Source organism: Lepidochelys olivacea (assembly GCF_965140295.1).
Source record: "Lepidochelys olivacea isolate rLepOli2 genome assembly, chromosome: 1".
Taxonomy (NCBI): Eukaryota; Metazoa; Chordata; order Testudines; family Cheloniidae; genus Lepidochelys; species Lepidochelys olivacea.
This window is the reverse complement of record NC_140411.1, coordinates 301,698,945-301,843,123: the sequence shown is the minus strand read 5'-3', so window position 1 is coordinate 301,843,123 and position 144,179 is coordinate 301,698,945.

Here is a 144,179-nt window from a genome sequence, read left to right as displayed (position 1 = left end):
CAGCATCAGTCAGGATGCAAACAGGATGTTAGGAATCATTTAAAAAGGGATAGAGAATAAGACAGAGAATATCTTATTGCCTTTATAGAAATCCATGGTACACCCACGTCTTCAATACTGCATACAGATGTGGTCTCATCTCAAAAAAGATATACTAGCATTAGAAAAGGTTCAAAGAAGGGCAACTAAAATGATTAGGGGTTTGGAACGGGTCCCATATGAGGAGAGATTAAAGAGGCTAGGACTTTTCAGCTTGGAAAAAGGGAGACTAAGGGGGGATATGATAGAGGTATATAAAATCATGAGTGATGTGGAGAAAGTGAATAAGGAAAAGTTATTTACTTGTTCCCATAATATAAGAACTAGGGGCCACCAAATGAAATTAATGGGCATCAGGTTTATAAGAAATAAAAGGAAGTTCTTCTTCACACAGAGCACAGTCAACCTGTGGAACTCCTTGCCTAGGAGGTTGTGAAGGCTACGACTATTACAGGGTTAAAAGAGAACTATAAATTCATGGAGGTTAAGTCCATTAATGGCTATTAGCCAGGATGGGTAAGGAATGGTATCCCTAGCCTCTGTTTGTCAGAGGGTGGAGCTGGATTGCAGGAGAGAGATCACTTGATCATTACCTGTTAGGTTCACTCCCTCTGGGGCACCTGGCATTGGCCACTGTTGGTAGACAGGATACTGGGCTGGATGGACCTTTGGTGTGACCCAGCATGGCCATTCTTATGTTCTTATGTTCATAGAGCAGCTTGATTTACCTCAGATGCATTTATTATTTTAATGATTTGCCAAGTAGTTTAAAAGAATAATTTTCACAGTATGGATTATTCATGAACTTTTCACTTCAGCAGTTTGGGGTTTGTAATTCATGTTATGTGACCAGCCACTGAAATGAAGTGGTATTGGTCCCACTTCCTAATATTTTAAAGAGAATAATGATGAATAGCAACTAATGCATTTTTCATATAATTTTTTTCACAAATAATAACTGATGCTAAAATCCATGTAGCATTTTGGATTTCTGAATATTTACACCAATACCTGGCATTTGGCTACATATTTTCAAATAACGAATAATACACCACTATGAATCATGGCAAATGGAATTCAGCAGTTTTATTTGCAAAATGATGTACACATATTTATTATTTTATTTTTTTAATTATTTGACCACCTGTAGTTTCTATCCTATGGCCTACATTGCCAATCCATAAATTGTGCATTATTGAATTATTGTGCCAGGAACATCTCTCTCAGTTCTCAGCAACTTGGCTACTTTCTAGGAAGATAATGCATATGTATTGGCTGTTTTCTAGGGGTTTTATAGCTCAGCTAAGGGGCACCAGTTCAGGCAGCTAGGAGCAATGCCTTCCCCTGCTTCTTGCTTTAAGAAATCCTCATTGATATCCAGCCTTTTCTCCTCTATGTTCTAAATTTTCCTTATCAATGCAACTTTTTGACCCATCAGTTCAGGACCAGCAGAGAAGAGTTGGATTGGCTGAGGATAGGGGATGTTCAGGTAAGAAAAAGAATGCAGATGAAGTGGGATAGATAGACTGGAATAAATGAGACGGATTGGGAGAGGCAAGGAAGGTGAAGGTGTCACAGAGAGGGAGAATTGGGTTGAGGTTATCTCTGTGCAGCAGAGCATATTGAAAAACAGTTTGCAGGATTGGGGTGGCTCCTTTCTGTTGGAAGGAGAGATCACAAAATGGAGGAGTGACTTTAAACCAAATCAGAGCTGAGGAACAGGAAATCAAGGTTAGCTGTACTCAGTATATCAGTGCACTGAAGTAAAAAAGAGTTAACTTGTCCTCAGTACAGTAAAGGTTAAAGAAAAACAATCAGATTTTACATTCAGTGTTTTCTATGGATATAAAGAACAATGAGTATTAAAATTTAATTTATACTAGAAAAATGGCAGATGGATTTTGTATGATACCTACACGATGTGTGAGATCCTCTGAGGGTAAACTTGACAGCTTTTTATGTTTTGTAGATAGTTTTTATGGTGATAGTGTCTAAAATGAACAGTAGGGGGTAGATTGAAGTCGGGATTAACCTTGCTGGAATCACTGCTCCATATTCAAAGGGTATCTTGATGGAAGGCTGTTATACTCTATCTCCCAAATCCAGTCAAATTGAGTAGAGAGTAGAGTAAAAATCTCCTTTTGTAATACTGTACCTTGTCAATAAGTAATATAACATTTTAACTGCAGAATATATCTGTGACGAATTAGACTATAAAGGCACTAATTGCCTGTCAGTTGCAGTATTTCATCTACCAAGGCTAGGATAATCTTTCTTCATATGTAATCATCTAGACCTGCACTGCTGTTGGGTAGGAGTGATCCTCCTCTTCCACATTGTCCCGGGTTGTTAGTTCCCACTTAGAACTCCCATTACACTGTAATTTATTTTGTCTCCTACCCTTATAGCTTTATTTTGAAATATTATTAGAGAAATACTGGTGGTTACAATGTCGCAGAATCCAACAGAGTTAAATTATCACTTGTGTTTGATATTTCTCAGTAACAAATGATCGCTTGTTCATCAGGGAGGTTAACACTTGTAATCGCAGAATTTAAAAAAATATTACTCCTATAAACAAGCTCAGCCAAAAGACTGATACAATATTTTGAATTTGTCTGGGAGTTTGCCATAGGCAGTACTGATGTAGGACAAGCATCTGCAGCTGTCAACATTCTCTACTTGCCTGCTCACCATTCACTGAATGAAAAGTTTTTAAGGACCAGTACTGGTGCTAAAGAACATTTAGAGTCAGATTTTTAAAGACAGGGATTCACAGTTGTGCATATACATTTGCACAACCTAACTTATGCATGCAGTTACCTAATTTGTATGCACAAATCAGGTCCAGGCACCTGACTAGCCACAAATACCTGAACTCCATGAACAAATTGTGGATTTTCATATGTACACTCCTGCCTTTAAAAAACAGCCCTTTACTACAAAATACAAGGGATGCAAGCATTTAGGAAACCTGGCCAAAATGCCAATCACCCTGTGAGCAGGATCCCTGGGGGCCACATTGAGATTGGTCAATCAGGGCAAACTGCAAAGAATGGGGCAGATGATACCCAAAACTGGTGGTTATTCTGATACTTAGATTTACCAAGCCAGCAACAAAACAGCTTCTGCAATACCTTACTGGTTACCAAGAAGCGAAAAACACAGTTCTCTTAAAGCAACCCTGCCTTGAGCACCCATCTAGACAGCCAAGTCAAATGTGATGAGGATTACTGAAAATCTCATTCATCATATAAAAAGTTCTTCCAATTCCAAAGGATTAGACACGTTACCCATCAGGGTAATGACTATTTCAGGTCTTACCCAAATACATGCCTGTAGCCAATTCTTATTAACTAAACTAAAATTTATTAAAAAAGAAAAGAGAGAGAGAGTATAGGTTAAAGATCATTATAGATACAGATATGACTAAAGTTCCTAGGTCAGTTTCATAGCAGAGATGGTGAGCTTTAGAGTTGCAAAAAGTTATTTAATAATTAGTTCCATAGGTTATAGTCCAATGTCAGGTTGATCCAGACTGGAGTTGGAGATCTCAGTCTTACAACTCAAACTTCCCCTGATCAAGCTTAAGCAGATCTGAGATAACAGGATCAGGGCCATAGAGTTCTTCTTATAGTTCTCTGGCAGTGTCTTGATAGCATGCAGTCCTTGGGTGAAGCATTGTGGCTTTCAAGTAAAATCTCCCATTTTCTATGTATACACAGGTAGCTAGTTGCATTCATCAGCATAAGATAATTATCCATCTCCCGTCATTTACAAGTAGTTTACTACAAAATTCAAAGAGAAATAAAGACAATGATGTTGTTACACCCAAGCCTTGTCAAAATGTTAATATTCCCTTTTGATCTTTAAATCAATAGAACATAGTGACAGACAGGAACTGTCTGATTACATTGTTAACCTCTAACAAGATATGGGTAAACATAGACAAATACAATCACTGTCTTCTTCTAATTCTGTAGCAATACAAGTCTACATTTCAAAGCTCTAGTTTATCTAAGATGGAATGGCCTTAATTACCATTTACATACTTTTTAATATGTCTCTAAAGGTTGAATCTGGGTCATGTAGCCTGCTAGTTGCTTAGTCCTTTCTGGCTCAGTGTCACACACCCTTACTCCTACTCCCTACTCATTCATCTGGGTGCACTTAGTCTTGGTAATTTCATTTGTTTCTAGAAACCTCACAGCCAAGAGTCTCAAAAGTTACTAGTGGTTTTGGGGCTCAACTTGAGACACTTTAAAGGAACCTGATTTCCAGAGTATGGGGCCTCAGCACTTTCTGAAGACAGGCTCCTTTAAGGTACCTCGAGTTGACTATGCAATAACTCTTTGTGAGAGGAAGCTTCGTTTAAGGCTTGTGTAATCAAACACAGTTTGCAGCAAGTCAGGATGTGACTCTACCCTGCACTAATCTTCCACGCACTGCTGTGTGGATCCTGCTGACATGCATTAAACAGTTGCCTAGCACTTTAAGTGAATTGTGTTTCAGAGGACGGGAGATCAAAGTGCATTACAGACCTTTTAGCATGGCAGCAGGGTATGCACAACATTTAGGGTATGTCTACAGTTAAAATGCTATAGCGGTCCAGCTGCTGTGCCAATATATTGCTTCAGTGTAGACACCCTCTACAGAGATGGGAGGGCTTCCCCCATCACTTTAGTTAATCCACCTTTCCAAAAGGTAGTAGCTAGGTCAACGGAAGAATTCTTCAGCCTACAGTGATGTCTACATCCCTGAGAAAGCTATGATGATGTAGGGTTTCAGTGTAGACAAGCCCTTAGTGTGTGGCAGGCTAGTGCAAGTGTCATAAATATAAAGGGAAGGGTAAACACCTTTAAAATCCCTCCTGGCCAGAGGAAAAACCCTTTCACCTGTAAAGGGTTAAGAAGCTAGGATAACCTCGCTGGCACCTGACCAAAATGACCAATGAGGAGACAAGATACTTTCAAAGCTGGAGTGGGGGAGAAACAAAGATTCTCTCTGTATGTGTGATGCTTTTGCCGGGAACAGAAAAGGAACGCAGTCTTAGAATTTAGTAAGTAATCTAACTAGATATGCGTTAGATTCTGTTTTGTTTAAATGCATGATAAAATAAGCTGTGCTGAATGGAATGTATATTCCTGGTTTTGTGTCTTTTTGTAACTTAAGGTTTTGCTTAGAGGGATTCTCTATGTTTTGAATGTGATTACCCTGTGAGGTATTTACCATCCTGATTTTACAGAGGTGATTCTTTTACTTTAATTAAAATTCTTCTTTTAAGAACCTGATTGCTTTTCATTGTTCTTAAGATCCAAGGGTTTGGGTCTGTGTTCACCTATGCAAATTGGTGAGGATTGTTATCAAGCCTTCTCCAGGAAAGGGGGAGTAGGGTTTGGGAGGATTTTGGGGGGAAAGAAGTTTCCAAACGGGCTCTTTCCCTGTTATATATTTGTTAGATGCTTGGTGGTGGCTGCAATGAAGTCCAAGGGCAAAAGATAAAATAGTTTGTACCTTGGGGAAGTTTTAACCTAAGCTGGTAAAAATAAGCTTAGGGGGTTTTCATGCAGGTCCCCACATCTGTACCCTAGAGTTCAGAGTGGGGAAGGAACCTTGACAGCAGGGTATATGCACACCCTGGCTTGCCACAAACTAGGCAATATCTACATTTCAAACATTACAGCTGCAGCTATGCTGCTGGAGTTCTTCAATGTAGACACTTACTAGAGTGACGGGAGGCATTCTCCCATTGGCATACGTAATCTGTCTCCTTGAGAGGCAGTAGCTAGGTTGATGGAAGAATTCTAGTGTTTTTGTGCTGTCTACGCCGCAGGTTATATCAGCTTAATTTTGTCTGTCAGTGGGGGTGGATTTTTCACACTTCTGAAAGATGTGGCTATGCCAGTGTAACTTTTCAGTGTAGACTAGCCCTAAGTGTTCATTGTAGATGCAGGTTTGAACCAAAACCTGTTCAAGTCAATAAAAAGATTCTCATTGACTTTAGTGAGTTTTGGATCAGGATCTCACTGATCCATGGCAGGGAGACTTCATTTTTGTGTACTCATTGATTTAGCACCATCAGGCAAATATAGACCAGCTCCATGGTAGAGCCAAGCTATATCATTTTAAGAATCTAGTACATGTTGACACAATAACTCTTCTCAGTTAATCTATTAGCATGAATTTTAGGTTTTTATTATGGTGTTAACACTTAAGGCAGGACAAAAAGAAAGCTGTATTTGTATAAACAAGTGTATACGCTACACCTAAAATTAATGTCAACGGTAGACTGTATGTTGACTGTATATATATATTTTCTCTCTCTCTCTCTCTATATATATATATATAAGATATGTTAAATTCATACTGAATCTTTCTATTTTCTCTTGTACTAGCATCTAAAGGATGAAATAAATGTTCTGGTACTGTAAGTGTTCTAAAGTATTGTACATTTCTCAAAATGTTAAATAGGTCTTTATACTTATGTATTAAAACTATTTGGTCAAAATATTTTGAAAGAATTTTCCTTCCCTAATCCTCCAATATTAGTGAAGGATGTTGTTTATAATGTTAGATTTTCAGTTAGAATTTTGCCTAGAACTAGAAACACATTTTAGATTTTATCACATTGCTGGTGAAGTCAAGTATTTTGCCTTTACTATATATCATATATATGTATGGCAGATACACTTTCTCAGGGTTGTAATTTTAAGGATTTATAAGAAGAGCTGGTTTATTTATTTCTTCTTTAAGATGAAGAGGATGTAATGCATTTTAGTGCTCAGAGAAGTGAAGGATTGATAGAATGGGCTAGAATGAAGCCTCTGTCCCTAGCCTCTGTTTGTCAGAAGGTGGAGATGGATGGCAGGAGAGAGATCACTTGATCTTTATCTGTTGGGTTCACTGCCTCTGGGGTACCTGGCATTGGCCACTGTCAGTACACAGGATACTGAGCCGGAGGGACCTTTGGTCTGACCCAGTATGGCCATTCTTATGTTCTTATGTACAATGAATAGTTGCTATGTAAACATTCCTGCATAGTCATGTTGAAGCATCTCTTCCATGTCCCAAAACAACCCTTCTGTTATACCCCTGTATATCTGAGCAGGGACTGGCAATTTATTCAGAGTGTGTAGTGGTTTTACACTGTTGACAAATTCTATTCAACATATTGTAAAACCCCTGTTTATTTGTATTCTACATTCATATTTGAACCCAGATCGACAGAAACTAAAGGCTGGTAGATTTGGCTTAGCCTCACAGTGACTACATTATTTTATAACATTACTATCATATCTACTATTTGAATATGAACTGTTAATAAATTGTCCATGTAATGTCCTCATTATAACTAACCTTTAAATACATTGATGAGCAATAGTGTTTTAATGTTAATTAATTTGCCCTTTCACCTATTAAATGTAATTGTACTTTCACTTATAGGCAAAGTATTAAACTGAACTGTATTTTATAATCTTGTTAGTATTCATGCTTTGTTAATGAAACTTGATCAACCAGTTACAAATGTTGAGGTTTTTGTAGGTAGCTCACATCTGTTGTCAGAAATAATTAGATCAGGTGCCTTTCCTGACAAGGGCTTTAACATTTGAGTAACCATGTCATAAGTGTCACTTTACATAATGCTAAGTTTTTTAGTTGGTGGTGTATTTGCCATGAGGTTTCAAAGTGGAACTTTAGTAGTAATAGTCCCTACTGGAGTATTTGTGACTTTCCTTTCTGATTTGATTGAGAATGAGATATTCAGTTCAAGATGATTTTTAATAAAGGTAATTCTAGGAATTATGGGCAATAATTATACCATGCAACCTCAATATCATTCTCTTTTAAACGTATATGCAAGTATTACTGTTAACATACCGACAATATTACATTATATGTTGGAGCACATCTAAAATTACAGATTACTTTTCACACTAATGGTCCCATTAGTCAAATAAATGTACTGACAAATTGGGAAAGAGATTATTTTACACCAGGGTTTTCAGAAAATGTGGTATCTGCTAGACATCCCCTATCCCTCTGTCATGACTTTGAAACCTTTTTAAAAATGGATTTAATACCCATGAAAGCATTGTAAACTGCATTGTAAAATAGAGTTATTTATTTTTCTACACTATAGGTACCATAGACAATGGAAGTACAAACATTCCCTCTCTGTCAATATATGTCTATCTTAACAAATGCTAGGGCTAGCTTGGAGACAAAGATTTTTAGGGATCTCTCCAACCATTTCTTCACAATGATTCAGCCGGACTGGTGTTAACTATAGTGGAATCATTACTATGGATTAGCTGCCACCATGTCATCTAATCCTGCTCAGAAGAGATCTCGGTGGACAGGGTGGTACAAATGCTGGTAGCCAATCTCACCACTGCTAGTACCCAGCAATTGTATGCAGTTACCTAAATGTTCTGAGTGTAATCAAGGCCTATGAGTGAGGAATTAGTTCAGTCTCTACACCCATTTAAACCATGGTCACTCTTCTGTGCCTGCCAAGAAGGTAGCAATTAATGCCAATGTATTTATTTATTTATTTAACCAAAGCATCTGTCAAAGTGCTCTCTGGGTACTGCACATGAGTAAAGTATACACCCATTAAAAACCATACAGCAAAAAGAAACCCAATTATATTAACCCCATCACACAACCTAATAAGTTGATGAACCAGAATTTAAAGAGAAAGCCACATGAATATAATGGGGATCTAATGAGCAACATAGTTATACCGACCTAAGTGGCAACATAGCTACCATCTCTCACAGAGGTGAATTAACTAAGCCTACTGAAGAAGCTCTCTCCCATCAGTTTAGAGTGTCTCCAGTAAAGCACCACAGCAGTGCCGCTGCACTGATGTAGCTTTTTAAGTGTAGACTTGTCCTAAATTATCTCAATGGGATGAGAATCACCCTGTATCTCACTGCCCCAGCATTACCCAGAAAAAGATAACAGGCTGGGCGTGGTTCCACACCTGTGAGAAGGATTGGGACACTAGTAACTCCAGGAAATTTCCTTCCAATGATCTACCTAGTGAGGCTACACCAGCAGGGCCTTGGCAACTGGGGTCCCCAGAATACTCTGGGACTGAATTTTAGGATGCAACCCAATTATCCTGTCTATTGAGGGACATCACAGCTGCTTGTGACATCCCAGGACTAAGCCTGAACACTGGAGACTATGGGAAGGGAGCTTCCAAATCACCTCACACTCATGTCATAGTACCTCCTTCCCAGTTGCTGCTCTTACCTGTGTCAGATCTGACTGTGAGATGGAGTGCTCCCACCTGATTACTAGACAGATTCCCTAGAAGTAATATTCGCCTTATGGGGTAGTAGCTTTATTTTGAACTAAACTGTTAAAGAGGACAAACACAAAACACCAAACCAAATAAACTAGACTTATCTTTTTCAGAAACAACCGAAAAATGGCAAAAAATAACTTGTTAGCAGGTTTCAAAATATACTAAGCAATTGAAATGTTTTAAGGTATACTAAAGCAATCTTTACACTACTTCCAAAACCCAAATGAAAAGACATACTAAACTATTCACTCTATATGTATACATACAAAAAATTTCTCACTTTAAACAGTAACAGTCTGTTTTGTGGAGTGGTGACACTTGGCTTTTTGGAGTGAGAGTTCCAGAAGGGATGTGTGTGATGAGGGTAAGGCCCTGCCCACCAGGTTATGGCATCACTTGGAGTTCCACACAAATTCTCGCAGCAGTGTCCAGAGCCCCCTGTTTTTCTTTTCTGTGCAAGGTCAAAATCTTCCCCTACAACAGAGACCGTGGTTCAACAGGTCACTAGATGCTGTACCATAATGGGCTTTAGTTAATGAAGACCCAACTCCAAGTGGGTGAATGCACCATTCACTGCCCTCCCCGCCACCCCGTTCCACACACATCTGTAGTCAAAGGTCAAATGAAAAGGAAAGATAAAGAGAAAACCCATCCTCCTCTGAGGTACAAACCCTTCTGCCTGCTGTGAGGTGAGGCAGCCACTGCCCAGGGCTATACATGGCTCACACAGGTTTTTGCCTCAGGTCTAGATTGGAAAAGCCTCCACAGAGCTGGGTGCAGATCCTCTGTAAGACTTGCCACCTTCTCATTGGATGCAGGGGCTGCCAGGAACTCCCGCAGCCTGTGCTAGTTACAGCTCCCTGAATGGCTGGTCTCAGGGCAGAATGTGGGTAGGGGGTTACTGGGTTCCCATAGCTCATCCCCTCCCTGCTGCTCCACTCACTGTCCTCAGTTTGGTCTCTATGACTATCTCTTGTTCCCTTATAGCCTGTCTCAGATTCTCCTACAGCCACCCCTCCCATCTCTGTGTCTGTTGTTCACTCCCTTCTGTGGGGCCCTACACAGCCAGGTCTCTCACCCCTGCATGGTGGACTCTCACTCCCCACACTGACCCTTGCCCCATGCGCTGTCTCCTCACACATGTCGCTGTCTTTGGGCAGCTCCCTCTGACCTCTCAAGCTGCTCTTCCCATCATGGCTTCCAGGCCTAGCTCCTCACCCTGCTTAGGGCTGCTTCCTCTGTCTCACCTTCCCCTAGTGCCAGCCAATTAGGAGAAGGTTTATTGGAGGAGCCAGTCAGGGCCAGGCTGGCCCATATAAGAAGGGGCTGCTGAACAAAGCAGAGGCAGTCACTCCTTGGCGTTTGAGGGAGGAGGAATGGCTGCACAGAGGGCTGGAGTACCATGGACAGAGCAGTGCTGGGCAGGGTCAGTGGAGTATGAGAAAGCTCCAGGCTGACAGACTGCCAGACTGAAGCCCTGACCCAAGAGCAGAGGAGGTGCTGGGGCTGCAGGGGAAGTGGCCCAGCAAAGGAGATGGCAGAGTTGGAGGAGGGGCAGTATGTGGCTGCTGGCTATGGGGTCCCTGGGTTAGGGCCTGGAGTAATGGGCAGGCCCGGGCTCCCCCACTCCTTGTCCCCACTGGCCACTGACGGAAGTGGCCAGTGCATGGACTGCAGGTTGCCACTGAGAGGGGTGGCTAGAACTGGGACTGCAGATTGCCACTGAAGCAAGGGTTTGGACAGAGGACTGTGTGGGGCACATCCGGAGGGCTGTGTCCAGAAGAGGACTGCACAGTCTGGGGAGCGATGTGCGTCCTGGGTGTGGAGACAGGAGTGACGACATTCGAGGCACCACCTGAGAAGGGCAAAGCTGTGCTAATTCCCAGGATGGCCAGCAGGAGTTGCTGCGGAGGTGAGTCATGCACAGTCAGAGGCCAGGACCTGAGCTGGGGCTCCCTGTTTGGCCTGGCTGCCTGGTCAATCAGACTGACGTGGGGTTCTGGCTACTTCCTACTGTTACTTGTTTGGAGCTCTCTGGTTGGTCAGAGGCCCTGTCAGTCCCCGGATCCTGACTCCTTTTTGTTCTCCCCCACCATTTCCTGGCATGAGGAGCAAGTCAAACAAACCTACAAAGTTTTAGTAAGGAGCCAACAGACCCCTTACATACACACATCTCACCCAACTTGAAAATCTGTTTTCTTATGATTCTCCACCAACCTCAAGCATTTGTAAACACTTACTGACATGAGTAATGTGAACACATGTCCACTATCACTAGCGTAGGTCCTTAAGTTTGCCATTACCATAGGGTCTGAGCATCTCACAATCTTTTCTAATGCATTTATCCCCACAACACTCCTATAAGGTCGGAAGCACTATTACCTCCATTTTACAGATGAGGAACTGAGGCTCAAAAAGGTCAAGTGACTTGCCAAAGGTCACACAGGAAGTCTGTAGTAGAGCATGAAATAGAACCCAGGTCTCCTGTTAGCACCCCAACCATTGGATCATCCTTCCTTTCGAAACTAATGACATGTCTGAGACCACCAGCTCTCCGTAGGCCAAAACTTGACTGTCATGTATGAGTGTGGGTCACTCCTTACTGACCTTGATTCAGTGAGCATTCTGAGTCATGCAAAGTACAAAAAAATTACAATAGTGTGAGGTAATATTGTATAAAATAGAAGCCTGAGGATAACACTTGTGTGTCCTCATTTTTTCTATGGGTTCTTTACCCTTGTAAAGCCAGAAACAAAGAACGTGATCTTGGGCATCTATTGCACATCAGCACTGTGTGCCATGAATGGATGTCCACAGTTTCCTGTGATCTGAAAATGGGAGTAATTCTAGCTGCTTCTTGGCATTGCATTATGTCATAGGACAACGCACCCCAATAAGATGCTTCGCTGTGGCATAATGGCTTAATATGATGTGACAAACCATAAATGTGAAAAGAAAAGGAGTACTTGTGGCACCTTAGAGACTAACCAATTTATTTGAGCATAAGCTTTAGTGAGCTACAGCTCACTTCATCGGATGCATACCGTGGAAACTGCAGCAGACTTTATATATACACAGAGAATATGAAACAATACCTCCTCCCACCCCAGCAGGACAGTGGGGTGGGAGGAGATATTGTTTCATATTCTCTGTGTATATATAAAGTCTGCTGCAGTTTCCACGGTATGCATCCGATGAAGTGAGCTGTAGCTCACGAAAGCTTATGCTCAAATAAATTGGTTAGTCTCTAAGGTGCCACAAGTACTCCTTTTCTTTTTGCGAATACAGACTAACACGGCTGTTACTCTGAAACCTGTCATAAATGTGAAGTGACTTCTTCAGAAAATACTGCATCACCTCCTGAACAATTTGAGAAGTAAAAAGAAAGATTCTTGCTCTGAGAGCACAGATTGAATGCACAAAGGAAAAAGCCCTGTGCTTTGGTGCCTGTGTTACCTGGGGTTCCTTAAACTCAAAGCTCTTGGTAACTTTACTCTTTGCAAGGCCTTATCAGGATATAAGCCAAGGGAGACGCAGAACCTTGATTTGGATGGCACAAATCACACAGACTCAAGTGATTTTACGTAAATCCTTCCAGCACCCTCACAAGATTGACTTTACTTAAAGTCTCTACTTTATTTTGTCTCAAGCACACACAAACACAATAGGTTATAGAACAATCCAAACTCATACTTGCCTCATAGATCTGCAGTGATCACTCTCCAGTGATTAGCCTTCCATCTGCAGCTGGAGAGCTTTCCAATGTGTCCACAAAGTGATCCCTCGCTTAACCCAAACCCACAATTCCCCTCTTATATTCAAAAAAATTAGAGACATGTCAATCAAAAGTGTTTCATAGTTGACCAAACAAAATCAACTGTTGGAAAAAAAGCAGATATTACAAAAACATGTCACTAAAAAAAATATTAATAAGCAAGCAGTTTCAAGCCATCTTTCTGGCAGTTATATTTCCCCATAACAACCATCTTAAAATATATCCAGACTTTCCATTTTTCACAGACGCTTACCACTTCCCTTCCCATCCTTGCCTTAGTTATGCTAAGTTCCTGCAGAGGCCTACTAAATGCAATAAGCAAGATAATTGATAGTCCATCCCAATAATTACCAGTGGCTTGGGCCCCCAACTGGTTACTAAGAATGTCCCTCATCATCTGGAGTGGCTAATCATGGAAGCAGGTACTAGGCACCTCTGTCCTAGTTTGAAGGAGCAGGGCACGATTACAAACTTAGTGCTAGACTGTGTGATTTATTCATGGCCCTGTGTTGGGACCAGCTCAGTTCTATGGGGAGCACCAATAGGGACTGTACCTCAGGACGTACGCCTTCCCTAAGTTCCCTAGAAAGCTGACTGCACCATTGGTTGAATCCGTATTGTTATATCCAGCTATGAGTGGAAAACAGTTGGTGCCAAAGCCATGCTACATGGAAGGGCCTTATACTGTTACAAATTTAAATGAGTATTCCTATTTATGTGACCTAATCTCTGGATTTTTCATCTGTTATTAACTTCTGGAACACCTATGAAAGTTCATGTGATGGATGTACAAACCCTGCACGAGTCTGAAAGGGGTTCAGGAGATACTTTGAGCTGGAGTAGCCTCATCTTGCTGGGCCAGGAAGTCCTACCAATGGAGGAGGAATTTAAAGGGAGGAAACTCAGTTCAACAAGGGGCAGCTCTGTGAGGGGAGCAGTATGCAGAGGCCTGGTAGTGAGTAGAACCTATGTCCTTGCCTGGTAGTGAGCAGATCCTATGCCCGTGCCTAAAAATGAACCCAACTCCCCTGAGAGAGGGAGGTTGTATCCTATAACTTTTCCTGGACAACCATCAGACTTTAATTTGAACTCTGAGGCATCCAGGGGTCTTATGGACAGAAAGGACAGTGTTCCAGATGGGACTATTTGTATGTTTGTTTCTCTTTTGTTTATTTTCTTTTGCTGCTGCAGAGTTGTCTGTTGGTGCCTGGGATTTTGAAAGGGGGAAAGCTTCCAGAAGACTCGACCATGAGAACTCATAATTGCAAATCGCAAGAGGATGCTGTATAGGGATCAGATCATTGACAACTGGTGGAGAACACAGAAGTATGGATCATCCCTGAAATAAGGGAAGACTGAGCCCAGTCAGAATGCCACAGAAGTCAGAGGAGGAAAAAAAGCTAAGTTCTCTCTCACATCTTAAGTTATCAAGTGGAGGTACAGCTGCAAGATGGATCTGGAGAGATTGCTGAAACGTGTAAAGGAAAATCAACTGCTGTTGCAACAGTTAGCCACCCAACAACAGCAATAGGCACTACAGAAGCAACAGCAGCTGATAAGAGATCTACCAGACCAACAACAAAATCAGCAACAACACCTTGTGCAGCAGATTTGGCCTTTTTTTAGTCTTCGAAGTCATCTGACAGCAGGGTCCCTGAATCTCCCTCCACCGCCCACCACTGGCCTTACTGACACCAGTGAAGCTCACTAAAATGAACTCGGATGATGACCCCTAGGTATGCCAGGGAGTAACCAGACAGGAGCTATAGGGCTAGTGTGACCTGAACCAAGGGCCTGAAAAGTGAAACAGCCCTCCACGACGGCCTCCCCAGAGGCTGTGAGAGGAATGGGTAGAGGCCTGGGGCCATAGATGGAGGCACCCTGGCAGTTAGGGAAACCTAGGGCCAAATTCATGCTGGCAGATTGAGAGCATAGTCAACCCCATTGAGGGGACCAACCGGATGTAATGAAGGAGCTGTCCCATCAGGAAAGCTCTACCCACAACACAGGACAGAATTCCCATCCAGCTCCAGGGGTCTGTTTTTTGTGTGGACAATTAGGACATCTCTGTCAAGAATGTCTGTTTATGGACTGTAATTACAGTCAAGTCTGGACGCAGAGACCTGGGGATGGAAAAGAGCCCTGCCAAGCAAATTGTGCCAGTATGGATCAATGGGAGATAAGTCTCTGGCCTGGCATACTCAGGGCATAGCCAGACTCTGGTCAGAGACCCATTAGTTTGGGGGGGAATGCAGGGGTAACTATTATCTTGCAATGCATACATGGAGATATAAGACCGTCTGGTACATGTACTAATATGAACAACTTTGTTCTTTTTTTTTTTTTTGAATAGTTCAAACTTCCCAGGCTTCTCAGCTCTTCTGGTTGATTAGTCTTTCGAGTGCAAACCATGGATATAGACTTAAAATCTTAGGTGGAATTCAAAAAATACTTTGTAGGTAAATTGAATTCCTACTATAATATACAGTTTATAGTCCCTCATATTATTTACAGATAGCTTGTCAAGGTCATCTTCATATATACAGATTTAACCCTCTGCCAATTTAACTGGAGAAAAGAGCTAATTTCTGCCAACCCTGACCTGTGGTCTATATATAATGGCAATTTTTTCACCTTCGGTGTTGTCCTTCTTTAAAATCCTACTTTCCCTAAAGCTGTCATTTTTACTTATGAAAAATTCTAGATTGATTAATTTTTCTCCTTTCAGCTACACAGTGTACTTCTGGGTTGTTTCTTTCCAAAGATGTATAAATCATTCCTTTATTGACTCTCGAAATCAGACAAGTTGTGCAGAAGTATTATATGCAGTCAGCATGATAAATTTCAAGCTGTACTAGTAGAGTTATGTGCATAATGAAGAAAAATTCAGTAATACTTTATCCTAAAACTAAAGAAATCATACATATTCACAAGTTTTCACCACACTCTAGAAACTGAATAAATGATAAATATTTGGTGAATAATTTATTTGAATAATATAGTGAAATTCTTCTAGTGCCTAGTCCAGAGCCTATTCAAGTCACTGGGATTCTTTCCACTTGCTTCAGTGGGCACTGGGTTATCGCTACAACGAAACTCCACAACTATAATCCTATTCTATGTACAAGCATGAGTTACAGCATCATAATTTCTTAATTTCCCTCAAGTTGATAATCCATGTTCTGTTCTTCTTTAAATGTACCTTCATAATCATATCATGTCCCTGCCTTTTTACCACACCTTCATCTCCAATTTTACAATGTAAAGTGTCTAATGGACAACAGGAACATAGCAAGGATATTATATTATTTTATTGGGAGACACCTGATGGCACTTTACAAGTTATATTTAATTGGATTAATAGGCAGTTAGATCTTGGAGGAATTCTGGTAGTTAGTTGTGGTGCAGTTATTTTTAGTATTTGAGCATAAATCAATAAAGGTAATTCCCTTTCCCAGGCCAGCCCACTCTGCCATTCCACATATCCATTTTTAAATCTGCGCCTCTTTGTGGAATCAGGGTGGAGCATTTAAGAAATAGTACTATTAATTATAAGCTAATTATGTTGTACACTTTTACTACACCAGGTGTTTAAGACAATTTAAATCTTTGTATTGCAATGAGGTTTGCTATAAAACGTTGATAGATAAAGTTGAGAGATTTAAATTAGTCATGAATTTTATTGTTGAGAATTGTGCCAATTATACTGCTTATTTTGGGATGGTTTCATTATTGGTATTTCCAGTTTAGCGCCTCAAGGATATTGGTGGGAGAGGCTGTTTAATAAATTAAAATATTAATTGGTCTATATCAAATGAAGAATAAACAAGCCGTGTTTTCCAAAAGGTTCACATACTAGTTCCCAGCCCCCACATGCACCCGCCTCAACCTCCTCCCCTGCAGTGAGATGATGTATGTTCAAATCGACTTTAAGGGGTTCTAACGGAATAAGGAGCCAGAGGCTGTTTTCTAAGTCTTAATGCTTCCAGTTTACATTTAATATCTTAATTGGAACAAGTCTTACTGTTATTCTGACTGGACTTCATTTCTGCTTGAGCAAGGACTGAATAAAGACTTAAGGATTTGACCCATTATTTTTAATGGTATACAAGGGCTTATGGGTACGTGATATGGGCAGCCACCCAGGGTGCCATGGTCAAGAGGAAAGGAGCTAGGTGGGCCTGTGCTGTGAGGCCTTGTAAGGGAGCTTGGTGCAATGTTGAGGGGAGGCAGTGAGGCTCAGGATGCGGGGGAAGGTGGGGGATGGGGTCAAGAGAGGCATCGGGAGCCAGTAGTGATGGGAGGATAGGTAGAGAGCCTGGGGAGGCAGCGGGGGTCAGGGGTGCCAAAATACAAGTTTGCCCAGGACTCTATTTTACCTGAGGCCGGCACTGATTGTATAAACATTATATAAAATTGTTGGATTAATGGACAGGAATTATAGGTTAATTTAAATAATTTGACTCTGATTTGAGCAATCAATCAATCAATCACTTAGGCAGGTTATGTGAATTTACTTGATTTTTTCTATTCTGAGCCACATATGCCTTGAATAAGCATCACTTAATTTTAGTCACTCTGCTCTGTTTCCCATATTGTTACCAATTTTACCTGTAGTAAAGACCTGTAACAGGGCAATGGGCCTTTGGGGATGTGTGTGTGCCTCCCAATGTACCCATTATGGTCCTTGGGCCTTTAAAACTGAGCTGTAGTTGTAAGGTTCATGGCTAAAAGAAGGGATGTGACATACAAGAATAGCTCCTATTTTTAAAGCCCCCAAGGGCCATAACAGACACACTGGGATGCATGGATGTGCAGGTTCAGTGTCCTTTGCTGATCCAAAACTCCCATTGGATTCAGTGGGAATTTTAGATTGGCAAAGCATGCAGAATTATGTAGTAAATGAGTAAGGACCTGTTCCTGCTAGGGTCAGAGAGGCACTCAGCACTTTTCAGGATCAAACCTTAAGTTCTCTTTTTATAAAACTTGAAATGTTGTGTAATACATTTATGAGCAGAGTTACAGGTGCCTTTTATCTGATTAGAGCCTCATCCCATTTTCAGTATGAGCACTGGAACCTTTCAACTTTGCAGTTCTCTCAGCCAGCTTGCTCGCCAGATGATATTCTCTTTCAGATAAGAAGCACTGGAGCTCTACATACAAAATCATTCAAGATTACTATGGTAATTCCCCTTTTCTCATTTTTCATAAACACTTTAGTGAAATACAGTTGAAAAATCTTCTCATATGTGAAGCACAATATTGTAGGTGATGAAAATGTCATTTTAAAGAGTGCTATTAGCAATTATTTGCAATTTGGACAAATTGATCCCATTGAGAGCATTGATTAACATTTAGGAATAATCGTGATTATTTAGACCCTCCATATTTTATTTTTCTTCAAGGCATTTTATTTTTGCTGCAAGATTTGCAGACTGATTTTCATGTAAAAATAACTGATAATCTAGGGTTTCTGCTAGGAAAACAAGTGGGTAGATTTTTGGTTTAGAGCATCTCTGGAATTTTTACATTTATGGCCCTTTCTCTGAGGTACTGGGCATATTTTGGACGGTGATGAGCATCCTCAGACGCTGCTGAAGTTAGGACTGACTTCTTAGTTCCTAAGGAGGCTTTCTTGCCTCTATTAATAAGTGTTGTAGGGCCAAATCTTCTACTGGTGTAGATTGACATAGCTCCATTGACTTCAGGGTATCTGGCTCATGTACAGTTGCCATAGAGCTCCACCTTTTTCAGCATCTTTTTGATATGCCTTCCCTGGAACCCATATGTACAAGGTGGGTCAGAATGCTAACATCCAAAGCTGACTAGTAGACATATCTACAACTGGGAGGTCTTCTTAGATTACTCTCTTTATAGATACAGTAACTCCTCCCTTAACGTTGTTGTTATGTTCCTGAAAAATGCTCCTTTAGGCGAAATGATGTTAAGTGAATCCAATTTCCACATAAGAATTAATGTAAATAGGGGGGATTAGGTTCCAGGGACATTTTTTCCACCAGACAAAAGACATTCTGTACATATACAGTATCAGTTTAAAATAATTTTAAACAATGTAATACTGTACTCACCAATGATGATTGTGACGCTTGCTTGGGCCTAGCAGAGTTGGGGCATGGGAGCTTGCTCTACCCTGCCCACTTGGCATTTCTGGCGGAGAGTGGGGTCAGGCTGTGGGGAGCTTGCCCCATTCCACCTGCCCAGCGTTCCAGCCGGGTTTGGGATTTGGGGGCTTGCCCCATTCCACCCTCCCAGTGCTCTGGCTTGTCCACTCCCTGGCTGGAATGCTGGGTGGGTGGAATGGGGCAAGACTCCGTGTCCCAACCCCGCTTCCCAGCAGGAGCGCAAGGCAGGCAGAGCTGAGCGAGCCAAACAACCTTATAAAGGAACATTGTGCGACTTTAAATGAGTCCTACCCTCACCCTCATCCTGGGCCTCGCTTCCTCCCCCCAACATTGCACCAAGCTTCCTTACAAGGCCTCACAGCACAGGCCTGCCTTGCTCCTTTCCTCTTGACCATGGTACCCCCCTGACCATGGAGCCCTTGGTGGCTGCCCACATCACCTACCCATAAGGCCAGCCGTTGTATACCATTAAAAATAATGGGTCAAATCCTTAAGTCTTTATTCAGTCCTTACTCAGGCAGAAATGAAGTCCAGCCAGAATAACAGTAGGATTTGTTCCAATTAAGATATTAAGATATCTGTAGTAGATCAGCAACCTAATAATGAAACAGTGTTAATCGAGACAACTTTAAGGGAGGCGTTACTGTATATGCATATTACATTCTCAGCAAAGTGTTTGAGTTGGTCACTTTGAGGACCATCTTGAGAGAGGGCATCCTAGCTTCCTCCAATCTGATCGGTAATAATGGAGGCAGAAAAATGTAAAATGGAGGCAAAACATTAAACTACTGTATGATTTTGGAAGGCAGTGTTCCCTAGTAACAATGAATCTGCTGTCAGGGCTTAAGCTAGTTATTATTGCTGGTGGCGATGAATCTTTCTTATTCATTAGGGCAATTTTTGGAAGGTAGAATCTGGAGAGGATGGAAGGCATAATGGCTCACCCCATGATTCAAGGAATTTGCCTACCCATTGCACAAAAGTTCAGTTAGGAGGTCTGTAGCATAACCCAAAACTGAACCCAGATATCTTCAGTTCCCATTCAGTGTCTTTCTTAACCACACAACAATCTTTCTTTTAAAAGTAATAAAACAAAGTTTTATGGGCTTGAGGTCTCTTTTCCGGAAGAAACAAGACCATGTTGGTGGCTAGGATTCAGAGACTCCCTCGGGGCCTTGAAAAATCCTATACTCAGCTCCACAGGCCTTTTACACTTTTAAATTCTGGCACTGTGCTTATACTTTTCCATAACCTCAGTTTCATGGTTCAGTATTCCTGCAATCATTTTGCAGAAAAAGTGGTTCAACAGCAGGTTTTGAGGGAGACAGGGGTAAAAATTAGTCTTAAATGAGAGCTAAACTCAGAGGCATAGTGGGAGTTATTAACGTCTACTCTGCACATCCTTTGCTGACTCTCCATATGAGACCTGTGAAGAAGTACAAAGAAATCCCAACAAAGTTTTAGAAAAATATGATAACCAGCTGTACAAGCTTCTTTTACCCTCAGAAGTTGTGAGAATAAGGCACTTTGTGATGTTCTTTTGGACCCTGTTGTGCATTCTGAGGCAGCAGTTTGTAGATTCAATTATACACTAATGAAAAATGCAGTGTTCAAAAACACTTCATTATGAAGTCTTTTTTAAAAGTGAAGTTTATTATACAGAGTGATCTCAGTCCAATTAACATTGAACAGTGACTATGTTAATCAGCAGTTTCCATCTGTTGGTCCAGAATGGTACAATCGTATCTATTAGACAGACACCTCCACTTTGCACCTGCTTTTGTTAGAAAATACATTCACAAAATATTACACATTTCATAATAAGTCTGGAACAGGGATAAGAGCCAGAAATACTTTCAAATAAGGCAAACCTTATTACTTTTGGAAGAGTCCGGATGTGACCTGCTTTTAATGTTGAATCAGATGCTCTGGTCCAAGCAGACTGTAAACCAATTCTCCCCGCACCTCTTATAAAGATCAGTTGAAAATAAATGAATTAATTGGAACAATTAAAATTATATTAAAATATAGAAAGCTAATCTATTAAACTAAAGAAAATATTGTATTATACTGGACCATTAAAACTAATCATTGTCTAGCACCAAGAGTTAGATAATTTATGCCCCATAGCACAATAAAGAAGTTGTTAGATGCCATAAGCGGTTCAACATACTCCTATATCCTAGTTTTCTGAATCCATCAAGGTGAGCACATGCCTAGCTTTGAGCATGTATGTAGTCTCATTAAGTCAGTGGAACTACTTATGGGTTTAAAGTGAGGTATGTGCCTACTAGAGCTGGTTGAACTTTTTAAATCAAAAGTTTTTGACAAAAATGGCTTTTTTGTTAAAACTGAAATGACTGATTTTATCTCTCTTGTGACCTCAGTGTTCTCCATGCTAGCACCCAGGCAGCATGAAGTAAGAATGGCCTGGATGAAAGGCAGAGGGTACAAGATTCAGACCATGGGAGTGGGGTGACAGCAGTAGTAGACTAGGACTGGGAGGAGGAAGAGACTGGTACTTGGAGCTGGAGAAGGAAGGTTGTAGAAGGCTGGGGAAGGAGACTGGAAATGGGAGCCAGGATGAAGTGGTGGATGGGGAGGGTCTGGGCTAGGGGAAGAGATGGAAATCAGATGAGCCATGAGGGTAGAGGAAAGACTGGGACTGGCTAGTCAAGGAGGCTGGAATAAGGAACTGGAGGGTGTACGTGTGTTGAAGAGATGTGACTGGGACAGAGACAGGTTGAATGGGACAGGGGCAGATGGAATCAGGCTTGGAGGGTAAGGTGGCAGAAGGGTCTGTGCCCACTAGAGCACATTCCCCTGTGGAGCCTAGAATGGAACCCAAAATTACATGACTCTCAACCTTCCTTTTCTCTCAGCAAATATCTGTGAACTAGCAAACTGTAACTCATCCCTATATAGTGATGGTACACATAGAGGTACTGCATCATTTCCCGCCTGCCCCATAACATCATACTGTTATGGAAAAAATAAACAAATAAGGATACACTTTTTAAAAGTTATAATTTTCAGTTAAAATTAGCAGGGAAATCCTATAGATTATTGACAAAGAAAAAAGACAAAATTCCACAATATAGATTATAATTACTATACATTTAGGTTGTAAACTCTTTAGAGCAGGGACTGTCTTTCTGTATGTAGCATAATGAAGTCCTGGCTGACAATTAGGGTTCCTAGGTGCTATCACAATATAAATAATAACAATAAAAGATAATCACTGGGGGCAAAAATGCTGTTTGCCAAGTGCAAGACCTCAAATTATTTTGGAACATGTATTAAACCCTAATCTTGCAAGTGATTTATTGGACTGATGCCAGCAGGGATCAACATGAATTCAGTGGTCCAGCCTTACAGTCCATTGCAGTACCTGGGTTTTACTAAAACCAGCGGGCTACCAAGAATCCCTAAAAATAAGAAAATACAAAAAGTTAATTACAATACAGGGAGGCTCTAAAATGTATTTATGTTAATATTCAGTGGAAAAACACAGCACATGAAAATATTTTACTGAAAGTTAGAAAGAAAAGGAAAAATTAAGCTATGAAATTGTCCTTTGAACCGTCTAGAGCAGTGGTTCCCAAACTTGTTCCACCGCTTGTGCAGGGAAAGCCCCTGGCGTGCCGGGCTGGTTTGTTTACCTGCCGCATCTGCAGGTTCGGCCGATCGTGGCTCCCAGTGGCCACGGTTCGCTGCTTCAGGCCAATGGGAGCTGCTGGAAGTGGTGCGGGCCGAGGACGTACTGGCCGCCACTTCCAGCAGCTCCCATTGGCCTGGAGAAGTGAACCGTGGCCACTGGGAGCCGCGATCGGCCGAACCTGCAGACGTGGCAGGTAAACAAACCAGCCTGGCCCGCCAGGGGCTTTCCCTGCACAAGCAGAGGAACAAGTTTGGGAGCTTGTCTGTCTGCACTGGTCTAGAGCCCTTCATTACTCTATACTCCATTGACATTATTTGGACATAATATAGGAAAAGCCTTAGGTTAATCAGAATTTTAAAAAGACAAATTTCTTCCCATCCACTATAAACGTAAGCTTTAGAGGAAAAAGTACATGCAGTTCTCCCAGTGGATTAACAATCAGATTGAGGCTTTGGCAATTTTTTCTGTGCATCTTTATAACTTGCTATAACATCTTTATATAAAGTATAATAGGATAAACAAGTGTTTTTTAAAAAAAAAAGATTAATATGATAAATTCCCCTCATTTCTCCATATAGACATGACCGTGTATCAATTACTGAAGAGAAAATAACTATCAATGTTCACACAAAGAAGCAGAAGCCAGAAAAGAACTTTTAAATGGACTGTAGTGTGTTTTAATAATTGTCAAAGGTGGTTCAAATCATCCCCCTAAAATTATTTCTAAGACTAAAGAAAATTTAATCTTGCCCACCTAAATGTTCAGAAAAACCCAATATGTTATATGATTTGTTACTATATCCTCAAATCTCAAGTTTTCTAAGAAGAAACTACATTCCCTACAAGGAACTTGAAGATGTCCGGTCAATTCTTATTGCATTATTTATACATTTACATAGATAATTATATGTATAATATAATATTTTTTCTTTCATACAAGTGTGTATATATTATACATATAATTATTCTGTCATTTTTCTTAGAGGTGGGGCATATGTGTAAGAAAAATGAAGAGAATGTAATGCATTAATAAGGGCCTAATCCAAAGCCCATTGAAATCAATGAGATTCTTTCCACTGACTTCCACATGTCTTGGATCAGACTCCTTAAAAGATAGTTTTAGAGTTTATCAAATCGAACTCTGAGTCAAATAGATTGGAATGTGATCCTAATGCTTGAATGGCAGAGAAAAAAATTATCAAGTGATATGTTGGAAAATGAAGAAATAGAATGGGCTGAGGACCATTTATCAGCAGCTCAAGTAACCTTTAAAGTTGCTGTGGTCAAAGAGGATTGCATTGGTGATGAAACAACAAGGGGCTCCCTTTACCTTTCTTCATCACTTTTGATTGTTGCAGGCTCAAACGTCACCTTTTCTGTTGGAATGTTTTTGGAAGGCTCAGTATTGCAAACCAAAGAGATGGGTAAGGAAAACTAAGATTCTCTTTTAATCTAGCCCACTCAACCCCCAAAATATAGACAATATTTGAGAAATACATACAGTTAAATACCCACGGTGGGGTCTGGAATAATAAATTAAAGCCCAGAGGCCTCAGCTTTGACTCCAAACAGCAAACAATCTTAAGGCTCACATAAGTTTAATGTGAAAAACTAAAAACTCATCTATAAACCCACAAATCAAAATATAAATGTCTCTAAGTGTGCTTCTCTGGTGGAGAGGCTGGGGGAATACTTTGAGCCTCACCCGCTCTGATGTCAGCATTTGTAGTGGGGCAGGGTAAATTTGAATTTCTAGGGTACTTAAAGTTTGGACAATTGGTGAAGCTGGGCATGTGGGTATGCTTGATATATTAATGAATGAATCCTGCTCTTATTGTTCCCTATGGAGGTGGGGCAAAGCAGCCACAGGGTTGTTATGGAGTGATACATCAAAGATAATTGTGCACGTACAAAAGATAGTTTGTTATTATGAAGAGCGGCATCTACTTGCACATAAAAATAAATAGCATTGTCCATAAATTAGATAGTTCAGTAAAATTGTCATGCACTGCAAATGGCTTTCTGGCTCTAGTCCTTAATAGGGGTTACTGCATCCCTGATGATCAAAAATCATCAAGACAACTGGTCTCTAACCCATAGTGCAGGATTTACTTCTCTTGAGCTTTTCAGAGTACTCCAGTACATAGTCCATTTAGAACCTGCTTCTGCTCCACATAATGGGAGTCAGGGTGCACTGCCTCTCATAAGAGGCAACCAACACCTTACAAGATCAGACTATACAATATACCTGGGCCTGATCCCTCCAACTCTTAAGTAACTCTAACTAGTACAGAATGCTGTAGCACATCTCCTCAGTTACACTGGTTCCACAAGCACATCAAACCTGTCCTCTGCCCTCTGTGATCATTCCCCATAGAATATCATTACCCCTTTTGACCCAAGCAGAGAGCCAAAGTTCAGGGTCCTGTGGGTTGTTTATTTTAGGAGGAGAAACTGATGATAGAGGAAGGAATTTTCTTTGAGACAATCTTGTTTATTTACAAAGATTGTACATAAAGTCCCTTTATGGAAGGAGACCGTTCATTTGCTACCTGTTCCAAACCTGTGTTTCCAGCCACCACTCTGTGCCCAAAATACTTTCTTTCTTAGTTTTCTCTCAGGGTTTCTGTTACCATTACTGTGAGTTTGGCTTTTTAACCATTTTTCTCTCTTTCCCTCTCCTCTCATGCATGGACACACATACTTCTACCAAATAATGCCCACTGAAAATCTGTCTGTCCACAGAGTTCTTATTCCTAAGCAGACTCATGTGTGCTTTTGTTTCAGATGTTTCATAAAAGAGCCTGTTTCTTACAGCCATATTATCTGAAGGGTAGCAGTTACACTCACCCTTTTCAACGATGTTTCATCCAACTCACAACACTATTAAATCAAGTTCAAGGTCTTTTCCCTTGTCTTTTAGGCACTCAATAGCCCCCTATACATAAGAGATCACCTAAATCTCCAGAATAAAGACCCTTATTGACAATTTTGCTCCTTGGGCACAAGACAGGTACAGCTTGTCTGCGCAGGACACAGTGCTTTCTTGGTGGATCCATTTGGAGACTGTGGAATGAACTCACACAGGAATTAAGGACAATTGGGAACCTCACTGCCATCCATTCCAAATGTAGGGCTCATTTCTTTAATCTCTCTTTACTTATATAAGCAATAGCAACATATGTATACATATTCTTTAAAAATCCTACCAAAATAAAAACACTCTTCCCCCTAGGGAAAGGATGAGAGAACAAACAATAGATGAGAGACAAGGTGGGTGAGGTAATGTACTTTATTGGATCAACTTCTGTTGGTGAAAGAGATTAAGGTTTCAAGCTACATAGAGCTCTTCTTCAGGTCTGGGAAAGGTACAGGAAAGGTTTACACTCTACAGTTTCTTCAGTATAACTACGTTGCTCAGGAATGAAAAATTCACACCCTGAGCAACTTAGTTAAACTGACCTTAACCCCCTGCATAGACAGCACTATGCCAGAAGAAGAACTTTTTCCCCTGATATGACCACTGCCTCTTGCGGAAGTGGAGTTATTAAGCGGACAGGAGAGCTCTCTCCCGCCAGCTTAGAGCACCTTCACCAGAAGCCCTACAGTAGTGCAGCTAAATCAGTGCAGCTGCGCCAATGCAGTTTTCGAGTGTCACACAGCTAAATACAAGGCAGAACAGATAGTTCACACGTATTGTAAAGGACCATTCAGGGTGAAGTGGCCTGTTAACACCCCTGAAGTCATAGGACAAAAAGGGGATTAGTGGGTAACAGATTGTTGTAATAAACTATAAATCCAATCTCTTTATTAAGACCATGATTTTTAGTGCCTAGCAAAGTTATGAATCTAAGTTCCCAGGCTCATCTTTAGAAGGTGTTGTGCAGGTTTCCTTTGAGGATGAGGATTGAGAGATGAGATATGGAGTGATCATTTTATGAAAAGTGTTCACCCATGGGTGACATGATGTTTTTTTCTTTCATCATTTTTCCATCTGACTTCATCCAACAGCATAAGGAATATCTGGTTTCACCCACATAGTTGTTATTGGGGCATTTAATGCACTGGATGAGGTACACTACAGGCTGTGATAAGTATGTTTAGAACCCAGGGATCTTGAAAGGTGTGATGGAAGGTATTGCTCATCGCAGCAGTGGAGATATGTCTGCATATTTTGCATCTGTCATTCTGGGAGGGTCTGGTGCCACTTTGAGTTGGTGGTTCCTAATCTGTGGGGTGTTTGCTTCTGATGATGAGCTTGGCAAGGCTGGGGGGTTGTGGGTTGTTTGATTGCCAGAAGAGAGGGTTTGGAAAATATTTCTTTCAGTATGTGGTCCTCACTGAGTATGGTTGTAATTGTTTATTTATGCCCTGCATGGGTTCCAGCGTAGGGTAGTAGGTGACAACTAGGGGTTTACAGTTGGAAGGGGATTTCTTTTCTGTATTGAAGCAGGTGACCCAAATACCCCATGAGAACTACAATCTATTTATCTGTTGTAGTGTCCTTGTTTGTTGAAGGTGGTTTCAAGTGTGTTAAGATGTGTATCCCGGACTTTATCCTCAGAACATATTCTGTGGTATATGAGTGCCTGCAAGCTTAAATTCATAACTTTGCTAGACACTAAAAATCATGGTCTTAATAAGAACACTGGATTTATGGCTTATTACAACAATCCGTAACCCACTAAACCTCCCCCCGCCCTTTTTTTTTTGTGTCCTATGACTGCAGGGATTTTAATGGGTCACTTCACCTTGAATGGTCTCTTAGAATATGTAGTAACTACTTATGCTAAACAATCTGTTCCACCTTGTATTTAACTGTGACACTCTGAGTGACTTCCCTAGACCTGAAGAGCAGTTCTGTGTAGCTTGAAAGCTTGTCTTTTTCACCAACACAAATTGGTTCAATAAAAGATATTATCTCACGCACCTTGTCTCTTTAATATCCTGGGACCAGCACAGCTACCACACAGCAAACAAACAATAGATGACAGATGTTAATCATATCATTTAAAGCACTACTGGAGGCAGCTCAGATATTACAGTGATGAGCACGGTATATGAATCTACACAGAATAGAAAAGAATAGGCACATAGGGAATACTGTTACAGAAATCTATTTCAGGCCACTCTATCTTGCCCAGGATTTAGAAGTCTTATTTTTAACTTAGTCTATGAATCATCTTTCATTGGTGATACACTATGAAACTTCTAAAGTATATTCACCCACAGTCTAGAGCTTTTCTGATTTCCATTTCAATGTGATACACCAAATGGTGCAAGCACATGCATGCTGCCATCTGTTATTTCTTACATAGACAAGTTCTAAATTGAGTAATCTCCTGGAGGGGTATCCAAAAGAACCAGCCTAGAAGACAATGGAAAATATTCTTCCTGTTCATTCACTCCTGATATATGATTTTCTAGTAATGTAATTCTATGACATGGCCAAGATTTTAAAAGTGAGAGTCTAAAGTTATGCTCCCAAATCCATATCTAGGCCTTAAATACGTGGCGTGATTTTCAAAAGTGCTGATCAGTCCCTATCCCTCAGAATAAGGCTACTCATCTTAAACACTTAGATGTGGATTTAGGAATTTAATTGTAGGGAACCCTTTTTAATTTTTTTATTTATTGTCACTGTTTTCTGTATTTCCAACATTTTTTAATCTTTAGCACACAATTCCTTTTGAATTTGAGCATATATTTTTAAAACAATAATCTGATCTTGATTTTAAATTGCCAGTGATGGAGAAGCCACCATGACTCTTGGTAGATTGTTCCAATCATTAATTACCCTCATTATTAAAAATTTACATCTTATTACCAGTCTGAATTTGTCTAGCTTCAACTTCCAGCCATTAGAACTTTTTATACCTTTGTGTGCTAGATTGAAGAGCCCAGTTTACCATGTTATCCAGAGCCCTCTGTCCTCTTCATTATTTAGCACTCCCACAATTTTTGTGTCATCTGCAAACTTGATCAGTGATGATTTTATGTTCTCTTCCAGATCAAAAACAAAAATGTTAAACAGCATAGGGCCAAGACCCAAACACTGTGAGACCCCACTAGAAACATATCACTTAGCAATGATTCCCCATTTACTGTTACATTTTCAAACTTATCAGTTAGCCAGATTCTAAAAGTGTGCCATGTTAACTTTACATTGTTCTAGTTTTTTAATCAAAATGTTGTGTGGTAACAAGTCAAATGCCTTACAGAAGTCTAAGTATGTGACATCAACACTATTACCTTTATCAACCAAACTTGTATACTCATCAAAAAAAGATACCGAGTTCATTTGACAGAATTTATTTCCCATAAACATATATTGATTGGCATTAATTATATTGCCCTTCTTTAATTCTTTATTAATCAAGCCTCATATCAACCACACCTTTATCTCTTAAAGGGGCCAGTCACTCAGTGACATTGCCCCATAACCTTTTTTAGAAAATAAACAGGACTGAGGGAGAAAATGCAAATTCACACAGAATTAAACAAACACATACAATTATGGAACTGCATGCTTTGGAGCTATTTAGACCCTTGCTACTTTTTCTGTAAAAGAAGAGATCAGTTGCACAAATTTCTACAGGCAATCACTTAGCAAGACAGTGTGTGGCAGGTTGTGTTTTTGTTTGAATTTGGGGGGCAGGACTGCTTTTGGTTTGTTTATTTACTTTGTTGTGCTTGAGATGAGGTTTAGAAGCATTTGGACTTCAGTCTTATGTCTTGATCCTTCTCAGAGGCTTGCTCTTATCTCACAGCAGTGTCATGCTGCCATCTCTTATTTCTTACACATAGACAAATTACTGAAAATAGTTTTGTGCTTTTACCAGCTTTGTTTGGTATTAGGCAGTGTAGCGGGGTGGTCACCCACTCCAGCCCTGGAAAGGGTTAAAGCCAGCCCTGGGAGGGGGCTGGGGCTGCGAGAAGCGGCTAGGCTGATGGGGAAGGCAGCCACAGTTGGGGCCATGCCCCAATCAGGTTGCAGCTGGCCCTATAAAAAGCCAGTGAGCTAGAAGTTAAAGACTCTCTCTCTAGCTTTTGAGAGGGAAGGATCTGGCTGCCTGGGAGCTGAGCAGGAACCTGAGGTAGGGCAGCACTGGGGAAAAGGCAAGAGGGGCTGGGAAGCTCCGGCCTGACAACCCCCCAGGCTGCAGGGCCTTGTGTGGGGCATAAACCACTGGGGCTGCAAAGGGGCAGTCTGGGGCTAGGCAGAGGCACAAGGTCCTACCCCTCCTTGCCAAGGATGAGTGGCCATTACAGGCTGCAGTCAGCCCCAGTGAGCGGGGGCTAAATGATGACTGGCAGTAGGCACTGAGACAAGGTGGGATTGGGGGTTCCCTGGGGAAGGGAGACCCAGAGACTGAGGGGATCCTGCTGGGGCAGAACCACCAGACAAAGGGGCACCGGGGTCCGGAAGGGACACGGGGGCCAACGGTGGTGGCGATACTGGCTTGCAGAGGGTGCTCTAGAGCTGCAAAATGAGCTAATTCCCAGACAGCCAGCAGGAGGCACTTCAGGGGTGAGTCCCGCATTGTTACAGGCAGTCGAGAGGATAGAATTGAAAAGGAGACTTGCAACAAGAAAAATTAGTGGAAAAACTGGATGGTCATAAGGGTCATCTTATGAAACAGTTTTGAAGGGAGCCATGATCGGTAACCTGTTAGACATCTCAGACATTATTCCTGTGAGTTCGTAAAGTTCACATAAAGAAGTCAGATCAGGTAGTACCCTTAATGTCTCCCTTTTTGAACTACAAAAAACAAAACTCAAGAATGAGTGAATCTATCCAGAGCTGTAGTTCAAGAGCTCATCAATATACATAAGACCAAAAGTAGACTGTTGTGATATCCTGCCAGAATTCTGCATAGGGCAAAGTTCATAATGCTCAAAATGTTTCTGGAACACTGCTACATTTGAGAGGACAGTGGGGTCCCTGTGTTCATCAACTGGTGTCTCATATTCATCTTGAGAGACTTAATGCTTCCAAGCAAGGGTTTATATATTATACATAAGTAACCTTCTCTGGAGTCTGTAGACACATGATGTTGCCCTTCTCTGACTGAAGAGACTGCATATAAAATACCCAGGGCAAATGGTAGCAATTAGTTTAGTGCATCTGTAACCCACACACCTCCTGAGTGTTGTGTTCTGTCCTCTCTAGTGGCACCAAGACCACTTAGAGCTTAATGAGTCTGCTACAGCCTTAGATAAGAACCATATGGCTTTTAGCTCATGCAATAGAGGCTCATACACTAAGCTCCAGAGGTCCCAGGTTCAACCCCACCCACCAAGGACTGGCCTGTAGGTGTTACACATCATTCTGAGACATGTGTGCCTGAGCAGGACAAACTTTGACTTTCTAACCGTGAAAGGCTCAGCCATAGTCAGGGCATTGTAGTCCCATGATAACCATGGAACCTCATTTCATTGGTCTGATGGTATGGTTCTCTCTGCTCTTTGAACTGGCACACAGATAAGGACATTTGTGTCACTAGGATAGGTGGGCTCAAGGAAGTATCCTTTTCTAAGCAAAATAATTCAGACTGGTCATTGTCTTCTGGCTCCATCTGCTCCTGCTGCAGTCCCTGCTCCTTGGGGTCTGTCCTGGATGAAATGAAGAGTGGAGTCCTCTGTATGGCTCTCAAGAGATCAGAGCTGGAATTACATATGAGGAAGTGTTAAGACACTTTAAATTTGTAGAGGTTGGCTGAACTCTGACTGGGAAGGAACACTGCTAAGGTATATTAGGCCTGGTCCCACGGATGTAAGTGCCCTACTACATTGACAGCATAACTCCATCTCCACCTCCACAGGAGGTTTATGTCAGTGTAGTTAGGATGAGACAGTGTTTGTGTAGACACTGCATTATTTAGATCAGATGTTGGCTGTCTTGTCAATTTTAGGACTCCATGCTGGAGCTGTGAAATTAACAAGGAAGTCAGGCAGCTAGAGCCCAGCTGCCCCTGGCTTCCTGCTCTCAGCCAAGCTGTCCCCCCTGGCTCCCTACTCAGGGAGCTGAGAAACCTGGGTGGTGGCCACCCTGTTCCTGGTGGGGAACAGGGAGGTAAGAAGCCCAGATGGCTGTCCACTGCTCCCAGCTGGGAGGCGAGAAGCCTGGACGACTGATCCCCACACACTCCTACTGGGGAACGGAGAGACGAGAGCCCAGGAAGCAGCTCAGCTCCCAGTGGGAAACTGAGAGACCTGGCTCCCAGACCCCCACACTGCTCCTCTTCAGTCAGTGAAGACGCACCACCAACAGAAGGAGGATAGTGTGGACATTAGCCACCAAAGTAATTATTGAAGTGGCGGTAAGTCTACCTAACATAGGCTGACTTAAGCCTGTAGTGTAGATTTGCCCTAAGTTATTGAAAGTTTTAGACAACAGATAGGACATTTATATTTAGAAGAGGGTTTAACTATGGTGAAATTTAAATGCAATAATGTAAGATGAATGGTGGAAAAGCCTTCTCCTTGAAATGAAATAGACTGTGTAATAGCCTCCCCAGAAAGCAATGAAAACTGTGTTTGGGGAATTTTAAAAATAGACTAAGAAAATAGGGTTGCAGGGATACACTGGGGGGAGGGAGAGGCCTCCTCCTAGTATACCCATACAGAATGGGGCAAATTTCCCTCCTAGCACTCTCTCTGAAAGAATGTAGCCTGCTGGATTGGTGGGAAGATTTAGTGTTCTCAGAGTCATGCTCAATGAAATCAGTTTGATAACCAAATCCTTTCTCCTTGAAATGCCTCAAGTTTACATGGAACTGCCAACTCACAGAAAACAGCTTGATTGGTGTGGAGTCACTACCCCAGTTGTGGGTACAGAAGTGAATTGTGACCTGGGAAATTGTGACATTGCCATTGGATTCAAAGGGGCTCACCAGAGCTGTAACTCATTGGGAAAAGCAGTCCTTGCTGACAGATGCAAGGACACAATTTTCCTTAAAACCCTAAAGCAAAAGCTCCTGTTGGTAGAAAGTACAAACAGAAAAATCATCAAACCAGTGGTCCCATAGAATTGGCTGCTTCCCAACTCCATGCAAGTGGGAGGAAGCCATCTCTTATCACCACTGCAGATATAAAACTGATACTGCTTGATTAGCTGCTTCTGGAGCAAGGTTAAAAATTCCTGTTGAAAATACATTACATTCATCATAAAGAAATACTGAGTCTCTGTCTCTGTGTTGAGTAAAAGTAAATCTCTTTAAATCACTGAAGATTACAGGTACAATACATAACTGCACAGCTTGCAAGGCTGATTCGAACTCCCTTTGAACAAAACTGTTGAGCTCCACCTTCATTTCCCAAGTTGAACTCTGGCTTGTCCCTCTGACTGCATTCCAATCCCATTGTTTTGCGCTGACAGTTATTTTGCAGAAATACAGCACTTAACCTCTCTGTTTAACAGCGCTTGCAGTTTTCCAAGTGAGCTTCTCACTTTCTGAGTCTCACTTTCCTCACTTGTCCTACTCCATGCTCTTTCCCCTACATTCATAGAATTTAACCATTTTCTTTTCAAAGGGACATGCATCCAACATCTAAAATTTTCCTGTATTTGTCATGTTCCATCAATGACTATTATTATCCTCAATGCAGTGTGTGGCAGATAGCCAAAAAAGCACTCAGTGGCATTATCTAGCTATTCATCTAGGACTTGAGATCAAGCAACATTCATCTTTTAAGGATGTATTTCAATGTCAGAAGGCCCATGCTTTCTAGACTTTTACCACCTTTGACAGAGAAGCCACAGTAGAATCATAGAAGATTAGGGTTGGAAGAGACCTCAGGAGGTCATCTAGTCCAACCCCCTTTTCAAAGCAGTACCAACACCAACTAAATCATCCCACTCAGGATGATTTGTCAAGCCGGGCCTTAAAAACCTCTAAGGATGGAGATTCCACCACCTCCCTAGGTAACCCATTCCAGTGCTTCACCACCCTCCTAATGAAAGTGTTTCCTAATATCCAACCTAGACCTCTCCCACTGCAACATGAGACCATTGCTCCTTGTTCTGTCATCTGCCACCACCAAAAACAGCCGAGCCCCATCCTCTTTGGAACGCCCCGTTCAGGCACTTGAAGGCTGACATCAAATCCCCCCTCACTCTTCTCTTCTGCAGACTAAATAATCCCAGTTCCCTCAGCCTCTCCTCATAAGTCGAGTGCTCCAGCGCCCTGATCATTTTCGTTGCCCTCCGCTTGGCTCTCTCCAATTTGTCCACATCTGTACACTTTCTGTAGTGGGGGGCCCAAAACTGGACGTAATACTCCAGATGTGGCCTCACCAGTGCTGAATAGTGGGGAATAATCACTTCCCTCGATCTACTGGCAATGCAGCACAATATGCCATTAGCCTTCTTGGCAACAAGGGCAAACTGCTGACTAATATGCAGCTTCTCATCCACTGTAATCCCCAGGTCCTTTTCTCTAGAACTGCTGCTTAGCCAGTTGGTCCCTAACCTGTAGCAGTGCATGGGATTCTTCCTTCCTAAGTGCCAAACTCTGCACTTGTCCTTGTTGAACCTCATCAGATTTCTTTGGGCTCAATCCTCCAATTTGTCTAGGTCACTCTGGACCCTATCCCTGTCCTCCAGCGTATCTATTTCTCCCCACAGCTTTGTGTCATCTGCGAACTTGCTGAGGGTGCAATCTATCCCATCACACAGATAATTAATAAAGATGTAGAACAAAACCGGCCCCAGGACCGACCCCTGGGGCACTCCGCTTTACACCAGCTGCCAACTAGACATTGAGCCATTGATCACTACCTGACAATCTAGCCAGCTTTCTGTCCACCTTATAGGCCATTCATCCAATCCATACTTTTTAACTTGCTGGCAAGAATATTGTGGGAGACCGTTATCAAAAGCTTTGCTAAAATCAAGATATATATATATATCCACATCCACTGCTTTTCCCACATCCACTGCTTTTTCCATATCCCATATTCCCAGTTATCTCATTATGGAAGGCAATCAGGTTGGTCAGGCATCACTTGCCCCTGGTGAATCCATGACTGTTCCTAATCACCTTCCTCTCCTCCAAGTGCTTCAGAATTGTTCCCTTGAGGACCTGCTCCATGATTTTTCCAGGGACTGAGGTGAGGCTGACCAGTCTGTAGTTCCCCGGGTTCTCCTTCTTTCCTTTTAAAGATGGGCACTATATTTGCCTTTTTCCAATAGTCCAGGACCTCCCCCAATTGCCATGAGTTTTCAAAGGTAATGGCCAATGGCTCTGCAATCACATCAGCCAATTCTGTCAGCACCCTCAGATGCATTAGCTTGGACCCATGGACTTGTGTATGTCCAGCTTTTCTAAATAGTCCTTACCCTGTTCTTTCACAACTGAGTGCTGCTCACCTCCTCCCCATACTGTGTTGCCCAGGACAGCAGTCTGGGAGCTGACCTTATCTATGAAGACCGAGGCAAAAAAAGCATTGAGTACTTCATTTTTTTTCCACATCATCTGTCACTAGGTTGCCTCCCCCTTTAGATAAGGGTCCCACACTTTCCCTGACCTTTTTCTTGTTGCTAACATATCCGCAGAAACTCTTTTTGTTACCCTTCACATCCTTTACTAGCTCCAGCTCCAGTTGTGTTTTGGCCTTCCTGATTACACCCCTGCTTGCTCGAGCAATATTTGTATACTCCTCCCTTGGCATCTGTCCAATTTTCCACTTCTTGTAAGCTTCCTTTTTGTGTTTAAACTCACCAGAGATTTCTCTGTTAAGCCAAGCTGGTTGCCTGCCATATTTCCTATTCTTTCTCCACATTGGGATGGTTTGTTCTTGCACTCTCAATAAGGCTTCTTTAAAATACAGCCAGCTCTCCTGTACTCCTTTCCCACTCATTTTAGCCCCCAAGTGGATCCAGCCCATAAGTTCCTTGAGGCAGTCAGTCTGCTTTTCTGAAGTCCAGGGTTCATATTCTGCGGCTCTCCTTTCTTCCTTTTGTGAGGATCCTGAACTCGATCATCTCATGGTCACTGCTGCCCAGGTTGCTACCCACTTGTACTTCCCTTACCAATTCTTCCCTGTTTGTGAGCAGCAGGTCAAGAGGAGCATGGCCCCTAGTTGGTTCCTCCAGCTCTTGCACCAGGAAGTTGTCCCCAACACTCTCCAAAAGCTTCCTGGATTGTCTGTGCACTGCTGTAGTGCTATCCCAGCAGATGTCAATGTGATTGAAGTCCCCCATGACAACCAGGACCTATGATCTGGAAACTTGTGTTAGTTGTCCAAGGAAAGCCTCGTCTACCTCATCCTTCTGGCCTGGTTGTCTATAGCAAATGCCCACCAAGACATCACCCTTGTTGCTCTCACCTCTAAACTTAACCCAAAGACTCTTAACAGGCTTTTGTCCAATTTCATACTGGAGCTCTGAGCAAGCATACTGCTCTCTTACATACAGTGCAACTCCTCCATCTTTCCTCCCCTGCCTGTCCTTCCTGAACAGTTTATACCCATCCATGATAATGCTCCAGTCATGTGAGCTACCCCCAGGGGTGAAAGTCAGTTAGAGGACTTGCCAGAGTCCTGAGCAGGGGGCGTAGCCTCAACTGGAAGAGGCAGGGCCTTAAATCCCCGGGGCCTTTAAATCTTGATTTAAAGGGCCTGAGGCTCCAGCTGCGGTAGTGGTGGCTGGGAGCCTGGGGTCCTTTAAATCACCCCCGAGCTACCAGCTGCAGAGGCAGCTGGGAGCCCTGGGGCGATTTAAAGGTCCCAGAACTCCATCTGCTTCTACCGCAGTGGAGCCCCCAGGCCCTTTAAATCACTGAGGAGCCCTTGGGGCTCCTGGCTGCCACCTCTACCCTTGGACTCTGGCAGAGCTTTAAAGGGCCTGTGGCTCCCTTGTGGTAGTGGCTGCCAGAGCCCCGAGCCCTTTAAATCCCCGCCTGAGCCCTGCTGCCCAAGCCCTGGGGTAGCAGCGGCAAGGCTCCATTGGGGATTTAAAGGGCCCCGGGACTCCAGCGGCTGCTACCACCCAAGCCCTTTAAATCCCCACCGGAGCCCCACCACTGCTACTCCAGGGCTTGGGCAGCAGGGCTCCAGCGGGGATTTAAAGGGCCCCAGGACGGTAGCAAGGGCTGGAGCTCCAGGGCCCTTTAAATCTCTGCCAGAGCCCCGCCGCCGCTATCTCAGGGCTTCGGCAGCAGGGCTCAGGCGGAGATTTAAAGGGGTTGGGGCTCCAGCAGCCACTACCGCCCCAGGCCTTTAAATCCCCTCCGGAGCCCCGCCGCTACCCCAGGGCTTTAAATTGCTGTCTGGGAAAGCCGGTCCCAGTCTTGCCGGTACGCCGTACCGGGGTGTACCGGCTTTCCTTCACCTCTGGCTACCCCACCAAGTCTCTGTTGTTCTGATCACATCATAGTTCTTTGACTGTGCCAGGACTTCTAATTCTTCTTGCTTGTTTCCCAGGCTTCTGGCATTTGTGTACACCTAAGATAACTAGCCAATTGCCCTGCTTTCTCAGTATGAATCAGGAGGCTCCCCCCTCCTCCTTGTTTCCTCCCGGTATCCCACTTACCTCAGGGCTTAGGTCACTGCCCCGCAGTGAACCTAGTTTAAAGCCCTCCTCACTAGGTTAGCAAGCCTCCCTGTGAGAATACTCTTCCCTCTCTTTATTAGGTGGATCCCATCTTTTCCTAGCAATCCTTCGTCCCAGAACAGCATCCCATGGTCGAAGAATCCAAAGCCCTCTCTCCGACACCATCTGCGTAACCATGCATTTACCTCCACAATTTGACGTTCCCTACCTGGGCCTTTTCCTTCAACAGGAAGGATGGACGAGAACATGACTTGATCATTCTTGGCAGTATCATTGGTGCCCATATGGAGAAGTAGGAAGGGGTAGCAGTCCGAGGGCTTGATCAGTCTCGGCAGACACTCCATCACATCCTGAATTCTAGTCTCCTATTACAATATCAGGGAGCTAATTCAATGATGGTTTGTAGTTCTACTAGTATTTCTGTTTATCCTATCTTCAGTAATATAGCCCTCAATATAAAAATGGTGACATAAATGTGTGTTGGTCCCCTTAAGGACCTCACACCAGTGCAGAATTGGGCACAGCAGAGCCATGCTCTGCCTTGTCCCCTGCCCTCCACTATATGCCTCTTCCCTTCCCTGCTCCTGACATGCCCCACACCTGCTCTCAACACCCCTCTCACTCCCCTGACACCAGGATGGAGGTTCCAGTGCATCAGAAGATGCAGCTGCCAGTTCTTCTCTGACAGAGATTCTCTCTAACCATGGGGAAATTCTCCAGCAGCTTTCAGTTCACTTTGGCAATGTAAGCAGTGCATAGTTAACTTGCTGATCAGAGATCCCAGCTCCTAGAGCTAGGGAGTAATTTGGATCTGAAATGTGCAGCTTAGGCCGACTCTACTGATTATTAAATAAAGTGTTTTTCTTTTGATGGGCTAGAAGGAGGAGGAATGTATGAAAGGTAGGGAGAGACAGAGATGCCATGTCTGCCCAGCAGCTATAATAACACATAAAATAATATTTAATAGCTATTGGTTATAGCGACCAAAAAGGCCAGCACACAGATATCTATATTTTTTGTCTAATTAAGCAACCTGACTGAAGATAAAATATACTCTTTCAGACACAGGAATTGGAAGAAAATTGACTATTAATGAAGTCTAACAGCTGTGGCAAATTGCCGATACGGTTATGATGGGTCCTGCGCTTCCTCTTCTTGGGGTGGGGGTGTTCAGGGCAGTTTCGTGCCCCTGAACTAGAGTATCTACTGTCCCACTAGTAACCCAGAGAAGGGTAGTGGAGAGGGAGGGACCCAGGCCCATCCTCTACTCCAGGTCCCAGCCCAGGGGCCCTAGGAATAGTGGTAAACTACTTGAACTAGTGCTTGCTTCCCCTGGACTACTTCCCTCTCCTGTTCTTCAGCTTGTGGGGCTTCCTGCCCTCTCTCTCTCTCTGCACAAGACGGGTGTCTCTTTACCTAGGGTCTTGGTCTTCTAGCCAACTATGGCACTTCTCCAAAATCTCCTCTACTTCAACTCCTCCAGACTGCACTCCTGCTCCAACTCCAAACCACTCTGCTCCAACTCCTTTTTCTGGATATCTCTCCTATATCACTCTCTTGCTGCCTTCTGGCCATGCTGTATCACATATCCTCCTCCCTGCTCAACACCATGGGGTTGGGCTACTTGGGACGAGAGGCAATGCTTTCGTGACAAGCCATCTGCATTGCCGTGTTGGCTTCCGGCCCTATGCTGTACTCGGAAATGAAAGGGTTGCAGACATAGGAACCATCTAGTCACTCTTGCATTCTTCTCCTCGTTTCTGTGCATCCACTGGAGCCGGACGTGGTCTGTCCCCAGGGTAAATTGCCACCCCGGTAGGTAGTAGTGGAGAGTTTCCATGGCCCATTTTATCACCAGACATTCCTTTTCAACAACGGCATACTTTTGTTCCCTGGGGAGGAGCTTCTGTCTGAGGTACAGGATTGGGTGTTCCTCCTCCCCTACCATCTGCAAAAGGACTGCTCCTAGACCTACTTCTGAGGCATCTGTTTGTAGGACAAATTCTTTCCTGAAGTCTGGGGCTATGAGTACTGAATGGCAGCAGAGGGCTGTCCTTAAATTTGCGAATGCTCCTTCTGCTGCATCAGACCATTTTACTATCTCGGGGCCCTGAGCCTTTATCAGGTCCGTCAATGGCCCTGCTCTTGTGGTGAAATGAGGGATGAATCTCTGATAGTACCCTACTAACCCGAGAAATGCTCTGACCTGCTTTTTACGGACTGGCTGAGGCCAATCTTGTATTGCCTCCACTTTGTTCCATTGGGGTTTTACCAAGCCTCTCCCTATTACATACCTGAGGTATCTGGCCTCAGCTAGTCCTATCACACACTTGAGAGGGTTGGCAGTGAGGCCAGCCTTCCACAGGGTGTCTAGTACTGCTTCTACTTTCCCGAGGTGCGTTTCCCAGTCAGGGCTATGGATGACTATATTGTCTAAATATAGGCATACCTGGCATGGGGTTGCAGCAATTTATCCATAAGTCGTTGGAACGTTGCAGGGGCCCCATGGAGTCCGAAAGGGAGGACAGTGTATTGAAACAAGCCATCAGATGTAGAGAAAGCAGTCTTCTCCTTGGCATTCTTGGCCAGGGGAATTTGTCTAAATCCTTTGGTCAGGTCCAAAGTGGTTAGGTATTGGGCCTTGCCGAACTGATCAACTAGCTCATCGACACATGGTATCAGATAGGCATCGAATTGGGATACTTCATTCAACTTCCGGAAATCGTTGCAAAACCGCAGGGTACCATCAGGCTTGGGTACTAGGACGATAGGGCTGGACCACTGGCTGTGGGATTCTTCAATAACCCCAAGTTCCAACATCATCTTCACTTCTGTCCTAATTTCATTTCTTTTAGCTTCCGGTATCCAGTATGGTCTTATCGTCACCAGGCCCGGAATAAGGGTGACGATATGATGTTAGACCAGTGTCGTATGGCACACATCTTGGTTCAGCTGGATCATATCAATGACCTCTGTTCATTGTTCTGGGGCTAACTTGGGGGATATCCTCACCTGATCCTGTGGGTCTTCCGTCTGAGGTGGAGCTCTCCGAATGACCAGGCACGTCTCTCGGTCACACCAGGGCTTCAGTAAGTTTATGTGGTAGATCTGCTCTGGTCTTCAGCGGTCTGGTTGTCTGACCTTATAGTCCACTTCCCCAATGGCTTCCACTATCTCATATGGCCCATGCCAGCTGGTCAGGAGTTTGCTTTCTGCACTAGCACCATCACCCGTTCTCCCGGCTGAAATTTCTGTACTTTCACCCAGCGGTTGTTATATGTCTGCTGGGTCTCTTTTTTGCTTTTTCCAAATGTTCTCGTACTATAGGAGTTACTCGAGCTATTCGCTCTCTCATCTGTGTCACGTGCTCAATGACATTCTTTTCTGGGTTTGGTTGTTCTTCCCAGTCCTCCTTGGTGATATCTAATATTCCACGTGGGTGGCGTCCATATAGTAGCTCAAAGGAAGAGAAACCGGTGGACGCCTGGGGGACTTCCCGTATTGCAAACATTAGGTATGGTAGAAGGGTATTCCAGTCTTTTCTGTCCTGTGCTAAACCACTCAACCAGTCCATCTTTTTGTGGATGGTAGACTGAGGTCCATATGGGATGGATGCGGAGCAGGGTACATAAGTCCTTCATTAATTTTGACATGAAAGGGGTTCCTTGGTCAGTCAGGATCTCCTTAGGGATGTCCACTCTGGCAAAAAACCTGAAGTAGTTCTTTTGCTATTGCCTTGGATGTGGTGTTTCTTAAAGGAATGGCTTCTGGATACTGTATTCAAGGATGACTATACATTTTGGTGTCCTCATGCTGATCTTTCCAGGGGGCCCACTAGGTCCATGGCTATCCTTTTGAAAGGGACTTCAATAATAGGCAAAGGTACGAATGGGGCCCGCAAGTGAGGTTGGGGGCTATACAACTGGCATTCCGGGCAGGAGGTACAATAGCGTTGGACCTCCGCACATATTCCTGGCCAATAAAATCTTCTTAGGACTCTATCCAGTGTCTTTTCTACTCCTAGATGTCCCCCAAATAAATGACTGTGAGCTAACTCTAGTACTGCCCTTGTGTGTTTCCATGGGACTAAGAGCTGCTCTACTTCTTCCCCTCGAATTTGTACTATTCGGTACAATAGATCAGATTTGATCACATAATACGGCCTTGGACCTTTTGGCCTTTCCTTCCATGGGTATGCCATTTACTTCCATTACCTCCTCCCTCACAGTCGCATATAGTGGGTCATTGGCTTGGTCCTGCCTGAAATTCTCATATGCGGTACCGATTTGACCTAACTCCATGGGACCTGTTTCTTCTCCGCCCCTTGGGTTGCCCCTACTTGGGCTAGGAACCGCCTCCAAGTCCTCACTGGCCTGAATTGTCTCCTGGCCTCCTGAACGGGTTTGCTTACCAACAAGGGAAGCTTTCTGGGTCTCTGCTAGAATCCTGGTCCCTAGGCTTTTTTCTGCCCTCTTTTCCCGCCTAGACTTGTGGGGTTTCCTGGGGGATGAAAATAGCTCTGGGGAAAATTTGGGAAAAATTGGCGTGAGGCTATCTGTAGGTGCCTCCGTCTCAGCCTGGGGGTTGCTACCCTTCCCTGGCTCTACTGGGGGGGAGTAAGTTCTCAAACCCGGGGAAGTCCCTACCAATTAAGACCGGGTAGGGGAGCCTAGGGACCACTCCTGCAGTTACCCTAGTAGTGTTTCCCTGGATCTCAATCTGTACTGGGATTGTGGGGTAGAAATTTACGGTGCCATGAATGCACGTTACCCCTGTGGTTTTGGCCCGGGTTAGTTGGTCTTGCCCCACCAACTTCCCCGAGACCAGTGTGACAGCACTCCCGGAATCTACTAATGCTATGGTCACAATACCATTCATCTTTACTGACCTTGTATACTCATGTGAGGTCATAGCGACCCTTACCAGGCCAATTAGGCCACACTGTTTCTCAGGATCCCCCAGATTGTACTGCATAGGCCCTTCCCTGTTGGGGCATTGGGCTGCTATATGCCCCAATCCCCCACACTTGTAACATTGACCCCTTATGCCGGTTGTCGCCCTCTGCCTGGGGCTATTTGGTTGCCCCCCCCCAGCCCTCTCTTCCCAAACCCCCAGGTCCCTTCTTGGCCTTGGGCCATTCCTCAGTGTCTTTCCTCCCAGTTATGGTTCTTCTGTAGTTCTTGACAATCCGGGGCCTTGGGTTTGGGGCTGTCTTCCTGGGTTGCCGTGCCTCACCCCCTGGGGTCTGGAACAGTTCATGGGCTGCCAGCTGTCTTTCCACAAGGGAGAACAACTCATCGTAGGTAGAGGGGGTCATTCTGACCAACCCAAGCCTGAAGGTCTGGTGGTAGCCCCCTCATATACAGGTCCAGTTCCAGGAATGCCATCATTTTTTCAGAGCTGAGGGCCTCAGGGCGCAGCCATTTCCAAGTCAAGTGGATCAGGTCAAACAATTGTGATTGGAGTGTCTTGTCCTCTGTATACTGCCATTCATGAAACCTCTGGGCTCGCAACGCCTTGGTTACTCCGGATCTGGCCAGGATCTCTGCCTTCAGCTGGGGGTAATCCTCCGCAGTCTCTGCAGCCATATCGTAGTAGACATTCTGGGCCTATCCACACAGGAATGGGGTGAGGATACCAGACCACTGATTTCGGGGCCAGGCTTCCCGCAGGGCTGTTCTCTCAAATACTAGGAGGTATGCCTCTACATCATCCTCCCATGTCATTTTTCTGTAGGCAGTGGCTGGCCCATATAGTCCGGGTTCCATCACAATTGTGGTTCCGCTCCATAAGGGCCTTCATCTGGTTTTCCAGCTCCTTTAGCAGAGCTCAGTCCTGGGCAGCCTGATTCATCAACAGCTGATTAGTCTCCTGCTGCACCTGAGTCACCTCCTGTTGGGCGGTTGCTTGGATTTGGGTAGCCTCCTGCTGGGCCGCAGTGGCTTGTATTAGAGCCTTGACCACATCGTCCATCTTGGGGACAGGATGGTTTTGGTTAACCCTGGTTTAAGTCCCCAGCATGGAAATCCCACTTTTAACACCACGTGTGGCAAATTCCCGGTACGATTATGATGGGTCCTGCACTTCCTCTTCTGGGGGTGGGTGGGGGGGTTCAGGGCACAGTTTCCTGCCCCTGAACTAGAGTATCTACTGTCCCACTAGTAACCCAGAGAAGGATCGTGGAGAGGGAGGGACCTGGACCCACCCTCTATTCCGGGTCCCAGCCCAGGGGCCCTTGGGATAGTGGTAAACCACTTGAACTAGTGCTTCCTTCCCCTGGGCTACTTCCTTTTCCTGTTCTTCAGCTTGTGGGGCTACCTGCCCTCTCTCTCTCTCTCTGCACAAGACAGGTGTCTCTTTACCTAGGGTCTTGGTCTTCTAGCCAGCCATGGCACTTCTCCATACTCTCCTCTACTCCAACTCCTTCAAACTGCTCTCCTGCTCCAACTCCTTCTTCTGGATATCTCTCCTATATCGCTCTCTTGCTGCCTTCTGACCATGCTGTGTCACACAGCCCAGAGAAGATAAACATTAAATTCCATACCTTTGACCAGTAAGGAAAATGTTCACCCAATGCCAACATTATTACAACCAATTTTTGTAGTCCTACATCTTATTAATGCATCTCAACACCTTGTTGCAATATGAATTTTAATACTGAAAATGTCTCCTACTGTATTTAGGGATATTATTCTCATGATGCCAACAAGAAAGGTAGTTAATTTATTTTATTGTACTGTACTACATTGCTTTTACCCGTTATGTGAGAAAAACTTAAATTAACTATTTGTACTGTAATATTTACTGACTTGTACCTAACAATCTTGCATTACAATTAACAGATAAAAGGTCCACTGGCAGATACACTGATTCATTTTATTAAAACTAATTCATTTAGAATTTGAACAGTATTGTTTTTCCCTAAGGGAATGTAGCAATCAGAGTGCTCTGATGACAAACAGAACCATTAAATTATAATAGATTTATTAACGAAAGTGCCTTTCTGTGAGTTGTAAAAAATCTTAGGCGGTGTTAGAAGCTTATTTATGTAAGATGTGGAAAGTACACCAATAATATAATTGCACATAAATTAAAAAATCATCCAGAGAGGTTGTACAGTGGTCAGAGCTTTCAGATGATTGGCAGATACATTAACATTGCTGGACCCAGGAGACAGAAAATGAATTCCACTTTATGCTTTAGCTTCCTGTTTCCAAGGACAGTTTTGTGTGTGCTTTTGTTTGTGAAATGAGGCCTCCTGTATATTCAAGTATTCATGTCAAGTCAGGCCTACACCATTTTGTTGTTGATATTAATTGTGTTGCATATCTGGTCACTCTGGTCCTGCCTCAGCCCAGGGGACAGGACTTGATGACATCTTGCAGTCCCTTCCAGCCAGGGCCAGCTCCAGCTTTTTTGCTGCCCCAAGTGGCGAAGAAAAGAAAAAAACCCAACTGAGCTGCCACCGAACTGGAAGGAAGGGAATGAGGGACTCGCCACCAAATTGCCGCCGAAGACCTGGACGTGCTGCCCCAATAACTGACAGAGTACCTTTCTATTGGCCGCCCCAGGCACCTGCTTCCTTCGCTGGTACCTGGAGCTGGCCCTGCTTCTAGCCCTATGTTTTTAAGTTTCTGCATGTCAATGGTTAGACTGTGGCCCCTTTTTCTTTCTTACATTTGTGGGGCTTTAAGCAGTAAATAAAAAAAAATTAAATAAAACATCTCTTCTTTGGATTGGTGAAGATTGTGTAATAAAAAATGCCATCTTCAATAAGTTCTTTGCCAGCATGTGATGTATGATACACGTGACCTGAACAAGCCAACTGAAATGAATGGAAGGAGTACCACTGACTTTGATAGCCTTTGATTTGATATCTTAGTATCATATGTTACTCTATACTGGGAGATGCAAAGGGGAGTTTAAAAAAAAAAAGAGGAAATGGGGGAAGAAAGGTTCCAGAAGTCATAGAAGGACATGCTATAGCATGTTCTTCCCTATGCCTGGCCACCTACATGGGATCACCATATATGGTTGCATCAAGTCTCCATAACAGGAGGGGAAGAAATTGGATGGAAAGGGCAGACCAGTATTTTTTCCCTCTGTTAGATCTGTGACCTTCAAACCTGCAGGGAACTTAATGGCACTGGAGAGTAACGTCAGTTCTGTATTGCATGAATGCATTGTATACACTCATTGGAGAAGGAGTATTACAGGCCCCTGAACAATTAAGAAGGTATAGAGCCTAAAGTGGAGGGAGATCAGGTCTTTCTCAAGAGAAAACACTTAGTTTTTTAATTGCTGGTGATTGTTTCCAGGTATAATAATGGTTCAAGCTTAGTCTAAACTAATGGAACAGTTATATGCTGATGAGTTGGTATGTCACATCAGGATGCAAAAATTATGAATTCAACTGAAAAGCATCAGCAATAAACAGTGCTTATCACAACAGAAGACAGTGTAGTTTAGTGGTGAAGGCAGGGAACTAGGAGTCGGGGAGCTAGGATTTAGTCTCAGACTCTGGCGCTGACTCGCTTTGTAAACTTGAACAAATCACACATTAGTCTTTGTGTATAATTCTATTCCCATTGTAAAATTTTACCCACCTTTAAAAGGATTTTAAGATAGTTGTATGAAAGGTTTTCTAAGTGCTAAGTATTATAAAATAGATGTTTCTTAACTTTGTCCCATACTGTACTTATAGTAACTAAATGTTCAGAGGTAAGAGCATACAAAACTTGCTTTCCAAGGTTTGGATCCAAAGCCCTAATTAGGTCAATAAGATTTTTTCCATTTACTTTAGTGGACTCAAAGGCAGATCCTATAGTCTTTAAAAAGTTTATGTACTTATGTTTGCAGTTCTTGTCACGTAAGCATATCTGTGACAGGTCCCAAATTCCATTCTATAACACCTTTGTATACCATATCATCTGGGCCTGCCAAGTCTAAATGTTGGGAGCATTCCTGAAAAGGTGGACCATCTAATGAACAAGGTAGTGTGACAAAGTTCTTCCTCTGCCTTCGTGGGTCCTGCACTTATTGGCAGATTTGCTTGCCTCAGAGATTCACGGCAGCTCTGTCTGGCCACTTTTGCTAATGGCTCAAACCTGCTGTTCACTCAGCTAACCTCATCACTGGCCAGCATGGGGAAAGGGAGGAGAACAATCCCCACAGTCTCTGCTGACCACTCCTAGTGCGTTGGGGATAGGCCAGGGACCTTCCCCTCTGGGGGAATCCACACTCCAGGTCACCTGCTCTTGTCTCAAATAGAGAGTTGAGAGGAATGGGGGGAACGCAGGCCCGCCCTCTACTCCAGGTTCCAGCCCAGGGCCCTTTGGATTGCAACTGTCTACAGTGTCTCTTGTAATAGGTGCGTGACAGCTACAACTCCCAGGGCTTCTTCCCCATGGCCTCCTCCCAACACCTTCTTTATCTTCAGCACAGGACCTTCCTCCTGATGTCTGATTAACGCTTGTACTTCACAGTCCTCCAGCAGTACGCCTTCTCACTCTCAGATTCTTGTGCCTCTTGCTCCCAGGTCCTCACACATGCCTCACTAACTGAAGAGGGGGTCTTTTTAAAACCAGGTGCCCTGATTAGCCTGCCTGTCCCAATTGATTCTGCCAGCTTCTTAATTGGCTCCAGGTGTCCTAATTAGCCTGCCTTAATTGGTTCCAGCAACTTTCTGATTGTTCTAGAACAGCCTATTATCTTACTCAGGGAAAATCTTAATATATCTTAATCTGGGGCTAATATATCTACCTTCGATCACTCTTCTGTGACCATCTGGCCTGACCCTGTCACAGTAGTTAAATTTTAGTAGCTAGAAGACCTGGCTGAATGAATGTCAGGTCTGCACAGGTAATGCTAATGGAATTCACAGAATAACAGATGTTTGCAAAATACAAATACTTACAAAATAATTCAGGTAGTGGGATGACCCACTGATGCTTCTTAGTGCCCAGGTGAACAATGGATACACTTCAGCTTTCCTTTTCAAATACAGGACATCCATGGGCATGTCATAAGTTTCACTTGATTTCTTGGAGCCAAATCATCCCCTATGTCTGCGTGAGAGGAGGGGATGAAAAATGTGCAATACAGAGCAGGGCTCTGGGGCATCAATTGTTCCTTCTCCAAATCAAAAAGAAGTTCCTATATAATGGTTACAATCTATGTGTGGAAAGAGTTTGGGTTGAAGTGAAAGTAAAAGGAGGCCTGTGCATGTGCCATTGTGTACAACACTTAACCTGACTCAGTCTCTTGGTTTCAAATATAAACCATCTTCAATCAAATCTCTAAGGGTGAAATTCACCCTTGTGCAGAGAGTTTGTACAAGGACTACACATTTTGAGCATGCCTTCTGCACAAATATGAATTTCATCCTACTTGAACATTTCAGTTCCACATTATAGCCTTTTGTCTTTACAAATGTAATAATTCTACTTGATTTTTCCTCCGTTTAAATACTCTAGTACCTTTTGGCTAAAGAAGATAGAAAAACAGGAATTGTCATAATGGATCTGACTTGCAGTCCATCTAGTCCAATATACTGTCACTTTCAGGGGCCAGCACCAGATGTTTTAGAAGAATGTGCAAGAAACCTTCCCAGTAGGCAGCTGTGGTATAATCTCTCTTCTATGGAGGTCTCATCCTAATTCCTAAAAAATAGAGATTGGGCATAATTCTGAAATATGAGGTTATCTCCTTTCCAGTACTCCTTTTGTTAGCATTAACCATTATAACTTTGATATTCTTTTATATGACTATAATCATTCAATCCTCCTATGAACCTCGCTGAATTTTAGTCTTCAATAACGTCATGTGGCATTGAGTTGCATAGTCCATTAAACATAGTGTGAAAAATATTTTCTGTCAGTTTTGAATTATCCACCTTTCAATTTCATTGAATGTCCCCTTGTTTTTGTTTTATGAGACAAAGAGAGTAGAATTCTTGACCTATCTTCTCTCATGTCACCAAAGAATGATGATAGGATAGATAGATAGATAGATTAGATGAGAATGGCTTCAGTACAGAAACATACTGTATATTTTCAACAGATAACTTTTACCTAACACAATGTCATATCCATGTTTTACTTACAATACATTATTAAAATGTTGACTCATTCTCAAGAATATACTCTTAGAGTGATTTTAAAAAAAAAACAAATGCTTGGTATTCAGTGTTGTAAATGTAATTTACTTGGTACTTTTCATTTAGTCTCTCTTATCCTCTGCCCTCTAGTCATTACACAGTGTTACAAGGAGACCATTTCCTCTCTCTCCAATTCTTCATCACTGAACATTTTATTTAAGTAAATTTATTTTAAAATGTATGTCTACAGGCTACATGGTAGCATTTTCACAGTTCTGGCTGTTGAGCAGTGAAAGCAGTATTAGCTGTGTTTGACTCCTCAAATTTACCACAACAGAGGACATGCTGTTTCTATCAAAATACAAATGGGATGCGGGTAAGAAGTGTGTGGCAGAAATTAAACAGGACTATTTCTGTGGTGATTAGAAAGTGCAGAATGTAGTGTTAGGAAATCAGATGTCTCCACTGAGACCCCCTCTCTCCTTCCCCTGGTTTGTATATTTATCTTTGGTTTTATAGCCTCACTCTAGGGTTTTCACTGATTGAAAGGGAATCCTGCCACTGTGATCCAAAAAAGGTCTTTAGGGCACGAAATTCCCCTCATAAAGAGATTGTGTCTTTGGTTCCCCATTATGATCTACACCCCCCACCCCATGCCACATCAGCACCATAAAAGGGAATGGAAATGTCGGTGGAGATTCCCCCTGGGAATTATTCCCAGCAGAGGGAGCCTATCTAGCTGACATTCCCTGCAGAGCCTCCGCCAAAAGGTTAGTTAGCATAGATAGGGTAAGGGCATGCTGGGGAAGAAAGGGGTATTGCCAGAGCACTCTGTGTTCTGGCTCAACACAGTGATCCACACAGAGCTGTTCAAAGCTGGCCTCCAGGAACCTGCCTGGCCCCCAACCATGCTCAGGCTTTGGGAGGTGCAAAGGTGGCTCAGACACCTTTATCTGCACCTTCTTTGCCGTGCAGTTTAGAGTCTGGTCCTGTGATTCCACACAGATTAGCTGTTTTACTTGGTTTTGTTTGGTTTGTTTTTGAACTTTGTCCAGTGAATGATGTTTTCCAATTTTTTTTATTCCTTATCTACAAGAGTAACACTAAGACCACTTCTCTCTGTACTGAATCTTGTAAAGCAATGGTAACTTGTAAATGAACATAGGAACAGGAATGAAATAAGAAGCCAGGCTAAATCTCTAGGCAAGGTATTCAGCTTGATATTCCATTAAGGCAGGTTTTCTCTAGGGGCCTTGCCAGAGTCTATTAAGGAGGAAGGAACAAAAAAGTAGTTAGTCTGGGGTTTACCTTAGATAGGCCAAGGGACAAGGGTTAGTTAATGAATTATTCCTCCTGAATTAAGACTGATTTTCTCATTTACTTTCCTTATACTATTACAGACCCTGTGAGCTAACACCTGGGATAACATCAATACTGAGATGGATATTGTTCTTTTCACTTCCTGCCTCTGCCATTCCCATCTACAAAAGGGGAAAATCATACTCCAGTCCTTCATTTATTAATCACCCTTAATTAGTGACTACCTTCATTAAGCAATCCAGCTTAATCAGGCAAGTCTCAGGAGGACAGTAATTATGGTTAAGAGAAGAAGTTCTTATTTGGATGGCATCCCCTATTTAAAGTTGCACAGAAAATTAGACATGGAGATTTTCAAAGTGGATTAAGGGATTCAGCCACAAAACTCCCATTGACATCACTCCCATTAATCTCAATGGGAGTGGTGTATTTAAATCTGGTTTAAAAATCTGAACCAGAAACCACAGTCTTTTTTAAAAAAATCCATTGTAAAGGTTCGATGCTGGTTATCCATTTGAGCAGTAGATAGAGTAGATGACAAAAGTTTACAGACAGAATATATAAGATTTAAAATAAGAAGAGTCTGGAGGAGAGGTAATATATCAATACTTTTTCAGTCGTTTGCATTAGTGGTAGAGAGCACATGCTGTGTAAAATCAAGAGTGCAATTTCAGCTTGTTTGGAAGCCAGGGTCTCTAAGGGCTCATATGTCACATAAACCACAGATTCTTCTCCATTGTTACATATAGCATTAAAATGATAACATTTTATAGCAATCAGTGCTCTAGCTCAGTGGTTCTCAAACTTTTTTTTTCGCGGACCACTTGAAAATTGCTGAGGGTCTTGGCGGCCCACTTAATGATCTTTCCGAATGTTCTTTGTACCATTAGCTAACTATTGTAAAGTGCTTTGGATAAAAGTGCTATATTAAAAAAAAACAATAATAACTCATTTTTATTGGTCTACAAATTTTTTTGGTCTACAAATTTTGGTCTACACAACTCATATTTTAATATCAGTAGTCTTACCTTTCTAATGTGATGGATGTGCCCTCTCTCCCCTGCCGCAGCAGCCCCGAGCTGGGGCTGGGAAAGACGGGGGTCTCTCCCTCTCTCTCAGACTATGGCAGTGCCCGAGCTGGGGCTGGGAAGGAGGTGTGTCTCTCCCTTTCTCCCCCACTGCAGCAGCACCGGAGCTGGGGCTGGGAAGGAAGGCCATTTCTCCCCAGCAGCTGCAGCCCTGGAGCTGGGGAAAGTCACCTCTTTCTCTGGCCACCACATCCCTGAGCATCCCAAATTCCCTCCACTCCCTCTTCTCACCCCACTGCCCCCTCCCACCTACCCCCTATTCCCCCAAGGCCACTGACTCACTTTACATGTGCGTCTTCTCCAAGGTCCAGGCACCTAATTAGTGGAGCCACACAGTGTGGCTCCACTAGTTAGGTGTGCGGCCCTTCATTCTCTCATGTGTGGCCGCCCAGGCGTGCACCTTAGAGGGAACTATCCGCGGGCCACCTGAATGGAGCTCACGGACCACTGGTGGTCCACAGACCACAGTTTGAAGAAAAGGAGAACTTGTGGCACCTTAGAGACTAACCAATTTATTTGAGCATAAGCTTTCGTGAGCTACAGCTCCGATGAAGTGAGCTGTAGCTCACGAAAGCTTATGCTCAGATAAATTGGTTAGTCTCTAAGGTGCCACAAGTACTCCTTTTCTTTTTGCGAATACGGACTAACATGGCTGTTACTCTGAGACCACAGTTTGAGAACCTCTGCTCTAGCTGTTCTTTAACTAGGAAAGTTTTTACTTCCACATGTGCCAAACATAGCATAGCATGCAGCTAGGGTGCTGCATGGAATTACAGACGTGCCATTAGCATTTGTGAAGCCCTTGAATTCACAATGGGCAGTACATCCTCAAGACACCAAAATCTATATTTCTAATTCTGTTTGACTTTTCTGCAGACATTTGATACTTAGGGCTGAATCCTGCTCCCCTTTTACCATGGCCATAGAGACTCCTGACCCAGAGGAACTGGTGTGGTTCTGCCGCAGAAAGTGGAGAAGAATTGGAGAAAGTGGAGAAATGCTCTGCAGTATGAGCTGGAAAGGTAAAGGAATAATTAATTCTCCATCTTTTGCATCTTGCATATAATTTGCACACTTTGATGAGCACCACCCAGTGCAACAAACTCCGTGCAGGAATACACAGCTGTAATTCCCACTGAAGTCAGTGACAGCCTTTTACACTAGTGCTAGACTTGGCCCACTAATGCTAGTGGGAACAGTATGAAGCTCAAGAGGTGCTCGGAATGTTGAATATATACTCCTGATTCTAGCTTACCTTTTCGATTTTTACTGCAGAGTTGTATTGTTAAACATTATATTTTTACATAGGACATTTACATTATATTTTTGCATAGGACATTGGAAATAAAAGTTATACATATTAATGAAAATATAGTACAGTTTGCGCTAACTGGAGTTTTCCTCTGTTGCAAAGAAAACAAGAAATTGAAGGTTGGGGTAAACTATTAAGAGATGATGCCAGTAATTTTTGTAAATTTCTATTCAAAAGCTGTTATTTCTTTATACCCTTTAATTCTTGAGTCTACGGGTAAAAGTGTGTACATGATTTAGATATCTAAATCCCTGTCCTAAACATACAGCTAAGGGTACCCTAGAATTCCTCCTTACCTGTAAGGGGTTAAGAAGCTCAAATAGCCTGGTTGGCACCTGACCAACAGGACCAATGGGGAAAGAAGATACTCTCAAATCTTGGGATGAGGGAAGGTTTTGTTTGTGCTCTTTGTTTTGTGTGTGGGTTCTCTCTTGGGACTGAGAGGGGCCAGACAAAAGTCCATCTTCTCCAACCCACCCCAATCCAAGTCTCCAATATTGCAACCAGTAGAAGTAAGCCAGGCAAGGCGGATTAGTTTATCTTTTTTTTTTCTTGTGAATTTTCCCTGTGCCAAGAGGGAGGTTTATTCCTGTTTTCTGTAACTTTAAGGTTTTGCCCAGAGGGGAATCCTCTGTGTTTTGAATCTGAATACCCTGTAAAGTATTTTCCATCCTGATTTTACAGAGATGATTTTTACCTTTCTTTTTTTATATATAAAATCCTTCTTTTAAGAACCTGACTGATTTTTCCATTGTTCCAAGACCCAGGGGTTTGGGTCTTTGATCATTTTGTAACCAATTGGTTAAGATATTATTCTCAAGCCTCCCCAGGAAAGGGGGTGTAAAGGCTTGGGGGGATTGCTGGGGGAAGAGGAACTCCAAGTGGTCCTTTTCCCTGGTTCTTTGTTAAATCACTTGGTGGTGGCAGCGTTACTTAAACGCAAGGTACAAGGGAGAATTTGTGCCTGGGGAGTTTTTAACCTAAGCTGGTAGAAATAAGCTTAGGGGGTCTTTCATGCAGGTCCCCACGTCTGTACTCAAGTGTTCAGAGTGGGGAGGGAACCCTGACAGTCCCACTGACTTTCACTAAGACCTAGGACAAGTGTACACTACCATGCTACATCGACACAGCTGTGTCTGGCGAAGACATGTTATGCCAAAGGAGAGTGCTCACCCATCGGCATAATTACTCCATCTCTGCAAGAGGAGGAAGCTATGTCGGTGGGAGACGCTCTCCCACCGACATAGCATGGTGTGGGTACCGCTTTATGTTGATGCAACTTACGTAGCTCAGGAGGGTGTCATTTTCACATCCGAGTGACGGAAATTACATCAATTTAAACAGTAGTGTAGACCAGCCCCTAAGATCATAAGAACTTAATCACTCTTTAAAATGAGACTTAAGTTCATATGTCACTTTCAAGTTTTTTAAAATTTTACTTTGAGTATCCATATATATGTTTATACAAAGGAGACTTGCAGAGGATAAAAACATTGGGTTTGGATCCAGTTTTGCTTCCTTGGGCTTGTCTACATGCAGTTTTCATACCACTATAACTATATTAGCTTAGAAGTAAATACAATTAAAGCCAAGCAGTCCAGTAGCATGGACACAGATATACTGTATACGAGGAATGTACTTATGTAGGTATAGCTTGAAATAAGCTTTAACTGTATCTGTTTCTAAAGCAATATAGTTAAATTGATACAAAAATTGTGTATACACCTTTATGATATTTAAAGGAGGCATGAAGGATTTTTCCCACTTATTTTTTTACAGTGGAAGTTCAGATCTTGTCTACCCTGGTTTTTTTCCTTCTACAGACAACTGGAGAACTATTGTGATTGTGACAAAGACACTGTAAGCAAAACCCAATTCTTTGAAACAGGAAGTGATTTTTAATCAGAGTGTTTAAAGCCCCCTGGTTTTTTTCCTTGGGTTGATTGGTTTGTTTGTTTGTTTTTGTGAACATCTAATTAATTTAAACTCTTTTGAGAAAAAACTTTCTTTATTAAAGATTCTCCAGTCCTGCTCCAATCCTGATCCACATCTCTAAATCATACAAGAAGCCCCCTCCCCCCCCGCCCAAAAAAAATCCCAGGGAAGACAAGATTTGGCTTTCCTAATATTTATTAAAAACCTTTCAGTCCTTCTTTACTAAAAGATAAATATAAAAAAGCAAAAAGGGTTAAAACCCCATTATTTTTTCCTGTTACAGGCCTCCTTTGCTAAAAGATTCCTGCCTCTTGGGCGTAATGGGATCCAATGGTTGGAAGCTGAAGCTAGAACAATTCAAACTAGAAGTAAGATGCACAGTTTGAATAGTGAGGAATGGAAAAACACACTGAGGTATGTGAAAGATTCTCCATCACTAGCAGTCTTTAAATCAAGCCTGAATGTCTTTCTAAAATAAATCCTATTGCACAAGCAGAAGTTATGGGCTTCATACAGAAATTATTGTGGGTGAAGTTCTTTCACCTGTGTTATGGAGGAGGTCAGACTAGACAATCATAGTAGTTTCTTCTGGCCATAAAATCCATTAACTTAGTAGTAATTGTATTTCCATTTAGGTATCAAAACTTTTGAAACCCAAAACATGCATGCTGCAATATTACCCACTAACAAGAGGATATATTTTCGTGCTTATCACATCATCTGCATCTTCGCCAAGAAAATAATTCACATTTTTGTTTGCATTTATATGATTGTAGCTAGATACTTAAAACCCTGGAAAGTTGACTTTTTATGTTTTGTTTACATCTACAATAAGTATCCCACAAAAGGCAGACACTTTATATAGTGCCTTAAGTAATGCCTCATTAAAGTTATTGATCTGTCATTTTGCTCTTGATAATAGCAATACAGAAGGACCTAGAATAGGATACAGAAGGACCTAGACAAATTGGAGGATTGGGCCAAAAGAAATCTGATGAGGTTCAATAAGGATAAGTGCAGGGTCCTGCACTTAGGACAGAAGAACCCAATGCACAGCTACAGACTAGGGACCGAATGGCTAGGCAGCAGTTCTGCGGAAAAGGACCTAGGGGTGACAGTGGACGAGAAGCTGGATATGAGTCAGCAGTGTGCCCTTGTTGCCAAGAAGGCCAATGGCATTTTGGGATGTATAAGTAGGGGCATAGCGAGCAGATCGAGGGACGTGATCGTCCCCCTCTATTCGACATTGGTGAGGCCTCATCTGGAGTACTGTGTCCAGTTTTGGGCCCCACACTTCAAGAAGGATGTGGATAAATTGGAGAGAGTCCAGCGAAGGGCAACAAAAATGATTAGGGGACTGGAACACATGAGTTATGAGGAGAGGCTGAGGGAGCTGGGATTGTTTAGCCTGCAGAAGAGAAGAATGAGGGGGGATTTGATAGCTGCTTTCAACTACCTGAAAGGGGGTTCCAAAGAGGATGGCTCTAGACTGTTCTCAATGATAGCAGATGACAGAACGAGGAGTAATGGTCTCAAGTTGCAGTGGGGGAGGTTTAGATTGGATATTAGGAAAAACTTTTTCACTAAGAGGGTGGTGAAACACTGGAATGCGTTACCTAGGGAGGTGGTAGAATCTCCTTCCTTAGAGGTTTTTAAGGTCAGGCTTGACAAAGCCCTGGCTGGGATGATTTAACTGGGAATTGGTCCTGCTTTGAGCAGGGGGTTGGACTAGATGACCTTCTGGGGTCCCTTCCAACCCTGATATTCTATGATTCTATGATTCTATGGTCTTTGAACTTTATTTTATTTTAAAAGTAGGTTCCCATAAATCACTTGAATACAGAATGACATAAAAAATCCTGTACTGTGCATACAATATAGGATATGCACTTCTCAGATAGGATCTATTGAACCCAGGATATTGTAACAAGTCCCATTCATATTAATGTACATTCTATTGGAAAGTGGTGCCAAGACCTAGACATACCTACTAGCAGCATTGAAGAGGTTCTCCTGGCATAACCTGTGTAGAGTTTGATTATTGTAGTTTTACAGGATTCAAACTTTTTCCAAATACTCTCCACCATCCATATGTTGCCTCATGTTATCTATAAAGTTAAAGTAATTTATACGTCTGCCACTTATCTGCAAATTAATGTTACGAGTAACTTAAATTTACTTGAGTCTGTGGGAAAAGTCATTGAATTTTATGTTCTCAATTTTCTGGATGAGCACACATGCCAAACTAGGCTGCTCCAACAAGTTAATATAATTTTAAAACAACTGAATACTGCCATTGACCACTTTAATAATGAGAAACCCAGATTACAGAAGAGAAAAACAAGATTAAATAAACTGTTTTACATATGTTTCTAAATGTTTTTTTTTATGAGTGTTTCCCATGTGCTTAGTTAAAGCATGGCATAGGCACAGTGAACAAATTTGAATAAAATAAATGTATCCCGTATGTAACTGCACTAATTCAATTATATCAAAGTTGTTCATAGAATTATTTAGAATTTCTGACTCAGTGAAGGTCTTTGTCTTATATATAACAGCAATCAAGGCACACTATTATGAAATCCCATATAGGCCCACTTGAGTACAATGAACTTCAGCAGTCACAAGTTATTACATACTGGCCAATAACATTCTAATAATTCTAGCTTTCCTAGATGCTACTTTAATTCCCAATGGAAAGATAAGAACTAGTATCTGCTGCCATCTATAGTTAGGGTACTGTCCACTGGACTGGTGTCGATTTTAAAACAAACCATGAAACTTGGCACACAGATTTGTATGGTAGTGCTAAATAAAGTGTGGAAGGTGGTCTTGTGGCTAAGGCACTCAACTAGGATTTAGGAGATCCGAGTTCTGATACAGACTTTCAGTATGACATTGAACAAGTCACTTAATGTCTCTGTGCTCCATCTGTAAAAGAGGGATAAAAAACAATTCTGCCTTTGTCCATCTTGTCTATTAAGATTGTAACTTCTTTGGGGGCAGAGACTTTCTATTAGGGCTTTTCTACACAATGAAACAATGCACAACAAACCAGAGTGTGACTCAACAGCATACTAGCAGCCATCTGCCATAGGCTTGTCTATATGGCAAGCTGGAGTGCCCAGACTCCTGATCTTGGTTGAGGCCTCTAAGCATTACTGGAATGCAATAAATAATAATCAGTAATAACTGATTGGCCTGACTGGATCTTCTCTCATATAAGTAACATCTCCCTGTTGCTCATTCCCATTTTTCGTTCTTTTATTCTACAGAGGATGCGATTGAAACCTTATTGACTGATGTTTGTGCACGCCAATCAAATAGTTAGGAATGCAAATACCATGACTGTGTATGGGAAATTCTTACAAAAATAGGTGGTTTTGTTGATGTTGCTGAATATTATTTTATGCATTTACCAGGCAGAGTCAACAGCAACAAGGGCCAGGTTCAACATCTAGAGGTTTCTTTTAACAATACAAAACAAAACCAGCTCAAGGTCCCACCCAATAACCTGAGAAAGGTCTTCAGCTCTATGTAATTACTTGGGTGTAGACATGTAGTGAGTACTTCTATTTTATCCAGATCGGTACTCAAATTTGCGGATGATACTAAACTGGGAGGAGTGGTAGATACGCTGGAGGGGAGGGATAGGATACAGAAGGACCTAGACCAATTGGAAGATTGGGCCAAAAGGAATCTGATGAGGTTCAATAAGGATAAGTGCAGGGTCCTGCACTTAGGACGGAAGAACCCAATGCACAGCTACAGACTAGGGACCGAATGGCTAGGCAGCAGTTCTGCAGAAAAGGACCTAGGGGTGACAGTGGACGAGAAGCTGGATATGAGTCAGCAGTGTGCCCTTGTTGCCAAGAAGGCCAATGGCATTTTGGGATGTATAAGTAGGGGCATAGCGAGCAGATTGAGGGACGTGATCGTCCCCCTCTATTCGACATTGGTGAGGCCTCATCTGGAGTACTGTGTCCAGTTTTGGGCCCCACACTTCAAGAAGGATGTGGATAAATTGGAGAGAGTCCAGCGAAGGGCAACAAAAATGATTAGGGGACTGGAACACATGAGTTATGAGGAGAGGCTGAGGGAGCTGGGATTGTTTAGCCTGCAGAAGAGAAGAATGAGGGGGGATTTGATAGCTGCTTTCAACTACCTGAAAGGGGGTTCCAAAGAGGATGGCTCTAGACTGTTCTCAATGGTAGCAGATGACAGAACGAGGAGTAATGGTCTCAAGTTGCAGTGGGGGAGGTTTAGATTGGATATTAGGAAAAACTTTTTCACTAAGAGGGTGGTGAAACACTGGAATGCGTTACCTAGGGAGGTGGTAGAATCTCCTTCCTTAGAGGTTTTTAAGGTCAGGCTTGACAAAGCCCTGGCTGGGATGATTTAACTGGGAATTGGTCCTGCTTTGAGCAGGGGGTTGGACTAGATGACCTTCTGGGGTCCCTTCCAACCCTGATATTCTATGATTCTATGATTCTATGATTCACCTTCTGTTCCTAGCTTTGCCACTGACTGGCTAGATGGCCTTGGGTAAGTCACTTCACCTCTCTCTACCTCAGTTTCCCCAGCTATACTATGTAAAGTGCTTTCAGATCTACTGATGAAAAGTGCTATATAAGAGTAAGGTATTATTATTGGCAACTCAGGATACAGTATTGCATGTGAATTGCATGTGAAAAGCTCATTATAATATACGTTGCAAAGAATAAGATGATTCTGGTTGATATTGTTCTTACATCAATGTGTTGCAATCTTAGAGCCCTTTGGTTTCAGTTATTCAATGAGATAAAAGAACAAATGGTTATACTTCTTCTTTTCTTTTTTTTAAAGCATCCATTACTGTTGAGAACCCTTAAGCAATCACCAATTGATCTTCGTAAATGAAAAATGTATGCAATTTGATCTTCATGTGTGCTGTCAGGCCAGCAGCATGCAAAGAGTTAAAGTTACTGAGGGTGATACTAATTATGAGGTGTCTGGTCCTCTTGCTTCAACAAATGTCATCTGAAATGGAAAGAAAATTACTCACAACTTCAGCAACATTCTAAGGGTGAAATATCTCTTATTAAGCTGTCTGCAGCATGCAGAATAAGTGAAATGTTTGACAAGGAAGAATGTGTGTTAAGGAACATTGTCTGACTGGTCTTTAAGGCAAAATGGAAATTATGTTTCCACAGACACTTGATGGGAAGATGTTCTTGTAAACAAAAACAGCCATTTCCTATGCCCTCCTTTTCCTGCTCCTTCTCTTCCCTGTGCAATCCACTTACGTTTCTGACAAGAAGTTCTTCAGATTCAGGATTGTTCTCATTTCTAATTTACAAAAGATGCTTAGAGAACAGCAATTGACATCAGGATACCTACAGTAATAATAGTAAATAAATTAACCACTTATGAGGAAATGGAACATAATTAGGCCATGAGTTGAAAAGATACCACTTGTCTGTGAAGATTCACCTTATATGCCTAAAATTGCACCACTATTTAAAATATTCGTCATCTTGGGATGATGTACTAGTTTTACTAACTACTCCTTACAATGATTTGTATGGTTCTTCTGACTTCTTTTGTTAATACTGTTGGATTTTTTACTTGCATTCACCACTATCAATCATGGAATCCTATGGGGCTGGCAAGAATTCTGGATAATTGTCAAAGGCAGCTTCATTATAGCTCAGACCTTTCTCCATGCAGTGCAAATACACTATTTAGAAATCAACATATTAAATGCATTCATTAGCAGTGGGCTGTTCTTCAGGATTTGGTCCTTGGTAATATGCATTGCAGGATCCATATGTATCCGCAGACTTAAATTAAAAAGTTATTATGACACATTCTCTTTATAACAAGTTTTTCTTTCTCTTACCATATACAGGAAGCATTCTCTGTGTCATCTCAGTGGCTATCTCTACATTGCAGTTGGGGTGTGATATGGGCATATGCTTTAATCTAGCTAGTTTGGGTACCAATATGAGTGAAGCTATGGCAGCATGGATTTCAGCACAGGCTAGCTGCCTAAGTAAATACCCAGGGTCCTGGGTGGACTTGTACAGACTACACTGCTACAGCTTCACTGCTTTGGTTTTGCTATCTTGGGTATGTCTACACATGCTGCAGTCATATCTCCGACTGCAGTGTAGATGTACTCAATGTTTGGCTGCTAACCTTCGATAAAATTGAAGCAATTTTTAACATGCCCACAAGACTTCTTTTCATTTTACCTGTGTTTTCTCCCACTTCAGTATAGTTATATTTACTTTTTCAACACCTGTAAAAATGTAAGAGGTTATTTTTAATCTTAATTCGTTTTTTTCAAGATCAAGTGAAAATCATGTGTTCATTATAGCCTCTAAAAATTGCACCCAGTGTTAACAGCAAGAAAGAGAGAGGGAGACGTGTAAGCTAATGGGCAGTTAGGACTAGGAGACACAAACATAATTCATGCTTTTATAATTTCCTGACTAGTCTGCTGCACAATATTCTACTATCTCCCTGTCCTCAAAGATTTCAAAACATTCCAGATGCTGATGTTGAAATGCTCTCAGCCATTTCCCACAAACATCTAGTACTGATATTATACCATCTTACCTCATGCTATTGGCTGCCACTTGCCAAACACAGAGGCCTCTTTCTCTACTTGGTCCTGATTTAGTGAATTCCCTAAGTACATGCTTAAATTTTAGCACACACTGAAGGGCTTTGTTGAATTGGAGCTTGGATATCTACACACTACTCATTGCGCTTCAGTAAGTTGTATCTATGCTTCAGTTCGAGAATAGACTCAGATTTTATGGTTGCTCTTACGTCAAGATAAGTCTTAAATTGTTGAAAAGGGCCTGATCCTGCCATCTTTATGCAGGAAAAAACACCATTGATGACAACGTATCAGATCAGCAGGATCAGGCTCATAGTGAGTGATATGCTTCTCCCTGCACTATGCATTACTCAAACTCAGAAGTCCAATGATTGTTTCATACTTTACTATGGATAAATGCCATCAATATCACTTGCCTATCTCTTAGCCTTTTGAGATTAGGAATATTACTCCCATCTGCACGTTTAAACCCCAAATTAAACATGTTTTAATGTCACATTGTTATGATGGAAACTGACATGCTACGTGTACTGATTATTGACTTTTTTTGTACAGCTTGCCCATATGTCAAAAATAGGATATTATAAATACAAATTTCAGTGGATTATTACAAGAAATGGGGTTGACTCAAAGCAAATCATTCAAACATTCCTGAAGTCTGAGAAAATTCAGATGCAAATCCAAATTTCACAGCTCGGTCCCATCTTTAAATACTACTGACGCCTCCACAAAACTAGTATCAGGCGCATGCTTTTTATAGGTGGCAGGAATCAATTTACTGTAGATATAGTAGTTAAAAACTATAGTAGTTAAAAACAATGGTCACATAAACACCACCCTATACCGGAAACCTACTGACCGCTATTCCTACCTGCATGCCTCCAGCTTTCACCCTGACCACACCACACGATCCATCGTCTACAGCCAAGCTCTGCGATACAACCGCATTCGCTCCAACCCCTCAGACAGAGACAAACACCTACAAGATCTCTGTCAAGCTTTCTTACAACTACAATACCCACCTGCAGAAGTAAAGAAACAGATTGATAGAGCCAGAAGAGTTCCCAGAAGTTACCTACTACAGGACAGGCCTAACAAAGAAAATAACAGAACGCCACTAGCCGTCACCTTCAGCCCCCAACTAAAACCCCTGCAACGCATTATTAAGGATCTACAACCTATCCTAAAGGATGACCCAACACTCTCACAAATCTTGGGAGACAGGCCAGTCCTTGCCTACAGACAGCCCCGCAACCTGAAGCAAATACTCACCAACAACCACATACCACACAACAGAACCACTAACCCAGGAACTTATCCTTGCAACAAAGCCCGTTGCCAATTGTGCCCACATATCTATTCAGGGGACACCATCACAGGGCCTAATAACATCAGCCACACTATCAGAGGCTCGTTCACCTGCACATCCACCAATGTGATATATGCCATCATGTGCCAGCAATGCCCCTCTGCCATGTACATTGGTCAAACTGGACAGTCTCTACATAAAAGAATAAATGGACACAAATCAGATGTCAAGAATTATAACATTCATAAACCAGTCGGAGAACACTTCAATCTCTCTGGTCACGCAATCACAGACATGAAGGTCGCTATCTTAAAACAAAAAAACTTCAAATCCAGACTCCAGCGAGAAACTGCTGAATTGGAATTCATTTGCAAATTGGATACTATTAATTTAGGCTTAAATAGAGACTGGGAGTGGCTAAGTCATTATGCAAGGTAGCCTGTTTCCTCTTGTTTTTTCCTACCCCCCCCCCAGATGTTCTGGTTTAACTTGGATTTAAACTTGAAGAGTGGTCAGTTTGGATGAGCTATTACCAGCAGGAGAGTGAGTTTGTGTGTGTATGGGGGTGGGGGGGATGTGAGAAAACCTGGATTTGTGCAGGAAATAGCCCAACTTGATTGTCATGCACATTGTGTAAAGAGTTGTCACTTTGGATGGGCTATCACCAGCAGGAGAGTGAATTTGTGTGGGGGGGTGGAGGGTGAGAAAACCTGGATTTGTGCTGGAAATGGCCCACCTGATGATCACTTTAGATAAGCTATTACCAGCAGGACAGTGGGGTGGGAGGAGGTATTGTTTCATATTCTCTGTGTATATATAAAGTCTGCTGCAGTTTCCACGATATGCATCTGATGAAGTGAGCTGTAGCTCACGAAAGCTTATGCTCTAATAAATTGGTTAGTCTCTAAGGTGCCACAAGTACTCCTTTTCTTTTTGCGAATACAGACTAACATGGCTGTTACTCTGAAACTAGTTAAAAACTGTTGTTCATGTGGACTAGCATCTTACTGTAGGAGTAGTTCCATTGATATCAATGGGGAATAAGAGAAGCACACCTGCGCTTTAAGATTCTTTTCTGTTTTCTAATATTTATCAAGAGAGAGAAAAAGAAAGTGCAAGAAGGCATTAGCAACTATGTATAATAGATTATAATTATTTTTATCAGTGAATAATTCAGAAAATGTCTTCCCTCAGTATTATAGCATGAAAAAGAATGCCAAGATAAATAAGCCTGATTCTCAAGTATATCTTTGAATTAGAGCAGAGATGTATGTTACTCTATATATCCAATAGCTATTCACTGGAACAGTATTTTATTTTCCTCTAATCAGTGTCTTCAGTACTACATATTTTCTCCTTTTTATCTAACTTTCTTTCCAGTCTTCTAAAATATTTTTGCAACCAATGTTACCATTTGTCTGGTACTACCAATTATTCACTTATCTGTTCATGAGGCCAGAAATGGCAGAGGAAGAAAACAAATTATAATAAAGTGCTGGAAAGGTACCCGGCAGGGAAAGACTCATAAGTAAATAGATCTGAAATTCTAGCACATCCTGTTTGCACCTATTTTATCATATGAAATTTTAATGTGGAAGTTCAAGGTGAGCAGTAGCTTTAATTCTTGTGCTTTACATTGAGCGTAGGAGTAGAATTCTAAGTTGAATTTTACTGAGGTTTATGTGGGAAATAAGCACTGTATCTGCAGATTGAGTTACTACACTTTGTGTAGTAAGAAGATGCCCTCTTCTTTTGTCTACCTGATCTACAAGCCACATGAATGGTGCTCAACGCTCTGTTCTTACTCGGTGAAGATCTACATACATCAGTATTTGGGGTGAAGAGCTGTTTTGTAGGTCAGCGATATGGGCAGGATTGATCCAGGGTTGTGTGATTGTGCTCCTAAAAATGCTGCACTTATCCTCATGTTTCTTGTCATCTCTCTTCATAGAGAGGGAAAAAAGCTTTAAGAAATTCTGTCAAGGCTTCTTCCAAATAGTTTTAACAAAAGAATCCTAAACCATTCCATGCCACTAATAAAAACCTAGAATTGGTAGAGAGGTTTTGTCTGTTTGTTTTTTACATATATCCATATTCACTGGCAGCCTTTCATCTTTATCCCTATAAATATCCTTTTGAAGTCAATCTTTTGGAGTTTATTTATTTTGCTTGCTTCGCTATTGGCCAGTGAATAAAATGCAGAGGAAAACAAATTCAAATACCCCCAAAGCAAGGAAACAGGATCAGATCCATACTATCCACTCTCATTATGTAGAAATAGTATTTTTATCAGGACAATTTAGAGAAAATCAAAGGGTGACTTCCTTGAGTCAGCTCTAGTAACAGATAAAAAATAGAGCAGAAGGGGACAGCATTATGTTGCTTAATTAAAAGATAAAAACCAAGGGAAAGCAATCTAATATCTCAGCATATTGAGGGCTAAGTCTTACTACATCCTTCAATAAGGGGCATTACCAAAACAGAAACCTTTGAAAGAATTGGAGTACTTGTGGCACCTTAGAGACTAACCAATTTATTTAAGCATAAGCTTTCGTGAGCTGCAGCTCACTTCATTGGATGAAGTGAGCTGCAGCTCACGAAATCTTATGCTCAAATAAATGAGCTGTAGCTCACGAAAGCTTATGCTCAAATAAATTGGTTAGTCTCTAAGGTGCCACAAGTACTCCTTTTCTTTTTGCGAATACAGACTAACACGGCTGCTACTCTGAAACCTGTCATTTTGAAAGAATTGTAGCTCAGACAGTCACAGTTCCTTCCCTGCTCTGATGTTTGAGGAGGGATGGATGGAAGGTTAGGGGAAATATTTTACTGCAGCTGTGAAATGGCTTGAATGTGAGACCAGCTTTTCTGGCCAAAATGTGGAGGCTGGAGAGGAGGAGCTTTCGTTCAGATCCTCCCTATCCATATGTGTGGAAGAGGTAGTAGCTGCAGCACTGGGGCTTCATTCTGCATAGGATTAAATGCTAGTGTCCCAAAGGCAGCCATTGCACATATTAAATCAATTAAAAGGTAGCTAACCGATAGGTCTAAAACATAACTGTAACTGGGGAATCCTCATTGAATGGGTATGTTTCTAGTGAGGTCCCACAAGGATCATCCTTGGCCCTATGGTATTTAACATTTTTATTAACGTCCGCCCTATCACTGAGATAATATCATCAAACTAACACTATTTACCCCCCATGATTACCAAAGGAAAAGCTCACAAAATGGTGTAATCATGTCGCATTAGGTTACGCTTCACCCCTGCTCATGTAACTCATTTATTTAGAAAAACCAGCAAGAGAACATTTTCAAACACCCACAGCTCCTGGTGACAAAAATGTGCTGTAAGCTTGAGACAATGTGTTTTGTATAACCTAATGGAGTCTTGAATTACTGTAGTATAGTTGTTAGCTCACCTAGCTTTATTCAGTATTAACCCTCCACTGCCAAGGCTACTTGCAACCCCACCTTGTGCTAATAAAATATTATGGTTTTGGTTTGTCACGTTTCATTTAATATTGCCAAGGGAAACTTTTTACTGATTTTTTTCCCCACTGTAGCAGGTAATTTTCCAGTGCTTTTGCAAACGTTATACACAAAATGCTATTTTTAGATAAATGTAATGCATTCAGGCCAATATAAACATGACAAAGCGATTCTGCACAGCACTGTGTGGCATACATATTTCTGAAATCACTCTCCAAAGGCTTTTCCATGGACTTTGGATAGGCTAGGAACGATGTTCTAGTTTATAGCCAGTGTAGTCAGCAAGAGCACTGTGAATAATAGGTCAGATCCTCAGCTGTGTAAAGCAGCATAGCTCCATTGAAATCAATAGAGCTACACTAATTTACACAGGCAGAAAGTTGGTCCAATACTTAGGTTTCATATTGCATCCATCAGCACCCCCTGCAAAGACCTGATCAAATAGCAGAAAAGAAGCAAGGAACCTTTATGTATTTCTAAATCTAAAAAAGAATTTCAAGGATATGCAACACAACCTCTTAATTTAAAGTTTATGTCTCATGATACCTGTTTCAATAAGAAGCATTATATCTCCATGCAGTAAAGTCTTGTCTTTTATTATGCTATCTCCCACAACTTGCGATATGAAGTGCCACAGTAAAAAAAGCTCATCTTTTCATTTACTAAGAAAAACTATTACTAATGGATAAAAACACTCCTCTAAAGAGAAGCCAGGGAGCTTAAATTCATAATTTTTCAGGCAGTTATTACATCGCTTGTGTGTGTGCACACTACGTTCTTTGTGTCGCCAGAGTGCGTCCTCACCAGAAACGGTTGCATCGTGGGTAGCTATCCCACTGTGCAACTTGCCAGCATCCAGTACAGGCTGTTTGGGGAAGATTTTGCAATATCACATGGGGCCAAATGAGTCACACAGGGATGACAGGGAGTATGGGTTCAACTTCCCATAATGCAGTGTTCTCCATTTCATAATTTAATCTGCAGCCCATAATGTTTTGTGCCTCTTTTCAAAATTCCTGAAAACCTGTGCGTCCTTCCTCGCTGTCCACCATCTCTGAGCCTGCACAGCTCTGCACAATTGTCATGAGCTTTGCGGGCATGGGAAGCCTGATCCTGCACTATTTGCAGAGCCACACGAGGGACCACAGGGAACATGATGATTCCCTTGAAGGCTAGATTGTTGTGGGACATAGAAAGAAACAATTCAAGGTTGCTGATGGCATTCACGGAGCAGCTCCAGACAGTGGAACATCGGCTCTGGGCCAGCAAAACAATTGTAGTACAGCTTTGGGATAACAAGCAGTGGCTGCAGAACTTTTGGACGTGCAAGGCCACATTCCTGGATCTGCGTGCAGAGTTCACCCCAGCCCTCCTGCTCAGCAACACCAAAATGAGAGTCACACTGACAGGTGAGAAGCAAGTAGCGACTGCACTGTGTAAACTTGCAACACCAGATTGCTTCCTGTCAGGAAGCAATTTGGAGTCATGGAATCCACCAGTGGGGTGGTTTTCATACAAGTGTGCAGGGTCATTAATCATCTCCTGCTACACAGGACTGTGACTTTGGGAAATGTGCAGGACATAGTAGATGGTTTTGCAGCAATGGGGTTTCTGACCTGCGGTGGGGAGATAGATGACATGCATATCCCTATTTTAGCACCAGACCACTTTGACAGATGGTACATCAACAGAAATTTTCTATGGTAATGCAAGTGCTGGTGGATCACCAGGGATGCTTTACTGACATCAGTGTGGGCTAGTCAGGGAAGGTGCATCACATGCTCATTGTTAAGAACACAGGTGTGTTCTGAAAGCTGCAAGCAGGGACTTCCTTTCCCAACTGGCAGATTGCTATTGGGGATGTTGAAATGCCAATAGTGATTCTGGGAGTCCCAGCCTACCCCTTACTCCTGTGACTCATGAAGCCATATACCAGCCATCTCGACAGGACCAAGAAGCGCTTCAACTACAGGCTCAGCAGGTGTAGAAAGACAGTTGAATGTGCCTTTGGTCATTTAAAGGATCGCTGGCATTGTCTACTTATGTGGACCTCAGTGAAAAAAAAATCCCAATGATTATAGCTGCCTGCTGTGTTCTGCATAATATCTGTGAAGCAAAGAGGGAAAAGTTTCCGCTGGGGTGGAGATGAAGCATCTGTCTGCTGAATTTAACACCCAGATGTGAGGGCTGTAACAAGAGCTCAACACAAAGCTATACAGCTCAGGGAAGCTTTGGAAGACCATTTTAATAGTGAGCCAGAGTAGTGCGTGTTACTGTAGTGTGCTCTATCTGGCCTTACTCTTTTGTAGCCCAATATAAATCTTGTAGTGAGTGCTGTGTGTGTAGGAATGTAACCTTGCCAATGCACCTATTAATATTGTCTGAAAATGATGTTATCGGTTCTGGGCCAAAATGGAATAATAGGAAGCTGGTGGATGTCAGACCTGCTCAGCACCAGCTAGCATATGTTGGAAACTAATAAAGATGAATTATGTTTCAGAAATAGAATTCTATTCTGTAACATGAACCAGGCAAATTTAAAAAAAAAAACAGTGAGCATCAGCTGGTGACAGCCTCCATCAAACTAAAACTGAGAAATGTGTGTCCACCAAACAAGGGACAAAGACTTAATGATGTTGACAAACTAAAGTCCCTTGAAATACAGAAAGCCTTCTTTCTGCAGTTAAAGAACAGGTTTCAAGCACTTGCAGACCTTGATGAAGAGATGGGGAATGCAGATGAGGAGATCAACAAGAAGTGGGACAAAGTAACAGCAATTTATAAACAGAGCAGTGAAGCCTGTCTAGGCTACAGGCAGAGGAGATGGAAGGAGTGGATTACACCCAGCACATGGAACGCCATAGAAACCAGATGAGCCCTGAAGAAAAAAGTTTTAGAAACACAATCCCAGAAGCTAAAGGACAAATACCAGAAGCAGTATAGCAAGGCAGGTCAAACACCTTATTAGGGCGGACAAACGGCATTATATTGATAATCTAGCAATACAAGTAGAGGATGCAGCTGCTCATGGTGAACAAGGAACCGTCTACAAAATGATGCATCTTATCAGTGGTAAACAGCAGACACCAACAAACACTCACATCAGGAACAAACAAGGACACCTACTAACAACCGAAAAAGAATTGCTGAACAGGGAGACACCTAAAGAGGAAGCAAACATCCAGGAGGCAGAAGAGGATCTTGATATCAACACAGACACCCCACTAAGGAAGAGATCATTCAAGCCATCAAATCCTTAAAAAATGAGATAGCTCCTGGCCAGGATAGCTTGAATGCAGAATTGTTCAAGGTAAATCCTAAATTAACAGCATCTATCCTGGCCCCTCTATTTACATCAGTCTGGGAAAGGGAAATGGGGACCAATGGGGTTATAGTGAAGATACCAAAGAAAGGAGCTCTCAGTGATTGTAATAACTGGCATGGTATCACAATTTTATCTGTGCCAAGCAAAGTATTGTGTAAGATCATAGTCCAGCATATATCAGAGGCAGTTGATATTGTTCTGAGAAAAGGGCAAGCTGGTTTTCGGAAAGGACGTGGATGCACAGATCAGATCTTTACTCTACAAAACATAATAGAACAGTACTTAGAATGGCAATGGCAACTCTACATAAATTTTATAGCATTTGAAAAGGCTTTTGATAGCATTCACAGAACCAGCCTATGGTGCATTCTGCGGGCATATGGAATTCCTTTCCATATAATCAACATCATCAAAAGCTTCTATTTCAACTTTACATGCAGTGTTGATCACAGTGAGCTCAGTTTTGAAGTCAAAACAGGAGCACATCGGGGTGTGTCATGTTTGCAACCCTCTTCAACGTTGGCATTGACTGTGTAATGTGGCATACAACAGAAGATATGCCAAGAGGCATTAAAGGGACACTCTTTTCATCCCTTGAAGACCTGGACTTTGCAGATGATGTCGCTCTCCTATCACATACCCAACAGCATATACAAGAAAAAACAACTCGGCTCAACTTGAATCAACGCATTCAGCCAGCAAATTGGACTGAAAAATCAACCGCAATAAGATAGATATAATGACCTTTAATGCCTCACCATCACCAGTAGGGATAGAGGATTATGTTTTCACCAGTGTAGAAACATTCACATAATTGGGCAGCACCATCAGCCAGGACAGTGGAACAAGCCAGGACGTCCGGAACAAAATCATTAAAGCCAGGAATGCCTTCAGGAGCTTAAATACAGTCTGGAAATCATCAGAATACAACACCAAAACCAAACTCAAGATTTATCAGAGCTGCGTACTTTCAACACTACTTTATAGGGCAGAATGCTAGGGAATGAGAAAGTATGACATGTCCAAACTGTCTTCATTCTGTACAATCTGCCTCACAAAAATCCTCCATATCTTTTGGCCCAGAACAATCTCAAACCAAGATCTATTAACACAGTGCAGCCAAGAGGATCTGAGCACCATCATTACCAGTAGGCATTGGCGATGGATCGGTCATGTGCTTTGGATGGAAACTGATTCCAACACCAGAGTAACAATAAGATGGACACGTAAAGGCAAGCGGAAATGAGGCCACCCGAAAACAACATGGCGAAGAGCTGTGGAAGCCGAGCTGAAAAACTTGGGGCACAGCTGGGGAACTATTGAAAGACTTGCCAGAAACAGACAGGAGTGGAGGAGCTTCATCACTGCCCTAAACACCAGAAGCATACTAGGAACATGATGATGATGAAAACTTAATAAATTAAGAGAACAGAACTTGTGCAGTGGAAGGAACAGTCATTTCCATTTCAGGAACACATACACCAACCATGTCTTTCAGTATATGTGCAGCCATGATTGTCTTTGATGCCCCCTGGGGTGGGTTGGGAGGGGAAGCACAACAGCTCCTGATGCCATATGGAATGTTGAGGGGGTGAAGGGAGGTCCCAATGTTGAATTGTCTATGTGCTGCAGAGGAACATGAGCACAGGATTCTTGAACCTGAATGTCTACCATAGTCCACAGAATCTCTTTGCTACCTGAGAAACCCCATTATGTCCCTCTCCCTCTCCTTTTCCTGCTTGGATTCCTGGGCCTTTCTCCTCTCCACTCTTTCCTTCTCCATGTTGTCTGCAAGGGTCATCCTCCAGGCCCTGAGCTTGTTCTCTGACATAGGATTGGCTTCCAAGATCTTCTAGAACATGTCATCCTGAGTCCTCTTCTTTCTCCTCCTTATCTGGCTGAGGTGTTCTGTATGTGTGGAGGAAGAGAAGTTGCAGATACAACACATAGAGGTACCATTGTCAGCTTCACAACAGCAATAGAACATTTCACAACATTGTCTATTTCACAACAGAAATAGGAATTTAGGATACTGAACTCACTCTCCTTGATCTCCACAAGTGGTAAGCACGGCACCAGTTATGGCGCCAGCCATGGTGAGTATGGCCCTTGGGGCAAGAGGGGTTGGGGAAATGAGTGGGGGATAGCTCACAGCATGAGTATATTTGTGTAGGGCAATGGAACTGCCTATCGGCACTGGTGCTGGTCCTTGTAGCTGATATTTCACTCCTGACAGTAACAGAGGCAGAGAGAGCACCGCTGCTGCTGGCACCCCGATGCCAACTAGGCCAGTACACTGCTAGCCTGTGTATTGCAATAGGGCCTGCTGAATTGCTGAGTGACATGGGAAAGCGTCCGACCACTGCACAAAAATAAGGCAGCCCCAGAAATCTTCCGCAGAGAATTGGATTGTACCTCCATAAAAGTTTCTTCCAAATCTCTATGGAGGATTCACGGGATGTCCCAGTGCCCACAAACTGTTCCACATGGCCCCCTCTGCCTAACTCTAGAGGGCAATGGTCAGCAGATAGCAACTCTATCTCTCTTGGTTGTTTCAGTACCTGTTCTACCATAAGAATAAAGCATAAATTAACAGATGTGTCCTGCTATTTTGGGCGTGCCATCCCTGTAATTTCAAAGCAAATGCAATACTTACTAGAGGTTTCTTCCCCTGAGTCAGGATCAGCCAGGTTCGATTGTTGGGACTTGCTGGATTGCAGTGGAGTCAAAAACATGTCCTGGCTTGCTGCACAGCTGGATTCCCCAGTCATTTGTCCCCGTACTCTTCCTTCTCTTCTTCCTAACTCCATTGACCTTAATTCTATGCCTCTTGGGGAGGTGGTGTTATTAAGCCAGCATTGCAAGGCATTTATGTCAATGGGAGCTAAATTTAAGTGTAGACACATCCACAGCTAGGTCAATGTAAGTTGCCTTATGTTAACCTAACTGTGTAGTGTAGACTGAGCCTTAAACTCTAAAAATCACAGACTTACTAAAGACACTGGATTTATGGCTCATCACAACAATCTATAACACACTAATCCTCATTTGTCTTATGACTGCAGAGGTGTTAACTGACCACTACTTAAATGGTGTATTACAACATGTTAACTCCTTGCACTAAATAATCTGTTCCACCTTGTATTTAGCTGTAACACTCTGAGTACCTTTCCCAGACCTGAAGAAGAGCTCTGTGTAAGGTCAAAAAAAGGGTTGTCACTTTAACAGAAGTTGGTCATCACCTCACAAAAACATCACCTCATGAATCATGTCTTCCTAATCACTAAGGTTCTTATCAATCCTACAGTCATGATTTTGGCAAAGGGAATTTGTCCACAGTAAATAGTGTAGGCACAAGCCCTTACCCTGTATGTAAGCTGAACCACATAAAATGAACAAAAGACTTCTTTTAAGTGATTCCTTGTTAGCCAAGAAAAATAAATAAATAAAAAATCGTTATATCACTGAAGTCATTATGTCATCAGCAACCATTTCCCTCAAATTTAAATGAAAACATAAGATATAAGAAAAACATAATACAGAACATATAATACACATATTGAAACTGAATTAATAAAGGTTTCAGAGTAGCAGCCGTGTTATTCTGTATCTGCAAAAAGAAAATGAGTACTTGTGGGCACCTTAGAGACTAACAAATTTATTTGAGCATAAGCTTTCGTGAGCTACAGCTCACTTCATTGGGTGCATGCAGTGGAAAATACAGTAGGGCGATTTTATATACACAGAGAACATGAAACAATGGGTCTTACCATATACACTGTAACGAGAGTGATCGGGTAAGGTGAACTATTACCAGCAGGAAAGAAAAAAAACCTTTTGTAGTGATAATCAAGGTGGGCCATTTCCAGCAGTTGACAAGAACATGTGAGGAAGGGCAGGGGGGAATAAACATGGGGAAATAGTTTTACTTTGTATAATGACACATCCACTCCCAGTCCTTATTCAAGCCTAAGTTAATGGTGTCCAGTTTGCAAATTAATTCCAATTCAGCAGTCTCTCGTTGGAGTCTGTTTTTGAAGTTTTTTTGTTGAAGAATTGCCACTTTTAGGTCTGTAGTCAAGTGACCAGAGAGACTGAAGTGTTCTCCGACTGGTTTTTGAATGTTCTAATTCTTGACGTCTGTTTTGTGTCCATTTATTCTTTTACATAGAGACTGTCTGGTTTGGCCAATGTACATGGCAGAGGGGCATTGCTGGCACATATCACATTGGTAGATGTGCAGGTGAACGAGCCTCTGATAGTGTGGCTGATGTGATTAGGCCCTATGATGGTGTCCCCTGAATAGATATGTGGACACAGTTGGCAACGGGCTTTGTTCAAGGTTAGGTTCCTGGGTTAGTGTTTCTGTTGTGTGGTGTGTGGCTGCTGGTGAGTATTTGCTTCAGGTTAGGGGGCTGTCTGTAAGCAAGGACTGGCCTGTCTCCCAAGATCTGTGAGAGTGATGGGTCGTCCTTCAGGATAGGTTGTAGATCCTTGATGATGCGCTGGAGAGCTTTTAGTTGGGGGCTGAAGGTGATGGCTAGTGGCGTTCTGTTATTTTCTTTGTTGGGCCTGTCCTGTAGCAGGTAACTTCTGGGTACTCTTCTGGCTCTGTCAATGTGTTTCTTCACTTCAGCAGGTGGGTACTGTAGTTGTAAGAACACTCGATAGAGATCTTGTAGGTGTTTGTCTGTGTCTGAGGGGTTGGAGCAAATGCGGTTGTATCGTAGAGCTTGGTTGTAGACAATGGATCATGTGGTGTCGTATGGATGAAAGCTGGAGGCATATAGGTAAGTATAGCCGTCAGTAGGTTTCCCGTATAGGGTGGAGTTTATGTGACCATCGCTTATTAGCACCGTAGTGTCCAGGAAGTGGATCTCTTGTGCGGACTGGTCCAAGCTGAGGTTGATGGTGGGATGGAACTTGTTGAAATCATGGTGGAATTCCTCAAGGGCTTCTTTTCCATGGGTCCAGATGATGAAGACATCATCAATGTAACACAAGTAGAGTAGGGGCATTTGGGGATGAGAGCTGAGGAAGCGTTTTGTTCTAAGTCAGCCATAAAAATGTTGGCATACTGTGGGGCCATGTGGGTACCCATAGCAGTGCCGCTGATTTGAAGGTATACATTGTTCCCAAATGTGAAATTGTTATGGGTGAGGACAAAGTTCCACCACCAGGTTTGCCGTGACATTATCAGGGATATTGTTCCTTGTAGTCCATCTTTGTGTGGAATGTTGGTGTAGAGGGCTTCTACATCCATAGTGGCTAGGATGGTGTTTTCAGGAAGATCACCGATGGATTGTAGTTTCCTCAGGAAGTCAGTGGTGTCTCGAAGATAGCTGGGAGTGCTGGTAGTGCAGGGCCTGAGGAGGGAGTCTACAAAACCAGACAATCCTGCTGTCAGGGTGCCAATGCCTGAGATGATGGGGCGTCCAGGATTTCCAGGTTTATGGATCTTGGGTAGCAGATAGAATACCCCTGGTTGGGGTTCTAGGTGTGTGTCTGTGCGGATTTGCTCTTGTGCTTTTTCAGGGAGTTTCTTGAGCAGATGGTGTAGTTTCTTTTGGTAACCCTCAGTGGGATCAGAGGGTAATGGCTTGTAGAAAGTGGTGTTGGAGAGCTGCCTAGCAGCCTCTTGTTCATATTCCGACCTATTCATGATGACGACAGCACCTCCTTTGTCAGCCTTTTTGATTATGATGTCAGAGTTGTTTCTGAGGCTGTGGATGGCACTGTGTTCTGCATGGCTGAGGTTATGGGAAAAGTGATGCTGGTTTTCCACAATTTCAGCCCATGCACGTTGGCAGAAGCACTCTCTGTAGAAGTCCAGTCTGTTGTTTCAACCTTCAGGAGGAGTCCACCCAGAATCCTTCTTTTTGTAGTGTTGATAGGAAGGTCTCTGTTAGTTAGTATGTTGTTCAGAGGTGTGTTGGAAATATTCCTTGAGACGGAAATGTCGAAAATAGGATTCTAGGTCACCACAGAACTGTATCATGTTCATGGGGGTGGAGGGGCAGAAGGAGAGGCCCTGAGATAGGACAGATTCTTCTGCTGGGCTAAGAGTATAGCTGAATAGATTAACAGTATTGCTGGGTGGGTTAAGGGAACCATTGTTGTGGTCCCTTGTGGCATGTAGTAGTTTAGATAATTTAGTGTCCTTTTTCTTTTGTAGAGAAGCAAAGTGTGTGTTGTAAATGGCTTGTCTAGTTTTTGTAAATTCATAAAGAATTTGATCCTTTCCTCATTTGTAAGTAGGTGTCAAACACCTGGTAGATAATTTTGTATTAACTGATACTCCCACTAAAGTAACTAATGCCACAAACTGAGGGCCCATACAAATAAAATTCTGTGGTGGAGCAGCTATAGAATTATTACTTAGCATCTTGTAGTGGAGTTATCCATTGACCCATTCATTATGGACCAGATTTTGTCCTGAGATGCATGAGCACAAATGTCCTCAGATGCACATGTGCAATTGGGTGCGCCTATGGGAGCAGAATTTGGCCTTAGGCCAACCTCCCTGAACATAGTCAGGGCACTGCAAGATTTGACATGGTTCAGTATGCCACACCATCTCAGCGTTCTTTCATTGGAATCTATAAATTGCAGCAGCCTGAGCTGGGCAAAACTACCAGTTGTCACTTCACTATATTCACTTGTGAACAATGTTATTTTTATGAGTATCCACCAACTTGATCAGGTACAAAAGTGTTGTCATTTTCACTGGCAAATAAAATAAAGCTCTTTGTAGTGGAAAAAAAGGCAAAATCCTGGCTTCCTGGCGTAATTTTTTTTTTATTTCAGCCATTTGGAAATTCTCCATTGTCATATGGAAAGGAGGGTGTCTGTGTGTGTACAATTGTTTCCTATCCATGAAAAGTTCCAGTTCTTTTTTTGTAAAAGTCTACCTTTCCAGCACAACTCATATTAGCTATATGAATTGTGGGTCACAGGCTTCCATCAGTTACACTAGTGTAACTCCATGGACTTCAGTCTATCAGTAATGCTTTAAAGAACATGTCACTGCTGTTCACTGGACTCCAGAGCATGGAGCAGATCCTGATCTGAATGAACTCAAAGGTGAAATTTCCATTCATTTCAACAGAGCCCTGTGGTGCCTATCCTGCAAGCTGCTCTGTGCTGGTAGACCTTCCAGGGGATTCAGCTGGCAGGTTTCACTGTAAAAGATTTCCAGTGCATTTACTTGTTCTGTTACATTGTACAAAATGTGAGTTTGGTGATACTTACAATAAGGCATTTCCATTATACCTTCAAGGGCAAGGAAGCATTAATTATGAGATATCATTTCTGTAATTATGGCTCAATATCATTATATGTGGGATATTGCAGAGTAAGGTCACTTTTGCACTAACATGTAAGCAATGACAGTAATTTCCAAGAGCATAATCATTGCTTCCATTACATTCTTTTGGTTCCTCCAATTTAATTATTTTCTCTCTTCCTTTTGTAGAACAACATAAAGCCTTGCTACAGAAATTAAGTTATTATTAGGAAGTTATTTTTCAGAGATTTAATGCTCAGTACAGACTAAAGTGAGCCTTCGGGCTAATAAGCCTGGTGCAAGGAGTGGTGATAAGCAGCTTCGTTGACCCAGGAAGGACTCCTGCCTCAGAGAGGCAAAACTGCTTTCTTCTTTCTCCAGGAGGAGTACTTGGTACATCTCTTTGTAGGGCCCATCATATTCCCCCACTGCACCAGGACAGCTGTGCTTGGGGTCCATTCTTCTCTTTTCACAGGGACAATAAATCATACAGGAACCAGAGGAGGTGACTTGTGCATCTCCTATTCAGGAGCAGCTTATGGGCCTGTGCAAAAGCATAGACTAGCCAGAGCACAAAGCAGTCTCACTGAGGTCAGTACTAAGGAACCTTACAGCAATTAACAGAGTCTTAAAGAAGTTGTGTGCTTCCTTGGCAGGGGTCCAAGAGGGTTCTAAGTAGAATCCATCCCCCCATTCTCAAAGTGATCTTTGAAGTGATAATTGTGACTGCAGATTGTGGGTGAATTAAGTGCCCAATATGGATTCAAATGGCTGTGAAGTACAGTGTGTTACATGCCCCCACTCCACACTGCCAAGCCTGAGCCATAGAGATGGTTCTGTTACAGCTACACTTGTGAGCCTGGCTCTTTAGCTCAGGCTGTAGGTCTTCAAGCTTTTAGTTCCGGAGTTCCCAAATTCTGTGAGCCAAGATGGCATCTGTCACATAAGTGAAAGACAAGATCAGGTACATTCAAAGTGTCATGGTTATAGACTATTCCAGACAAGCTCCTCTTCTTTGATGGCCACCCGCTTGGCTGAAACACCAGGAATTGAATTGGGACCTCCAGATCTGAAAGCAAACCTGAGTAAAGGTTTCTGAAGCTGGTGGTTGTAACAGACTCATATCCAATATGTTTCAGGCACAAAGGGGTAGGCATAACATTTCTATCCAGTGGTCTACAGTTAGGCTTAGCATAATTCAATCTTTTTATAATATATATATTTTTTCAGCAGATAACATTGATGTTTATTTTTAAGCCATGGGTGTTTAATTGCAGTGTAGACATACTTTAAGAATGGAATCTACAAAAACCAACATGCTGAGTGGGGAGCTTTCTAAGCTAGCCAATAGGAGACGCTGAGGGCTTGCCTACACTGGCAATTAACAGTGAAAAAACATCCCCCTGAGCGCAACAAATTGCAGCGCTGTAAAGCGCCAGTGTAAACAGTGCCCCAGCTATGCCTCTCGTTGAGGTGGTTTTTACAGAGCTCTGGGAAAGCGTTTTTTTAGAGCGCTGTGCCGCGACCACACAAGGCACATTGAAGCGCTGCCGGGGTAGCACTTTAGCATTGCCAGTGTAGACTAACCCTGAGAAGAGGGGCAGGGCATAAGCCCTGCCCCTCAAAGGAAGATAGGTGCCTAAATGGGGGGACGATAGCACCCTGACATTAGCACCCCTCTTTTCCCTCTCCCCCCCACACAGCAAACAGGAGGCTCCCGGGAGCAGCTCCAAGGCAGAGGGCAGGAGCAGCACATGGAGGTGGGGGGAGGGACAGCTGAACTGCAGCAGTTGATAGCCTGCTGGGTGGCTGCCACACAGGGAACTTAGGGGAGTGGGAAGCTGATAGGGGGGGCGCCGGTCCACCCTGGTTCCAAACCCCCACCAGCTAGATCCAGTGGGCTGCTCTTTCAGCAAGCAGTGGACAAAGCAGGTGGCTGCCTAACAACATTGTAAGGGAGCATTGCACAACTTTAAACGAGCATGTTCTCTGATTGATCAGCAACTTAACAATGAAACAATGTTAACCGGGACGACGTTAAGTGAGGAGTTACTGTACTTTATTGGGAGAAAATTAAGTGCCTACAGGATAAGGAGGCATCTAAGTGGTAGTTTTGAAGATCTACATTTTGGAATTAGGCAATGTCTACACTAGCATTTTTGTCGGTAAAACTTCTGTAGGTCAGGGGTGTGAAAAAATACCCCCCCCCCATGTTTCACCGACAAACACCAGTGTGGACAGTGCTGTGTCAGCGGGAGATGCTCTCCTGCTGACATAGCTACTGCCATAGGCGCTGACTTCGTGGGTGCTCTGGGGCTGGAGCACCCACGGGGAAAAATTGGTCTGCACCCATCGGCAGCTCCCCGCCCCAGCTCACCTCCACCTCTGCCCCTGAGCATGCTGCTGCGTCCTGCTTCTCCCCCCTCACTTCCAGCGCTTGTGCCGCAAAACAGCTGTTTCGCACGGCAAGCCTGGGAGGGAGGGGGGAGGAGGGGGAACGCGGCGCACTTGAGGAAGAAGCCTGGGCCGGGGAGAGGATTTGGGGAGGGGTCCAATGGGGTAGGGGGTGGAGTTAGGGCAGGGACTTTGGGGCAGGGGTGGAGTAGGGGCAGGGGCGGGGCCGGGGAGGGTGCGAGCACCCACTGGCGCAGAAAAAAGTTGGCGCCTGTGGCTACTGCTCCTCGTTGGGGTGGCTTAATTGTGCAGACAGCAGAGCTCTCTGCTGTCAGCATAGAGTGGTACACTGGAGACCTTATAGCTGTGCTGCTGTAAGGTCTGCAGCGTAGACATAGCGTTACACAGCTAAAGGGACAGTTAGATACTTAAATCCCTTTGTCCCTGTGCCCAGCAGTACAAGGTCCACACTTCTTCCATCCTGTTTCACTGTTGCCGTTAACTACATCTGAAGTTTTGTGGGCAAAGCCCTTTTTCTTGGGCTTTGTTCACAGATTCAGGATTTTTTCCATTGTGTAGCTTTCCTGTATTCAGCCATCGTCATAGAGCATATACATGGTGTTGAACTTTAATTGCAACTTTAATAATAACAAATCCAGATCTCTAATGGGGAAGTTCAATGGGGTTTTCACTGCATGCATACACATACAAAAAGAAGGTAAACATATTGAAGAATCAAGTTAATGCTGATTTAGTGAAAGAAGAGTAGATTTTTTTCTCCAAGGCAAAGGGAGTTTTTAATCAATAACTACATGATCCATTTGAAATATGCAGGCCTTGCATTGAAAGGATTAATAACAGTGACTAACAACAAGAATGACCACAGCTTCATTATACAAAGAGTTGTTAGAGCCACAAAACTAAAACTTTGCAAGAAAAATGAAATATGCAATTTGGGTGCTGCTTTATGACATTTTAAAGTGTGCTTTTCAATCAAATTCTACAACTGTCTAAGTTGAGAATGCCTTCTCATTGGGTTCACAGCTTCCCCAAGCCATAGATTAAATGTATGCAAATCCCATAGTTCATCCAAGGATGCTGATCAACACATTCTAAATAACCATCTTTATCATCTCAAAGAAAACAAAACAAAACATTCATTTTCCTGCTTTCTCTCACAATACAGTCTTCATATAAGTGCACAGCATTAAGGTTGTTGCTTTTGTGTTTTTATTTATTTATTTGGTAACAGCTGTGCCTTTTGCCTCGCCATACCCTGGGGATATGATTATAGCATGATAACAACAAACCTCCTGCTGTGCTGTATTACTTTAATATACTAATTACAACAAATGCTATGTATTCATCCCAAAATTTGTACATCAAAATAATCCTCTCAAATCACTGATATATATGCTGCACTGAAAAGAAAAGGGGATGGTGTGGAGGGAAGAGAAAAAGAAGAAAAGGTAGAAAACAAAGGGGGATAAAACGGAAATATTCTTAAAGGCTTGTCACCCGTCTCTGAAAGATTATCACTGAGGAGGTGAAATAACTGACAAAGACTTGGGTTAGTCCTTGCAAAGAAAAGGGAATAGAGATAATGATAATAGAGTATTTTGTGATTCCATGAAAGCTCATGCTTGAAAAGGATTCATAATTTTTTCTTAAATTTACATATTCATTGACTAAGTGTTTCAAGCAGATTTGAATTTAGTCCAAAGATGTTGATAAACTGTTTCATTTTCATTATAAAAGCACCTTTCTCTCTCTCCTTCACTCTCCTTGAAATTACTAAATATCTTTGTGTTTGAAAACACGTTAAAATGTCTTTATACATTATGAAGTATACACTAACTCCAGCAATTTTGATGGAGATCTTCTGTGACCTGTGACTTAGAAAAATGTCTAGTAGTTCAGATTCACATTTTATTTAAATTTACTTACTGGCATCATTAATTGAGTATTTTCTGGGTCTGTAATGAAATTAGCATTGCTTCTAGATTTCTTTGAGGTACATTTTTAACCAAAATGTCGTGGCAAAGAAAATACATTATCCCTTTACTATTGTTTTGATGGAGATGCTTTCCCTCCAGACTTAATAACTAGGTGCTATAGAAGGCAGTGAAGTCATTACTTTTCCATCATTTTGCAAATATTGCATAGCGGGAGGACACACTGCCATTTTTAAACCCTTTGAATGTAAAAACCATGTATTATTTTCCAGTAAAGCCCCGGTGTGAGATAATTTAATTTTTTTTATTTTAAATTTTTTTTAGAATTTAAAAGGCAGAAATTGGTACACTGAAAGCATATTGAAAAAATGCAGCCTTTTCTATTTCTAGGTTATATAAATACATGTTCGCCAATGGAAATTTCTGTTCAATAGAAATATATGCTCACTAATGGAAATCAATATTTTAAATAATAGGAAACTGTTTGCTGTATTTCCAGTTACACTACTGCAATTTAATACAAGGCATAGGTCTTTAGAAAAGACAACAATTTGAATAACTAATGGACAAATGCTACCCATTTTCTACCTAAGGCATAACTTAAACAAGCAGACTTTGCATAGGCAATCTAAGAGGAGTTGTGGCACAGGAATTCTTCCCCCCAAACGGCAGGTAGGTGTGGATCACAAAACCGTTCTATTGCCACTGCTACAATCCATGTACTGCTGTAGTGACTCAAGCCCCTGTGTGCACAGCTTGGAAAAAAATATTAATCCTTTCATCATGAAGCGAGATACACCCCCTGCGGAAGTTAACCGGATGGGGCACTCAATATGCATCCACACAGAAGAGGCATCTCTTCCTGGGTAGGCCCCAAGCCCTCCCAGTTTGCTCTCACCCATTGCAGTTCCTGTGGAAGCTGGCTCTGGGTCCCCAACTAGAGTGGAGGACATATGCATATTGCAATGGACAAGCCCTTTCCAGTTAGACTTACCATCTCTGGTGGCCCAGGTTAGAGGAGGATGAAAAATGCCAATTACTTTCATGTCAAATATTTTGAGAGAGAGAGAGAGTAATTTCACATGAAAGTGTTTTTCAAAAAACTACCCTTAGTAGTTTTTTGGAAGGAGGAAAAAGGAGAAGGATAATGTTGACCATCTCTAGACCAGACCAGACTTTATACTGGCCACAGCAAGTGAACCAAGCCCACGGAATAAAGAAATGCATGTAACTAAGGCAGGCATTAAATTTACCTGCTCACCTAGCCATATTTTGATACCCATAATCACAATGAATAGCCCTTTATTCCCTTTATGCAGGCTTATTGATTTCAAGGGGGCTGCTTATGAAGAAGGTGCTATTTGGTATGTGTGTCAGTATTTGTAGTCTGCCACTAAATAAGGAAGCATTTGAGTTTGGCTTTCACTTCTTTTCCTGAACAACCACTCATCACCATAGGAATCAAATGATTGATGGATGGATGGAGGCTTCACAACCTCAGCCTTGTGTTGTGATGTGATTTTTCCATTTAAGCATTATATAAATGCTTAACAATAAACTAATGATAATAAAATAATAATAGTAACTGTTTTTTATTAGGGGTTTCAGAGTAGCAGCCGTGTTAGTCTGTATCCGCAAAAAGAAAAGGAGGACTTGTGGCACCTTAGAGACTAACAAATTTATTTGAGCATAAGCTTTCGTGAGCTACAGCTCACTTCATCCACATCTGATGAAGTGAGCTGTAGCTCACGAAAGCTTATGCTCAGATAAATGTGTTAGTCTCTAAGGCGCCACAAGTCCTCCTTTTCTTTTTGTTTATTATGGCTTTATTGTAGTTTCTTTCCTTGATAGTTTAGAAAAATGCTTTGTGCTACCTGAAGATTTCAGCATATTGGTCACCTTAATTTTAGGACTATGCTTTCACTTAAGTAAAAAGTTTGGCTAGTAGCCAAAGACAAATATAAAAACATACCATGCGATATGATCAGTATCTGAAGATAAATATCAAAACATACCAAGAGAAAAAGTAACCCGGTTGCTGACTGCTATTTCCGGGACCTAAATGACCTTTTGTTCCTGGTCTGTTTCTGATATTGCTAACTCAGTGAAAAAAGTCTGAATTTACTTTGCTTGGTGACTTCAAAACCAATGTAAAGAATCAGAATCCAAGAAAGTATAAGAGTTTTCCAGACAAGTTAGGTGAGGAAGGGGACTATAGTCAGCTCTCTGCCATGCCAATGCAGGAGTGTTTCCTAATGTAGCTTTACAAATAAGTTGCCCAGTTCTTCTATGACCCTCATTTTCTAATTCTTTCAATCCCCTGACTCCATCCACACACATACTCGCACACTAACAGTCACATTGTCCAGTTATGTTTATTCTTTGTAATTTAATGCTGTTGTGGTTCATGGTTCCATTATGCTCTACAGATGGTGATTTTTTATCTCTTCATACCATATTTCAGTAAGGATAGAAATTATATGTGTGGGGAAAGATCCTCAATCCCAACAGCACAAGTAGACTTAACACTGGTTTAAATCATCATCTGAGGACTCTCCCTATGTGCGGAAATCCTCCAGTAGCATAACCAGTTCCATGCATCGGGAGCATGTCAGGGAGCCTGAAGAAACAAGGAGTATGGCCAGAGCATTGCTCTGCTATGGTGATTCCCAGCTGTCATAACGGCCCCTTAAGGGCCACTGTAATCAAGCATAAATTAGAGCAAACTGGAACCCCCAGCCAGCCCCAGGATCAAGAAGGTGTAAATGTGGTGTTTTACCTTCTCTTCCCACTCAGGCCATGTCCTGGGCAGAGCTCAGATGGACCCAAGGGTGCAGGTATCCTTCTTCTGATACCATACCTGCATTTGCTTCCCCCTGTATTCAAGAACCAAGCCTGGTTTTTGTGACTCTGACAAAATTGTTATGAATTCAGTAAATCCATTTGTTTCTTTTAATGCCTTGAGACACCTTCTTCTCTAGGTTTACATATTCCAAGTATTCCCTTACCTGCTTTTTATCAATTGCTATTTTTATAAGACCTTTCTCATTTCCTAATTGTCCAAACGTATTCTTTTTTCTATTTCTTCTTTGTATAGCTCAATATAGTTTTGTTTTTAAAAAAGCTATTTTTGTTCATTACTGGAGCATATGTAGATTAAAAGGGCATCTTAGTTGTACAAGGAGTGAATTTTAGTGTGTGAGAAAGGTCCTCTGTTCTATATAGGTACTTATGCCACACTCACTGCTTGAAGTCGGAGGTCAACTCTCCACTGAATAAGTACATCACATGCTTCATCACATCCCCCCAATATTATGCCTCAGCCCAGGATGGGAGGGCCCATATCTGAATGTGAAAGGGTTACCTATAGACATGACATCTTTAGCGTCTTGCCTGAGATTGTCTTAAGGGACACTCTGCCTGATGGGCCTTTTCCCTCTGACAATATGGCTCCCTACTGTATCACCTTGTGCTAAAAAATTCACGCACAGAGTATGCAATGTTGCCAAAGAGAGTGGAATCTTCTCTGATTAACCCTATCCTGCCCTCACCAACCTCAGAAATTTTAGTCTCTTCCACATGAAGCACCTGTGAAGAGGCATCTGTGTGGGACCAAGGAGTGGAAACGCTGTGCTGTGGAGTCATCGCGCCCCACCTTCCCTGTGAAAACACAGCAATCCCTCCACATCTGCATCAGTGCTCTTAGCTGGCTTTTTTACAGCCTCATTAGTGTCACTAGAGGCCTGCTGCCATTTCTGGCATTAACTCTGACAAGACAGACTAACTTTTTAGTGGATTGAAGTACACCATAGCAGTACCAAAACTATAATATTCTTTCTAGCAGCTGCTTCTCTTAATTTTCTTTTGACTAACCAACGCTAAGCTGAAATTGCCTGAAAACTGAATGGTCCATAGAGCTTTTCTGCCAAGTTTGCAACATCAGCTTGCTTTTTTATTGTGTGCTTTTAATATTCTACTTCTACATGTTGTTGGTGTATTGCTACATGCATCATTTCATCAAGTGTCCCTTGTTCAGAATTCCTGTGGTTAATTCATGTATAGTTTTATATTGCTGGCTTCTGGATTCAAAACAGAATACCATTTCTACGTGGAGTCTAAAAGTTCATTCTTTGTATCAAGTGTTAAACTTACATATGAAGTATATTTTTTGTAAGGTAGAAAATATATTTATCCAATTAGCATATTTAGAAGAGTACAATAATAATTTAACAAATTATTCAGTTGTCAGAGCAGGTTGTTTTTCATTAATGCATTTATACAGTAGTCAATGTTAAACAGATATAGAGAAGATGCAGTTATACGTTTGAGTAAAGAAATTAACAGGTCATAGGGTAGATTTTCAAAGGCCTAAACGTCAATGAGAAATAGGAATCCAACTGCCATTTGTGCCTTTGAAAATGTACCTCCCTTGCCATTTTCTCTTTAAACAAATCTGTGTCCTGAAATTGTGACTGATTCCTCCACCAGTTAAGCTGCAATGAACTGTGAGTAATTACACTGACTTTAAAGAAGTTACTCTAAATTTTCACCATCAGAAATGGTGAAACTAGGTGAGACCAGCATCTACGTTTATGTATTAGTTTTTGCTGTAACATCAGGTTCTTTGACTTGTTTCATCCAGTTTCTTCCATTCCATCAGTATGAATTTTTTCTCCTGTAACATTAAGAACAGTAAAGTCTGTTACAAGGTTGAGAATGATATACTTTTTGCACAATGTTGCATAGCTTAGTATTAAAAAAACTAGTTTTCTCCTCTTTCATTACAAAAGATTTTACAGAACCACAGGATATGGTCAAAAGATGCTTCTGGTTGTCCACTCTTAACAAATCAAAAATACCTTTAAAAAAACCCATATATTATCCTAGATTTTTGATGAAACAAAACTATACAAATAAAATATTTACATATTACATATATAGAGACCTATATAATGCTTCAGACTTTTCCTTATTTTACGCATTTCCTCCCAGATCACATTTCCAAATAAGAATCTTACCTATATTGGAGTAGTGTAGAAATCATAGTGTGTTTCATATACAGCTGAGACAAATCTTTTGTGTGTGTAATTCTTCAATTTTTATTCTTTATTGAGTTATTTGAATCAGGCCCTCTAATATAGAATTTTTGTAACTGGTAATGTTGATAATAAAGCAGATAGCATGACCAGCATTTCTCTGGATTCACTACTCGTCTGAAATAGAAAAATATCATTATTTGGAGATTCCTTGTCATTAGTTTTGAATCTATTTGCCCATATCTAGTCTGGTCCCTAAAAGTATTAAAGTGACCTCTGGAACTATGCATTTGTGAATTGCTGCAATTCCACAATATTTAGAACTACACAACTTTTTAAATAAGGGATACACCTGTTGGGTAAAACCCTGAACCCATTGAAGTCAATGGTAAAATTCCTATTGACTGCAATGGAGCCAGGGTTACACCCAGTGTAAGTAGATTAATTTGGCAGTTTCTTGTAGGTCTCACGGAAGCAGTGAGTCTTCTAGAAAGATTTAAAATTTGATCCAAAGTTCCATAGGTTTGGAGGCGGTCCTAAATGAGTTAAGGGTATAAAAGAGAGCTCAAAGAGTACTGTAGGAGAAGCAGAGTATGAAAGCATAACTGATGAAGGGAATGGGGAGGAGTACCAGTAGGGAATCAAAACAGGTAAGCAGAGAAAGAAAGCATTAACAACACTCACTGGTCTACAAAATATACCAGGCATGACAGAATTATACCTGAACACATTATTTTAGATTTATGTTTAAGGTGATCTATATAATAAGAATCCAGAGAATGTCACTCTGTCTGTGTGTCATTCTGAAGCCTAGAATGTCTGTGAAGTCAGTGTGAAGTTATGAAAACACCTTCAAGCCTAGTCGACAGCTCTTTTTGTTCAGAATATTACCATGTTTGATCATCACTGGGTTTCACAGGGTATTACCATCCAAATTTGAGGTACTCAGTCATTTTGACTTTACAGATTACACCTGTATGCGGTGTACAACTACACTAAGGCTTGTATCTATGCCATACCAAGAGTCCTAGACCATTGTGGTGTCAGAAGTAACTCAACCAATCATCACTTACTTTACAGCTAATTTCCATGCAACAGTTCTGTTGGTTGTATGAGGGAGACTGCACCGATAGTGGATTACTTGGCCCAACTGCTACAACAGGGGTGGGCAAACTTTTTGGCCCAAGGGCCACATCGGGGTGCGAAACTGTATGGAGGACTGGGTAAGGAAGGCTGTGCCTCCCCAAACAGCCTGGGCCCCGCCCCCTATTCACCCCCTCCCACTTCCCGCCCCCTGACTGTCCCACTCAGAACCCCTGACCCACACAAAACCCCCTGCTCCTTGTCACCTGACTGCCCCCTCCTGGGACCCCCTGCCCCCCTGGGACCTCACCCCCATCCAACCCCCCGTGCTCCCTGTCCCCTGACTGCCCCTACCCCATCCACATCCCCACCCCCTGACAGGCCCCCCAGGACTCCCACACCCTATCCAACTCCCCCGTTCCCTGACCCCTGACTGCCCCAGAACTTCCCCCCATCCAACCGCCCCCTGCTCCCTGTCCCCTGACTGCCCCCCAGTACCCCCCACCCCTAACTGCCCCCTACTCCCTGTCCCCGACTTCTCCCCGGAGCCCCCTAACAATCCCCCCACCACCACCCCCTTACCATGCCACTCAGAGCAGCAGGAGCTGCATGGGAGGGGGAACAGCGAGCCTCCCAGGCCAGGAGCTCAGGGGCCGGGCAGGATGGTCCCACGGGCCGGACGTGGCCCGCAGGCCATAGTTTGCCCACCTCTGTGCTACAGCCATGTGCCCAACTGCCACCTCCACAAATCTCCCAAGACAACCCCCCAACATAAACAAACACAACCAGCCACACAACACAACTAGCATATAGAATAACCCCAAACACACATAACCACTCATGGCAGTACACACCGCTCATTCGCAAACTGCACAAATCCATACAACTCTCCCAGTGCAACACAACCACAGACAACACAACCAGCACACACAATAACAGAAGGTGCAGTGTGGCTCCTCTACTGTATCGTAACAGCACACAACACCCCCCAGACACATACCCAAACACAGCCGCCCACATAACACCACCAGCATACACAATAGTTCCAAGCTCCCAGAGCCCCTTATTGCTGCAAGCCATGCCCCATTGCCACTCGCACAAATCAACACAAGTCTCCCAGCACAACCCCCCAGATGCAAGTCAACACAACAGAGCAACACAACCAGCACAATAACCCTGGACATCACTCTGAAACCTAGAATGTTGGTTAAATCCGTTGGTGAAGCAATAGAAACCACTACCTAGCATGACTGAGAGCTCTTTTTGTTTAGAATATGACCAGGGTCAATCGTGACTAGCATTTGCAGTCTGTTGTGATCTCTTCCCCCTTCAACTTCAACATGACTTTACAAATTACACCCATGCGACTGCGAGTATTTTATATCTCACTGCAAGAACATGAATCATTTCCAGTATTCTTTGGCTTCATTTGCATTGTGAATATCAATGGAGGATTTTCCAGAGAAAAGCTTGCAGGACTGGGCCTTATTAGTAGAATTATAATTAACAATGCCCTGATTAAAGTCATTACTTTTATCGTACTTACAGTAAATCTAAAGTAAGAATTTGGCTTTGGTCCTGCAGCATATGCACAGTTAAAAAATCCTGTAAATTATTTATTGCAGCTGGCCTGAGATGTTATGTAGGCAGCAAATATGCATCACACTGAAATTAATCCCTTCAGTCCCACTAGCATAATAATATCTAATGGCCAAATTTCACTGTGATACAAAGAAAATCTCATTAATATAGTGATTTTCATATGTTGGAGGGGATCAAAGCCTAGCACAGTGTAGTTACAGTAATTCCTTTGTTGATATGGTGATTAAGATACTATGAAAGAGTGTGTGTGTGGGGGGGGAGGGGGATAAGGAGAATTTAAGATAAATAATATTCATTGTGAACCCCAGGCAGCATAAAAAGAGGAATTATATATGTACACACCACACAATCATAAAATCATAAAAATGTAGGGCTGGAAGGGACCTTGAGAAATCATCAAGTCCAGCCCTCTGTGCTGTGGCAGGACCAAGTAAACATGGACCATCTCTGACAGATGTTTGTCCAACTTGTTTTTAAGTGCTTCCAATGATGGGGACTCCATGACCTCCCTTGGAAACATATACTAGAGCTTAACCACCCTTACAATTTGAAAGTTTTTCCTGATACCTACCTTAAATCTGCCTTGCTGGAGATTGAGCGTACTTCTTATCCTACCTTCAGTGGACATGGAGAAAACAATTGATCACCATCCTCTTTATAAAAAGAAAAGGAGTACTAGTGGCACCTTAGAGACTAACCAATTTATTTGAGCATAAGCTTTCGTGAGCTACAGCTCACAGCTTATGCTCAAATAAATTGGTTAGTCTCTAAGGTGCCGCTAGTACTCCTTTTCTTTTTGTGAATGCAGACTAACACGGCTGCTACTCTGAAACCTGTCAGCCTCTTTATAATAGCCCATAACATATTGGAAGACTGTTATCAGGTCGCCCTTCAGTCTTCTTTTCTCAAGTCTAAACATACCCAGTTTTTTTAACCATTCCTCATAGGTCTGGTTTTCTGAACCTTTTATAATTTTTGTTGCTCTCTGCTGGACTCTCTCCAATTTGTCCACAGACTTCCTAAATTGTGGTGCCCAAATTTGGATACAGTACTCCAGCTGGGGCCTTAACAGTGTCAAGTAGAGCAGGGCAGTTACCTCCCATGTCTTACGTACAATACTGTTGTTAATACACCCCAGAATCATATAAATGCAGCAAAGATGCATGACATTGATGACTCATATTCAGCTCATGGTCCACTATAACCCCCAGATCCTTTTCAGCAGCACTACCACTTAGACAGTTATTCCCCATTTTGTAGTTGTGCATATTCTTTTTCCTTCCTAAGTGAAGTACTTTGCACTTGTCTTTATTGAATTTCATCTTGTTGATGTCTGACAAGTTCTCCAATTTAGCAAGGTCATTTTGAATTTTAAACCTGTCCTCCACAGTGCTTGCAACCCCTCCCAGCTTGGTGTCATCTGAAAATTTTATACGCATACTCTCTACTCCATTATCCAAGTCATTAATGAAAATATGGACTAATATCAAACCCAAGACTGACCCCTGCTGGACACTAGATATTCCCTCCCAATTTGATAGAAAAACGTTGATAGCAACTTTTTGAATATGGTCTTTCAACCAGTCGTGCACCCATCTCCAGGAGTTCTCAAAGATAATTGCTAATGGCTCTGAGATTGCTTCAGCTAGTTTCTTAAGTACCCTAGAATGAATTTCATCAGGCTCTGCTAACTTGAATACATCTAACTTATCTAAATACTCTTTAACCTGTTCTTTCCCTATTTTGGCTTGCATTTCTTCCCCCGATTGTCAATATTAATTGTGTTGAGTATCTGGTAATCATTAAGCTTTTTAATGAAGATTGATGCAAAATATGCATTAAGCACCTTAGTATTCTGAAGCAAAATATGCTTCAAGCACCTCAGTCATCAGTTAGTAGGCCTCCTTCCCCACTAAGTGGAGGACTTACACTTTCCTTCATCTTTCTCTTGTTCCTAATGTATTTAAAGAACCTCTTTTTATTGCCTTTTATGTCTTCTGCTCTGGTAACTCATTCTGTGCTTTAGCCTTTCTGATTTTGTCCCTACATACCTATGCTGTTCTTTTATACTATTCCTTAGCAATTAGACCCTGTTCCACTTTTGTGGAATTCCTTTTTGATTTTCAGGAGAGACATCCTAGATGCCAAATTTAGGCTGCTAGGAAAGAGACTGAAATCCAGGACCTCTACGGTGGCATTCTCAGAAATGCTTCCAGTTCCACACGCAGGGCCAGGTAGACAGGAAGAGCTTCAGAGTCTCAATGCGTGGATGAGACAATGGTGTAGAGAGAAGGGGGTTAGATTTCTTAGGAACTGGGGAAACTTTTGGGATAGGGGGAGCCTATACTGGAAGGATGGGCTCCACCTAAACCAAAGTGGATCCAGGGTGCTGGCTCTTAACATTAAAAAGGTTGCAGAGCAGTTTTTAAACTAAGAGATGGGAGAAAACTGATTGCTGCAGAGGCGCATGTGGATCAAACAGAGACTTCTCTTAGAGGAGAGTCTATTGATAGAGATTCTCTAGGTTTTAGTCAGGAGGAGAGGATGGAAGAGGATAAAGTATGGCCAGATCAGACGAGAAACATTCACATAAAGAATCTGACACATCAGAAAAGGGCAGATGAATAAGCAGTGACAAGTTTTTAAAGTGTTTGTACACAAATGCTAGAAGTCTAAATAATAAGATGGGTGAACTAGAGTACCTTGTGTTAAAGGAGGATATCGATATAATAGGCATCACAGAAACCTGGTGCAGTGAGGACAATCAATGGGACACAATCATTCTGGGGTACAAGATATATCGGAAGGACAGAACAGGCCATGCGGGGGAGGAGGGAGTGGCTCTGTATGTGAAAGAAAATATAGAATCAAATGAAATAAAAATCTTAAATGAATCCACATGTTCCATAGAATCTCTATGGATAGTAATTCCATGCTCTAATAAGAATATAACAGTAGGGATCTATTATCAACCACCTGACCAGGACAGTGATAGTGACAATGAAATGCTCAGGGAGATTAGAGAGGCTATCAAAATAAGAAACTCAATAATAGTGGGGGATTTCAGTTATCCCCATATTGACTAGGTACATGTCACCTCAGGACGAAATGCAGAGACAAAATTTCTCGATACTTTAAATGACCGCTTCTTGAATGAGCAGCTGGTACAGGAACCCACAAAGGGAGAGGCAACTCTCGATCTAGTCCTGAGGGGAGCGCAGGATCTGGTCCAAGAGGTAACTATAACAGGACCGCTTGGAAATAGTGACCATAATATAATAACATTTAACATTCCTGTGGTGGGAAGAACACTTCAACAGCCCAACACTGTTGCGTATAATTTCAGAAAGGGGAACTATGCAAAAATGAGGAGGTCAGTTAAACAGAAATTAAAAGGTACAGTGACTAGAGTGAAATCCCTGCAAGCTGCATGGACACTTTTCAAAGACACCATAATAGAGGCTCAACTTAAATGTATACCCCAAATTAAAAAACACAGTAAAAGAACTAAAAAAGAGCCACCGTGGCTTAACAACCATGTAAAAGAAGCTGTGAGAGATAAAAAGGCATCTTTTAAAAAGTGGAAGTCAAGTCCTAGTGAGGTAAATAGAAAGGCACATAAACACTACCAAATTAAATGTACAAATTTAATAAGAAAAGCCCAAAAGGACTTTGAAGAACAGCTAGCCAAAAACTCAAAAGGTAATAACAAAATGTTTTTAACTACATCAGAAGCAGGAAGCCTGCTAAACAACCAGTGGGGCCCCTGGACGATCGAGATACAAAAGGAGCACTTAAAGACGATAAAGTCATTACAGAGAAACTAAATGAATTATTTGCTTCAGTCTTCACGGCTGAGGATGTTAGGGAGATTCCCAAACCTGAGTTGTCTTTTGCAGGTGACAAATCTGAGGAATTGAAGTGCAGCTATAGGAGGTTTTGGAATTAATTGAGAAACTTAACAGTAACAAGCACCGGGACTAGATGGCATTCACCCAAGAGTTCTGAAAGAACTCAAATGTGAAATTGCGGAAGTATTAACTATGGTTAGTAACCTGTCCTTTAAATCAGCTACTGTACCCAATGACTGGAAGATAGCTAATTTAACACCAATATTTAAGAAGGGCTCTAGAGGTGATCCTGGCAATTACAGACCAGTAAGTCTAATGTCAGTACTGGGCAAATTAGTTGAAATAATAGTGAAGAATAAAATTGTCAGACACATAGAAGAACATAAATTGATGCGCAAAAGTCAGCATGGCTTCTGTAAAAGGAGATCATGACTTACTAATCTATTAGACAGGTTTCAGAGTAACAGCCGTGTTAGTCTGTATTCGCAAAAAGAAAAGGAGGACTTGTGGCACCTTAGAGACTAACCAATTTATTAGAGCATAAGCTTTCGTGAGCTACAGCTCACTTCCTCAGATGCATATCGTGGAAACTGCAGCAGGCTTTATATATACACAGAGAATAATCTATTAGAGTTCTTTGAGGGGGTCAACAAACATGTTGGCAAGGGAGATCCAGTGAACATAGTGTACTTAGATTTCTAGAAAGCCTTTGACAAGGTCCCTCACCAAAGGCTCTTACGTAAATTAAGTTGTCATGAGATATGAGGGAAGATCCTTTCATGGATTGAGAACTGGTTAAAAGACAGGGAACAAAGGGTAGGAATAAATGGTAAATTTTCAGAATGGAGAGGGGTAACTAGTGGTGTTCCCCAAGGGTCAGTCCTAGGAACAACCCTATTCGACTTATGCATAAATGATCTAGAGAAAGGGGTAAACAGTGAGGTGGCAAAGTTTGCAGATGATACTAAACTGCTCAAGATAGTTAAGACCAAAGCAGACTGTGAAGAACTTCAAAAAGATCTCACAAAACTAAGTGATTGGGCAACAAAATGGCAAAATGGCAAAGGACATATAATGTGGATAAATGTATAGTAATGCACACTGGAAAAAATAACCCCAACTCTACATACAATATGATGGGGGCTAATTTAGCTACAAATAATCAGGAGAAAGATCTTGGAGTCATCGTGGATAGTTCTCTGAAAACGTCCTCGCAGTGTGCAGCAGCAGTCAAAATGGCAACCGGGATGTTAGGAATCATTAAAAAAGGGATAGAGAATAAGATGGAGAATATCTTATTGCCCTTATATAAATCTTTGGTACGCCCACATCTTGAATATTGCTTACAGATGTGGTCCCCTCATCTCAAAAAATATATACTCCCATTAGAAAAAGTTCAGAAAAGGGCAACTAAAATGATTAGGGTTTTGGAACGGGTCCCGTATGAGGAGAGATTCAAAGGGCTAGGACTTTTCCGCTTGTAAAAGAGAAAATTAAGGGGGGATATAATAGAGGTATATAAAACCATGAGTGGTGTGGAGAAAATGAATAAGGAAAAGTTATTTACTTGTTCCCATAATATAAGAACTAGGGGCCACCAAATGAAATTAATGGGTAGCAGGTTTAAAACAAATAAAAGGAAGTTCTTCTTCACTCACCGCACAGTCAACCTGTGGAACTCCTTCCCTGAGGAGGTTGTGAAGACCAGGACTATAACAGGGTTTAAAAGAGAACTGGATAAATTCATGGAGGTTAAGTCCATTAATGGCTATTAGCCAGGATGGGTAAGGAATGGTGTTCCTAGTCTCTGTTTGTCAGAGTGTGGAGATGGATGGCAAGAGAGAGATCACTAGATCATTACCTATTGGTTTCACTCCCACTGGGGCACCTGGCATTGGCCACTGTCGGTAGACAGGATACTGGGCTGGATGGTCCTTTGGTCTGACTCAGTATGGCCTTTCTTATGTTCTTAAAGAGCTCCTGATGGAGTCATATTGAAACCTTACTATTCTTCCTATCTTTCCTTTGCACCAGAATAGTTTGCAATTGTGCCTTTAATATTGTCTTCTTGAGGAACTGCCAGCTCTCCCAAACTACTTTTTCCCTTAGATTTTCCTCCCATGGCAACTTATCTATCAGTTGTCTGAGTTTGTTAAAGTCTGCTTTTTTTTTAAGTTCATTATTATACTACTTTCACTCCTTCCTTTCCTTTGGCCTGGTCTACACTGCGGGGGAGGGATCGATCTAAGATACACAACTTCAGCTACGAGAATAGTGTAGCTGAAGTCGATCTATCTTAGATTGACTTAGAATCACTTACTTCGCATCCTCACAGCGCGGGATCGACGGCCGCCACTCCCCCATCGACTCCGCTTCCGCCTCTCTCGCCCGCCCTCTCAATCCGGCGTGTAGACATGGCCTTAGAATCATGAAATCTATCATTTCATGATCACTGTCATCCAAACTGCTTTTCATCTTCAGATTTGCTACCAATTCCTCCCTGTTGGTCAGAATTAAGTCTGAAATGGCTGTCACGCTGCTTACTTCCTCCATTTTCTGGAACAAATTTGTCCCCAGTATATTCCAAGAATTTTTTAGAGATTTTGTGTTTTGCACTGGAGGGGCGGAGGGGAGGGATCGATCTAAGATACGCAACTTCAGCTATGAGAATAGCGTAGCTGAAGTCGACGTATCTTAGATCGACTTAGAATCACTTACTTTGAATCCTCACAGCGCAGGATTGATGGCCGCCGCTCCCCCGTCGACTCTGCTTCCACCTCTCGCCCTGGTGGAGTTCTGGAGTCGACAGCAGAGCGATCGGGGATTGATTTATTGTGTCTACACTAGATGCGATAAATCGATCCCTGATAGATCGATCACTACCCGCTGATCCAGTGGGTAGTGTAGATGTGGCCTTAGAATCATGAAATCTATCATTTCATGATCACTGTCATCCAAACTGCCTTTCACCTTCAGATTTGCTACCAATTCCTCCCTGTTGGTCAGAATTAAGTCTGAAATGGCTGTCACTCTGCTTACTTCTTCCATTTTCTGGAACAAATTTGTCCCCAGTATATTCCAAGAACTTTTTAGAGATTTTGTGTTTTGCCGTATTACTTTCCCAACAGATCTCTGGGTAGTTAAAATCCCCCATTATTACCCGATCCTGTGTTTTGGATACTTCTTGTTATTTTTTTAGAAATGCCTCCTTCACATCCTCTTCTGGATTTGGTGGTCTATAATAGACCCCCACCATTACATCAGCCCTATTTTTTACTTTTTACCCACAGACTCTCAACTGGCCACCTCCCATCTCCTTCTGGACCTCAGAACAAGTGTGTATATCCTTTATGTATAATGCAACGCCTCCTCCCCTTTTTTCCTGTCTGTTCTTCCTGAAGAAGTAATACCCTTCCATACCAATATTCCAGACATGAGACTTATTCCACCAAGTTTCTGCGATGCCAATTAAATCATAATTTAGCTTATGTACTAATAGTTCCAGTTCTTCCTGTTTATTCCCCTTACTCTTTGCATTTGTATACAGACATCTAAAATGTTGATCAGATTCCCCCATTGATTTCCTTCTTGTTGCTACTTTGACCTGTTGTAATTTTCCATGTCTCCCTCAACATCTAACCCTTTGTTAAGGTTAATTAGGTTTATCTTTATGTAGGATAAAGAAATTGTTATCTCAAATATCACAAATATTACAAAAATAACAAAGTATGTTTGTTATTAACCTTACTGCTTCTTCTGACCATATGTATGTTATCTTTCTCATTTACAGTTTTTTTATTTCATATGCACAACTGATATTATAAAAAGAATGGTTTTATTAAGTAAAACTATAGATTATGATAGAAGACAACAGACAATTGAATTCAACATATGGGAACTGAAGAGACAAGCAGAGGGGGAAAATATGCATGAAATGCATGATGTGAAATATTTCTAAGCTGTCCACAAAATTTGGTTGAAGGGCAATGAGTTTCTCTTCAAATGTAATGTAAAATGGCTGGTAGCTCACTATGTAATTTTGCCATAGAAAATATCTGACCAAAATTAGGTAGAGATAAAAATCATGGGAAGCACTTCGGTGATTTGAAGAAAGGAGGTCTGTTTAGTCTCAAGCTTACTGAATATTTTCTCAGTTGGACAATCCAGGGAAGCTAGCAAAAACTTAACCCAGTATGACCCACAACTGGCTGGCTTTGGCTCTACCGAGATAAGTTCTTAACATTCTAAAATGAAAAGCTAAGATAATCAGATAAGGCTTCAGTTAACAGGTTTTGCGCCTACGAACCTTACAATGGAAATATATTTAGATGGATATTGTCTTGGGAATGGCAGAAAACATCAGACAAGAAAATGGAAATCAAGTAAAACCAGATGTCAGACTCCATAAAGGATACATTGAGATTTGTTGTACCTGGAATATCTGCCTAGAAATTGAGAGCTGTGGAACTATCAAGATCATAGCAGAAGAGAAGAGAATGCCCCCCACCTGCCACTCCCTCATTACAAAACCAACAACAGAAGCAAGAGCATACTGTTATTTTTGAACCACCTAAGCAAGCCAATAGGGGTGCCAACCAGAGGGATGTACTAAGCCCAACCCCTCTCATGGAGGAGGCACCTAAGTCCAGGCTGCCAGGATGTTCTTCTCTGCTTAGCAGTCCACAGCCAGAACCCTCTTTGGAATTAGGTGCTTATGCCATTTTGCCGGAAGCAAGGAAGAGGAAATAGTAGGCTAAAAGTTATAAAGTTGGGCACCACCACTTCCTCCTCCTCTGCCCAGGTTTGAATGGGACCCATCCAGTAGGTGGCCTCCAAGCAGATCAGGCCCTGCACACAGCTTAGGCTCCTGAATGCCTATCTTCTCCCATTTGTGAAGTACTCTGGGGCTTAGGTGAGAGGTAGGCTCCGGGACACCTAGAGAAATGCAGCAGTGCACAGCAGGAACATAAGCTCCTAGGGAAATTTAACCCTAATAATGGAGGCACTGGGTCAGTTTAGGCACCTACAGGAGTTAGGCAGGAGTTTGTGCATCACAGTGAGCTGAAACTGGGACTTAGGTGCCTAACTTGTTATTTCAATTGGAACACAACAAATGAAGAGTGTCAGTGCAAGAAAGACATTCTTTTATCTGCCTTACATTAACCCTCTTTATATTCTGAGTTTTAAAGGAGTAATAAGCCTGCACCATCCAAAGTACTATCTATTTAACTGTAAAGTTTGTAGACATTGAAACTATGCCACAATATGCTGAGTAATGCACCTTTCAAAAGAGGCTCTATTGATATGGCTTATAGCTTAGGCCTTTGTAAATGCTTTCTTCATTGCATCTCAAGACAAACAAAGGATAAAACATTTTACTCCTATAAAAATCCAATTTATAAATCACACATTGCTAATAAATAGTAGGCTGCTTGGTACTGCTCCAATAGACATGACAGCTCTAATTCTGTCTTAACTGGCAACTTGACTATTTTTCCTGCCAGGACGAATACTCAAGTGGTACACAACTTTCATGGGGGCTTCTATGCAACCTCCCACCTGGCCTCCGGTGGAAAACAGATGGGTTGAGATATATGAGCATCCCTACTTAGCAACCCCTAGTTCATGGAACTTTCCCTGTGGGATGCTGGTAATTTATGCAAGTTTGAGCAACCTGAAGGCTATTCTAACTTGCATCCAGGATCTGGCCTAATTCAAATTAATCCCAAGAGATCAAGAGAACAAAGGTGGTTAAAAACACTTTAAATCCTTCACCTGAGCTGCACTGGGCCCATCAGAGATTAACCTAAGGAACCCTTCACTGTATATAAAAGTAGGTTTTGTTTCTAGGGAGATTTTTGGCCAACCTAAACCCCACTAGATTATATGGATGCATCTTGCTATCTGGAAAAAAAAAGTTTGTTTGTTTGTTTGTTTTTTTAAAAAAGCCAGACTGCAATACTGTAGGCAAATATCCTCAGTAATCATAATCAAAGGGTGGTCTTTCTCTACTACAGAATAATTATTGATTGGAACATATCTCCTTACCACAGTGTTCATAACCTAAATCCTACTAATTATTGTATACATTTCAAATGAACTGGTAAAGAGAATTTATATTCAACCAAAGTTCCCTTCAAAATATTGAAAAAGTACATCCTGAATGGTATTTGGAAGTACTTAAGGATTTTTAATCTCATAACAAACAATATCTACATCTCTCTTAAATTTTCTCCATACACACACACATTTATTAAATATATCAATTGTATGCAGGATGCATATATCTACCTGAATTCTATTACAGATTTTTTAATATCATGCTTTCTCTGATTTTAGATTAATTATATATTTTTGATATCTAATGTAGACATTGCATAATATTACATCTACTCTCCAAATATAAGTTTGGTGCTTGGGCCACAAAAATCCAAGTTAAATGGTGTTTGCAGACTAATGAGTTAATATTAGAGAATGAAAAAGTATTTTAAAAACATCCCATTCCTTTGAAGACAGCGCTCTTAGGTAACTCATGGTACAGAGGTCTGCTGGCTACAGAGATAAGACATGGATGAATGCAGAATTTCTTTTAAGATGAAGGTACATTCTTAATCTCTGAATTTCATGAGTGTCAGATTAATATTTTAAAAAGTTTTGCTAGTGTATTGAAGAATTTCTGTAGAGAAGCAAATTGCTCCTTCTGTGGAGCCTCCAGCAAACTCATTTTGATTAAGAACACATTTATAAACACTGAAAACCAGAATTCAAATTTCTATTTTACTGCAGCATCACTTTGTGAATTCAATTGCAGATATATAAAACTGACAATTCTAAAGGTAAAAACCACCTGCCCTAAATCCCATCAGCCTCAGAAAAGAACTTGTAGTATCTCTGAAACATGCAGTGTGCCATAATGCATTATTGCGAAGGCTGTGTAAATTAGCTGCTTATGATTATTAAATGTATGCTATATTTATAGCACAGTAAAGAGCTTGTTTAGTAGGCTGTTTTGATTTTATATTGTAATTTAGATATCTGACCATTTAAAAATATCCATCTTAAACATCAGTGCTCAATATAGGGCCAGAATTTCAAGCGAAAGATCTAAATTTGTACACATAAAATTGTACACTCAAATTCTTGAATGAATTCCCAAACTTGAAACGCCATCCCTACCAGCATTTGTGCTTGTGAATCAGGTAGTTGAATATTAGCTGTGAAACCTGTACATACAGTAGCCTGAACCTGTACAAGAGCTTTCTGCAGTAAAGCTACAGTAAAACCTGTACATGAGTACCACTTGTAGACAAGCTTCTGCCCTAAGCGACTGACTCAGAGAATCTTCAAATATACTAAATTCAATCCTGCCCCCCCTGTATTAGAAACAATCATTTTTAAGCAACAGATTTTTGTTATTTCCTGGAGCAGTCATTTAAATCAGGTTTGAATGAGCAGCCATTTAAATCAGAACAATTTGAATGTTCATATCCCAGTTTCGACATGTGGTTTTGAACACAAGGTTACAGAGGCTGTATTGAGATCCCAGTGAACAATAGGTTACATTCCTCTCTATCAAAAATAGGCAATGTTCCTCTCTATCAGATCATAATTTCAGCTACATGCTGCACATCTTTTTTTTTAAATCCACTATTATGCCAGTTAAGCAAACAAAGATGCAAGTTTTAATAGTTAACTGCTCTGCTCACAACTTCACACACTGGTGATTAGATTTGAACCTTAAAACCCGGCAAAGTATTTGTTTCCATTCACAGCTTAACAAACACTGGGTGACATTATCTAGGATTCTGAACATAAAAGGAATAAGACTCCAGTTCAGCAAGATGCTTAAACACATGCTTAATTTTAAGCAAGCTGACGTCAATGGGATTATTTGTGTGCTTAAAGTTAGGCACATGCTTAAGGACCTGGCTGAACTAGGGCCAAAGTCAGCAATTAAAGAAAGTAGCTATGTTGAAATTTATTGTCCATGGACCTAATCATGAGAGGTTGGGCTTGGAAGCAAAGCAATGAAGGGAGTTTCTCTTTAGACAAAAGATGTTCGTGATATGAAAACAAACATATAAAAATAATAGGAAGTAGCCTACATTAATTCTAGAGGGATCTGAATATATTTTTGGAAAAGAGGGCAATATTACTGAAAATACATTTTAAGGTTACAATTAAGATGAGCTTGGTTTGTAATGAGTGGATTTACCGTGGGGGATGGTGCTAGAACATGTGGTCTTATCCTCAGTTTATGCTCTATAGTCTCAGACAGTTGTTTCTCTGCATTAACCAGGCACTAATTCATTTATGCTCATCACTAGGTGTTTCCTGTCTTGAGGAAAAATTGCTTTAATCTCACTATGGTATGAACATCAGAGTGTTAGTGCTTTTTTTTTTTTTCTATGCCAAGGTCACATTTTGCAGATAAACAACATTTCACTGTATGTGCAAACTGAAGTGTGTATTCTGTGTATTTTTATGGAAACACACTGCAAGCCAAGTTTAGCAAGCCAGAATCAGTAATGTTGTATATTTCGGCTTTCACAAATCAAATGTTTTTCATGTTATCTCTCCACTAGTAGACTACAAAATGTTTGAACATTGTGTTCAAAAAGCCTATAGGATTTTGCAGTGTCTGTGCTGTCACATAAAACACTCGTTATCTCATGTCCATCCCATCTCTGTTGTCAAGCCAGCCTCTACAAGACTACTTGTCTACTTCTCCCTTAAGTGTCATTACACTTTCTTTGTGAATCCCCACTACGTCCAGACCATCCCTACCCTAAACTGATCCATAAGGCTATCACCCTCTCCTCCTTTGAATCTCCCCTCAAAACTCAATTCTGCTGTGAAACCATAAGAAATCATCCAGTCCCTAATGGTGAGAATGAAGGGTAATTGGAGAAATTGATATTTACCAAATCAAGAGTTCCATTGAAATCAACGGGGCTACTTATGAGCTTAAAATTACACACCCACTTAAGTACTTTCATGAACTGGGGCTTGTGTGCATAAATAAAAATTGTACATATATATGTATCTGACTATCTCATCTTTCCCTTCCTCCATATGTTGCTTATTTTCCTAGAGCAGAGGTTCTCAAACTGTGATCCACAGACCACCAGTGGTCTACGAGCTCCATTCAGGTGATCCTCTAAGGTGTGCACCTGGGCAGCTGCACACAAGATAATGAAGGGCCATCCACCTAATTAGTGAAGCCGCGCAGACATGACTTCACTAATTAGGTGCCGGGACCCTGGAGAAGATGCACATGTAAGGTAAGGTGGGGAGAATAGGAGGTAGGTGGGAGGGAGTAGTGGGGTGAGAAGAGGGGGTGTGGCAAATTTGGGACGTGCAGGGCTGCAGCAGACAGAGAAAGAGGCCTCTTTCCCCAGCTCTAGGGCTGTGGGTCCTTGGGAGAGACCTCCCTCCTTCCCAGCCCCAGCTCGGGGGCTGCCATGGTGAGGGAGAAAGGGAGAGCCCACCCCTTCCCATCCCCAGCTTGGAGGCTGCTACGGCGGGGGAGAGAGGGCACATCCGTTGCATTAGAAAGATAAGACTACTGATATTAAAATATGAGTTGTGTGCTTTTATTTGTAGAACAAAAATAATAATTATTATTATTTTATATGGTGCTTTTATTCAAAGCACTTTACAATAGTTAGCTAACGGTACACACAACATTTGGAAAGATCATTAAGTGGTCCGCCGAGACCCCCAGATATTTTCAAGTGGGCCACAAAAAAAAAAGTTTGAGAACCACTGTCCAAGAGTATTAGTGCATGGACCATATCTATTTTTGTGTTTGCAATGAAGCCCCACTTCTAACCAGGGACTCTAATATAGCTATTTATTATTTAACTATAAAAATCTACAGGATCCAGTTCAGGGCATTTGACAGCACACAAAAAGGCTATTCAACATTTTACAGGAATCCACCTGAAACTGTAAGTGAAAATGAATTTAATTTGGTAGGACAATTACTACATTTGTCAAGGTTATCAAGGCTCCCCATCTTCATTTTGCAAGACTGTCCTGGGATCGTTCATGACTACAGATAGTTAGGACCTTGCTTTTGCACTTCATCCCAGTTATGAATGCTATACCATACATTTGAGCTATTAAGGCCTCACTTTTATTTACGTAAGCTGGACTGACATCTAGGTGAACTGTCCTAGGACAAGACAGGGACAGAACTGTCAGTCACATTCAGTCCCTACTTCCTCTTTGTTCATGGGCAATGTAAGCTGAGTCAGCCTGCTCCTGCTTGCCTACCTATAAGGCAGGGAGAGGTAGCAAAATTGGCAGCAGGTGCTTTTGCTCCACTCATGGTCTAGCAATACAAGTAGCACACTTTGCAAATCATAAGGGGCTCCTTAAATCCCTTTATTCCCTGCAAAGATGTGCAGCCTTCCTCCCAACTGAGCCCAGAGTATTTATATACTTTAAAGACTTTTACTGGCACTCTCCCAAGAAAACTTCGGTCGCACCTAGAGTAAGGGATGTCAGATGAATAAAATAAGATGAGATGATACATATGTTAAAAATAAACGTATTTGTTGTAAACAATATGTTGTACAGAGAGCAATTCTGAGGAAGAGATGTCACAAATGAGTTTGCTTTCAAAATGGAGATAATGATACTGACCTCCTTTATAAAGCGCTTTGAGAGCCATGGATGAAAAATTATATAAGAGCTGGGTATTATGTAAGGTTCAGAACTGAACTCTCCCTTACATGAAAGGTTTTCTCCCGGTGACTTTTTTCTGTTGCTTCCATGGTTACATTAAATAGACAATCAACAACATACAGTTCACTGAGTTCCAATATACCGACAGTTTGTCTAAGCATGAAAGCTACATGTTTAAATAGATTGTTCTATCAATTAAGAAGTCTAGTGCTTCAAAGGCATAGAATAGTGGTTTAGAGTGAATAAAAAAGAAAAAACAGGTTCATATATGGCTAGGAATGCCAGCTGCTGTGTTTTGCAGTCATAGAAAATTTGATTGGTACATCTCACCTTTTTATTCTTCTCATCGATTCTCAGCTCAATCAATGTTGCTTTCTTCTCTAAACTTAGCAGAAGCATATTAATATTGTAAGGAAATGGCAACATAGAGTAGTTTTAGAACATCAGGATGCTAAAGGAAAATAACAGAAACACTGTATTGTCTTGCATAACTCCTAACAAATTGATACATTGCTATTCTGTTTTTTAATACTCAACCACTCATAGTGAAATTATAAATATAATATTTCCTGTAAAACCTTTAAGGATTCCATGGATAATTTAGGAACACAGCACAAAAGAATTCAGTGTTACACCAAAAGGACAGAAATTGCTTTCCTAACCTTTTAACTTTCTTTTTTAATAAAAATCAATTAGCAAGCTTGAAAATCTAAAATTATTCTGTGGAAGTGTCAGAACCTCCACTAAGGTCAAGATCAGGATTTGGACACAGGACCTTCAGCACCACAGTACAGATATCTACCATCGGGAGCTAAAGGAGTACATCAATTAGCCAGCCATGGAAGCAGGCTATTATCCTCCTGTGCAGACAACCATTAGAAGGAGGCCCCAACAGCTAGTCTGCCAACAGGTTAGAAAAGGACAGAAAGGTAGAATAGTAGTAGCTAAATCCTTGAATAAATGTCATACAGCAACACATTCTATACAACGGTCATATGCCTCAAATGCAGGGAGGACACAGTGGCACAGGCTAGCAATGAGAGTATGTATCCAGAGAGACCACTGGGGCTTGCACAGCCCGTACGGAAGCCTATACTGACACATCTTCACTGTTATTTTAAGTGACCTCTCTAGATTAAAACAGGCACAGGTATACTTACTCAAGTAGCAAACCACATCTTCGACTGCATTATAGACATAGTCTTAGATCACTTTACCAATAAGTAACTGATAACATAATTTGCATCACCTATAAATATGGGCTGGTTCACTAATTTCCTAGCCAAAAATATAACCATCAACCAGCCATCAGTTGTCTCTTTTCTTTAGGGACACCTTTATGGGAACTAATAAAGAGTTCAAACAGAACAAAACAAAGCAGCAAAACAAAGGCAGCAACTGTCTCCACTGCCCTACAAGCCTGTGGGCAAAGCACCAGCTCATACCCATCTGTTTTTCCCCTGCTGCCTCCCACAGAGCCTTTTGCATTTCCCCAGCTCCCTCTAGTAGGTCAGAGTTAATTAGCTGCTGCATTAACCCTGTAGGATCTTGGCTAGGGAGTGCCCTTGTACTTTGTCATAATAGCTCATGTTAGGTCTTCCTTGTGTACCTGATATACCCAACTGGGAATCAGGACAATTCTGGGTTATTACTTAAAGGTTAATCCTTACTTATACTTAAAGATAATAATTGATTTCTTATACCCTCACTCGTGAAATTAAGGTACTATTTGATGTGGGTCCACTGAAGTCAAATCTGAATTGATGTGTATGTGTATCATATTTCTTACTTTACGAGTTGACCATTTTAAGTCATTTATACCATTCCGTATGCTATAAAAATCCATTTTGTGAAAAATTTCTAAAATTAAATTTCCAAGGCAGAAAATGTCAAAATTTGTAAAGTACTGCCCTGGGGCTTCTAGAATCATTACCAATCCAAACTTGGCTCCCCAATCTTATTATCATTTGAAAACAAATACAGAGTCATTAAATTTTCATACATTTCACCCACTGCCCACCCTATGTCTGCTTCTGGCTTCTTTACCTCACCAGCTTTGAAGGCTGCTTTTGATTTCTGCTTCGGAACATCAAGATTTTCAAGCCTTTTCATAGTATACTCCCTGATCAGAGAATAGCTCCTGTTGAAATGTATATCTTTAGCCAGTTGGATTTTTACTTTATCAGTCTGAAAATTGACAGAGCCATTCAATAAAAGCTGCAGCTGCCACCATATCAAATGAAGAAGAATGAACAAAGGGTGCCTATTTACAATTTTTCTTGCCAATGAGCACAGTATAGAGATGATCCAAGCTATTCATCGTTGCATTTGACAGCACCTAGACAATGCATTCACAGAATTGTGAACAATTAAAATATATGAGACCCATGTACTGTTATTTCAGGAATGCTGTATATTCACGATGTAAACCTACCACTCCCTTCAAATCTGAAACATATATACAACATTGAAAGTTGTGGGTTTCTGGACACCTTTCTAATTTTGAGTTCATTTGGGTCACCCTTACTCACGTTGAGTAGTTTCTTCCTTCTTATGTGGTTCTGTTGGGCTAAATGGAACTACTCACAAACAGCTGGATTTAAAAGCCCTTACTCAAGGCCTCTTACTCCCCAACTCAACCCTGCTGTGTTTGCAAGTCTGGACATGGTGGGAAGAGCAGGAGCTATTCATCCAGTACTCCTCATTCTGAGCAAGTGAGAAAAGAGTGGGAGGAGCCTGGGCTCCATTCTTCTACCCCTTTCAGCTACAGTATTTGTCCAGGCACACAGGGAAGAATAAGCTGCTACACAAAAAAGAATGGAACATTCTCTACACTGCATTTTGAGTGTCACAACTACGTGTGCCCCCCACTTTGGTCAGGTTGTAAAGTTACAGTGATAAGCCAAGAGTCAGTTACTGCTCACATTGATATTATTGCAAATTGGTGAAAACTTCAAAACTTCAAAAGTTTTTTTGTCAGTTGCCCCTCTCTTGCTACAGGAATTGCTATTAAGGGAAGAGGTCTGGGGCAATAAATTAGAGTTTATAAAGCCCTTTGAGGCACTGATAAAGGTTACTGTAAAATAATCTGCATATCCTTTGGATGGTTGTTCCATTGCATTTTCAGGAACAATATACACACTTATGGTGTTACATCCGAGTGGAATTTTCATATGTGCCTAAGTGACTTAGGCCCCGATTCTCAAAGGTATTTACATGCCAAAAATTCCCACGGGAATCTGGCAACTAAATACTTTTGATAACCTGGACCTTAGGCTACCCCTTTTTATTCAAACATTGTACAATTCAGTGTGAATGCCTAATGGAATTACTCTGCATTACTCTCCATGGGTGAGATTCTGTGCTGCACAGCATGTCACACACACACACACACACACACAATCACAGCCCAGGGAGGTGGGGGAAAGGTGTCTATGCCATTTTCCACTTTCCCAGTGCCTTCTGGGCTGTTGGAGGAGCCTACGTATGGCAGGAATCCCTTTGGGCAGCAATGTCTCCTGGAAATCCCACCCCACTACTACTCAGTGCAACCCATTGACTTCCTACCTCTGATATGTGCCCTTCACTGGGCCTTGTGGCAAAAGCCTCATAAAGTAACATAAATTGCCTTATACAAAGCCTGTACCAGGGGGAATTCTCCCTTGAGCCTTTAACTGCCCTTTCATAAATGGGTGACAGTGGAGCAGAGAATTGCCCCCAAGTGCAGTAATTCAGTCCAATTTCATAAACTGATAAGGGTCTGAATGGGCCAGTACTTATATGAGAAAGCTGAAAGGAACAGCAAGATGTTGCAGAAAGTGGTGTTTATGATTCAGTGGGTGACTCTCTACTTTCTGAGTCAGTATTGAATCATAACCCTGCTTTTATAGGGCTCTGTGTTGCTGAAGATAACGGCTTTGAGATGAAATGATACGACTGAGGCGCTGACTAATTGTGGTCATTAAAGACCGAATGGCACTTTTTAAAAGAATAGGATTGTCAAACTCCAGTCCCTTGGTCATGTTCCCAAATGCATTCCCTCTTTCAATGTTCCCTACAGCTTCAGGGGGCTGAAGGACTTTTCATTTTTTGGTACTGTTGAGGTAAGCTGCTCAATAGCTGCCATCACCTTTAACTAACACTTTTCTCCTTCTAGCCGAAATCTATTTCAGTGGTGGATAAACTCATCTCGGTGTATCTTAGTTCACAAAGCATTTCAGGATTCTCTGGAATGAAAGGTATTATATAAATATAATAGAGGATAATAAGGCTATAAGTAATTGCCAACATGGGTTTGTCAAGAACAAACCATGCCAAACTGCTTAATTTCTTTCTTTGACAGGGTTACTGGCCTAGTGGATGGGGGAAGCTGTAACATGGTATATCTTGATTTTAGTAAGGCTTTGACACAGTCCTACATGACATTTTCATAAGCAAACTAGGGAAATGTGAGCTAGATGAAATTATAGTAAGGTGAGTATGCAATGGGTTGAGACTCCATACTCAGTCAGTGGTTATCAACAGCTTGCTCTCACACTAGAAGGGCTTGCAGGGGTCTATCAGGAGTCTGGTACTAGTCAACATTTTCATTAGTTCCTTGGATGATGCCATGGAGAGTATATTTATAAAATTCGCAGATGACACCAAGCTAGCAGGGGAGGGGGTTGCAAGCGCTTTGGAGCACAGGATTAGAATTCAAAATGATCTTGATAAAATGGAGAATTGGTTTGAAATCAATAAGATGAAATGCAATACACTTAGGAAGGAAAATTCAAATGCACAACTACAAAATGGAGAATAACTGGCTAGTCAATAATACTGCTGAAAAGGATCTGAGGGTTATAGTGAATTACAAAGTGAATATGAGTCAACAATGTGATGCAGTTGCAAAAAAGGCTAATATCATTCTGGGGTATATTAACAGGAGAATAATATGTAAGACACTGGAGGTAATTGTCCTGCTCTACTGTGTCCAGGTCTGGGCACCATTCTTTAGGAAAGATGTGGAAAAACTGGAGAAAACCCAGAGGATAGCTACAAATGTGATAAAAGTTTTACAAAAATTGACCTGTGAGGAAAGATTAAAAAACTGGACATATTTAGTGTTGAGAAGAGAAGACTGAGTGGGGACCTGATAACAGTCTTCAAATATGTCAAGGTCTGTTATAAGGAGGATGGTGATCAATAGTTCTCTATGTCCGCTGAAGATAGGACAAGAAGTAATCAGTTTAATCTACAGCAAGGAGATTTAAATTAGATATTAGGAAAAAAATTCTAAATATAAGAAAAGTTAACCACTGGAGATGACTTCCAAGGGAGGTTGTGGAATCTCCATCACTGAAGGTTTTTGAGAACAAGTTAGAGACATGCTTGTCGGGGATGATCTAGGTATACTTGGCCCTGCCTCATTGTAGGGGACTGGACTAAGTGACCTCTCAAATCCCTTCCAGTCTTATATTTCTATGATTTTATGAAATAAAGACTGTATTCATTGTAATGTGAAATAGAGTTTTTCCCTATAGACTCTAGGTCAGCTTTAAACCAAGCCATAGTGGGTTGCACTCACCTCTTGAGTGTCCCCTTACCCTCCAGTTGCAGCGCTGTCATGCTCTTTAGCTATTGGCACCAATGTTCCCTCTAATTTTTGACAGGCCGTGTCCGCAAAACATTTCTTCTGTGCAAATTGTTGTGCTTCTGTGCAAATTTTTGTGCACACGGTGTTTCACCATGAGCACGGGGTTTAGGATCTGTGTGCACGCGCACACACGCACAGCTTAGAGGGAACAGTGATCGGCACCCCCTGCAGGCTGTCAGCTGGCCTCTGTGGGTGTTCTCAGACTCAGCCCTCCAGCTGGGTCACATAGTCCAAAACTCCTTCTGGGATATAACAAACAAAAACAGATATAATTCCCTGCCCTTCAGGGTCAATTACAAACAAAATAATCTCTTATCCTTTCTGGGTTAAATTCCCTCTCTGTGATTCAATCAGCAGGCATTCCTTCTTAGTCCCTGCCACTGATTGTGGCCCAGCCTGGTTCCTCTGGCTGTAGTCTAGGGAGCATTCCTCTTCACTTGTTTAGCTCCAGCTAGAAACTGATTTGCTGACAAAAGGGAGCTCCTTTTAGTTTGGTATGCTGCACCTTGATTGGCTGTTGCTGGTCTCCAGACTCCTGGAGGATCAGATCTTGCATATCTTGCATCTTCCATAATGGCTGCTGTTTTCTTCCCAGATTACTGTTTCCTGGGAAGGGTGCAGCAGAGCAGCAGGGCCTCCTGCAGGGGGCTATGAAGGCCTGATATACCTCATCCCACAGGTGTAGAGTTAATAGAACATTATCTAATGGTTGTTTAAACGGTTTGTGGTGTCCACTATGAATAGGACGGGCAATTGTTATCAGATCATACACAGAAAACATCATTACAATTGCTTCCAATTGCCTTGTTGTCATTCTTAATAAATAGTGTGTTGGGGCTGACCACAAGTTACCTTGGCCTGTTGTTACAGAATGGTCCAGGTGGAGCTAGTGGTGAACTGGCTTTGACCGGCTGGGCGGGCTTGCAGCCACTCTGACTGGGTAATCAAGTAAAGAGATAAGGTGGGCCTACGGGTGTTAAGCGTGGGAATAGAAAGCAAGAGTGTTTCCTGCCAGCGCCTGCTTGTGTATGAATATGCCTCCTTAGAAAGAGATGATGATAAAAACAGCTATGAGAATTGCTTTAGATGAACAGTCTCACCTACGGACCTTGGCTTAGTGGGTGCTCAGGAATTCCCCACACTGAAGCAGCGCGGGCTGCGAGCCCTCAAGGACAAGGCTGGAGGGTCCGGGACTATCTGTAGCAGAAGGGGCGTAAGCATTAATTCTTGCATGCTTGCTCGGTTGCTGGAAATTATGTATTTAATAACATGTGAAGGCTGAAAAGCTTATTATACTTTGGCAATAAAACCGGTTATACTTATACACCTGGGATGGCTTCATTGAGTGTATCTGAGCCCCCCTTTGGCTCGACACAGTGAAACTATTCTTGGAGACCAAATTATGATTTCACCCCTGAAAAGACCCTCTCTGTTTGGGCACACTGACTCGACAGTGTTGAGATTAGGCTGCCACTGCTTGTTTTGTAACTTTTCTGTAGAGGGGAAACTTGACTCTTGATGCTTATAGTCCACTACCTCCCTTGAGTCCTATATTTGTCTAAAACGACCCTAAAAGACAGTCTTTCTATAATTACTTTCTATTTTTCTACATTAAAAGCAAGCTCATAATGATAAATGCACCATTAGTTTATATTTTAGAATGCATACTTTTCTAGATATATTCAGAAATATCTAGATCTTTAGCATCACCTGGTGGCTTCTCGATCCAAAAAAGCCTTGATAAACCAGTTAGATCAACAGTTGCAGTACTTGAAGAATAATGTTGTTCTAACATATTGACTCTAGTTTATATGATACTGCAGAGCATAAAGAGTTGCATATACATTTTACAGGCAATAACACTTAGTGTTATCTAAGTCTGTCTAATTAGCTTTGTGACCACAAGGATTATGGGCCTGATTCTCCTTTCATGATATTCATCTTACACTCATGGAACTCTCCATTTAGCAGAGTTACTTCAGTTTACTCCAGTGTACGCGAGAGAAGACTCAAGCCTATCATCTTTAGCCCAAGAAAGGAAACAGGAATTTAAGGAACGTTCTAAGGTTTGTGTACTCACTTTGTCAAATAAATACATTCATTTTGTTAGTCTTGTATCCATGAGGTTTAACAGTGGGTCAACATTCTTTATTTTTTATCATTTCACAAAATATTTAACCAATTGTCACTTTTTCCCAAGGAAAGCAGGCACATACATGCAAGCAGAACTTTTGACTCTGCCAATGCTTTCTGAAGACTAAGGAAACTAAAGTTATCTAGCCATAGAAAAAGAAAAGCAGAAGGAGATGCATTGCAGGCTTCTCTGCAATGTCCTGCCAATGTGATGAAATTCTAACTGGGAGGGATTGCCTCCAAACTAATAAACATGCTGAACCCTAACATGTAGTTATGCAGATAGAACTAGGAAGAAAGTGAATGGGGAGATTTCATTTTCTAATGCTTTGCATAAGTTGTGCTCCTCTGCTGTTTTCAGGGGCATACAGATGTTGAAGCAATGTGTACAGATTGCTCACTTTTTAAACACTCTTAAGTGGGTGCAGCCTCCCGAAAGGGCACCATGATCAAGGTTAAAGCCCTGTACCATATGCCCCCATTCGGAAAGAAGACAAAATATGTGAATAAAAAAGTAAATCATGTAAAGATGCCCAAGGCAGATCTAGAAGGCTTCCATTCTCCACCACACAGCATAGGGCCATATTATCTCCTCAGTGAGGCAGTGTGTGGAGAGATGAAAGTAGCAGAAATTCCATTATTGCTCCTCAAACTGGAAGAAGATGGAGAGCAGAGCCAGAACAGCATAACAATCTACTTCCCTGGAAGCCTAAAGGAGTCCCCCATGAAAACAGTATTTAGTTGGAGGCTCTGTAGGCTTAAAAGGCTCTGTTCTCTGGACAGATGGAGCTCTATGCACAACATTTCCTGGTGAACTGAACAATTTTTTTACTGGAGTTAATGTTGTTCCTTACCCCTTATACTGAGTCAGAGCAGAAGCAATGGTCAATGTCCAGGGCGAGCTGGAATCCTGGGTGAACCATGCTGAGAGGGAATGAGGCCCAGCAATCAGCAGAAGAGGAGCTGGTGCTCTGTAAAGATGACTTAAGATCTGTAAAATAACCCCACCTCTTACCCCTACCTCTGCGGACTTACAACTCCTGCCCACCCAGAGCGAAGATGTGTCTGGTACTACATGCTTTGAACAGTATGGTGTTTTCTAAGTGTTCCCCTGCTGCGGGTTTTCCAGAGTGGGAGGGGATTTAACTCTCAGCCATTAGAGGTGACATGATAGAATCACTGATCCTTTGCAGACAATGCATATTTGGAAAACTAGTATAGAGTGACAATACACCTCTGTTTGAATTGGTTTGTATTTGCAGGTATGCCATTTGCGGTTCAGTTTTGACTTTCTGCATGTTAAAGCATTGTCTCCCGTGACTCTTCTCCTGGTATTAGTCAATAAGCATGATGCTCTCTACAGGACAGAAGGGAATACATACTCGCAAAGGAACTGACAACTTGAATGAGGTGCACAGTATAAATTTCAGAAGAAATACACCAACTGGGCTCAGTAGATTGCAATAGGTCATTCTGAAGATGGCTACAGTCTCATCCATTTAGAAATATTGGGTTAAATTCTCCTTTTAGCTACACCAGTAACTACATTATTTACTCCAGTAGGATTGAGTTACACCACTATAACAGAGAACAGCATTTGGCCCACTGAATCTAATTCAATTTTTTTATACATGTAAATTAAAGTGAAGTGACCTTAATGTGTCATTGACTGCTATTATTTGAGTTTATACTTTCTAAAATACATGCAAATACTCCCTTCTCCACATTCTTATACATGTATATTGCCTTTGTGCTTCCTGTTGCTGTACGTGTTATGTGGTTTTGAACTATATCGTTCCTGAATGGATCTCTTGTGTGTCTCCAGGAGAAAAAATGCTTTTTACTGTATATTGGTTGTTACTTATTTGCATTCTAACTTTACTCATTTCTTTCAGCTTACTTTGAAAATTTGCTTTGCTATGATATGATTAGAAGGAGCATTTCATAATGTTCTGTTTGGGAGGGGGTTTAGGAGCACCTACATGACTCCTTTCTCAGTATGAAAGATTCTGATATATCTCACTGACATATGCAGGTCTTCCAGTGTACCGATATATAACTCCAATGCTGAAAGCTAACTGCTGCTGCCGTATACATTCATTTATTGCCCCGCAATGGCACTAAGGTTAACCTGAATAAAAATCAGTTTTAGATCACACCCTGACTCTGAAGGATGACGCCACCACTTAGGAGTAGCAGCAAGTTGTTTTCTTCTATTGGTGAAGGGAAGAAAGTGGTACTAGCCAATGGTAAATGGGGCAATGAGGGCAGCGGCAGATTTTATTTTACATATTTATAAACACATTTTACATAATGACACATTTTTTTCATTGTCACTGCGGGACAACTGTTCATTTCCCAGTTTTCAGTTTGTAAAGCTATACTTGATAACAGAATTAAATCCTCCACTCTCAAATGCAGAGAGCTTTTTTCTATAGTGACATAATGACGATGAATGACAAAGAACAACAGTGTAAAATGCACACTGAGCATCTGTTCAGTGACAATTGGTTCAAGGTTTTTGTGTATGAGAAATATGCAAAATGCTGATCTGAGCGCTCAGATCACATTTTTCATTAAAATGTTCCAAAAAACAAAATAGTAACTAGATAAATCCTGGGCATTCACTCTCTTTTGCATTTGTTAGCTGCGATATTTTAAAAGACTAAGTGATTTGTAATAACTGATCACCCATGGGTGAACACTTTTTACAGAGTGATCACTCCATATCTGACCTCTCAGTTCTTATCCTCAAAGGAATTCTGTACAATACCTTCAAAAGATGACTCTGAGAACTTAAATTCAGAAGTCTGCTAGACACTGAAAACCATGGACTTAATAGATACATTGGTTTTTATGGCCCCTTACAACTTGTAACACATCCTGTTGCCTACTAACCACTCATTGTCCTACAGAGGTGTTAATTGCCCACTTCATTTTAAGTGGCCACCTACAATATGTGTTTCAGAGTAGCAGTCATATTAGTCTGTATTCGCAAAAAGAAAAGGAGTTCTTGTGGCACCTTAGAGACTAACAAATTTATCTGAGCATAAGCTTTCGTGAGCTACAGCTCACTGATGAAGTGAGCTGTAGCTCACGAAAGCTTATGCTCAGATAAATTTGTTAGTCTCTAAGGTGCCACAAGTACTCCTTTTCTTTCTACAATATGTGTGAATCACTTATGCTTAATAATCGGTCCCACCTTACATTTAGCATGGACAATCTAGTTTCCTTCTTCAGACCTAAAGAAGAGCTCTGTGAAGCTTGAGAACATGTCCATTCCACCAACTGAAGTTGGTCCAATAAAAGATATTACCTGATCCACCTTGTCTCTCTCTCTAATCTTCATTTCACTCATAATTTGAGATTGTTTGCCCATTTCTCTCCCCGTCTTTTTCTTCCCAACAGACAATAGGTACTGACAACCTGGGAAAACTGATAGCAATAATGGCCAAAATAACTCTTTGGCTCAGATTCCTTTGAACCTTTGATCATCACATGTTCATACCACCTTCCTTCATAGTACACCCGCTGTCTGCACAATCCCGCACTTTTGTTCACAAAAACCAGTCTCGGTGAATCCCTTTGTGTTGCTAGTGACTGAATAACATCCTCTGTAAGGAGGGAAGGAACATTGTCCAGGACAGCTGCTGCTAGGTTAGTGATCTAACATGGAAGCTGGGGAGAAAACTTACCCTAGCACTGCATTATGTAAAGTGTTGTATTGGTATTCAACTCAGCCACAGAGAGCTAAGATATTTCGAGGTGAATGAAATAGGTACACACATTCTACCTTTGGTGGCGGTGTTTTTTTTTTTTTTACACAACAGAATAGCATATTTTTTTTATTCTGAATGCCCTAGGGTCCATAAAAGTCCACTCACCATCCAGGTACTCAGTGTTAACTAAAGGAATTCACCCTGCAGGTCAGAAAAATCTCCAAAAATCTCGGAACAGTGTTAAAACTCCAAAAATGTATTTGGTCCAACCAAATATCACAAGTCAGTTTCAGATGAATAAAAGAAATGGGCAACATAAAGTTGCCTAGCAACAGCATTAATAAATATGGTCATACAGCAGGAATTTCCTCTCAATTTGTGTTTCATATCCTTTTGTGGTTTTTGTCTCTTGGCTGGAAGGAAAAGATTATAGGTTTACTGGAGAAATGGGTATAAGCCAGGTTTTAATATATGCTGCTTTTTCATTAATTTGAGAAAAGTTTATGAACTAGTCCCACTGGCTGAGAACCTATTCAGGATTCAGAAGCATTTGTTGAATAGCTTGGATGTATTATGAACAGATGATGGATTGTTAAGTTTGGCTGTTCACTCTAAGTGGTCTCTTAGTATTTCTGCTCCCTCATCGCATGACAAATGTATTAGCAGAAGAATAATGAATGGCAAGTAGCAAATAATACACAGACAGAATAAAATTATTGAAATTTCAGGATTCCCAGGCATTGCTACTCAGAGCATAACTATCCATAACTATTTAGAATCATCCAATAGTCTCAAACATATACTATAGCCCCATGAATAACAGGGAGTTGAATTTGAGTAGTTTTTCCCCTTCTCTTGTTATGTGAAGAGATGTGGTAAACAAGTACCGCATGGATAGCCTATCCCCAAACTGAGAAAATGCAGATGCATATTGGTAAGGTGGATATTGGTGCATATTGGATTAAGGTGGCTTAACTGTAACCAAATATATTTCTTTATCCAGGTGCTACCACCTTGAATGTCCTGGTTCTTAACCTTTAGGAGGGATATTTCCCTCAGTGACATCACAGTATTAGACAAAACAGATAGGTGCAAACATGAATGTTATTCATTGAGATTTTTCTCAAAATAATATAAAAAGATCAAATGAAGTGAGGATCACACAACAACCCTGGAACAAGGTGTGTGTTTTAGAGCCAGCATAACTTGGCATGGAAACGTCATCAGTGGCTGAAAATAAAGGCAAGCTTAGTCACTGAACCTTTACAAGAACCTCAAACACTGGTAGTACAGCAAGTAAATTAGAAATTCTTTCAAAAAAAAAAGACTAATGAAAGCAAGTCACACATTAAAGTTATCACAGAGTTAAGAGATATACGAAAAGTGCAAAATATCAGAGGTTCTGCATAAGGGAGTGATTTAATCAACATCAGTCTTACCATGCATGTACTGTGCCAACTGGCATAAACACAAGGAAATATTGTCAATGTGGCAATTTTGTTTTCTTTTTTACTTCCTTCTTAGGAAACACCTGCTGAGCTGTTTGCATTTTATATATTTGAAAGACCAGTTAGAAGTAGGAGTAGATGCCTTAGGACTTTATCCTTAAAGCTCCGTGTAATGAAGTCTAGGTTAAGTATATCAAAATCTGTGCTGATTTCTTAACTGGCAAACCTGCTCCTGAAGTTCAGTTTGCCTGAGAAGATGGAGAATGGAATTGCTATCCATGTAGAATTTATTTGGTGATATAGATCCAGTCATCTCCTTATGGGAAATTATAGCACACGGAATGCGATTGCATGTGGCTGCAAGGACACAGCCAGGGTGAAGGCCCTAGTTACTTCCTCAATATTTTTAATCTCTTCCTTTCAGTAAGTACATTTTTATTAGAATAATTTCTTAATTACTTGCCTTGGTCAAGATGCTGAAGAAGTGAGGCATTTTTGTATTCGCTTCTTCCTCCCACTCCGCAACACACATGCCCAGACACAGATTAGCAGGTTAAATGGTGAATAGGGCTTCTTGAGAGCCATTTATGCTGGCATAAATAGTATCCTTCCTACTTGTCAATCTGTGCTCAGTCTTCAGCAGTTGTTTCTAAATTTTGTGCTCTCCTTCATTTCTCCTCTGCTCTGGCTGAAGCAGGGATTTCCCTAGACGACCCCCCCCACTTCCAAGGGAGGGTGTACACTCCTCCCCCACCGAATTTCCCCAACCCCACCCCCCAATTTTGTGAACTAGTTACATGCAGTGTTGCCAATTTAGTGATTGTTTGGAAATTTGAATTGAAATTGAAACATTAATACACCCTATAAAAGCATATACAGTGTATGATAAAATACGTGTAGCTGAAAAAGTAGAATAGATTTGAAAAGTATGAACATAGATTAGCTTCCTTATACAGCTGTTGTTTTTTATGACAATGTCAGTGCATCCATTTAGTGATGTTGGCCAACCTAATAATTTGAAATTATGATTTGCAAGCAAAGTCTAAATGAGCTCTCCCTGACAGCTAGTGATGAGCTGGGGGCTGGGGGGAAAGGCTTCAGGACCAGATTGTATTTACAGTCACACCTAATCTACCTAGGTATCCAGCAAACAGAGCTATGTTGCCCAAGTGGTAGATTCTGGCTGGGGTTGGGTTACAAATCACTTGAATGCGGGGGTAATGAAATGTTGTTATTCTTATTGTATGAGTAAAGGGCAGTAGAACTATATTTAGCCTGTGCTGATTGAGGGCATCGAGAGGGAGAGTGGGGAACAGGTGTTTTGCTTGATGGTCTGCCTGGGTCACAAGGACTATTTGACCTGCCCCTCTCCATTGTTTAAAGAAAGAGCTGATTAGGCTTCATAGATAGCCTTATGTTTTGTTAATTGACCACTACAGCTGAAATCATTGATAATCATGTCTAAGTGCTTAGACCTGCTATGGGATAGTGTTTCTGTGGAAGAGATGGCCCAGTCTGCACTAGCAGCGAGATTCCCCAGCTGAGAGCTCAGCTGAAATCACTGAGAGCTGATGGAACCTCAAGAGACCAACTCGCAGAGGTCACAGTGGCAGGTGGCAGCAGAAGGTGATGGCGCAGGGCCATTGGCAACAGAGCGATGGAGTGAACGGATGCACAACGAACAACAGTGGCCAGAGCAAACAGTGAGCAGCTGGAGGAACAAGCAAGTTGCCTTCTTTCTCCCACCTTGGAGGTGAACTCATGTGAAAGCACCTCTAAACTCTGAGTCTCCAATGACCAAGGACAACACTGGTGAGTGAGGGGGGGGGGGGTGGAGGGAAAATGAGGGGCATGTTAAATAAACATTTGTTTGTTGGACTATATTTTAGTTACTTTGCTCCAGAATGCTAGATTTGTGACTGGGAATGGAAATTATATAAATATGTTTCCCAATAGGCCAAGATTTTTTAAATGCATTATTTGTCAAGGTTGTTATCTCACATTGTTGCTATCTTGAGAGGTCATTATGTTGGGGAGTTTCTGTACTAAACATTTTTATTATTCTAATTAATTTTTACATAAGAATGGCCATACTGGGTCAGACCAATGGTCCATATAGCCCAGTAGCCTATCTCCTGACAGTGGTCAAGGCTTCAGAGGGAATGAACAGAAGAGGTAATCACCAACTGATCCATCCCCTTTTGCCCATTCCCAGCTTCTGGAAAACAGACTGGGGACACTCAGAGCATGGTGTTGCATCCCTCCCCATCCTGGCTAATAGCCACTGATGAACTTATTCTCCAGGAACTTATCTAGTTCTTTTTTTTAATCCTGTTATAGTTTTGGTCTTCACAGCATCGCCTGGCAAAGAGTTCCATGGGTTGACTTGATGCTGTGTGAAGAAGTACTTCCTTTTGGTTTTTTTTAAACCTGCTGCTATTAATTTCACTGCTAGTTCTTGTGTTATGTGAAGGATTAAATAGCATTTCCGTATTCACTTTCTTCACACCAGTCAAGATTTTATAGACCGCTGTCATATCCCACCTTAGTCGTCTCTTTTCTAAGCTGAAAAGTTCCAGTCATTTTAATTTCTCCTTCTGTTTCATACCCCTAATCATTTTAGTTGCTCATCTCTGTACCTTTTCTAATTCCAATATATCTTATATACAGCTACAGACTAGGGACCGAATGGCTAGGCAGCAGTTCTGCGGAAAAGGACCTAGGGGTGACAGTGGATGAGAAGCTGGATATGAGTCAGCAGTGTGCCCTTGTTGCCAAGAAGGCCAATGGCATTTTGGGATGTATAAGTAGGGGCATAGCGAGCAGATCGAGGGATGTGATCGTTCCCCTCTATTCAACATTGGTGAGGCCTCATCTGGAGTACTGTGTCCAGTTTTGGGCCCCACACTTCAAGAAGGATGTGGATAAATTGGAGAGAGTCCAGCGAAGGGCAACAAAAATGATTAGGGGACTGGAACACATGAGTTATGAGGAGAGGCTGAGGGAGCTGGGCTTGTTTAGCCTGCAGAAGAGAAGAATGAGGGGGAATTTGATAGCTGCTTTCAACTACCTGAAAGGGGGTTCCAAAGAGGATGGCTCTAGACTGTTCTCAGTGGTAGCAGATGACAGAACGAGGAGTAATGGTCTCAAGTTGCAGTGGGGGAGGTTTAGATTGGATATTAGGAAAAAACTTTTTCACTAAGAGGGTGGTGAAACACTGGAATGCGTTACCTAGGGAGGTGGTAGAATCTCCTTCCTTAGAGGTTTTTAAGGTCAGGCTTGACAAAGCCCTGGCTGGGATGATTTAACTGGGAATTGGTCCTGCTTTGAGCAGGGGGTTGGACTAGATGACCTTCTGGGGTCCCTTCCAACCCTGATATTCTATGATTCTATGATTCTATGATCTTTTTGGTGATGGGGTGACCTGATCTGCACACAGTATTCAAGGTGTGCACGTACCATGGATTTATATAGAGGCAATATGATATTTTCTGTCTTATTATCAATCCCTTTCTTAATGATTCCCAACATTCTGTTTGCTTTTTTGACTACCACTGCACATTGAGTGGATATTTTCAGAGAACCATCCACAATGACTCCAGCATCTCTTTCTTGAGCGTTAACAGCTAATTTAGACCCCATCATTTTGTATGTATAGTTGAGATTATGTTTTCCGATGTGCATTACTTTGCATTTATCAACACTGAATTTCATCTGCCATTTTGTTGCCCAGTCACACGGGTCTGTGAGATTCCTTTGTAACTCTTCACAGTCTGCTTTGGACTTAACTATCTTGAATAGTTTTGTATCATCTGCAAATGTTGCCACCTCACTATTCATCCATTTTTCCAGATCATTTATGAATATGTTGAACAGTAATGGTCCCAGTACTGACCCCTCAGGGATATCTCCATTCTGAAAACTGATAATTTATTCCTACCCTTTGTTTCCCATCTTTTAACCAGTTACTGATCCATGAGAGGATTTCCCTCTTATCCCAATGGCTTACTTTTCAAAAGTCAATTTAAATTAAAAAATATTAAAAAACATTTATTTGTTTTAGAAATCTAGAACTGTTATGTGTTTTGGTGTAATTTGCATTATCCTTATGCTAAATTTGCATAGGCCTAATAAAACGTTTAATTTATTCACATCTCTTTTATATGTTGCAGGTCAAAGTGAAAATGAAAAGACAAAAAACAATGCAAAAATTTTTCCACTCAAAGGCCTCTAAAACCAACCAAGGTGAAGAACACATCAGGAACCAAGAATATATCAACATGTCATCTGAAGGTTCAAGTGGTGTATCTACATCCAAAGAACCCAAAGCACAAATACAGTTACCTACTGAAGAAACAGTGTCTCCAAAAGCTAAAGGCAGTTCCCGATGTTTGTTCGTCGAAGTGTTCCCATTTATTGAAGTTACAAAAGATGGCTACTGGTGCATCTCTTGCAAAAAAGCTTACAAAGAAGGAAAGCTTCCCAATGCTGTAATTGGTAAAACTAGAGGAGCTTGGTTTGTCAGACCAATCAGCAAAGCCAATGCTGACAAGTACGTGAAAAGGCTGCAAAACACCATGCCTCTGGAGTGCATCAACATGCAGAAAGCCTTATTAGCCCACTTTCAAAAACAATTTTAGAAGTACTTAATGAGGCTGTTAAAAATGCTGAAGACACAACACAGTTCATGCGAACAAGCATAGCTGTGGCATCATACTTTCTATTTAAGCAAGAGATACCACACACTACAAACTGGTGGCCAATGTTAAGTGCATTGTCACTTGTTCATCTTGAAGTTGAACACTGTTTTCAAACAAGACCGGCATATGCTCACTATCTTTCTGCAAGAAACTCAACTGACTGGCTAGAAGCATGCGGTGCAACAGTGAAAGACTCAACAGTTGAAAAAGTGAAAAACTCTCTCACCACATTCAAAAAATTTGCATGCATGGCTTATGAATGCACTGATGCAAATGGGGATCAAATATTAAGTCATTGTGTATGTTATCTTGATGTCAGTAGTAGGCCAGTAGATGTGTTTCTAGATGTTCAAGTTATAGAAGACACATCAGCTGCATCTGTGACAACCTACATCTTAGAAGAGTTAAATGCTTGTCAATTGGACCCCAAACAGATGGTTGCTTGTGCATTTGATGGAGCTGCAAACTTCTCTAGAAGACATGGTGGAGTACAAGCTTTGCTCAGAGAAAAGTGTAACCCTAATTTCTCCTATACATACTGGAGAGGCCATCTACTCCAAATAGAGCTAGTACAAGCTGCAGATTCTAGACAAAAGACATTAAAAAAGCTATACATTTAATGTGTTCATTATATTCTTTTTTCAGCAGGAGTCCAAAAAGACTGAATATCTTGGAAAATATAGAAGATACACTGGGACTGAAGTTCAAATTAGTCCAACCTGGGAAAATCCACTGGCTTTCTCCTGAGCAATCCTTGGCTGTTGTCTTAAAATTACTCCAGCCATTATTACTGGCTTTGGAAAGTATTTACCAAGATGCGATGGATCTAAGTTGTGAGGCTGGTGGATTACTTTTGCTACTACGTTCAGAGAAGATTATTGCCATTCTCTCTGTTCTAAGTCTACTGTTGAAACCACTTGGGTCATTAAACAATGTCATCCAGGCATCTGCTATAACAGTAGTATGTCTTTGTCCAGCAATAGAAGCTACATTTGGATCAATCAGAGAGCTATCCATTGAAAAAGTACTGGAAGAAGCAAAGACTTCAGTCCAGAAGTTGACTAATGAAGGCATTTATTTTGAATCCTTAAGTGAAGAGGACAAGAAGTGTTTGTTAAGACAACTGAAAAAGCACACAGAGTTGATTCTTACAAATCTACGACAGCGTCTTCTAGATTCTACTGAACCTCCACGTAGCTTTTACAGTGTAAAACACTGACCATTGAGTGGAGTGCAGCACTACCAGAAATGGGGCTGCCATGTGCTCAGGACAGAATAGAGAATTTGAACACAGAGTGGAATATTATACAACGAATGAATGAAGATTTGACTTCAACTTCTTTTTTATCATCACTAGTGGCTCGACCCCATCTTTGTGCTATGTTTTCTGGACGAAAGAAGTAGGAATTCATCTCTTGCTACTCCCAGTCACAACAGCTACAGTTGAGTGTTCTTTTTCATCATTGAATAGAATTTTGTGTTCTGAAAGAAGTCACCTTCTGCCTGATCATGTGAATGAACTAATGAGCATATCAACTGAAGGAATGGAAGTACTGGACACATGAGAAGCCACCAAAGATGAACATACTGCATTCAAGAAGTTCATTAATAGAGTTGTGCAAAATTATAACAAGAAACCAAGAAGGATGTAGATGTAGTGCTTCATAGAAGGCTTGAGTAGCCAACTTTAATTTGTGTGATGGTTTTAAAACATGAGTTAAATCTAATAAAATGGTCATGAAACATTTTTCAGTTTTTACCTCTGGTGTCATACAGCCCAACTTCACTCTCATGGTCTCACCCTTCCTTGGCCCTGACCCTCTCCACCCTCCCCCGCCGCGTAAATTCGAACACCCCTCCTAATTTCAATTCCTCGGGAAAACACTGGGCTGAAGAAAGCTACAAATATTGTTAGACTAGAGAGGAAATTTGGAAGACTGTTTTGAATGCCATTCAATGTTATTGGTTAGTGGTGCAATGAGATCGATGAAGTCCGTACATACACTTAAGAGTATGAATGTATCACTCTGCTATCATATCTAAGCTTCCATGTCCTGACAACCAAAACTGCTGGATCATTCTTTGCATCTAGAATAAGTTTCTCATATAGCCATGCAATATTCTGTAACCTGCTGTCCAACATACTGCAAAGCTACCAACTCACAGAGCTGGTTCAGAAAACAAGGTAGCTTGAATTAAATCACATTTTTCTTTCTTTAAGGTTTGACTTCATCACTTATATCTGTTGGAAGACGATTAATTTGTTTTCAGTAGACCAAAATGTATTAGACATATTCCATCAGTCCCTGCCCTGTGGAACACACTGTATAATGCTGGACAGACAAAGGGGAACAAAGTGGATACTGCCAGAGGTAGGGGATCGGGGGGGGGGGGGAATGAAGTTGGGGGGAAGCTGGAGGGGCTTACAGTTTGGGGTCCTGGAGGGGGTATCTGTGGCAGGAGTACTCACTGGAGGGGGGCGGGGCAGTGTTGCTCCCTGTCACAATGGTAGGGCGGCTGATGCAAGCCCAGGATGCAGCGAGAGGCATCAGTCAGCACCTCCCTACAAGAGCCCCTCTCCAATGCTGGGAGCTGGAGCCTGGGTGGGGGGCATCCGGCAGCTGTGGCTTGCAGGGGAATGGACCAATCAGCTGCAGATGTAGGGGAGGGACCAATCTGGAAAGAGACCAATTGGAGCTCTTTCTGAGCTCCAATTAGTCTGCTCTGCAAATCCCCAGACATTTCCTGTGATTTTAAAATCCTACCAGGATAGAGGATGGAGACCCAGAAAAAGGAGGCTATGTCCAGGACAACCCTGATGTATGGTAATCCTGAACAATATTCACTACAGATAGCATGGCAGAAGTGGGGTTTAAAGAGGGACTCAAGAGTGGACATGGTAGGGAGCTCCAGGAGGTCACACAGTACATACAGGACCATATGGAAGGAGTTAGAAAGGCAATTGTCCGAGAAACCAATTCATGGATGGACCCCACAGGAACCAGCAAACCAGTTTAACCCAAGTCTTCAACAGATCTCAGACTGAATCAGACCTTTACAGAGGCTCAATAACATTATAAAAATTAATACAAAAATAATGTTTGCTGCCTCTTCACTTAGTTGTATCTGGCAGCAAAAGAGTGCCAGTAATAATACAAATGACCCACTTATAGGGAACACGGATATTGCAAAACCTCAGCTATTGTGAAGAACAATGGAAAGTCCCCAAAACTGTTTCAAGGAACCTCCATTTGGGTTGGAGTGACCTTTCAGTCTGTTTTCAATGTAGTTTAACACCACTCTAAACAGACTCTGTTGTGCTAAATCCCATTGGAATGCAGCACTTCACGCCTGCAAGGTAGGTAATAGATGCTCCATTTAAAGAGGATTATCTCCTTCCTCTCCTCTTCTGCTCTGATTGAACAAAGGAGGAGGGGGAGGAGATAATCCTTTTAGAAAGCAGCACTTCACACCTGCCAGGTAGGTAATAAATGTTGCATTCCAAAGGGATTAGCACAGGGGAGCCTGTTTAGAGTGGAATGAAATATTTTAACATGCTGGACTGACAGTCCTGGAGACTGGAGATCTCTTTTTTATCCAGGGACATGGTACAGCTTTGTTACTATAATTATTTACTATATGCTAGCTGTATATACAACATTAAAATTAAATGGACACAAATGTTGGTGTGTTGTATCAAATAAGTGCGTTATTTCATGAGCAGTACCTAATCTGGGTAGGATGGAATCAGTAATAACAAAATGCCACTTCATATTTAAAGATACACCTGAGCTGTTATATGCCACTTCGTTTCCTAATGCATAATTCACAAAAGGGAAAAAAAGGCCCAGGACACTCTGTGAGGGTCACATCACAGATATTCCTATTATTATTTTTTTTATGAGATGCTTTTCTGCCTTATGACATGAGGCAACCCAGACTTTCCACCTCTGTCTGTTGAATACCATGTTTCTTGCTTTGTTATAGTCTGCTTTCATGATATCAACATCTTTCTCTGTGGTTTTCCTATGTCGCCTGTTGAGCTCCTCTTTTCTGTCTTCCAGCAGACCATATCCAATCAAGGGATTGTCTAGGAATACAGTTTTTTGACATCTGCACCACATGTCCAAACCACTTCAGCCTTCTTTCTTGAATCTTTGTCTCTTTAGTCTGCTGGGGCAGTCCTTTTTAACACATCAGCACTGGTTACTTTATCCTACAGTGGACACCAAATATTCCTCACAAGCATCTCAACTGAAATGCATTAAGTTGCCTGTTGTGGGTTTCTAGCATTTGCCAAATTTCAGAAGCACATCACAATGTGGGTATCAGAATGGCATTGTATAACTTTGTCCTAGGTATTGTGTGAATCTCCTTATTTTTTCAGATATTTGCCAATCTTGAAAAGACTCCACTTTCCTTCCCAGTTCTTGATTCCACCTCCTCATGGAATTGGCAATTGCCATTAATTGTGCACTAAGTCATATAAATTCATTAACCATGCCATATTATTAACTATCAATCATGGGTGCATCATCATTATTGACTCCTCTCAACTATCTTGACTTTCATTTTCTTTTGGCTGATTCTTAATCCTACTTTGGTAGCCTCACGTTTGACATTGGTAGTGGCATCACCATCTGCGTCCAACAGAATAATGTTATCTCCAATGTTAAGATCTTGTTTTCCTCTTCTCCATAAAATTTCTATATTTTTATTTGATGTTGCTTTTTGATCATGTGATCTATCACAGTGAAGAAGAGGTGAGGTGATAAGATGCACATGTTGCATGTTCAGATTTAATAAGTCACAATGTCAAATAACTAACTCAGTTGAAGTTGTAAGAAAATTAAGCAATACTTGATACAGCACGATACAGAATACAGAAAAGGAAACGTATATAGCAAAATTGAGACTGGAGAAGTAAAGCAGCCTGCTTCAGCTCACTTCTATCTTCCCAAAACTTACCTTTTATATATTAGTTTACAGTATTGCCAACCGCATATGCTCAAAAATCACGAGTCAGGCTCACCAAAAATCATGAGATTGGCTTTCAAATCAGGAGACTATGTAAAAATACTAAATTTGGTGTTCATATTTGCCTTATGCTTTTTGAGCCTTTCGGGTGCCCTGGGGTCACATTTTGAAGCTTTCTCCACAGCCACAAGAGTAGAAACTTACTTTTGCTTTAAGAATGAAGGCCGAAATCACCAAATATCCACAGTATCAGAGGGGTAACCATGTTAGTCTGGATCTGTAAAAACGGCAAAGAGTCCTGTGGCACCTTATAGACTAACAGACGTATTGGAGCATAAGCTTTCGTGGGTGAATACCCACTTCGTCGGATGCATGTATTCACCCACGAAAGCTTATGCTCCAATACGTCTGTTAGTCTATAAGGTACCACAGGACTCTTTGCCGCTTTTACAAATATCCACATAACACCAGGAGCTGGGGCTTTAAGGAAAACAATAATGACCATTATGAGACTCATGACAAAATCATGAGAGTTAGCAACAAGAAAATCCTTTCTCATGCTTTTTCCCCCCAGCATTGGTTTTGCTGACATTTTGCTTAGTTTGAATATTCTCAACATAACCTAATCAATAAACTAATGACATCTGTAATCATATTTAGCTCTTAATGACTTAAACATTAATCAACACATCACTTAATGGTTTGCTGTTACATTGATTACAGAACACATCTGCTATAACATATGTTCCTCGTCCATTTTGTCAATTACTAAGTTTATCAATTACAGTGCATTTATGTGTATCCCTTATCAATTACATCATTTTGTCAGTTACAATACACATATATAATAATAGGCAGCCTTTTAAATATTATGGGTGTTTACAGAAAAGAGACCAAGAAAAAATGACCTGTTGACTGGGCAGCTCTTTTCATGGTATCTGATTTCCATAATTGGTAAGTTAAAAGCATCTTTCAATAGATTATTTTATTAATAATAGAAAACACCTTCCCTGTATCAGTTACAAGTGGTCCCTTTTTGGGCTAGGTCAGCTAAATGAAAGTAAAAGTGAAGTGGGTTATTAAGTGCAGTCCTACTGATTGATTACAGACATTTTCCTGATCATTAGTTTAACACAAAGTACTGGGGTCATCTAAAGTTCATCATAGGTTCCTCTTAAATACAAAGAATTATAGAAACATGGCTTATTGAGACTTTGGCTCACCTAGAGAGAATGAAATGGTTATAGTAGTTTGGTTCATTTACTAAAACATCCCTGTCACACTCCAGTGACAATATCAAACCAATCAATCGAACCATTTTGTCCTTAGCATTTTGAACCTTTATACAGCATCTTAGACAGGGACACTATATTTCTAGGAAGCCCATATTTTCACAAGATCTTCCATATTAACTTTCTCAGTCGAAAGCTTTGGTGAAATCTATAAAATTTAAGACTAATCTTCTCTCATAAGCAAGCCCTTTCTCAATCAATCATCTCAGGGTAAAAGTGTGATCTATACACAATCTTTTTGGTCTAAAGTCTGCTTGCTCAGTCTGTAGTTTTTCATCTATGACCAGTTTGATTCTGTTCAATAACACACTACAGAACACTTTTCTAGGTACTTTCTGTAGTGTTATTCCTTGCCAATTGTCACACCCCTGATGGTTTCCTTTCTTCAGTAATTTACAGATCACACATTCCTTCCGCTCCTCTGGACACATTTATTTCCTCCAAACAATATTACAAAGTTTATGTATTTCACGTACTGCCACCTCTTTCCCAGCTTTAAGCATTTCAGCAATAATCTTCTCTTCATCGGGAGCTTTGCCATTTTTTATCAGTAGCCTCTTTTTTCTGCTTCTGAAATGTCTAGCAGTGAGATATTTAATTACTCACCTCCTTCTTCACAGGCATGAATTAATGCTCCCCTGGGAATGAGATTTTCTGGAAAAGGAAATTCCTAAATTCCATCTAGGACCTGCATTCATTTTGGGGATACCCACCATCTTATGTTGGGAGCTGCAAAGGGAGGCTGATTTGCAAAAGTCCAATTTGGAATTGAAGAGCTTCTGTGAGCTTCTCGCAGGTGCTAAGGGGAACATGGAGTTGAGGCATTATTCTCCCATTCTGTGCTCCCCTGTGCCTGCTTTGGCGTCTCCTGGGCCCCACTTGTAGTGCTTGGATACTCAGAGGGAAGCATCAGGCACTGTTTGTATTAGCCTTGTAGTGTACTCCTCATTTCCCATGCTATGGTCTGAGACATTCAGTGACAATACATTACGGCCCCAGCAAACAACAACAAGGAGGCTGCTAAGCCCTATATATAAAGACCACAGTTTGCCCTCTTGCCTCCAGTTCTTTAGCCACAGTCTTCTTGCCCTGTTCCCTAACTCTGCTTCTTTCTCCCTTTCTTGTTCTAAGGTAGAAGAGAAACATAGAAAAGAAAGATGAGCCAAGAGAGGAAAGAGACTAGTTGAGGGGATTTGGCAATACACTCAAAAAATAAATAAACCTAGCTGAAAGAAAAAGATTCACTGATGATTGAAATATAATGAAGAAGAACCCCACAAGCACCACATATAATTCTAATGAGGCTCCCAAAGAGCAGAATCTTATTTATCTGTCTATTTATGAAAATTGATGCAACAGCTGTCATGTATCTTGCTAAACTTAATCAAAGTGACTGGATTCGGCAGTGTAAATTTCAGCTGTATATTCATTGACAGAGGATAGAAAAATACTTCCAATAAAAATGTGTCAGAGTACATGCTAGAAGGTATTCAATAAAACAAACCTCACTAAGTCAAGGCTTCTGATAGAAAGGCTTGTGCTTAAGTACCTGGCTCAGTTAGTGGGTTTTTATTTTATGTCTTTATTTATTGGTAGTGAAATTAAACATTTCCCAATGATAAAATCATTGGGCATATACACTTAGACAGCAAGACACAAACTAGTGCTGCAGATAGTAATAAATGGTCACTCTAAAATTAAAGTGTAGCGGAGGTAAACACACAATTTTTTAAAAACTGGATGATAAAAATCACTTGAGGACACAAACACAGCAAAAATAGCCCCCAAGAATTATCATTTTCATTGCTTTGCAGAACTTTTAATAAGTTTGTTTTCTTCAGTGCCTCTCTAGCTGTTTTCATGTCCCTTTTTCAGTTATTCTGAAAGAGTCTGTAATAAAAAGCCCCACTATGACTAAACTACAGAAGCCATGAGACTTAGATAACTGCCTGTCTGCCAGCTGGGTTGTGTCACACTATAACACATCTTACAGTCCTGTAAACAGTTTGATCGGGGAGCTTTCTACCATTTGAAAGGATTTTGAAAATATCATAGAAATTAGAAATAGGGAAAGAAAAGTATTCATAGACTCCAAGGCCAGAAAGGACTATTATGATCCTCTAGTCTGACCTGCTGTACAACACAGGTAATAGAATTTCCCCCAAAATAATTCCTAGAGTGTATCTTCTGGAAAAACATCCAATCTTGATTTAAAAATGATTAGTGATTGGTAAATTGTTCCAGTGGCTAATCACCCTCACTGTTCAAAATGTATGCCTTATTTCCAGTCTTAATTTGTCTAGACATTGGATCATGTTATATCTTTCTCCGCTTGATTGAAGAGCCCACTATTCAATGTTTTTTTCCCATACAGGTACTTATAGACTAATCAAGTTACCCTGTAACCTTCTATTTGCTAAGCTCCCTGAGGTGATCACTGTTTATAAGGCATGCTTTTTAATCCTTTAACCATTGTCCTGGTTCTTCTCTGAACCCACTACAATTTATCAACATCTTTCTTGAATTGTAGACACCAGAACTGGACACAATATTGCAGACCGGTCATACCAGTGCCAAATACAGAGGTAAAATAACCTCTCTACTTCTCCTCAAGATTCCCCTATTTGTGCATCCAAGGATTTGTCCACAGATTTGCTGTGGGAGCTCATGTTCAGTTGATTATCCACCACAACCCCCAAATCTTTTTCAGAGTCACTGTTTTTCAGGATAGACTTATCTATTATGTAAGTATGGCCTACATTTTTTTAACCTCAATTTATACATTTACATTTAGCCATATTAAAAAGCATATAGTTTGCTTGTGCCTAGCTTACAAAAAGATCCAGATCACTTTGAATCAATGATCTGTCCCCTTCATTATTCACCACTCCCCCAATTTTTGCAGCATCTGCAAACTTCATCAGTGATGATTTTATATTTCCTTTCAGGTCACTAATAAAAATGTTAAATAGTGCAGGGCCAAGAATCGATCCCTATGGAACCTCACTAGAAACATATCCACTCAATAATGATTCCCTGTTTACAATTACATTGTGAGAACTACCAGTTAGCCAACTTTTAATCCATTAAATGTGTGACATGTTAATTTTACACTGTTCTAGGTTTTTTTTAATCATAATGTCACATGGTACCAAGTCAAATGCCTTAAAGAAGTCTAAGTATGTTACATGAACAAACTTGCCAACTTGTAATCTCATGGAAAAAAAAGATATCAAGTTACTTTGACAGGATCTTTTTTCATAAACCCATGTTGATTGGCATTAATTATCTTACCTTCATTTAATTGTTTAGTAATTGAGTCCCATATCAGCCAGTCTAATATCTTGCCTGAGATGGATGTCAGACCGAGAGAGCACTAATTACCCAAGTCATGCCATTTACCCTTTTAAAATATTAACAAACATTGGCTTTCTTCCTAGGATGGTCTAGGTTTATTTCATCCTGCCTCAGAACAGAGGGCTGGACTTGACAACCTCTTGAGGTCCCTTCCAGTCTGACATTTCTATGATTCTATACTTTGGGGGATCAGGTATGTAGCACGCTCTACTCTACTCGCCTAATCTATGCCTCACTAGCTACACTGTCATTTGTTCCTGTGCTAGCTGGGTGTGCAGTTTCTGCACTCTACATGCCACCATAAACATAAACATACGGTGAGGGTAAGGGGTACTTCCTGCTTGCTGAAGATCCTGAATGGATTAGGGAGAAACACTTGACAGGTGGCAGTCCTGAGGCTCTATGGTGTTGGGAGAAAGTGACCACCCATGAACTAGATCATGGAGCTAGCAGAGTTAGAATGGCAGGGTATGCTTATGCTTTATACCTGGACATTCTACTTTTTCTGGTGTGCACATCCTTGCCATGTGATCTCTCTATTAAACGCTAATGTAAACACAAACCACTGCCCCCTGGAATAGCTGTATGATAACAAAGAGCCATTGGTATTATGTGAATCTTCACCTTCTTATGGTTTATTTCCTTAGAAGGAGGGAAGAGCACTCAATGTAGAATTAAAACTGAAAAGTTATCAGAATTTCCCCATTATATCTAACACAAAATAATAAGTCAAAGTATTACAACTTTAAAAAAATTGAAGGCAATGGACTAGTTATTACACATACAAATTACCATTTTTCATCTTCAAATGAAGAATACATTTTGCCTATTTCCCTAAAAGCAAGAACCTAAAAACCAAACAATTTTAGAATTAACAAAAGTTTATTATATAAACACTTGCATATGTCTTGCATAGTAGCAAATGTTTTCAAGCCAACTGAAAGATGCTCTGAATTTGCTGATGTGACAGTGAATTATAGAGGATATGACAGCTATGCAAATGTTGTGCATTTCTGAACCCCTTGAATAACATATACATTTAGGACCATTTACTGTGCTCTAAAGATTTGAAGATACCATTAGAAATTGCAAAACCACTTGCAATTCCATATAAAATACTCAAAAAGAAAAGGAGGACTTGTGGCACCTTAGAGATTAACCAATTTATTAGAGCATAAATAAATAATAAATTGGTTAGTCTCTAAGGTGCCACAAGTCCTCCTTTTCTTTTTGCGAATACAGACTAACACGGCTGTTACTCTGAAACATATAAAATACTGATATTCATTACCATCTAAAGAAAGTTAGCAATTTTTAGAAAGTTTTCAGATCCCAAGGCATTACGGCCATGCAGTTTACCAAAGGATTTTACTAAAATTGTATTTTTGCAAGGTCTTCTGCTTTTTTATTAGACAAAATTAATAATTTTTAAGTTATATATTCTGCTGAAAACATTGAAATCAGGCAAGATTTCCTTATACTTTTCTGGACAAACCCAGGGTTGCTTTTGTTTGGTTGGTTTATTTGGTTTTTGTTGTTGTTGTTTTGAGAAATTAAATAAAAGGGTGACAAACAACTTTTTTCATGTAAGACCAAAAAGCCTGTTAAAATAAATTTTGCTTTTCTGTGTATAATTCTAGGTGGCAAGGGATGTCTTCCATGAATGAATAATGACTGACTAGGCATCTGTGTATTGAAACTCGGCAAATGTGACCTTGCAAGAGCATATTGAAACATTAAACATATTGACAATTTTAGCTTCTTTGTCTTTCCAGGCTTTCAAAACCACTTTATTACAGCTCTAAAGTAAAATGCAATGTCTTTGTAGCCCATTTCATTTTTGCTCAGCATTTCACTTGAGTACAATGTCACCTGCTGATTCCAACGAGGCGCAAACACTTTGTTTCCTATTATTCAACATCTGAATGAAGCTGCTCCAACAATATGAGCTGAAGTACTCAGATGATATCCAGCTCTACACCTTCCTGATGTCATCACCTAGCTTTCTCAATGCCTAGTCAAGATCAACACCAGCATGAAGAGCAGTTGACTAAAGTTGAAGCAAGACAAGTCTAAGGTAATGTTGGTAGAGAAAGGGAAATACCTGAAAAGAGTTCACTTTCTCATATCTCATACCACTGAGGGCATCTGCTGTTGGGTTAATCCAGTCTGCATGCTTGGAGTTCTTTTGATATTCTCAGTGCTATTGGATGTTCAGATGGCCAGGGCAGCTTCGATCTGAAAGCAACGAGAGGACTGCAGGTCATCCTATCAGAGATATACCTGGCCATGGTCATCCATATATTTTTAATCTCCATTTTTTATTATTGCAAATCATTGTATTTAGGAATGAAGCTACATGTCTGGAATGAGCTCAAGATGGTACAAAATACACTGAGACCAGCTGATTAGCATCAGGTTGATGTATCACCCTAGTGTTCTGTTCTGAGCACAGGCTTCCCATTGAATAAAAAATGCATTCCAAGATATCTCTATTGTGGGATTGGCCCATCTACCGGAGTGATTACTATTCTTTTCATGATCTTGACCTCCCATAACTGCAGTGTTCCACTGTAACAGTGAAACTGTTGACCAATAGGGGAAGCCTTAGGTTTCTGGGGGACAGAACTTTTGCAGCTGTTAGATGTGGACTACTGGACTCACTCCTACAAGGGTTAGTGACCACAGTCTTCAGTGTTCAGAAATAAAGTAATAACTCATCTCTTTCATTTAGGCCCAGAGCCTCAAAGATATTTAGGTTCCTTATTTTCATGGATCAGGTCAAAGTTAGGAGCCTAAAGAACTTAGGACATCTGGTCCTGAGGCTTTTCTTGCACTAGAGAAATCAATGGTTTGTGCTTTAGTCAGTTATTTCTCAACAATTAAAATACAAATAATGCCACCAAATTACCCATCCATAGTCATGTAGAGTTTGTCTTTATGGCCACACTAGAGCTGCCTTACACTGATTCTGGTAGGGTAGCTGTCATCTTTGATGACCACCTTCTCAGTAAGCAAGCTTCCCTAGTTTTCTGGCTGACAATCTCCTCTCTGTTCCCACTGTCATGCATGCTTTTCCCAAATATACCCCTCTTACCCTGCAATGTCCCCCTGCAATGTTCCCTTTTCAGAATTCTGAAGACTCAATACTGCTGCCTATCACCATACTATCCGAGCATCTTACATGTAAAATTAATAGCAATAGAGAAGTCTTTAGCGAACCTTATGGAGTCTCTGGCATCATAGAATCATTGAAGCATAGAATCGTAGGACTGGAAGGGACCATGAGAGGTCATCTAGTCCCGTCCCCTGCACTCATAGCAGGACTAAGTATCATCTAGACCATCCCTGATAGGAGTTTGTCTAACCAGCTCTTAAAAATCTCCAATGACAGAGATTCCATAACCTCCTTAGGCAATTTATTACAGTGCTTAACCACCCTGACAGATAGGAAGTTTTTTCTAATGTCCCACCTAAATTGCCCTTGCTGAAATTTAAGCCCTTTGCTTCTTGTCTGATCCTCAGAGGTTAAAGGGGAACAATTCTTCTCCCTCCTCTCAGTCTTCTCTTTTCCAGACTAAACATACCCAATATTTTCAGTCTTCCCTTATAGGTCTTATTTTTCTAGACCTTTAATCATTTTTGTTGCTCTTCTCTGGACTTTCTCCAATTTGTCCACATCTTTCCTGAAATGTGGCACCCAGAACTGGATACAATACTCCAGCTGAGGCCTAATCAGCACAGAATAGAGTGGAAGAATTACTTCTTGTGCCTTGCTTACAACACTCCTGCTAATACATCCAGAAGGATGTTCACTTTTTTTGCAGCAGTGTTACACTGTTAACTTATATTTATCTTATGGTCCACTATGACCCCCAAATCTCTTTCCACAGTACTCTTTCCTAGGCAGTCATTTCCCATTTTGTATGTGTGCAATTGATTGTTCCTTCCTAAGTGGAATACTTTGCATTTGTCTCCCTTTTTGGAGTAAAATTCTTTTTGTGGTATTTTTGGTTGGATGATGTGTTAGTTATAGACTTTTATTTTGGGGGTAGTTTTGATGCATGGGTAGGAGAGGGGCTATCAGTGTTGTGTTATTCTTAATGTGGGGTAAAGGCTTTTTTAAAGCAGAAGGTTTTGCAGCATTTCCTAAGAGTGGTCAGATTCAGAATTTGCCTGATCTCCTCTGGAAGTTTGAGGAGATCCAGCTGCAGAACAAGCCAGGATGTTTTGTCACCATCTCTCATGTGTGTCATCCTGGGCTTTGTGATCTGTATTATCCCAAGGAGCTCAGCTATCTCAGCAGTTCATAGACTGAAATTCAGTCTTTAATATACCTGGACCTTTCTCCATGAACTGCTTTGAGGATTAGGACCAAGAACTTGAGATGACACCTGAAACTGACTGGTAGCCAATGGAAGGACTTGAATATGGGCCGAAAACTCACACTGATCTAGACCACAGATTAAGCAGGCAGACACATTCCATACCTGCAAGAACCTGTGCATTGTCTTCACATTCAACTTCAGGTAGAGTGAGTTACTGTAATCCAGCTATGATCTTCATATTATATCCTCCTCACCCTCCAAGAAGTTCCTCCACAGTCCAGCTCCCCTGGTGATCCAGCTGAGAATGCTCTCTCAGCTTCTGCCACCTCCCCACAGTATCCCCCTCCTCCCAGTCATGCTCTCCCCAGTCTCCAGCAAGCCATTACTGTTTCACCAGCTGCAAGTTCCATTAGTAGCAGGCTGAGAAGTGTGGGGTGTGGGGTGGAAGAGAAGCATGGTTCCAGAGTAGGAGGATTCTAGGGGGCCAGGCATGCCCAAAGGGTTGAATCTTAGCTCGTTATTCAGAGATGGATCATTGGGTAAGGGCCAGCAGAACTGTAGCAGGATAGGAGCGCTTGCATAAAATATAATAATAATAATAATTAATCATTAATTGACGGTCAGCAGTGCTGAGAGGAGGTCATACTGTTGGGGCATGGCTGAAGAGGGTGTCATAGGGGAACAAAGAGGGATTCAATCAGGAAATAACTTCTCCAAATGAAGGTGGTGTAAACTGTCAAGGATAAGAGCTGTCAGTGATGACAGGGCCCTGACTGTGCCCGTGTATTGTGTTCACATGGCATATAAATCAGCTGAGTCTCATCTGAGTGTCCTAAAAGCTGGTAAGAATGAGAATTATATTTTCCCCATTTATTTTTAATTACTTTGGAGATACTCTGATATTATTGGGATGGAGGATATATCAGTATCTATACAAACAAACAGAAATTGTGCAATCAATAATAGCTCTCAACAAACAGGACAAATTAAAGGAGAAAAAACACCTTTGTGTTTCTTCACATAACACAGAGCTGGTGGAAACATCATTGTTTAATACACTGGCTTTAAGTGGGTGATTATGTTTGCCTTTAATCATTGGTCCCAATGGGCTTAAGAGCCTTCTACTGTATGTACTCACAGCTAAAGCATTTGCTTTTTTAATTCAAAGTGCTTTTGGTGTTGATATTTTCTCCTCTCCCTCCTCCATAGTTCCTCACCACCAAGGCACCTCTGTGTGACCACAGATTCATCATAGTTGCATAGAAGAGAGACATGCCCCATTACTTAGACACCAGGCAAAGTGCAGAGTCATTTTATTGTGCACTATAGCAATAGGACTCTTCCCTGCTCTTGATTCTATTCAGTCAGTTCAATTTCAGCTCCACTTCTGGGTGCTGGTGAGACCAGACAACTAATTCTAGGATATAGAAAAGCATTCAGAAAAAGCAGGGTAAAGCAGTTTTAATTTCTGAATTATTTCTTTTCTTGGCTCACGCTGCAGGATAGACAGTGATTGTAAATTACATCAGTTAAAGTTTTGACTAGAATAAGCAGCTCATAGCAATTTGTCTTCTCAGGTTGGCTGTTCTGTTAAATTTATATTTCAAAGGTGAAACCATTCAGCAAGAGATCTGCATGCCTGCAGCTAGGTTTAGTGCTTGCCAAAAGCCTTTTAGGGGTACTTCCACATTCTTTTCTTGCAGTGGGGGTTATGGGCAAATAATGGGCCACATTCATTCCAGGTTTACATTGGCTTCTAGTAACAAATTCAGGAAATTTTCTCAGAACTGCAATTTTTTTTTGTGAAAAGCGATTCCCCATTTTAGCCAGCCCTAATGAGAGCCAATGTAGGGGGGCAAACTATTGCACAGCTGCATACTGTGGGGTTCTTACACCTTTCTCTGAAGCATCTGGTGTTGGCCATTATTGGAGAAAAGATACTAGACTGGATAGATCTTGGTTCAGATCAATTCTGGCAATTCCTGTTGCAATAGGCTAGGCCTTTATCAGGTCCCACGTCAGTGTTGTCAGAGTCTCTTCCCTTTCCAAAGTCCTTTACTCCTTTGGGAACCATATTCTAGTCTTTCCAGTTTCACAGATATGAGGATCTTCCAGTTAAGAGGATGTTCAGTCACAAAGGGCATGTCTACACTACAAAATTAAGTTGACTTAAGATAGGTCAATCTACAGCCATTGCAGTAATTAAATTGGCTCTAGTGTTCACGCTATGCTCCTTGTATTGGTGATGTGTGTCCTCACCAGGAGCGCTTGCAACAACTTAAGCCCTACCACCCCAGGGCTGACAGCTAGAGCCCCGCCAGGCTAACAGCTGGAGCTCCACCACCCCAGAGCTGACAGATGGAGCTCCATTGCTCCGGGGCTGACAGCCGGAGCCCCACCATCCTGGGGCTGACTGCTGGAGCTCCTCTGCCCCAGAGTTGACAGCTGGAGCTCCACTGTCCTCGAGCTGACAGCTGGAGCCCAGCTGGGCTAACAGATGGAGCCCCACCACCCAGGAGCTAACAGCTGGAGCCCCACTGGGCTGATACCCAGACTCCCACCACCCCTGGCTGACAGCTATTTTAGTCTTTCACTTATGATTAAAGACTATAACATATTATCTCAGTTAGTTATCTCACAGTACTGGTATAAGGGAAGTAGGTAGTTATCTTGAAACACATGAATAAGAGCAGATATATGTCTGTTTCATGTTTTCCCTTTCTGGAATCAAAACAATTAATGTATTATCAATGAGGACATGAAGCTATTGGTGCAATAATTGTCTTTAGGCAGTTTATTGTACATTAGCAAATCTAGCACTAGAAACTGAATTGTAAGAAGAATTTTAGCATTCGCAAAATGGTGAATGAGTAACTAAGGGCCAAGTTTTTCATGGCTTACTCATCCTGAAGTTGACTTCATGGGACTACATTTCTGAGTCAAGATCATACCATTAGAGGGGCATTTGATTTCTATGATGCTATATTTCTACAGTCAGCCAATTTTCAGTGTATGCTTATCAGCTCTACATCACTGAAGAGGGTTTCTCAGCACACTGAAGTGATTTCACAACACAATAAACTGGTTGTATGGCTTTATAGCTGCTTGGGGGACAAATCAGTAAACATTTTCACAAGGGTTTTGTTTTGTTTTTTTGAAAATTAGACTAGATTTCAGAAACTGAAAAATTTCTACCAGCTTTTCAGTGAAAATTATCAGACATTCTTGTCAATTCAATTTTGCTACAACGGCAACAAAAAAAGAATACAAAGTTTTGGGGGTTTTTTTGGTCAGCACTTGTGATGGGGTGTCAGTCATGTCAGGGGAGGAATAAGGCTTTAAAGTCAGGAAGTTCTGAACAGTTATTAAGCAACTCCCAAGGGGGACTCCTGGAAAGCTTCAGGAAAACTGTCCTCAAGAAGGTCACCCACCAATCCTTCCCACAACCTCATCCCCTTGCTTACAAAGGGACAGTAGACTCCAGTATCCTTGCCAAGCAAGATTGGTTTGGCAAGCTCCAAGCTGAGCTGTTAAGTGTTTGGTACTGCTATCTCCTACCCCTTCCGCAGTGAAGGAATTTGGGACTATCCTGAAAGGATGTGGGAGTAGGAGCCAGGAGCCCTCATCGCCTTCAAACACAGTCAGACTATTTAGCTCAAATTGGTATTGCAGAGACTCCTGAATACGCAGACAGGGGCACCTTATTTATTTTGCACCCAGCAGACAGCAGAAGGAGCTTGTCAGTAGTCTGAGAATAGCTCTATCCATAGCATCTGTAACAGGTATTACAGTTCATTCTACTCAAGATAAAGGTGAAAGCCACATAAACTATGACCTGTACAGCATGCAGTTCCATACCGAATTTTTCACACCAATACTTGACACACTGCAGTTGTTCCACTACATACCAGGTCAAATGCTCATTCCTGATCCTTGGGTTAGTCCATGAGATAGCGACAGGACGTTAGAGCCTATCTGCAACTCGCAAAGACAACAGAATTCAGTGGGGACATGGGGCTACCACAGGTCAAGACAAAACCACCAAGAGTGGAGTGAAGAAAAGGGTGTTCTCAGTGGAGAGATCATGCATTTGGAATTTCAGATTATAGGAAGCTACATCCAGGCTTCACCTGACCACTTTCAGAGGTTGTCTTCCCTGACTAATGAAATGCAGTCACCTCTGTGGTGAAATACAGCAGCTGCTTTATGGCACCCCAACATTCCCCTCAATGAATTTTATATCCCCCTGCAGCTTTAACTCCAGAACATGAGAATTTACAATTAGTATTAAAAAACAGGTAATGAGATGGTGATCGAAGATAACAATTTTAATAGTGGATGTGAGTGAGAGAGGGCAGATATGCTATAAAAATCTTCACCCAGACTATTGTAAAAATCCTTAGATTTAAATAAGAAAAAAAGTGTAGGTACAACAGCAGGTCCAAGAGCTTTTGGCAGCACTAGTAATTGCTGCGCCTTGTTTACTGAGACAATCAAGCATTCTCTCTCTCTGACACACACAGGTAATTGCCATATTTCTGTTTTGTTTTATACAAAAACAAAACATTTTCCAGTCAGCATCAGTTAGTTCAGTTTTTACTTTACTTTCTCTTTTGATTTTAGCTTCCACAGTAATTGAGCATCCTAGGGAGTTCAGCCATTAGTAGCCAGATGCTCCCGTCTCCCACAGCACTTTGTAAAGTCCTCTAGTGAAGACCAATTGGCTAGACTGCGGCACCAAACAAACTGAACCTGAAACACCAACCACAGCTAATAAATACAAGACACAAAGAGGGCAGGCAGGAATATTTGGCACTTGCAAGATTAAAGTCCACATGTTTATTATTGACAGAAATAATTCCAACTTGTTAGCCCATATGGCTTAGGATGAGTTTTTAGCCTAGAGCAGGCTAAAACTTTGGCTCTTCAGAAGTTAATATGAGGCTCCTTGTACAGGCACCGACTCTGGGGCTGGAGCTACAGGCCCCAACTTTCCAATGTGCCAGGGGGTGCTCACTGCTCAACCCCTGGCTCTGCCACAGGCCCTGCCCATACTCCACCCCTTACCGTGCCCTTCCCTGAGCCTGCCGTGCCCTCGCTTCTTACTTAAGAGGAGAAGAGGAAATGGTCTTACTATAGGAAAGCTACCAAAGGGGACAGATAAGTCCCACTCTGCCTGTGAGCAGCAGAAAGCACCATATTCATCTGTGAAGTGGAATAATTTGGAGGGCGGATGTAGCTGAAAAGCTAAGCAGCACAGATACAGGGCAGACAGTCATATCTCCAGTGAGCCAGGTTTTCTGAAGAGTCAGATGGGAACTCTGCAGATGCTTGTTGTACAAGATGAATTTTGATATTTACCTATTGATCAGGTTGAGGAAATTCAGTGAAAAATTTAAAGGTAACTTGCCAAATAGGTACATACATAGGCTGGTGTGCCAAACTCATTTTCTGTGTTTCAGTTCCACTCAGTAAGGTGCAAGGGAAGTGTTGCCATCTGTCAGTGGGATTAGAATTGTTCTTTCATATGTAGATGGGATTTTGCCAGCATCCTTGGATTCATATGCAACTTCATGCTATGCTGAGTTAAATTGTTTCAGAACAAAACAGAAGAGAATTTATCCACACTTAGATTTAACAGGCAGCTTTTTGAAGATGTTAAAACTCAATGCTAAGTACCATTAATAAAAACTTTTAAAATTTGATTGTATTATATAATATAGTAAAGAGATTAAGGACATTATGTGGATAAAAGATTCAAGTTTTCCTTCTCACACATTTCACTGTACCAGCTGACATTTTAGCTCATGTCCTCCTTCCAGTCTTTTACTCCTGGAGCCTGAGACCATTTAAAGGGCTGGTGAGTGTGGGGGATGTCCAAATATTTGTTTGCATGGGCATTCCAATCATAGGAATATTCTTTTTGAATGCTCAGAGTTTTCTCTTTCTCCTGAAAAATCAATTATTTCTGCTGGGCTTGTTGAGAATTAGACTCCTTCAAAAACACTAAAACTGCCAAACCTAGCCGAGAATCACTCCATTGAGTAGTATTGGGGCTTTTAGAATTCCCAGACAGTGCCTCTTCATTCTATCCACACCTACAGCCAAACCCCAAAGTCTTTAATCATTTGCAATTCCCTGAATTTGAGGGCTGAGTAAAATGTCGTTGCAGTTCAGAATTATCTACTAGCGCAATGGTATCACACAGCTGTATCAGCATGTTACACGTGAGACTACTACACCAACCTATACATTAGCTCAAACCAAGAGGTTACCAAGGCAATTTATTTCTTGAAAATTATGAAAACTGCCAGACATTTTAAAGAAATCATCCAACTACAGTGCATAAACGAGAAAGCTGTTGAAATGATTAACCATAATTCACTGTAGCCTATCAACTGTATTTTAAAGTACATTTGTTTCCAAAGGCTCTCGAAGAATATATTGAAGTATATTATTGCCTTTCATGCAGAAGATACTTCACTATTCCTAACTCTCTTATTTATGATACTCAAAGTAAGAGACATTCCTGGGTTGCCCAAGAGCAAGTATATTATATAATTGTTATGTGGCCAACAAAGTGAATACTAACTTTCCTTTTCAGCACTTGGCGTTAACTTTAAGCCTGAGGGAAGAACAGGTGATTATTGCTAGAAAGGCTTCTGGACTCAACATCAGCAGTTCAGTCTCCACCATGGACATACCAGAACATTCTCATAACATTTCCACAATAACTGAAGAGCTGTTGACTCTAGTGAATTTGCTTTGTGAAAGCCACACTTGAGGGTCTGGTGGAAATAAAGGTGAAGAAGCCAATTCATTATATAGTACATTACTTCCTTGGTGAACAGCAGTGCTCACACTAAACATACAAGCACCATGTATTTGTTCTGATGTTTAAAATATTTAATTGAATAGTTTCTTTTTGATCACCAAAGACGGGTTGAATGAAAGTTTCCTTTCTTTTGGGATATAGAAAAAATCCAAAAATATGAGAGAAGGGGATGGCAGGTTCATTTACCTCTCCTTAAAGAGCATGAGGATGGCAAGCCCACATTAACTGGTGCTTCGGGAAAATTCTTTTCCTAACTCCATGGGTATTTATTCCAGCAAAACAGAAGGAACAGCCACATTGATTCTCACAGAATCTATTATTAGTGTGTATATTTGTATGTCAGGGGTGTCATACTGGTCAGACCTACAGGCTCAAATAGGGCCTCCTGAAAACAAACCAGAGTAGGTGAAAGTAAGATACCTTTTCAGTTAATTCAGCTAACTTTACACTAGATGAAAATAGGGATATATTTTGTTTCATTTAGTGTCCCTGTCTAGGAAGCATGTGACAAGAACAATTCCAAAACATCAGAGCAGTATAGAAAAGCATTTGAAACCTGAAAATTAGAAATTAATGAGGGTTAAAAATTTAATGAAATTTAGATGACACTACTTAAACAGATCATAACTCTATCAAAAATGTTTTACTAAATTGGATATGTTTAGACATGATTAATTGATTAAATTAACTCACTTGGAACAATGTGGTTTTTTAGGTCTCCAGTTGAAATACAGTGAATGTTGATTATCAGATTAAAGAGAAGTGCTGACATGTCTTTGTTTCTTCCTAATAGAGTGAATGGGCATGAAAACCAAACTGCAGCTTTCCTGTCATGTCAATTCTAGTTTAGGTATTTAAATGGCCCTCATGTATATGACCCTGTAGTCTGAGCACCTCATTCTTTTTATCCTCCTGGGAGGTGGGAAAGTGCTATTAACTCCATTTTACCATTACAGTATGTGATGGGGTGGGACCCTGTCCAGTGCGGGCTGAGTGCACCCTGTCTCTCAAGCCAACCTTCTGCCTCTAGGCCTAAGAGTTTAAGTCCACCGATTGGCTCTTTGCTGTAGGGTTGTGTGGCCTAGGAGTCAGGGTCTATTGCAATCCCCTGATTCCCCAGGCTGTAAGGTCTAGTGGCCAGAGTCAGTAGCAATACCCTGACTCCCAGGGCAGTAGAGCCTAGTGGCCCTAGTCCCTAGTAAAACCCTGACTCTCGGGGCTGTTAGGCCTAGCAGCTAGAGTCAATAGGTTCACCCTGGTCCACTAGCCGTCACTCGCTCTCACTCACTTTCACCAGGTGGGAGCAGGGGGTTGGAGTGCAGGGAGTGAGGGCTCCAGCTGGGGGTGTGGGCACTGGGGTGGGGCCAGGGATAAGGGATTTGGGGCGCAGGAGGGGGTTCAGGAATGAGGCAGAGGATTGGAGTATCGGGGGTGTGTGGGTGCAGGCTCCAGGAGGGAGTTTGGGTGCAGGAGGGGACTCCGGGCTGGGGCAGGGGGTTGGGCTGCAGGAGGAGGTTTGGGGTCCCAGTGGTGCTTACCACAACTCCCAGGAAGCAGCCACCAGGTCCCTGCAACCCCTAGGTGAATGAGCGGCCAGGGAGGCTCCGTGTGCTGTCCTCACAGCTCCCATTGGTCACAGTTCCCAGCCAATGGGAGCTGAAGAGCCGGCACTAGGGGCAGCACACAGAACTTCCCTGGCCACCCATGCGCCTAGGGGCCAGAAGGACCTGAAGGCCACTTCCGGGAGCCGCGCAGAGCTAGGGCGGCAGGGAGCCTTCCTTAGCCCCAGAGTCCCACTGCACCACCGACCGCACTTTTAACAGCCTGGTCAGCAGTGCCAACCAGAGCCACCAGGGTCCCTTTTCAACCAGGCATTCCAGTCAAAAACCAGATGCCTGGCAATCGTATGGTCCACAGGGTGGTTAGGCATAGTGGCAGGAGTCAATAGGGATGGGCATCTCCCAAGTGGGTGGCAGCAATGGTAGGGAGAACCAGGCCCTCCCTGCTCCACCGGGTCTCAGCCCAGGTCCCTGGTAGTGACAAGTAGGCTCACCACTTAGTCAACAGGGATCCGCCCAAAACATGCTGACTGCTGTAGGGAAAATAGCTAGTCCCTCCCTGGGCTACTTCCTACTGTGACTCCTGCAGTTCTGGGCTAGGCATCTTCAGGGGTCTCTGGTCTCCTCAGGTTGTGCTGAACCTGAGGGCTCCAACCTCTGAGTAGCATCCTCAGGTGCCTGGACATCTGCTTGAGTCTCGATGTCTCCAGCTCCCCCAGTCTGGGGCTCCAGTAGCTCCCAGGCTGGGGCTTGCAGCATGCATCCTTCTTCTCCGGTAGCTAGCCAAGACTGAGCTGGGTTGCTCCCTCTTATGCTGGTGCTACACTTTAAGAATTCCCAGTAGGGACATGGGGGCATAGTTTCCTCAGCCCACCGGGAAGTATTAACCTATCCCCATCCAGTGCGGGGAGAGTGCATCCCGTCACAAGGTTCTAAGGCACAGAAAGATTAAGGGTGCTTTACAACGCAGTGAGGTGTCAAATTCCATTGAAATCAGTAGGATTTAGGCACCTATCTGCATCTTACTCTTAAATGACTTTAAAAATCTGTCCCTAAGGATACATCTACACTGCAATAAAAAACCTGCAGCACTGAGTCTCAGAGCTCAAGTCAATTGCTAAAAGTTGCAGTGTAGATGTTTGGGCTTAGTCTGGAGCCCAGGCTCTGAGTTCTTTCCTGACCAAGCCCAAATGCCTACACTGCAATTTTTAGCTCCACAGCCCAAGCACCGCAAACCTAAGTCAGCTGACCTGAGCCAGCTTGGCTGTGCCATGGGTCTTTTATTGCAATGTAGATGTACTCTCTGTAATTTACC